This window comes from Theropithecus gelada, chromosome 5 (genome assembly GCF_003255815.1).
Source record: "Theropithecus gelada isolate Dixy chromosome 5, Tgel_1.0, whole genome shotgun sequence".
In the NCBI taxonomy this organism is placed as follows: Eukaryota; Metazoa; Chordata; class Mammalia; order Primates; family Cercopithecidae; genus Theropithecus; species Theropithecus gelada.
This window is the reverse complement of record NC_037672.1, coordinates 5,994,262-6,138,440: the sequence shown is the minus strand read 5'-3', so window position 1 is coordinate 6,138,440 and position 144,179 is coordinate 5,994,262. Positions and strand designations below refer to the sequence as shown.

The following is a 144,179-nucleotide window of genomic DNA, read 5'->3' as shown; positions in this document are numbered from 1 at the left end:
GAGAAGGACGCATGAGAATCGCTTGAACCCAGGAGGCGGAGGTTGCAGTGAGCCGAGATCCCGCCACTGCACTCCAGCCTGGGCGACATAGTGAGGCTCTGTCTTAAACAAGAAACAAAAAATAAAACAACAACAACAAAAAACCCAAAAAGGAAAAACAAAAGCTAAATGTAAGGCAAGGTCTGAGAATGTACACAAATGACAACACTGAGCTTTATTTTGTATCCTTCTGGCGTGGGTGGTTGTCATCTTCCCTTGGATTTTGCAATTGTTGCAAATCCATTTTCAGAGTGGGGTGGGCCGGGGTGGAAGTCAAAGAGCTCACACTTCCACTCAAGGCACAATATTCTGTCTGAGCTGTCACTGGTCAAGGCTGCTGGGTGGTGTCAACCCCTGGCCTTTCCATCCTGCCCTGAATTGGGCAGAGAGGCTTCCAGGAAGCACGCAGGCACAAAGACGCAGACGCTGCCTCCGGCAGAGGGGCTGATGTCCCAGGAGAGGCCCTGAGGGCAGTGGCTGCCTACTCCGATGGCTGTCCACCTCTGAAGGATGCCTTTGGTGCAGGTGATGGGTGCCTCTCCCTTTGGAGTTGCCGGTGCTGCTGCCCTGGGAAGCCCCCTCCTGCCTTTGCCCCTCCCCCATTGCTTAGCTCCTGCTCTGTTCCTGATGATGGCTGGGAGTGGAATTGTGATGTACACCATGAATTGGAAGCTGACTGTCACACCATGGCAACAGGGACCAGCACAGAGGCAGTGCTGCCCACAGACATAGAGAGCCCTGAGTGAGGAGAGAGCTGGGAAGGTCTCGGCTGTCCACTGGCAAAGGACAATGGATCTCCAAGGGGTGCAGCCGGATGATGGGTGATGGCATGGATGGAGGGTGGGTACATCAATGCTGGATCATCAGCTCTGTGCGCCCCCGCAGGGAGAATCGCCCCTGCCAAAGCCCCGGCTGGTCCAGATCCACACCAGCCGCTTTAGGGGTGTCTGTGGACCCAGGACCCACACAGCCTCCAGAGCCAAGAGTCCCGAGTGTGTGCACCTGTCGGCCTGGGTCTGAACTTGCAGCCCCAGCCAAGGCGGCCCAGGTCATGCTACCCATGGGTGCACACAGCTGAGCATGAACGCGGGCGCTCCTGCACTTGCGTGATGCTGGCAGGCTTGTGTCCCTCCCAGCTGAGCTGTGGGAGAGTGAGGGCAGGCGTGAGAATGTGGGAGTGTGCCAGGGTGCTGCATTCCTGCGCAGCGACGGCGCGTGTGCATGAAGGTTTGTTGGTGGGCGGGCACCTGTGTGCTTGCCTGGGAGTGAGAGGGAGTTGTTGGGGTAGCTACTGCTGGGAGCAGGGAGGAGGGGACTACAGAGGACCGCCGGGGACCTTCCCTGGCTGGCTGCCCGCCCAGGCTTCCGTGTGTTTTGGTAGGGCTGCCCAGGCCCAAGGGCCCTCAGCGTCCAGGTAGAACTGCTCTGTCCAGACACTGCCCCTCCGCACCCTCCTTCGCTCCCGCCTCTCTCCTCCCCATACTCCCAGTCTCTTGCTTTGTCTCTGTCTGTGGCTCTGTGGCCCTTTCCGTTTCCATCTTTCCCCCTCCATCTCTGTTTCTCTGTCTCCCATTCACCCCCGGCTAAGGATCCTCCTTAGAGGCCCCAGGCCCTGCCAGGCCTTCCCGGCAAGCACAGTGGGCAGCCTTCCCTCCCAGGCACGGTGTGAGTCGGGGAGGCCTCCGGGAAGTCCTCCCTCTTCATCTCTGACATGGCTCATTGTGACTTCATTTTATGGGGCCTTAATGAGTCCATTCAGACAGATGGAGCTGCACCAAGGTGTGGGGACAGACGTGATCATTAAAGAGGTTGCCAGTAGCCAGCATGGCTGGCACCAGGGTGTTCAGAAGTGTGACTCAAAAAGGAGCCACCCTACGAACCGGGCAGTGGGTGGGGCCTTCAGAGAGCCAGAGCCCAGGGTAACAGCCCTGAGTGTGCAACAGCCTAGCTCTCTGCTAAGTCTTCCCACCCCCATGCTTCCTGGGCACAGATCTGGGCAGACTGTCCTCTAACAGATGGAAAAACCGAGGCCAAGCTCCGGAGGGTCAGTGGATGGTCTGCGGCCACACAGCACAGCAAGGGTTTGCATGGAGACCGCCCTGCCCCTGGGCTATCCAGACTGGAGAGAGCCCCACCCGGCTCCTGGCAGAGAAAAAGGCCTAGGAAGGGGACCTGAGCCAAGAAGCACAGGAGGTGAGGGGGACTGTCCGCCACTCAGACAGCAAACGCTTCCTGACGCCTCCATCACCACCCAAGCAGCTCAACTAGGTGATTTCCCAAGGTTGAGTTCTCTCCCTGCAAAGAATTCTGGGGCCTGCTATAAGGATAATTAAATGTTCTCCACTTCACTTCGTTCCTGCACTCCTTCACTCATTCCATGCACTCACTGGACTCCTAGGGCTCCAAGGCACCTGTTAGTTGGGGAGCCAGCAATGAATCTGGACCCGAGAAGTGGCACAAAGGGCAGGTGCTGAGGCCACGGGGCCCCTCCTCGGGAAAGCCTGGTCCAACACCCTCCCTACCCTGAGCTCCATCTTATGGCGTGGCTGTCCATCTGTCTCCACTGGCCTGCGGCTCCTGTAGGCCCAGTGCAGGAGCCACCCACAGCTGTAGCTGAACAGCGTTGTTTGTCAAAGGGGGTGACAGCACCATTTGGGTGAAAAGCTTTATAAACAGCATGGGTTCACGCACAGGCGAAGGGTCATGAGGTGTGCACTTAGGCTGACTGGGTCTGGGGGGCAGGAGAGGGGTCAGCCCAGGGCAGCGGTGGTGTCAGGAGGCCAGAGTGGTGACTTGGCCTTGGTCCAAGAGGATGCTGCCCCTGGCTTGGGAGAAGACCCTGCTGCCGGTCCCACCCTCCCAGGCTGACCTTGGCCAACACAAAGCCCAAGCGCTCGCCCCTCTGATATATTTACAGATCGGGAAATTGAGTTGGAGAAGTGATTTCCCAGATCCACAGCTACTCAGAAAGGGGACTAGAATTCAAGTTCTGATATCTCTGGTTTCTCCCACTGAATCCAGCAGCCCCCCATGTATCAGTCTTATTTATTTATTTATTTATTTATTTATTTTTGAGACAGAGTCTCGCTCTGTCACCCAGGCTGGAGTGCAGTGGTGTGATCTCGGCTCACTGCAAGTTCCGCCTCCGGGGTTCACGCCATTCTCCTGCCTCAGTTTCCTGAGTAGCTGGGACTACAGGTGTCCGCCATCACGCCCGGCTAATTTTTTGTATTTTTAGTAGAGACAGGGTTTCACCGAGTTAGCCAGGATTGTCTCGATCTCCTGACCTTGTCATCCACCCGCCCCAGCCTCTCAAAGTGCTGGGATTACAGGCGTAAGCCACCACACCCGGCCCCATGTGTCAGTCGTAATAATAACATAGTAATAACAATAGCAACAGCAGCAGCAACCCTTTGCAGATGAGCCTCAGTGTTAAAATGCACTTTCTCTAATTCTCTAATATTATCTCATTGGATGCTCTTGAGAGCTCTGGGAGGTAGAAGTTCCCATCTGCCTCGACAGCTGGGGAAAAGGAGGCACACCCCAGCCAGGCACCTCCTCACACTACAGGGCACATCCAGTCCATGCAAAGCTGGGCCTGGTTCCTGGGTGGGGCTGTGTCGGGACAGCTGGGCGCGGACGGGGCTTTCACCCACGCTGGGGCTCCTGCTCAGCCAGGCTGCCTGGTGGGGCGGTGACTGAATGACAAACTTGCTGTGTGGGCTGGACGTCAGGGCGGGAGTAACAGCTCCAGGAAGGCCAGAGTTCAGCCCAGTCAGCCCACTTGGCCCCACTGCTAGGGCTGCCCGCGGAGCATGTGTCATCCTGCCAGGGTCCATCCCACTGCGACCTGCCTTCCTGGCAGCTGCTGTTCAGGAGTGCTGCACCCCGCCCTGGGTGTGCTGCCAAAGCCGAGGTGGCCGTGCGGTCAGAGGCAGCATCCTCTGCCCTCCCAGTCTCCCTGCCTGTGTGTGCCTCTCCTTCCACGGCCGGGAGCCTTTCTCCTCTCCCTTCTCGTCTTGTCAGACTCCCATCCGTCTGTCACAACCTGCCAAAGAGGCGCTGCTCCAGGCAGCTCCTGGACTCGCCCAGATGCAGCCAGACCCTCTGCTGCGCTCACTGCATCGTCATGGATGTAGCTGTCTCTGCCTTTCCGGACATCCTGACTATGGCAGAAGTCCCCAGCCCATGCGGGATGGGGATGGGCAGGGTGGGGGTCCATGTCCCCTTTTCTTAGGTGAGGGCAGTCACTTGAAGCCAGGGCAGGTGTGGGGATGGGGGCCCCAGACTTCAGCACATGCCAGGCCGAGGGAAAGGGAGCTCCAGAGAGGTCGAGTCAGGGTAGGGGCTTGATGGCCACACTCAAGCCAGAGAGGAAGCCAGGAGGGGCCAGCCCAGAACCCAGCAGCCTCTGCTATGATGAACCAGGGCGCCCCACTCTACCCAGCAGCTCAGCCGACCCCCTCAGACACTCAATTTTATTTAACCAGCACATATCTTGTGCACTCTGGACCAGGAGTGGTTCACTTACTCCTCACGAGCAGGCTGCCAGCAGCAGGGACATGTGCACAGAGGGGCTAGGGAACTTGCCCAAGGTCACAATGCTGGTCGGTGGCAGAACTGAGATCGGAGCACTGACCGTTTGGAACCACAGTCCAAGCGCTGCTGCCCAGCCCTTTCCCAGGGAGCCACTCCAGGCGGAAACTGGACCCCAAAGAGCAGGGGGCTGGACTGGGGTTGAGACTGCTGGCATGAACCTGATGGATCGCCATGGCCCAACCTCTTCCTGGCTGTGTGGCTTTAGACGAGTTGCTTCGCCTCTCTGGGCCTCAGATGTCTCCATTCTAGAGTAGGGATAGTAGCAATAACTATCCACTCAGAATTTGTTAAGCACCTTCTGTATGCCAGGTCCTATTCTGGAATCCAGGACCACAGCTGTGGTGAGGACAGGCGAGACCTGCCTCATGGTGGGGCTGGGATGGTGAGGACCACCTGAGACACGGTGTGGACAAACACCTTTGTCTACTTGTGGCTGGCTCTCCTTAATGCTCCACTGGGCCCTGCAAATTGGGCCTGATGGTGAAGATTTGGGAACCGCACACCCGGGGGTGAAGGAGATTCCAGGGCGAGGCAGTGCAGGAGCCAGGGCCAGGGGGCTGGGCTGGGTGGGGCAGTGCTGGGGCAGCATTTGGGTGGGGCCTGGGGATGAGATGTCCCTGCTCTAGAGGCTGTGCTGGAGGTCCCGAGGTTGGAATGTCCTCTCTGTGTCCTGGGGTGGGGATGGGTGACAAACGGTAGCATCAGGTCAGCAATCCCTGGGCACGTCTTGAGGTGCAGGAACATCCTGTCTGGCGGCTTCCGCATGAGTTCCCTGCCCTGTGAGCAGTCCAGGCTCACCTGCCCAGCTGGGCCCAAAGCACGAACACCCACGGGCGTGGGCTGGGAACAGCTTTTTTTTTTTTCCCTGAGAATCCCTTTCTTTCTGAATTCAAAAGCAACATTTGATCATCATAAAAATAAGATTGGCAAAGCTAGGAAGATACCAACATTATATGAAAAAAAAATCACAAAATCACCCCATCCAGCCCCCCAGAGACGAGCGCTAGTAATATGTTGGTGGATAGTCCTCTGGCTGTTTTCCTGTGCAACTTTCAACCTGGCTGGGACCAAGCTATGCATAGACTTTGTGTCGGGTTCTTTTTGTTTAACATGTAATATGCCATCACCTAGAATTATGTTTACGGTTTCTTTCTGATTACAAAATGAGTATGTGCTCATTGTGAAAACAAAGCAAAACCATTATGGAAATGTGGAACAGTGAGAGGCCATGGTGAAAAAGAAAGTGAAAGTCCCCCTTAGTTCCCAGCCCAGAGACATCGCCGTGTAAACTGTAAACAGGTAAACGCTGCTGTGTAAACTCCCCGAGGAGTGCAGACCAGCAGAGGTGTTTAGAGCACAGGCCCAGGATCAGGCTGGCCTGGGAACCAATCCTGCCTCCGCAGGCAAAGCCTTAGCTGACCTCTCTGAGCCTTGGTTTTCTGCAAGCGAAATTGATGAGAGCAGGGCCTACCTCATAATGTTGCTGGAGGAATTAAGGAATATACCAAAAGCATGACCATCAGTGAGTTACAACAGGTAAAGTGCTCTGAGTAGGACACAGGAAGTGCTGGAAACATGTGAGGTTGTACAGTAAACACCTGACAGAAACCACAAAGGGGAACGCAGAACTCACCATGTGCCAGGTAAGGGCTTTGCATCTGTCTCATTTGATCCTCCCCCAAGCTCTGTGAGGTAGGCACTTTGATTATCCCCAATTTACAGATGTGAGAACCGAGGCTGAGAGAGGTTGAGTGTCATGGAAGCACTATTCACAATAGCCCAAAGGCAAAAGCAGCCCGAATGTCCATCAATAAATGAATAAATCAATCATGATATATCCAATATACATAAAAAGGAATGAAAGGCCAGGCATGGTGGCTCACGCCTGTAATCCCAGCATTTTGGGAAGCTGAGGTAGGAGGAGGCCAAGGCAGGAGGAGGCCAGGAGTTCAAGACCAGCCTGGGCAACATGGCGAAACCCTGCCTCTACAAAAAATACACCAATTAGCCAGGCATAGTGGCAAGTCCCTGTAGTCCCAGCTGAGGCAGAAGGATCGTTTGAGCCTGCGAGGCAGAGGTTGCAATGAGCCAAGATTTCGCCAGTGCGCTCCAGCCTGGCGACAGAGCAAGACCCTGTCTCAAAAAACTTAAAAAGGAATGGAATACTGACATATGCTACAAAACGGACGAGCCTTGAAAACATTATGCTAAGTGAAAAAAGCCAATCAGAAAAGACCACATGTTGTATGCTTCCTTTTCGATGAAATGTCCAGAATAGGGAAGTCCACAGAAACAGAAATAGATTAGTGGTTGCCAGGGAATGGGGGAAGGAGAGTGTGGGGAGACACTGCTTAATAGGTAATGGGATCTCCCTTGGAACTAGATAGAGATGGTGGGCACACAGCACTGTGAATGTACTAAATGCTACTGAATTGCTCACTTTAAAATGGTTAATCTTACGTTATGTGAGTTTAACCTCAACTAAAATTTAAAAAATGAAAAAGGAAGAAAGGGCGAGTGACTTGCCCAAGCTCGGGCCACACGGCCAGTGATGGTTCTCCCACTGGGCAGACCGGGGACCACATGGCAGAGCCCTTTGTCTGTAGGGTTTCTGCCCATCACCATGACCCCAATTTCTAGAGTGGAGTCACCAGGTCAGATGTGGCAACCTGTACACAGAGGACACGCTGGGGGACTGGGCCTCGCCCTGCAGGGGACCTGGGTGGGTGGGAACGCCAGCCAGCCGCCCGGCCAGAATCCCACGAGACAGGTCAGTGCAGTTATCCCCAGAGCCCAGCGGGGTGGAGGGCGGGGCTGCCCTTTGGCCTGCACTTTTTGGTTAAGCCTGTGCTTTCAACACCCACCTCCTGCCTGCCTGGGTTATATTTAATCCTGCTCGCTTCCGGAAACCAGGACTCCGAGGACAGCGTGGCCTCCTTCTGGCTTCAGAGCCCCGTGGGGTCCGTCACGGCACGGACCTGCCTTTGGTCACCGCGCAGCCTCAGAACCCTGCTGTGCTTTCTGAGCCCCAGTTTCCCCATCTGAAAACAGATGCGACAATGGCCCAACCACAGGGAGGTTTTGATAGGAGGATGGACCTGCGGGGCCGGCTCGGAGCTAGGCCTATTCAGAGGAAGGCACCAGGAAAGGAACTGTTTGTTCAGTTGGCCCTAAGATGTTCCGGGTTTCTCTTGCAGTACCTTGGAAAGTTGACAGTGGACCTAGAAATATGTCCAAAGTCTGTCATTACACGGAAAAGCAAGTGCAACGGGTGAGGGGGCCCCTAGCAAACACTCAAGTGGGAGCTATTATTATTTATTTGGGCTTTTGATGTTTGTTCCACATATGTTTCCATACACACACACAGAACTTTTCTTTTCTTTTTTTTTTTTGGAGACGGAGTCTTGCTCAGTCACCCAGGGTGGAGTACAGTGGTCCAGTCTCGGCTCACTGCAAGCTCCGCCTCCCTGGTTCACGTCATTCTCCGGCCTCAGCCTCCTGAGTAGCTGGGACTACAGGCGCCCACCACCACACCCGGCTAATTTTTTGTATTTTTAGTAGAGACAGAGTTTCACCGTGTTAGCCAGGATGGTCTGCGATCTCTTGACCTCGTGATCCGCCCGCCTCGGCCTCCCAAAGTGCTGGGATTACAGGCGTGAGCCACTGCGCCCGGCCACACGCAGAACGTTTCTAGAAGACTTCATGAGAAACTGTGAACAGCAATTAGTTCCTTCTAGGGATGGACAGGAAATGAGATTTTTTACTTAATACGTTTCTGTTCTCTTGAAAGTTTTCACCATGAGCATGTGTTACTTTTATAATAACAGTTTAAAATAACATTAAACTCTGAAATAAAAAATGTTAATTATTATGACCCTTTCAATTAACGGAAGAGGAAAATGGCACCCAGTCTCACCTCCTCCAAGAAGTCCTCCTGATAGCCCAGGCACCCGGCTTCTCCCAGGCAGAAGGAATCACCCTGTCCATCACTCGGTTTCCTTGTCTGCCTCTCCTATGAAAGTAGAAGACTGGGAGGGATGGGCCTGTTTGACTCATCCCTGAGTCCCTAGCACCCAGCGCTGATGAGTGGCACTGATGGGCACAGATGAGTGAAGGAATGAGGCTCTAGAGGCTAAGCCAGCTGACTGGGATCACAAAGTAAGTGGTTTTGCAGGGCGAAACCCTGGTCTCTGGGCTCCAACTCAGTCATACTCTGACTTCTCTAGGCCAGCTCCCATCCACTCACCATAAATATCTAATAGGGGCAGCCTGAGAATTGTCCAGATGGCCTCAGGCCTCCTGCAGGTGCTATGGCATTTGGGGCTTGGGAGAAAAAGTTGTTCAGGCTCCAAGTGGGAGCCGGGGATGCCCAGCGTGTGGAAAATGCCAGAGGGTGGTCCAAACAGAGCCAACCAGAAAGGCCACCAAAGAAGAGTGGTTTGTTCTCCCCATTTCCTTATCTGACACTTTAAAATTAAGATTTCAGCCTCCTAAATCAGGTACAAAGTTTTCTGATGATGGCAAAGTCCCTCCCAGGTGAAGAGCAGCTGCCACTGCCTGGAAGGCTTTAGAACCCAAAGGTCTGGTGAGGCATCTCTTATGAACCCATTCTGCAGATGGGAAAACTGAGGATCAGAGAGATGTAATGCCTTGAAGAGCAAGGTCTTGCATTGACCCTTCAGAGGCTGGAATGTCTGTGTTGACACCAGTGTCCCACACATGACATGGCTTTGAGTCAGGCTGCCTGGGTTGCTAATCATGCCTAATTCATAAGTCTGTGGAGGATTAAATAACATAGTGCAGTATACAGAAGGCACTTAAGGCTAGTGCCTGGCACAGGGTAAGCACACAATAATAACTACCATTAGTGGCTGTTGGTGACATTGCCGAGGCAGATTTTTGGGGTGTGTATGGCCTTTATTGGTGACCCTCCCAACATGTGCCCATCTACTCCTTAGAAGCATCAATGTCTCACCACCCTATCCACCAACCTTCCATTGCAGGGAGAGGCTCCACCCCGTCTTAGAAGAGCTGGAGCCTCTGTGAGCTGCACCCACCCTGGGGGCAGCACCTGGCCTGGCTCTAGCCCTTTGGCCTGCTGCCTGTCCGAAGGCCAGAGGCCAGCACACGGTCAGTGCTAGCCAGAGAGCCTGGCCTGGCCAGAGAGGGCTGACCTTGACCTCTAAGCTGGACTTAGGGGATGTCTTCTTGGCAGACCCTCAACCAACAGCAAACATTTCCACGTGCCTTAAAACAAACAAGTGCAAATTACACTCCTAAATGACAGAGACAGGGAAAATTACCTCCTCCTGCTCTGGGTTGCTTTTGAAGAGGTATCCTTGGAATCATGATCTTCAAACTTTCTGGACTCATATAAGTCTTAAACATTTTCGGTGGCTAGGCATGGTGGATTGCTTGAGGCCAGGAGTTCGAGATCAGCCAGGGCAACATAGCGAGCTCTTATCTCTATAAAAATTTAAAAATTAGCCAGGCATGGTGGCACACGCCTGCAGTCCCAGCTACTCAGGAGGCTGAGGTGTGAGGATTGGTAGAGTTTAGGAGTTCAGTGCTGCAGTGGGCTACAATCACACCACTGCACTCCTGCCTCACTCCAGCAAGAACCTGTCTAAAAAAATTGGGAGGAGTCCCATTATGTACTCTCTTGTGTATTTATAGGTTGACTCTCCACATTTTTTCCCTATATTTACACAGCTGCAAATAATGCAATTTCAAATTTCTTTTTTTTTTTTTAAGACATGGACTTGCTGTGTCACCCAGGCTGGAGTGCATTGCCACCATCATAGCTCGATACAACCTCAAACTCCTGGGCTCAAGCAAATTCTCCCACTTTAGCCTCCTGAGTAGCTGGGACTACAGGTGCACACCACTGCACACGGCTAATTAAGAATATATATATTTTTCTAGAGATGGGGTCTCACTTTGTTGCCCAGGCTGGTCTTGAATTCCTGGCCTCCAGCAATCCTCCCTCCTCAGTATCCCAAAGTGCTGGGATTACAAGCGTGAGCAACCATGCCCAGCTCTAATGTATTGCGAATGCTGACATTTTAAAACAAAATTGTGGCCAAGTGTGGTGGCTCACGCCTGTAATCCCAGCACTTTGGGAGACTGAGGCAGGTGGATTGCCTGAACTCAGCAGTTCGAGACCACCTTGGCAACATGGTGAAACCCCATTGTTTCTACTAAAATACAAAAAATTAGCCGGGCCTGGTGGCTCAAGCCTGTAATCCTAGCACTTTGGGAGGCTGAGGGAGGATCACTTGAGGTCGGGAGTTCGAGACCAGCCTGACCAACATGGAGAAACTCCATCTCATTAAAAATAAAAAATTAGCTGGGCGTGGTGGAACATGCCTGTAATCTCAGCTACTTGGGAGGCTGAGGCAGGAGAATCGCTTGAACCCGGGAGGCAGAGGTTGTGGTGAGCCGAGATAGCCCATTGCACTCCAGCCTGGGCAACAGGAGCGAAACTCCATCTCAAAAAAAAAAAAATTAGCCAGGTACGGTGGTGCAAGCCAGTAGTCCCAGCTACTCAGGAGGCTGAGGCAGGAGAATCGCTTGAGCCCAGAAGGCAGAGGTTACAGTGAGCCAAGATCACAACACTACACACCAGCTTGGGCTATAGAGTGAGACTGTCTCAAAAAAAAAAAAAAAAAGTCACATTACTCTTTTAAATATACTGTAGCTATTTAATATCTACTTTCTTCCACCTAAAAATTCTAGAATGAGCTTTTTAGCAATTGATGGGTTTGCTTTGTTTTTTTCCTGTGCTTTTTTGTGTGTGTATATTTCCATTCCACTCTTCCCCCAGAACTTTATACTAATCGAATAGGATACACACACACACACACACACACACACACACATATATATATGTTTTTGTTTTTGTTTTTGTTTTTAGACGGAGTCTCACTCTGTTGCCCAGGCTGGAGTGCGGCGGCACTATCTTGGCTCACAGAAAGCTCCGCCTCCTGGGTTCACACCATTCTCCTGCCTCAGTCTCCTGAGTAGCTGGGACTACAGGCGCTTGCCACTATGCCTGGCTAATTTTTTTTTGTATTTTTAGTAGAGACGGTTTTCACCGTGTTAGCCAGGATGGTCTCGATCTCCTGACCTTGTGATCTGCCTGCCTCGGCCTCCCAACATGCTGGGATTATAGGCGTGAGCCACCACACCCAGCCCAAATAGGGTATATTTTTATGCTTAAAAGTATTTTGCTTGCCTGGGCAGCATGGCAAAACCCTGTCTCTACAAAAAATACAAAAATTAGCCAGGTATGGTGGTGTGTGCCTGTGGTCCCAGCTACTTGGGAGGCTGAGGTGGGAGGATTAAATAAGTTTGGGAGGTCGAGGCTGCAGTGAGTGGTGACTGTGCCACTGCACTCCAGCCTGGGTGACACAGTGAGACTGTTTCCAAAAAAAAAAGTATTTCACTACTACCCAATTGTTACTTTCTCTAACAAATAAACATGTAAGTTGAAATTAATTTCCTATAACTTCAAGGTTCTATGAGTTTTAAAAACATACTTATAGATTGAGTTCTCATTACCAAAGCGTTCATCAAAAATATATTATGTGGGGCCAGGCGAGGTGGCTCACGCCTGTAATCCCAGCACTTTGGAAGGCTGAGGCGGGCTGATCATCTAAGGTCAGGAGTTCGAGACCAGCCATGACCAACATGGCGAAACTCAGTCTCTACTAAAAATACAAAATTAGCCGGGCATGATGGTACATGCCTGTAATCCCAGCTACTCGGGAGACTGAGGCAGGAGAATTGCTTGAACCCGGGAGGCAGAGGTTGCTGTGAGCCAAGATCACGCCATTGCACTCCCAGCCTGGGCAACAAGAGCGAAACTCCATCTCAAAAAAAAATATATATATATATATACACATATATATATATAGAGAGAGAGTTATATATTTGATAAGTAATTATTGAACATAAAAGTAAATTGTTATTAGAAATGTGTTAATTACACAAATAGGCCTTGTTTTCTGAAGTAGTTCATGACATCTGCAGATTAATATTTCTTATAGCTAGAATGAGACATGGTTTAGGGTAGGTTTTATTCTTTTTTGTATTTATAGATATAAAACATGTAGAAAATTTATTCATATAAAGAAGTGTATGGAAAGGGAAGAACATTTGTTATAGAAATGTCACTTAAGGCCAGGCACAGTGGCTCATGCCTGTAATCCCAGCACGCCTGTAATCCCAGCCCGCCTGTAATCCCAGCACAAGGTGGGTGGATCACTTGAGGTCAAGAGTTCAAGACCAGCCTGGGCAATATGCGAAACCCCCGTTTATACTAAAAGTACAAAAATTCGCCAGGAATCATGGTGCATGCCTGTAATCCCAGCTACTCGGGAGGCTGAGGCACAAGAACCATTTGAACCCGGGAGGAGAAGTTTGCAGTGAGCCGAGATCATGCCACTGCACTCCCAGCCTGGGTGACAGAGTAAGACTTCACATCAAAAAAAAAAAAAAAAAGAAATGTCACTTAATTCTCTGAATGTCTTAAAAGATATATGGCCAAAAAAGTCACATAATGATGCTACATTATCTAAATCAGGGAGGCCAATCTTTTTACTTCCCTGGGCGCCACATTAGAAGAAGAAGAATTGTCTTGGGCCACTCATAAACTACACTAACATCAACGATAGCTGATGAGCTAAAAAAAAAAAAAAAAAAAACAAACAAAAAAAACCTCATAATATTTTAAGAAAGTTAGGAAAGTTTACAAATTTGTGTTGAGCTGCTTTCAAAGCCATCCTGGGCTGCATGTAGCCCACGAGTCATGGGCTGGACAGGTTTGATCTGGATTGTTTTTTTTATTGGTCAGTGGACAACTTGGTTAGGATTTTCTTCAATGTGTTGGAAACGCCTGGCTTCCGCAGGGATTTGTTACTCAGTCTCTAGAGTCCTTCACTCTCTCAGTTTCTGGGTAAGTGCACGTATGGCAGACACACCTGACAGCAAGAGTGTGACATAAGCACACCCTGAGAATGACCCCAGGATCTGAGAAGAATGTGTGTTCCGAGTTCCAAACTAAGGAATCTGGGAGTGGCCAGCCCAGAGATTCATTCCTTATCTGAGGAACATATGAGCCCCCAGCTCATCCCATGGAACTCAGGCTGTGCAGGAGATCCAGGCCCTTTGTTTTGGGTTAGATGAAGGTTGCCAGGTGGAGGGTGCTGCGGGGAGGTAGGGTGTCAAGGGAAAAGGCTATATAAACTGCATCTTTTTTACAAGCAACTGTGACTCTCGTGCCCAGCTAACTACCACTGGACCACCCTGTATATAAGTCCCCTCAATAAACCCCACATCTCATTCTCCAACCTCTGGAACATGGTGCCATCCCTATTGAAGTCAACAGGAGTCCAGCATAACTGCACCAAAAAGAGTTTCCCAAGAGTCACCCAGGAGCTGGTGATTATACCTGTCACTCTTTCACTTAAATAAAGGCACCTTGTTTAACCAGACATTTGCAGAAAGAATTGGAACAATTTAATGTTGTTAATTTCAATATACTTTCCCCCAAAACTATTGTTAAAGGCTCTTGTAATATGATTCATATATATATACACACACACACACACACATATATATATATATATTTTTTTTTTTTTTTTGAGACGGAGTCTTGCTCTGTCACCCAGGCTGGAGTATAGTGGCATGATCTTGGCTCACTGCAACCTCCACTTCCCAGGTTCAAGCAATTCTCCTGCCTCAGCCTCCTGAGTAGCTGGGATTACAGACATGCGCCACCATGCCAGGCTAATTTTTGCATGTTTTTTTAGTAGACACAGGGTTTTGCCATGTTGGCCAGGCTGGTCTTGAACTCCTGACATCAGGTGATCCGTCCGCCTTGGCCTCCCAAAGTGTCGGGATTATACAGGCCTGAGCCACTGCACCCAGCCATATTTTCGACAAAACTTTGGAGCTATAGCCTTAATTCATCTGATTTCTGGGAAATATCCACTGTATAAGCAGTTGGCAAAGGCAGTCCTCATTGTTGGTTCAATACGCCAATCAGACATGCTTTCCCCAAGAGGAAATATATGTATTTCCCCAAGAGGAAAGCATGTCTTCATCTTTCAGTTCAAATTAAGGGGGCAATATCCATCTCTGTGGCCATCACCCCCTCTTCTGAGCTCCAGATGAATGATGGATGTGTGGGCGGGTGGAGAAGCCTTTGGTCTTTCTGTCAATGAGCTCTTCACTCGATCCCACAAGACTCTTGCTCTGAAAACATAAGGCAAAAGAACTGTGTTCATTCAAAGCAAAACAAACAAACAAATAAACAAACAAAAAGAAGTCCTCACTCCTGCCTTACTCTACAATAGATCTGAATTCAGAACATTCCAGCAGGAGGCCAAATCCCCGTTTCCAACGCCAGGTCTGCTCCTAATAGGACTAAAAAAGACGAGAAGTCTCATCTCTGTGTCGGGATTAAATGTGCTCTGCCAATCCCCATGGCCTGGGTTCTGATCTGGGGGCCTTCCTCCTGCATGGTAGGAGAAGCAGGGTATGGAAGTGGAGCTGGGGAGAAAATGCTGACCTGTCACTCAACAGGGAGGGCTGGAAATCAATTCCTTAAACTCTCCATGCCCACGTGCCACTTGGAAAGTCTGTGCAGACCCCCAGAAGACACATTGCCCCACGGAGGCTGCTGCCTTGGGGGCACTCTTAGAACTGGAGGGACCACTGTGTCACTTGCCCAAGGAAAGCAGATCTTACCTGAAAATGTCCTCAGCTGGGAAGGAGCAGGGATGGCTGAGGCCTCCTAGTCCTCTCCCACTGGCCCAGACCTTTCTGCTATGCCCAGAGCCTCGTGTGATTTCTCCTGCGATGTCTCCAGGCACCTCACACACAGCCCAGTTTGTCCCATCCTATTCCACCTCCTGGGCTCCTCTCTCAGTGAGTACACCACCTTCCACCAGAAATCTAGAAACTATCCCTTAATCAAGGTGCCATGGTCAAGCAATCACCAAATGCTACCATGTCCCACTTCTGGTCATCCACGGGTCAGTCCCCTCTCTCTACTGCCATAGACACAGGCCTGGATGAGACCCTCATCACAGCCCTCCTGGGCCATGGCACCTGCCTCCTAGCAGGTCCACGGATCCCGCCTTGCTCCTCCCACTTAATCCCCCTCCCAGACGCCAAGGCCCTTTCCTAAGCCTGAGCTTGAGTCTCCTCTGCTCAAAGCCCTCCATGGCTCCGCGCAGGCTGGGCATTCGAAGCGCGGTGCTGTCTCATGCATCCTGGCCCTCCGCTCCCTCTTCGGCCGGCCCTGACCCCCACCTCACATTGCACAGCGGCCACACTCACACTGTATGTGAGTGAGCCCAGCTACCCTCTCTCTGCTCTGTAGAATGGAGCAAGAGCACATCTGTCCGTTGTACAGTGGTTGTTAGAATTAAATAAGTACCCACAGTGCTAATCCAGAAAGGGTACTCCATGGTTGGTGTTTACAGCCACACTCCCCTGACCCTGTAACTTTCTGTTTGGGGCCTCAAACTGGTGGGCTTGCAACATGGAAGACAGTTCAAAACAATGCAGGGTCCTGGGTGCAGGCCAGACCAACGCGTGGCAGCCTGGGCTCATGTGTGTGACCTCAGAAAAGTCCTTTTTGTCTCCTGACTTCAGCTTCCCCATCTGAAAAAGGAGACGGCTGGACTGAAGGATGCCCAGTGTCCCTAGGTGTCTTGTTCATCCACATCCCTTCTTGTCCCAGATGGCAACGGCTCTATCTCGTTTCTCAACTGTCTGTGGACAGGGATCTTGTGAAGGAACCTCCATGTGGCCCTTAATATCCCGCCCTCCCATTCTTTCACCCACCCACCCTCAACAGAACAGGGAAACTGTTCCCCTCTAGCCTGCAGCCCTGGCTTCCCGCCACTGAAGGAACACCGTGTCACCAGTGCCAGCAGGCGGAGGACAAAGGCGGCTGTGTCCCCCAGGGCAGTAGTTATCCGCTGTCACCATGCAGCCTGGACCATCATCATATGCCCCTTGTCTCCCACCTTAGGGCGCTGAGGGTGGGCTGAAGCTTACGTTTCTATACTGGCCCCATTTCTTGCTGCAGAAACGCACTGACTGCCTTCACATGCTTCCTGCGGCTGAGCTGGGGGCCTCCGCCTGGCAGCCAGGGAGGAGGCGGGCAGGAGGAGCCGCGCGGCCCTCAGGGCCCATCTGGAATGGAGCAGCCCGGAGGACTGATGCGGGCGGAAGTAGCCAGCAGCCGGCCAGCTGCGGGGGCTGGGCCAGGCATGGGGAGGGTGGGTGCCAGGGTGAAGCGGGCTCCCAAACCACGATGGCATGTACCAGCCTGTCTAGTGGAGCAGGCACAGCCCCTGGAACACTGATGTGCATGGTCTGGCTTTTACGTTCATGTATGTGAATGTTAACTATAAATGGATCTTTTACATCGGGTTATCCACAGCACCTGGCTGTAAATAGGCACTCAATGCATGTTAGCTATTTTTTCATTGCTCTGATGTGCTCCAGTGGTTTTAAAGCATGGCCCTGAAATCCACGATACTTATTGCCATGAGATGTGGGTTCTGGGTCCCTGCCTCCCGACCAAGTGGGCTTGTGACTGCTTCAACTGAAAAGTACCGAGGAAGCTTGCCTCGTGCAGGTGGGGTGAAGTTACCTAACCTCTTGCTATGGTCTGAATGTGTGTGTCCCCCAGAGTTCTTATGTTGGAATCCTAACTCCCAAGATGATGGTGTTAGGGTGTGGGGCCTTTGGGAGGTGATTTGGTCATGAGAGGGTACCCTCGTAAATGGGATTGGTGCCCTCCTAAAACAGACCAGACTGGGCATGGTGGCTCACACCTGTGATCCCAGCACTTTGGGAGGCTGAGGTGGGTGGATCACAAGGTCAAGAGATCGAGACCATCCTGGCCAAAATGGTAAAACCCCATCTCTACTAAAAAATACAAAAAATTGCCAGGCATGGTGGTGGGTGCCTGTAGTCCGAGTTACTTGGGAGGCTGAGGCAGGAGAATCGCTTGAACCCGGGAGGCAGAGGTTGCAGTGAGCCAAGATCGTGCCACTACACTCCAGCCTGGTCGACAGAGCGAGATTCTGTCGCGAAAAAAAAAAAAAAAGAAAAGAAAGAAAGAAAAACAGACACCAAAGAGCTCCCTGGCTCCTTCTCCTGGATGAGGAGGACCCAGCAAGAAGGCACCTCTGTGAGTTAGGACGCGGGGCCTCGGCAGACACCAAAATTGCCAGCCCCTTGATTTTGGACTTCCTGCATCCAGAATTCTGAGAAATCAGCTTGTGTTGTCTGAGTCCGTAGTCTTCTGTTAATAGCCTGAACGGACTGAAACACCTGTCTAGGTTTACTCTAAGAGGAGATGATGGAGGTCCCTTCCTCCCAAGATGCCTACACAGGATAGAGAGGACGCATGCAGGCAGAGCGAGTGGCTGGCACCGTGCGCCATCTCACCAACCTGGGTCTCAGCCCCTGCCCCTTCCAGGCCAGCTGCATGTGGCCACCCCTTGTTCCTGTGTGTTCCTTGGCCCACTCCCTTCACCACACCCACTTTTCCTCTCTCCCACAAGCACAACCCTTGTTCAGATGTCCATACACACTTCTCCCAAAATCCTGTGCTGAGCACATGGGAGTGCTGGGGCAAGCGACGCCTGGGAATATGAAGCGAACGCCACACACCAGGACGCACCCTGGGAGCTGGCCTCTGGTGGGGGACGCAGGTGTTGAAGACATAACCACATGACTGGTGATTTCATCATGATCTTGCCGAAGGCTGTGAAGGAAAGTTCCAGGGGAGGAAGTGCACAGCCTGTGGGCCAGGGAAGGCTTTGCAGAGAGAAAGTGGGTCAGTGACCTGCACAGAGGTAGGAGGCAGGGCTGGTGAGTGAAGGTGCAAGGAGGACAGGACACGTGGCACAGAAATGCAGTCTCATAGCCAGGAGACCCGCCTAACCTACCATCTCTATGCGCCTCTATTCCCCACGCATTTTGTAATTAAAGAAAAAAAAAAAAAAGAGCCAGCCTGAATCCACATATATGTTCAGAAACAGGCCGGGCACAGTGGTTCACACCTGTAGTCCCAGCACTTTGCGGGCAACAGAGTGAGACTCTGTCTCAAAACAAACAAACAACAACAACAACAAAAGCCCAGAAACAGCTGGAAACAAATCTGTGGGGTTAGGAATCTGAACAGGAGTTGCCTTTTGGAGGGGTCAGCTGCGAAGAGGTGTGAGGGAGCGCTCTGGGAATGGGAATTTCTGTCTTGATTGGAGTGGTGGCAGCAAGAGTGAACGCATTTGATGCAACTGCATTTTATACCATGTAATTATACCTAAAAAGAAAGAGAGAGAGAGAGAGAGAGATGGTGGCGGGTGGGGGAAGAGGAAAGAAGGACACATGGACAAAAGCAAGAGGCAATAAAATAATATGAAATGAAGTGCTGGGAAAAAAACAAAGGAGTCAGCCTCGTGGCCTCACACAGGTTTAATTTTTCTGAGCCTCAGTTTCTCCATTCATAAAATGGAATAATCATCTGACCTCCTAGAGCTCCATGCGCCTAGAAGTCTCTGCCCACAGTGTCTGGTAGACAAGGGTACTCGGTCGTCAGTCCCCTCCCTCTGTTTCTTTCGGGACTGCATCATCCTCGCCCACGAAATAGGGATGAGGGCCTGATGACAGCTAAGAAAAGCCCCAGTTGGCTACCCAGGGATCTCTGCCTGTGACTGACCTCCCTGTTCCTGTTGCCTGCCTTGGCTATATCGATCTTCAAAACATTCCTTTTTGGCCAGGTGTGGTGGCTAACACCTGTAATCCCAGCACTTTGGGAGGCTGAGGCTGGAGGATCACTTGAGCCCAGGAGTTCAAGACCAGCCTGAGCAACAAAGTGAGACCCCATTTCTACATAAAAAAAAAAAAATCAAAAAATTAGTTGGACATGGTAGCAGGCACCTGTGGTCCCAGTTACTTGGGAGGCTGAGGTGGGGGAATTGCTTGAGCCCAGGAGGTGGAGGCTGCAGTGAGCCATGATTGCAACACCATACCCAGCCTGGATGACATAGTGAGACAGTCTCAAAATAAATAAAAACAAAACAAAACAAAAAACCTCAAGGGCGACAGAGAGAGACTCCGCCTCAAAAAAAAAAAAAAAAAAAAAAAACCTCAAAACATTCCTTTTTGTTTACTTCCTAGAACTCTCTGCCACCAACCTGTACTAACTTACATCTCTCACCCGGGACCATGCAGCCGGCAGCTCCTCCTGCAAAGGATCATGGCTTAGCACCGTCCACCCCAACATCTCGGAGCTGCCTCACTCTGCAGGAGGAAGCCCTTGCAGGGATGGTGGTGGCAACTGCACGGCAATGAACAGAACCGCTTCTTAAATGTCACTAGTAATTCCCAGGATCACGCACTGCTCTAGAAAGCACCGCAGTAACTATTCCTTCTGAACACCTTGGCACAGGAGACACAGAGTGACCCTATGTGGCTTTCACCCGGGGAATCATGTCCGGGGCTAAATACAAGGACAAGGGAGAGAGAAGCCTGGGGGATGTCGGCTGGGGAAGTAGCCATCAGAGAGCGAAGGGCTTGAAGGTCATACCAAGGAGTCTGAATTGTGTTGTGTACAACACAGAGGGGTGTGGGAGAGGGTTAAGTGGAGAAGTAAGAGACGGTATACCAGAGATGGTTGCCTCCCCACTATCTGTTTCTCCCTCCTTCCCTTCCAATGAAACCTTGATTTTATTCTGGCTGAAGACTATATTTCCCAGTCTCCCTTGCAGCCAGATGTGGCATGTGACTGTGTTCTAATCAATGAGACATGGGAGAGGTTGATGAGAGTGCCTTGTGGAAAGCTCAATAAAAAGAGGACACAGCTCTTCTTCCTCCTGCTTTCCACCTGGGATGAAGATATGATTGATGGTTGGTGCTCCAGCAGTTATTTTGGGCTATGAGGTGGTTTCCAGGTTAGAGGCCAGAATTTAGGTAAGGCAGATCAAAGATAGGTTAGTTGCTCCTGATCCTAGTCCAGTGATCAGTAGCCCAAGGATGTCTGGTAGACCGAAGCAGCAATGCATTTAGCCTTTCACATCCCATTCGGAGCTATCGTTTGATACCTATCCCCCCACATCCTCCCCATCTGGCCATGTGCCACTATGCTCTAGTTTCTTAGACCAGAAACATGAGTGTCATCCTCCATTGCCAGCTTTCTCATCTGAAAAGCCCACCAGTTGTGCCTCTAGTTCACCCACTTCTGTTTATCCCTGTCACTGGCCGTCTGGCCCAGGCTACCCTCCCCTCCCACCTGGGACACTGCACCCACATCTTATCTGCTCTCCTGGCTTCCACCCTCCTCACAGCAGCCTGATGTTATAGAATGGTAATCCACTCCTGTCTTTGCCTTGTAGCTTCCTCCTGAACTTAGAAAAGAATCTGCACTCCCTGCCTTGACCTTCCAGGACTACCTTCCCTTCCTAACCTGCTCCCACTCTCTCCACTTTTCAGATAAGAAAACTCACCTGTGATGAGCCCGAGGTCACAGAGTGTACCGGGCACAGCAGACACAGAGATGAGCAAGACATGTGTCCCCTCCACAAGCCCCCAGCCAGGTGCTGGACACAGCAGACAGCGAGATGAACAAGATATATGTCCCCCTCCATGAGCCCCGAGTCGGGTGCTGGGCACAGCAGACAGAGATGAACAAGACACAGGTTCCCCTCCATGAGCCGCTGATTACACGAGAAACCCAGACAAGTGAGATGGTAGCAAAACAACAGGCTCCTTCTCTCCTTAGGGCCTCCCCACATGCTGTTCTCTCTGCCTGCTGCCTTCCCTTCTCTCCCATCTAGCTAAGGCCTGGTTAGTCTTTTCTTTCTCTTGAGGAGGGTCTCACTCTGTCACCTACGCTGGAGTGCAGTGGCGCAATCATGGCTCACTGCAGCCTGCTCTTCCTGGGCTCAAGCGATCCTCCCACCTCAGCCTCCCCGAGTAGCTAGGACTACAAACACATCTCACCACGCCCACCTAATTTTTGTTTTTGTTTTTTAGAGACGTCTCGCTACGTTGCCCAGGCTGGTCTTGTACTCCTGGCCTCAGGCAATCCTCCCACCTCGCCCTCCCAAAGTGCTGGGATTACAGGCATGAGCCATTGTGCCTGGCCCTGCTTAGCCTTTGGACCTCACTCAGAAGCCTTCGCTGGTTCCTCCAGCCCCCGAGTCTAAGTTGGTTCCTTGTTATATTCTTGTAGCCAATGGTGTGCTGCCACTGTGGGGGAAGCACTGATTTGCTGTTTGCCAATTTCCACGGTGTAACTACTCCCACCACAGCTGATTTCAAGGTGCCAATATGACATGAACGTGCAGTCAGAAGAGTAGTTCGTGATCCGGTCCCATAAATCAGTGAGCGCCAATTCCTTGTTACAGTACACCATGAACGCACCAATCTCCATTCCTGGTCGTATTTGTTTCTTTAAGGTCAGTGTCTCCCACTGTTCTGCAAGGTGACATTCCTAGGGTCCAGCACAGTGTCTGGGTCAACACAGGCTCCAAAACAGCACTCAGAGAATGAATGAAAGGGAGAGGTATGGACATCCGCTTCCTCCTGGGGTCAGCAGTGTCCTGTCAGGAAAACAGACTAATTTCTGGTTTTGGTTTTTTTTTTTTTTCTCTGTTGCCCAGGCTGGAGTGCAGGGGCGCGATCTCGATCTCAGCTCACTGCAAGCTCCGCCTCCTGGATTCAGGCCATTCTCCTGCCTGAGCCTCCCGAGTAGCTGGGACTATAGGCACCCGCCACCACGCCCGGCTAATTTTTTTTTTTTTTTTTTTTTTGTATTTTCAGTGGGGACGGGGTTTCACCATGTCAGTCAGGATGGTCTCGATCTCCTGACCTTGTGATCCGCCCACCTTGGCCTCCCAAAGTGCTGGGATTGCAGGTGTGAGCCCGGCCTGAAAACAGACCGATTTCAAAGAATTGGCTCACACAATTGTAGGGTCTGACTAGGCAAGTCTGAAGTCCGCAGGCGGGGGGCCTGCAAGCTGGAAACTCCAGGGCAGGGGTTGATGCTGCATGATTGGCAGAATTTCTTTTCTTTTTCAGAGAAACCTCAGTTTTGCTCTGAAGGCCTTCAACTGCCTGGCCGAGGCTCACTCACATCAAGGGGAATCCCTTCCCTTAAAGTCAACTGATGGTAGATGTTAACCACAGCGACAAAACACCATCACAGCAACACCCGGGTTAGCGTTTGATTGAATAAATGTGAGTGGAGCCTGGCTCAGTTGATACATAAAATCAACCGGCACGTTCCTCTTAGGTGAGGATTCTTTCCCTCTCTCTTTGAGGTCCCTGCTGGAGTAATTCTCCCCAGAGCTAAGTCCACTGTCTTCGGAATGAGTGTTTGGGGGTGGCCAGTCCCCCTGCCACCCGCCCAGGCCAGGGAGCTTTCCAATGCACGATGGGCTCACTCCTATACCCTCCTCACTCGTGAGTCTGGTGGGACAACTCACCCAGTCAGTCATGGCACCGAAATCTCCGCTGGGAACCCCTGCCCTGAGAGGCCCGGATGGGCTCAGCCTCATGGTACCAGAGCAGGGGGCTCATGAGCAGCCTCAGGCGACCAGCAGGTCACTGGCAACTGTTAAGCTGTGGAGCACTTCTCAGGGCCCAGCTGGCATTCCGACCTCCTTCGCTTCCCACGGGCCTGGGCGGGCCCCCTTCCTTTAGTCCTTAGCCAGCGGCCACTCTGTCCTCCACTGGGAGTCTCTGCCCCCATTACTGCACCAGCTCCCCTCCCCCCACCCTGAGGACAGCCACCCTGTTCGTTATAAAGGGACACAGGCACAGATAACAAGGAACAATTGTGGGCAGAGTCCAAAGTTCAGGGTTTTAAGGACACTGTTCCCGCCCCTGGCCTCGTCTCTGAGATGATTCTGGGCCCATCAGAAACTTCCGGCTTCTCCTTTTATGACCCTGAGCTTGTCAGTCTCCCCATCCTCATGCCCCCTGCCCTTGGAGAGACCCAGCCATCCTTCTACAAGATCCCCCGCTGAGGGAGAAGGAGCTGACTGGGGCAGGGCTGTAGGCTCAGGCTACATGCCCCAAGTTCACTCTCAGCTCAAATGCTTGAGACATTGTCCTGGTGCTCAGCCTGCCATCCAGGAGGCCCCTCCCAAGCTCTTGGGCTTCTGTCCTCAGTGATCCAGTGGCCCCGGTTCCCAGAGCTGGGTGGGAAAGGGCCCCTTGCCTCTGGGGTGGGAGGAAAACGCTCAGTCCTCTGTCAAGCTGGTTGCAGACTCTGACGAACCTTTCCAGGGCCATGAGTCACGCCGTTTTCCAAAAGAGGAAGGAGCCTCAGGGAGAATAAGTGTCTTGCCCAAAGTCACACAGTGGAGTCAGCACTTGAATTTAGCTCTGACTCCCAGGGCACCTGTTGAGTGCTTGACCTGCCCCCTCCATCCCCCATGGGCTGCCTGCTCCAGCTGAGGTGCAACGATCACCTCAGCTGTCACAGCTTTAGAAGTGAGCTGTGCATGAACCCCTGAACCCCAAAGCATCAGGGAGGGTCACACAGAACCCCATGCCTGCTGGATGCTGAAGCCATGCCAAATAAATGGGACAGCCCTACTCATCATGCAAAGCTCCAGTGATGCTTTGGCTTCCTAGGAAATCGCTCTTGTAATGAGCATCAGTAGCAAGTGACGGCCAGCAGGTCTCACTACAAGCCCGACACTAGGAAGAGGTGTTCCCAGCCCACCACAGACGCCTGAAGAATCACTGATCTGCTGCCCATTCTTGCTGGGAAGAGAATTTTCTGGGAGGAAGGGCTTTGCATGCCCTATCTCACTTAACACACCTATGAGAAGGAACTGTTATTATGCCCATTTTACAGACGAGGAGACTGAGGTGGTTACTGGTCCAAGGTCACACAAATAGTAAGTGGTAGAGGCAGGTGCATCTGGCATCAAAACCCTCATTCTTTGAACCACGTGACAGAAACTCTTTGCAGAAGTTTGCCCCAAGCCCTTTAAAAGTGATCATAATTCCAGAGGGGCTCGGAAACCTGTTCCCAAGCTCTTAACTAGAATTGGATTCTGTCCTGGGGAAGGCTGACTGTGGACATAATTATTCACTGCTGAACAGATCTGTAGCTTGTTGTTAACCAACACCCTGGCATCTAGAACTGCCACTGGGTCCCTGTGATTCTAGCCAAGGGATTCGGCCATCCAGAGCAGGGTATGGGGGGCCCTCTCGGAGCTTGAACCTCTAACAGGATGGGGCCCATACCTGGGTGCAGCTGTGGTCATGGGGATGCCCCTCCTGAGCAGCCGCTGCCTCTGTGTGCTCCCCTTCCTCTCCCCACCCCGACTCTCTCCCCAGGCCTCCCTCTGCTTACTACCCAGCATGGGCAAAAGCAGCTGCACCCAATATGGACCAATAGGGGCACGCCCATTTTGAGGTGCTAAACGTGGTGCTGATAACAGAGTCCCTAGGCCTGGCCTGGCCCAAGGATGGAGCACCCCAACACCCCAGCTGTCTCAGAAGCCCACTGCTCGGCCTGGCTCACTCCCCGAGGATGGGTGGTCTCTAAGTGCAGCTGGTGGGCTTGTATGTGATGGTGGACGGAGTCTGGAGTTTAGCAGGGTGACTGCAGCCAAGCTGTTTCTCTCTGGAGCTGTTCCTTAGTGTCACTGATGTTGTTGACAGCTGACTGGTCCTGCACTGTGCTAATCATTTTACATGGAGAAGCTCCATGTAAAGCTTCCAGATTGTAATTCTCATCCCAACCCCGTGAGGTAGCTCATATTATCACCTCCATCCATTTTACAGGTAAAGAAACTGAGGACCACAGAGCTCAAACTGATGTGCCTTAGGTCACACAACTAGTGAGCAATTGAGCCAGGCCTTGAACCCAGGCAGTCTGGCTCCAGGACAAGCCCGCACAGTATCTGTACAGAAACAGGACCTCATGCGTTTTAGGGTTGCTGTGATTTTATCCTTATCTGCAGGGGCTTTTACCTCTGATTAAATTTGCCCTATGACCTGTATGGTAGGTTTTATTACCTCAGTTTTATCACACTTTCACCCTCCTCCAGGGCAGAATCAGCTTACAGATGACGTAACAGGTTCAGAGGGGTTAAGCAACTTGTCCGGTGTCCCACAGCTGCTACGTGTGACAACCTGAATTCAAAGACGTCTCCTGACTGTCACTGCAGAGCCTCCCATTCAAGAGGGACCTCAAGGTGTCACAGAATTCAGACATTCTGAACGTCCTTACTTTATGAGTCCAGATTCAAATCAGTAATAACCCAGTGTCAGAGGAGTTGAAGAATTCTTCCATATATTTGTCCAACCTTGTTCCAGACCTTGTCCTAGGATCCTGGGGGTTGCAGTGGTGGGGATGGAACCATAGAGATGAACAAGTATTAGATCTAGGAACTGGAATTTCAGCAATGCTTTGGGGTTTTCTGACAAGGTGCAGGCAGGCCACCTTTCTTGTATGGCAGGGCAGGACAGGGCTGGCCTGTGTTCCCGTTCTGGCCGTGTCACTCTCATGCTGTGTAACTTAGGACAAGGTTCTGCTCTGTCTGTACATTGGGTCACCAGGCAGGGATGAGCTGCCTGGTATGGTGACTCCAGGTGGCTCCAGGAGGAAGGCAGGAGCCCTCTCAGATGAGTAGCCACATTCCTCCCTATGGCTTGTCCACAAAATAAGGGGATCTCACGGAGGCAGTTCTGCGCACCTGTCATACTGCAGCCCGGGGGGGCGTTCCGCGCACCTGTCACACTGCAGCCCCGGGGGGCGTTCTGCGCACCTGTCACACTGCAGCCTGGAAGGGCCGGGGGGGCGTTCCGCGCACTGTCACACTGCAGCCCGGGAGGGGGTTCCGCGCACCTGTCACGCTGCAGCCCGGGAGGGGGTTCCGCGCACCTGTCACGCTGCAGCCCGGGAGGGGGTTCCGCGCACTGTCACGCTGCAGCCCGGGAGGGCGTTCTGCGCATCTGTCATACTGCAGCCTGGGGGGGACTTGGAACAAGGCTGCAGCTTCCTTGGGGTTGGATCATCACAGGCGCCATAGTCGTGAAGCCAACTGGCTCTGAGCATGGGCTGTGGGGTCCAAAGACCCAGGGTTAACTCCTGGCTCTGGAACCAGCCAGCTGTGTGACCCCGGCCAAGTTACTTAGCCTCTCTGAGCCTCCATTGCCTCATTCATAAAATGGGGAACCTAGCACAGTGCCTAGCAGCTGCTCAATTATGCAGGCACAGTCACTGAAGCTGAGAATTATGAAGCTGATGAGGATAGAGGGTCCAGCCTAGAAAGTGCCATCTACAAGCACCTACTATGTGCCAAGACAAGAAGACAAGAAGGTGACGTGATTTACTTCTGGGCACACAGCAAGAACATGGCAAAGCTGGACCTGAGCATTGGATGCATTGGCGCCTGCAGTGCCTGATGGCTCTGAGCCTGTAGCTAGCTCCCTGGCTGAGGTGTGGGGCTGTGCCCTAGAGGAGGAGCCCCTACGGCCACTCCTGCAGGCCTTTGGCTGGGGCAGCACCAGCAAATGTCTTCAGTCCATCTGGCAGGTCTCACTTGCTTGGTCTGAGAACCTGCCCCACAGGCCGGAGCTCTGCAGGGAAAAGAAATAAAAATAGCCAGGTCTGAGAGGGCAGTGGCTGGGCCGCGGGCAGCAGTGCGTGCCTTTCCCGTGACTCCTGCTCTGCAGAGCACAGGCCTTCCCTGAGCCGCCCTGTGTGCCAGGCCCTGGGCTGGGCGCCCGGGAAGCAGAGTCACGGCAGGCAAAGCTGCTCTCCAGAGCAGCCCAGAGCTTGGTGGGTAGGACAGATTTGTCCAGCACGGCACCTTGGGGTGGGGGCCCGAGAGGGCTAGCAGGGGAGCATGCAAGAGAGACCCTCACCCACCTGGAGGGCCACAAGGTAAGCGTCCAGAAAGAGGACCCACTGGAGAAACAGTTGTTAAGCAGAGTGGCGGGGCGGGGAGGGGGCATTCCAGGTAGTGGGACCAGCGTTTGCAAAGGCAGAGAGGTGTGACAAGCACGGCCCATTGAGAGAAGTGTAAGTACCTGGGTACATCCGGAGGCTGGGATGCCTATAGGGGCAGGATGTAGGGTCAGGCTAGGAAAGCCGGGAGCCTGGGACTGTGGGGACAATAGGGAGCCAAGGGAGGTTACAAAACAGGAGGTCACTGTCTCTCCTTCTCAAGATCCATAGCCTTAATCCCATCAGCAAAGTCCCTTTTGCCAGATAAGGTAACATAGGCACTGGTTCCAGGGATTAGGAGGTACACTTCTTTGGGGGGCATATTCTGCAGACCCTATCTCTCTAATAAACTGCCCTGAATCCTCGTCCAAAGGCTTCTAGGGACTGCAAACTAAGACACTCCCAACCTTAATTCTGATCCCTGGGCTCCCCGTCATGGACCCCAGCTCCAGATCCTTGGCTCAGCCCCTCCAAAAATCTTGGCAGGTCATTCTCTAAACAGGCAGAGCTGGGTTCAAATCCTGCCTCTGCTGCTTACTTGATCTGTGACCTTGGGCACCTCACTGGTCTCTTTCGGAGCCTTGGTTTCCTCATCTGACAAAGGGGGTAAGGGGCCCAAGAGATTACTAAACAGGTTAAAGAATCAATAAGTGCCTCCAAGAGATTACTAAGCAGGTTAGAGAGTCAATAAGTGCCTGGCGCATAGTAGGTGCTCCAGAAATAAGAGCTGTTGTCAGTTACCAGGTAGTTCTAGCCCTTTGTTTCCTTCCCCTGTGCAGAAAATAATCATCATAATTACACGCTGTGCTGTCACCCTGACCTACCAACTCTCCTAGGGGCAAAGAAGTTTGTTTTGTTTATTTGTTTCCTGGATGCAGAGAATCTGTTGATTTCTCCAAGCCAGGCGCTGGCTGAAATTGTCCCAGCCTACACTGACGCTGCCTAGAAGGTGGCTGAAGTTTTGGGGTGGCACCGGAAAGGACTCTTTTAAGGAGCCACCAGCACCTTCACCTCAAAATCAAGAACAATACCAGGCCCCATGCCAGCCACAGGAGTAATTAGGCCAGATGGTTTCAAGGCAGAAATTCCAATAGTCCCTGAAATGCTATAAATCTAGCCACAGACTGGAGGTGTGGTGACTTGACAGCAATTTCTCCCTAAGGCAAGGACTCCGCGGCGTCACAGCCAGCCTCCCCTCCATTTGACGGCAGAAATAAATGAAATGATGGATGGTGGTGGTTCTTTGCATTGAATGAAATGGATTCCCTGTGAATGCTGTTTGATATTCTTCTTGATCGTGTCAACTAGACGGACTGTGTTTTTCTAGCATTTGTTTTTCAAAAAAAGATGTGCGAAATAGGAATTTTCACATAATTCCTGAACAGGTTTTGATGGCGGTAGTGTTTGTTTTCCAAAAACCGGGACAGGAACTGCAGAGCCTTCTAGTGCTTTCCTTCATCATCTCCCCAGGGCAGCCGGAACTCGCCCCTGGGGTGGCTGACTCTCCCCCCTGGGAGCAGCAGAGACAGCCAGCAGCACAGGCTCGGGCTGTGGGCTGGCAGAATGCTCCCCCGTGAACTCACAAGCACACGTTAGGTGCTCTGGATACAAGAAGCCCAGTCATATGGAGAGTATGTGGTTGGGCGGCCAGGCTTTGGAGCCAGTGGCCTGACTTGTTGTCCCAGCTCTGCCACTTCCTGGCTTTGTGACCTGAGGCAAGGTTGGTATTTCTCTCTGCTTCCATAAGATGGGATAACAATGGCACCCACTTCATCAGGCAGTGACAGTTTGATGCATAAATACGGGTAGTCACCTGGCACACAGTGGGCACCCAGCAAATGCTAGTAATTTACCTCTGCTGTTAAAGCCCCTTGTTAAGCAGATGACAGGCAAAGTGAATCACGTATACACCTGAGGACAGGGACACCATTTTGCAAGTGAGGAATAAGGCTTAAGAAAAAAAGAACCAGGCCGGGAGTGGTGGCTCACACCTGCAATCCCAACAGTTTGGGAGGCTGAAGTGGGAGGATCACTTGAGCCCAGGAGTTGGAGACCAGCCTGGGCAACACAGTGAGACCCCATGTCGATAAAAAAAATATATAAAAATTAGCTGGGCACGGTGGTGCGTGCCTGTAGTCCCAGCTACTCCCAGGCTGAGGCAGAAGAATCTCCTAAGCTCAGGAGGTCCAGGCTGCAGTGAGCTGGGATTGCACTACTGCACGCCAGCCTGGGGGACGAAAAAGACTCTGCCCCACCACCAAAAAAAGAAAAGAAAAGAAGAAACGAACTGTAGCAACATTATGCCTAGAAGCCGACAGGTGGAGGCAACCGAAGTGTCCATTGACGGAAGAATGTATACACAAAATGTGGTCTATCCTACAATGAAATATTATTCAGCTTTGAAAAGGAAGGAAAGTCTGACACATGTTGCAGTGTGGATGATCTCTGAGGACCTTATACCAAGTGAAACAAGCCAGTCACAAAAGGACAAAGACTGCGTGATTATGCTTATATGAGGTCCTTAGAGGAGTCAAATTCATTGAAACAGAAAGTAGAACGGTGGTTGCCAGGGAGGGAGCGGGGAGGGGAACAGGGGGTGAATGTTTAACAGGAATAGAGTTTCAGTTATGCAAGATGAAAGTCCTGGAGATGGATGGTGGTGATGGTTGCACAACGATGTTAATGTCCTTGACACTGAACTATACACTTAGAAATGGTTGAGATGATAAATTTTATGTTATGTGTATTTCATCACAATTAACAATTTAAAAGAAATGAACCAACTTGACTGGGTGCAGTGGCACATGCCAGTAATCCCAGCACTTTGGGAGGCCGAGGTGTGTGGATCACTTGACTTCAGGAGTTCAAGACCAGCCTGTCCAACATGGTGAAACCGTCTCTACTAAAAGTACAAAAATTAGCCAGGCGTGATGGTGCATGCCTGTAATCTCAGCTACTTGGGAGTCTGAGGCAGGAGAATTGCTTGAACCTGGGAAGCGGAGGTTGTAGTGAGCCAGGATCTGACAAAAAAGGGAAAGGGGAAGGGGAAGGGGAAGGGGAAGGGGAAGGGGAAGGGGAAGGGGAAGGGGAAGGGAAGGGAAGGGAAGGGAAAGGAAAGGAAAGGAAAGGAAAGGAAAGGAAAGGAAAGGAGAAAGGAGAGGAGAGGAGAGGAGAGGAGAGGAGAGGAGAGGAAAGCAAAGGAAAGGAAAGGAAAGGAGAAAGGAAAGAAACTGGCCCAGGTCCCTCTTCTGGGAGGTATGAAAAGCAGGATTTAGACCTAAGTTTGAGTGACTACCCAACATGAAAGCCCCTTGCCTTCTGTCTATTGGATGGGTAAAATTTAGCAGAAGCGGGTGGCTTCAGGAAAGAAAATACTTTACCAAGGGAAGACAAGAGGAGACAGATAGAGATGAGAGATCAGTGGGCATGAAGCCAGGAGAATGGGTGTCAGGCTGCTTCCGCTGTGTGACTTTGGCACACCACTCACCCTCTCTGGGCTTTGGGTCTCCACCCTTATATAAAGGTTAGGTTGGGAGGGCATCCAGGGCCTTTCATCTCTAAGGTCTAGGGTGGGGTGAGATGGGATGCCCAGGCATGCTGTGAGAGCTCCACTAGGCATGAGTACTCACCCCATCCCAGGATCCTTGGAGAGCCCACAGTTGGAGGGGAGGGACAAGTTACAGACAAACACCAATTGGCAAGTGTTGGCTGAGCACCTACCATGTACCAAGCTCTGTCCTAGGCTAGGCTTCTGCTCTGAGGCTGACATCCTGCTGGGGAGGAAAGGCAATAGAGAAGTAAGCAAACAGGAATAGATCACACGGAGAAACAAAGGTGGGTAAAGGGGTGCAGGTGCTCGGGGTGGGGCTGCAAGAATTCTGGGGGAGGAGAAGGCTGCACTCTGGTTGGTGGCCCCTGGAAGGCACCCTGGAAGAGGCGGCATCTGGACCAGGCTTTGAGCCTGGTTCCCCAAGACTTTACTGAGCACAGGTGCTAGAGACAGAGAATTCATGGGCCCATCGTTGTGGGGAAGACAGACATGGCAGCAAACACATCACAGCACAGCCCAGGACTCGCCACCACGGAGTCTGACTAAGCTATGGGGCAGGAGAGATGGGGACAGCGCAGCATCTCATGGGAGATTTTCCTGTTGAAAAGGACACGTGAGTGGGACTTGAGAGGATGAATACATTTCTCAGAGCTGGGAAGTGTGCCCCAGGCTTGGGGAACAGCCGGTGTGAAGGCCTGAGGGTGTGCAGCAGAGGTTTGGTGCGACTGAGGGTTTTGGGGTCGGCTGACAGGTTTGTATGCAGGTGGCTCTGAATAAAGCAATTCGCTTCTCTGAAGGCAGGTTTCCTAATTTTCTCAGTGAAGGAGAGTAATAATGCCACCTGGTGAGGGGTGTTACTTTTTGCGAGTACTTCTGAGTATTGAGTGGTGTAGGGCCTCTTGTTGCTCCCCAGTTCTGCACTGCTGGATCACATGGCATCAAGAGGACAGAGATGGGGAGCGAAGTGAACTGCCCCCATTGTACTCTGGGTCTGCCCCCTCGCTGTACATTGGCTACCCACCGCTCTTATAAAGAATCCCCCTCTGGGACCTCAGTACTCCACAGGGAGCCCACCAGTCCCCAAACTCTAACCGTCTCAATCCAATCCATCTAAAGCCCCCCCATCCTGAATGTCATATTTTGGGGGACCTTCCGTTTCTGAATTTGGTGTCCAAGGATGAGTGAAATTCCTACCCAAGGCTAGGGACCTTGAGGGGGCTGCTGTGTTTCAGAGACCCCAAATCCTGGTGGTGGCGAAGCTGCCTCTCATCAGGAGAGGTGGGGCAGGTGGACATTCTGGCCACCAAGGCCTCCCAGTCTGAACTGAAGGGGCCTCAGGGATCTGCCACCCAGTCCAACTTTTCCATGCGGGAAATGGAGACTCTGAGAAGCAATTCGCCTGCCTTGGACCTGGTGCTTGCTATAGGCAGGCTCCATGCCAGGAGCTTTCCCTGAGGGGTCTTCTCCCAGTCATTTCTTCCTGGAAGATGCCAGCTTCCTGCCATGGCCATCAGACTATGAAATCATTATGGCATGTCAACATAAATATAATACCCATTTTAATAGCTATCATTTATATCTGTTTCCCCTATAAACCCTGTGGCATCATCAGCTGTTACTAGCAATCCTGTGTTTTAGGAACGACCCAAATAGGGCTGTAAATCTTCAGCACTGTCTGATCTTTATTTATTCATTCAATGTATATGAATTTTGAGCGCCTGCTGTGTGTGAGGTCCTGTTCTAGGAGCTGAGGAGGCAGCAGCGAACAAAGTAGACGCAGCCCTACCTGTCTTCCTGGAACTTACAGTTAGAGGGTGTGCAAAGCCATAGGTAAATACATATATGACACAGCATGTGTTGATTAGTGCTAAGAAGAAAAAAATCAGGTGGGCATAGTGATGCATGCCAGCAATTCCAGCACCTTGGGAGGCCAAAGTGAGAACACTGCTTGAGGCCAGGAGTTCAAGACCAGCCTGGGCAACAGAGGGAGACCACACTCCTGGTGCCTCTGACCCCCTACCCTCTTCTCTAAAAGAATTTTTAAAAATTAGCTGGGTGTGGTGGCACACTTATAGTCCCAGCTACTCTGGAGGCTGAGGCAGGAAGATTACTCGAACCCAGGACTACAAGGCTTCAGTGAGCTATGATTGTACCACTGCACTCCAATGTGGTGCAGAGTGAGACCCTGTCAAAGAAAAAGAGAGAGAGAGAGCATAAGAAAAAAAGCAAGAAGAAAGGAAGGAAGGAAGGAAGGAAGGGAGGGAGGGAGGGAGGGAGGGAAGGAATGAGTCAGGTGACACAGAGGGGTAGGTGTTATACTATTTTATTACCACAAAAGATTTTTAAGTATAGTGGGTTGAATGTTGGCCGCCAAAACATACGTCCATATATTGATTAAAAAAAATCATTCCTGGCTGGGTGCAGTGGCTCACACCTATAAATAAATAATCATTTCCAATTCCTTCGCATGCTAATTGTCCAGACGCAGGGTACTTCTGGGCAAAGCAGAGGAAGCCTCGTGAACGGTTTGTGTGGTTATAATGATGACAGTAAGTCGGAAGCCAGGAGGGAGGTCGGGTCGGGGTCTGGCCTTCAGTCTCCATGGAGAGAAGTCTTCTTTGCTTGGGTAAATCCCAAAAGGGACAGGGATTCACCAAACATAGGAAGGGGCTTCGTATACTTGCAGATGGATCAAAAGATGAGTGTTCACTACAGGAGGGTGCTCCCACTGTGTGCATTTTAGAGAGATGCGAGCCAGCTCGGAGAGAGGAAGTGACTTGTTCAAGGTTTCACTGTGCCACATGGCCGTGCAGGACTCAAACCCAGGTCTGTTCGAGCTCAGTATGACTGTAAGGTCATTTCTGAGACAAATTCACCAGGTCAGTGCACTAGGGCTCTAGCTCAGGCAGCCAGGCAGAGGCTGAGGCTGTAAATACAGTGATGAGGGAAGGGGCACCTGGGTGGGAAGGCAGTGAGTCAGCCATGAACATACTGGGGCCTGGGGAGGGTCCCACCAGCCAGGCGGACAAGCCCAAGAGGCAGTTCTGGGCCTTGGAGAAAGGCCGGGGTAGGGGAGAGATATTAGGTGTCCCTTCCATCTTCATGTTACTTAACGGCTACTGGAGTGGAGGAGACTGCCCTAGTGGCATGCAGAGCGATCAGAAAGGAGGGAATGGGAGGGACAGAGGAAGAGAAGGACCTGGAGATGGGCAGTCAGAGCTAAGTAGTGGGGGCTTCAAGGAGGGATGGTCACGGATGCTGGTATTTACTGAGTGTTTGCTGTGCGCCGGGTACCCTCTGTGTGGATTCAGTTACCGCTTCACCACAACCCTCTGAGGCAGATACTGTTATTATGATGCCCACTTCACAGATGAGGAAACTGAGAGGCTAAGTAATTTGCCCATGTCAGTGAGCTGATCAGCCAGTGTGCTTCATCACCGGGCTCCCCTACTTCTGGGATAGAAGGTTGCTGATGACACTGTTGATTTTCCATGGAGTGGGTGGAAGGATAGAAGTGAGGAACAAATTTGGAAGCAGGAGACAACCACACCTCTGATCTGGTTTGGCCCTGCAGGGACAGGCAAGGGGAACGGGCGTTATTCCTCTGTCATTTCCTGCACTAGGAAGCCAAAGCCCTCAGAAGGTCAGGGGCTTGCTCAACGTCACACCATGAGGCTATGCCAGAGGCTTGAACTCAACTCTTTAGGCCTGGAATGATGTTACTACCCCTAAGAGGAATGGAAAGCCACTGAGAGGAGAGGCTGCCAGGATGCAGGTGCAGGCCTGGGGTGGTCAAGAGAGAAGGCCATGATGTGGGCCATCTTGACTGACAGCATCTAAGCTGAGATGCCCAGTTAGTATCCCAAGTGAGGGTCTCGGTCCCATGGGGAGGCTGTGGAGAGATTATCTGGTCGTGGTTTTATCTTGGCCTCATTCATTTAAAAGTCGTCTCATGATGGAGTTTAATGATACTGTGTGGCCCAGCAGCAAGCACAGGGCTAAAATGAAATCCTGGTGCTGCCTTTTAGTAGCAGTGTGGCCTGGGCAAGCCATCTAAAATCTCCAGAGAAGCCTTGGCTTCTGTGGCTGCAAAATGGGGATTATCTCTTCCCTGCCTGGTATTGTGGGAGTTCAGGACAATGTGAGCAAAGCACTTGGCATGCACCTGGGGGTCAGTAAACAGGAGCTGGCATTGTTCGTGTCAGGTGACAGGTGAGGGTTTGTACATCTTTTATCAAAGTGTAGCTTCATTGAAATTTTGTTTCTAAATCTCTCTCACACACACAGGCACAGAACAAAGGAGATATCTGAAATCTTCCTGCCCAAGTCCCTTGTTGTGTAGATGGGGAAACTGAGGCCCAGAGGCGGAGATTATGTACCCAAGATCACAGAGTCAAAGAGGCGTGGCCCGTGCCTGCCGTCAGTCCGTGTGCCACACGACATCACAAAGCGTCCTGAACCCAGCCTCATCCCTGCTGTTCACTAAGCATGCACATTACACAATCACTGCCCCAGATGGCAGTTGCCAGAATCCTCGCTGGCATCGAACATCCAAGTCAGAGGGCACTCACAGTCGTCAGCTTTCTCCAGCATTGCCTCACCTGGCTGTAGGGGCTAAAAAGCTGTGGCAGGTGCTCCTGAGACTGGAGAAATGAAATGAATGATCTCAGACATACACAGGAGACAATGGTTTCTTCTTAGAAAATGCTGAAGGGGGAGTCTACCGCCTCCACACCAACCGTGCCTTAACGAAGGAGTCCTCTGGCCTCATTTGCATACCCAAGAGATCTTAGCCCACAAGAGGGAGAAAGCTAGTGCTCTCCTGTGTTTAAGTTGGCTGATCTCTACCCGGGAGCTTTAAGGAAGGTCATGGGCAGTGTGGCACACTAGGGGGGTCAGGGGCTCATGCAGAAGAGGCCTGTTCCTGACTGCTCAAGGGAAGGTGGGATTGTTTTCTCCCTGATGTCCACTCTGACTATATCACAGATGATAGTTCAGTCCTACACCTACAAACTGGCAGGCCCTGTGCTGGGCTCTGGGCATATGAAAATAAGCACCACAGGCAAGATGCCTGCTCTTGTAAGATACAGGTCTTGAGTGAGGAGGCTGAGATGAATGAGGACACATACAAACGAGATAATCTCAGATACTGATAAGAGCTGTGAATAAAGAAACAAAACAGAACAGCGACATCATGACGAGGAAGGTTGGCTACTCCAAATTGGGCATCTAGATGTCTCTGGGCAGGTGACATCGTATCTGGGCCCTTAACATGAAGGAACCAGCTACGCGCTCTGGGGAGGGAGTTCCTCAAAGAAATCAGCAGATGCAGAGGCCCTAAGGCTGGAGTCAGCTGAGACTCCTAGGATTTTTATCAAAATAATTTGGAGGACAGCGGGCTATTTTGTTAAGAAAACAAAGTAAACCAGACACTTTCTTTCCCTAATGTGTCATCTTTCCCCACCAGCTCCAAATCCTATTAATACAAGATAATTCCTAAACCCCTCTTCTTCCAAGAAGGCTTTAGGTTCTACTAGTTCATGGTAGAACTAGTATAAAAACTGGTCTGTGGCAAAATAAAACAAAGGTCAATAAAATGTATGTGTGTGTGTGTCACTATACAGGTGCCAACTGTGTTTCCTTTCTTCAGAGACTGAGATATACTGTTATTACTTTTCAAAAAATTTTGCTGTTAATACTCTTTTGTAAAATACGATGTAGATGACACGTCACCAATGTAGCAAAAATCAAAAGTTGACCATCCTTTGCAACTCCCCCATACTTTGGTCTGTGAAATCCTGGAGCCTGGGGGCATCTGTGAACTAGGCTCTGAAGCTCTGCTACTCTTCCCTCCTTTACTCCCAAGTGGCCCTGGATTTCCCATACCCTTTCCATTCTCTTCCGTTTTTAGAGTTTGAGTTCCAGGGGGGCACTGGGACTGTGCGTTCCTGGCAGTAAGCCAGGTCCACAGCAAGCACTCAGAAGACATTCACTGAACGCATGATTTATGATGATATACATTCACCTGAGAGAATGCTCAGAGAATCCAATTAGGAGCAAACTGGTGAAGGGAGACCATAGGGTAAAGGAAACGAAACCCCATTATGTCAGAGCCAGGAGCCTGGGATCACATTCTGTCTCCTGCAAGGGGTGGTTTAGCAGGGTCAGAAGGCCCTGTCCACTCAGCAGCAGTCAGGCTTGGGTGAAATCACTTTCTTTGAGCCTCAGCTTCCTCACCAGTTAAATGGGGATGACAAAGCTTTGTCCCACGATTTTTGTAAAGAACAAAAAGATGTATTTGCAGAAAAACACTCTGTAGATAGTATGTAAGCGACAGTTCCTCGGTTTGTCCTTCCATGGATGCATGGAGCATCCAGCCAACCCAGCAGATGACCTCGTTCCAGTGTTTCAGCATCTGCTTCTCCCACAAGCCCGTGAGCTGGTGCAGGAAATTCTCCCACAGGTTCTGAACAGAAAAGCATAGTGCCTGGCACCTAGTGGGTGCTCCATAAATGAACAAATGAGCCCAGGTAAGTCACTCCTCCCACTGGACCTGTTTCCTCTAAGTAATCTCCCTTCCGTTTCCAGGTCCATGATACTTATCTGCTTTTTTAGAACAGGCCTAGGAGTCACATTTAGGGAAGGTAGGTGGGTGTGAAGACACTTTGATTAAAAGGTTAATGCGCATTTTTGGTTTCCACTTTCGAATCTTCCAGAATTTATTTTTGCTTACTTAATAAAAAAAGAGCCATGTCACATTTCTTTAGCTTGTGTTCTGGGTTCCTTAACAACAACAACAAAAAACTAAAGTCTTCATTTTAAACCGCCTACTCCAGCCATCCCAGGACACGGCGAGGAGGGGGCGCGGACAGGTGGCGCGCGTGCCCGGGAAGGCGGGGGCTGCACCGGGCCGCGGGCGGGGCCGTGCACTCCGAGCCCCACTTCCCCAGCGCGGCCGGGGGGCGGGGCGCGGCGGCGGAGTTCGGGGGCTTCTGCCGAGGGCAGTCCCACGTGCCCCTCTGCGGGAGGCGTCTCCTCTCCGACGCCCCGCACACGGGTGGGCTCCCGCTTCCTGCCTGCCCTCTCTACTGCCTGCCCTCTCACCTCCCAGCGGCTTCCGCCGCCCCCGCCAGGCTGTACGGCGCGTCCCAGGTCCTAGACCCCCACCCACCAGGCACCAGCCCCGGCGTGTCCCCCGGAGTCTTCAGCCCGCGATCCACCGCCCGCGCGCGCCCGCGGCCCAGCCGGAGGGAGGGGCAGGGGAGGGGCCCGGCCGGCGCTGATGTAATCCCGGCAGCCGGGCGGAAGGATATGGAGCGCGCCCCTGGTTGGCGGGGCGCTGAGGCCAGTTGCCGGGTAACGGAGCGGAGCGGCTCCCGGCGCGCCTCCTCCCGCCCTCCGCCGAGTGGCGCTGGGGCCGCCGCCGCCGCCGCTTTACGTAAGGCGCAGGCCAGGGCCGCCCTGCGCTCGGCAGCCGCCCGCAGCCCCTCGGATCCAGAGGAGAGGCGCCCCCGCCGGCCGCCGCGCCGCCCGGCAGCCTCGGCAGGTACCGCGGGCAGGAGGCGGGGAGGGAGGGCGCGGGGCAGCCCCTCGGCCGGGTGGGCGCGGGCCCAGGCAGGCCGGACGCTCGCCGCCGTGGGGCTCCGGGGCCAGCCCGAGGGAGGCCGGGCCGCCGCCGAAGGCTTCGGGGCCAGCCCGAGGGAGACCGGGCCGCCACCGGGGGCTCCGGGACCAGCCTAAGGGAGGTCGGGCCGCAGCCGATGGCTTCGGGACCAGCCTGAGGGAGACCGAGCCGCCGCCGGGGGCTCCGGGGGCAGCCTAAGGGAGGTCGGGCCGCCGCTGATGGCTCCGGGGCCAGCCTAAGGGAGACCGGGCCGTTGCTGATGGCTCCGGGGTCAGCCGAGGGAGGCCTGACCGGCTCCGACCCTGGTGGTTCCCAGGCGTGCGGGTGAGCTGTGGGCCCTGGGACCCCCGCCTCGACCCCAGGACGCCGGGACCCCGGCTTGCGGCTCGTGCGTCCGGGTGGGCAGCGGACGATGAGTCCGCACAATGGGTTGCCGTCGGCTGCCTCCTGCCTGGGGCAGGTGTCGCCGCGCCGGGGCGGCTCTTTTGAGGGAGACGAGGCGGGGGTGCTTAGACTTGAGGATAGGACGCGGAGCCCCGAAAGCGGGCGCGGGAGGAAGGCTTCGGCCGGCGGGAGGCGCCCGGCGTCCCCGGCAGCGGGGTCAGGCCGGCAGGCTGGGCCGCTCGCTCGCGTCCCCTCCGTTCCCCTCCCCTCCAGCATTGTCCTTTTGGGGCCCCGGGAAGGGAAAACCGCGGGGCGGGGGAGGAGGGCAGCAGGCGGGCGGGGCCGGGAGGCCGGCTGAGCGACTGGCGCGTCGGCCTATGGCGCGGGGCGCGGCGCGGGGGGCGGGCCTGGCGGGCGGGGCCGGTGCGGCGCAAGGTTTGGCGAAGGTTACAGCTGAAGCTAGGAGTGACAGGCCCACAGTCACCCGTGCGCCGCCCGGCAGACCCCGGCACAAGGAGCGCCCCGAGTTGCTGCGGGGCCTGATCTGCCTCCTTTCCAACAATACGCGTCTCCAGCCGGCATTTCTAGAGCTCTGCTTCTTCCCGCTGGAGAAACCAGTGTGTGTCGTGTTGGAATGCTTCGTGTTGCCCTAGAATTCAGCTTGCATCTTGTGGTGCGCAGATGACAGGACCTGCCGAACTCTTGGTACAGACCCCTAAATCATGGCAGAACTATCTTGATTTCTTTTTTGCCACCTTTCTGTTTTTGTCTTCTATAGGCAAGCCATGAAGACTTAACGCAGTTAAAAACGGGAGGGAGATTCAGCAGAGAGGAGGCATGCGAGATTCTTTGGAAAAAAATACATAAATGTGATTCTTGCTAATAATTACCTGGGTTGGATACTTTGACTTACTGCTCAAGTTCCTAAGAAGGGATTTTACATTTCCGGGTCTTGTTTTAAAAACTGTTAGAAAGCTTGTGAGGGAGTAGGGACAAGTAGTTTTGATAACAGGCGATGCTGTGGATAAAACTGTACAGCAAAATGCCCAAGCTAGATTCTTCGTGTGCAAAATAAGACCCGTTCCAGAACACTTTGACCATTTCATGGACTTAGAATTTAAAGGCGGGGGGAGGGGAGGGGGGAAATCTGTCACTGCATCCTCAAGGTCAGGTATTCTTCCATCAGTTATTTCGGATTGAACCATTCTTAAATAGGTCTCAGAATCTCCATGTCGCTTCCTTATGACGGAGCCTGTTTCCTAAATTGTGCCTTTGCATACCTATAGAAGCTCCTTTCAATTAATACATCTTATAACTCAGATTCAATTGCTGTACTTGCCAAATAATGCATTTTTAATCAAAAAGTAGTTTACGGCTTCCATTTTGGGTATAATGGTTTTTATGTAAGCCCGTTACATCAGTGATATGCCAGTTTTGAAACATTGAGGGGAGGGGAGAATATTACTTAGGTCCATGGGAAGTAGAATTCAAAGTGCAGGTGCTTTTTTGTTTGCTTTAAAGAAAAAGTATAGTTCTTTAACGACATTAACGTAAGTCAAATCTAACTGTTTTAAGGATAATTAGCTCGTTTTACAAGTTGCAAACATTTAAGAAGATTAGATGATTTTTTCTTTTTAGACAGAGTCTCGTTCTGTCGCCCAGGCTGGAGTGCAGTGGCACGATCTCGGTTCACTGCAACCTCTGCTCCCGGGTACAAGCGAGTCTCCTGCCTCAGCCTCCCGAGTCGCTGGGACTACAGGTGCGTGCCACCACACCCGGCTCATTTTTTGTATTCTTAGTAGAGACAGAGTTTCACCATGTTAACCAGGATAGTCTCGATCTCCTGACCTCGTGATCCGCCTGCCTCAGCCTCCCAAAGTGCTGGGATTATAGGCGTGAGCCACCGCGCCCAGCCGATTAGATGAATTTTTAACACTTCCAGTGATAATATAGGGTAATATAGCTAGCCTACTCTGTGCTTTATTGTATGGTAGCACTCTTCAAAAGAAATTAGATTGTTCTTGTTCTTTATTTTTCATTGTGTGGAAAAGTACTGAGCCTGGGCTTTGTCCTTGTTTTTGTAGCATTTGACTTGGCAGTTAATGGCTTGTGAGCTAGTTTCCTCATCTGTAAAATGGGAAGATTGATGACACCTGTTTCACAGAATAGTTGGGATGATCACGGGAGGGAAGACGTGAAATTTTGTCAACACTCCAACCCTTTTAAAATACTCGACTAGTGTAATTGTTAAAACCTCAGATTGCTTGCTTGGCTTGAAGCTTTTAACTTTGTTTTCAGGCTCCTCCCCACCCCTTCCTATCCATGCTTTGCCTGACTGCCAGAGTCATCTTTCCTGAGCTCAGATCTTGTCAGCCTCTGGCTCAGCAAACTTCTAAGACTGCCTGTGGTTTGGACCTTAGAATTCAGAGATACCAGCATCACAATGCAGGCTGCTCGCAGTCTGGCCCCCAGTCATCCCTGTACTTTATCTTGTCCTCTTTGTCCCCTTTCCATACTGTCCAGTGTGAAACCAAGACTGCTGTTGGTTCTCTGAACATGCCAAGCTATTTCAGACCTTCTTTGCTTATATTCTTTTCTCTTACTGGAATGTCCTGTCTCACTCCCACTCAATCTTAAAGAGTATGTTAATAGAGTATATTTATTTTTATTTTTTCTGACCCTGGCTTAAGTCTCCACATGCAGTTTTTTGTTTGTTTATTTTTGAGGCAGGATCTTGCTCTGTCACCCAGGCTTGGAGTGCAGTGGTGTGATCACGGCTCACTGTAGCCTCAACCTCCCAGGCTCAAGTGATCCTCACACCTCAGCCTCCTGAGCAGCTGGGACCACAGGCATGTACCACCATGCTCAGCTAATTAAAACAATTGTTATTTATAGAAATGGGGATCTCCCTGTGTTGCCCAGGCTGATCTCGAACTCCTGGGCTCAAACAATCCTCCCATCTCAACCTCTCAAAGTGCTGGGATTACAAGCATGAGCCACCGCACAAGACCCAGATGAAGTATTTTTAATAAACATCAGTGCCAACAACAACATTAGAAAATGTAGTTTTACTATGTTGAATGTAGTTACTATTTAGAATATTTCTTTACAGTATTTTTGGCCTTTCACATAATCACATAATAAGTGGTATTTTATACAAAGTAAAAACTGTCATCTTTCCCATCTGTATCTAAACTTGTAGGGTCTAATGACATAGACTCAGCGCCTGCATTGTCATCGGCCCGTTTTTTGGGTAGAGGGAACCAGAGCACAAGGTTCAAAATATTCCTTATATTGGCCGGGCACAGTGGCTCACGCCTGTAATTCCAGCACTTTGGGAGGCCAAAGTGGGCAGATCATGAGGTCAAGAGATTGAGACCATCCTGGCCAATATGGTGAAACCCCATCTCTACTAAAAATACAAAAATTGTCTGGGTGTGGTGAAGCACGCTTATAGTCCCAGCTACTTGGGAGGCTGAGGCAGGAGAATCTCTTGAACCCGGGAAGTAGAGGTTTCAGTGAGCCAAGATGGTGCTACTGGACTCCAGCCTGGCGACAGAGCAAGACTTTCTCAAAAAAAAAAAAAAAAAAAAGTTCCTTATATTTGAAGTATAATTTAATTCCCAAGAGATTACATGTTTTTTCTTAAAAAAATTTTTTTTTTGGAGATTTATTGTATGCATCAAAAGCAATTGTGTTTGAGAGAGCCTCTTAAAAGAATATTAGAACTGGATTTGAAAGACTCAGGTTTGTTCTTGGCCGTGGACACGTTTGTTAAATCTCTCTTGGAAGTCAGTCTTCATTTGTGAACTGAGAACAGTTACTCCTTTTGCTCTGTAGTACATTTAAAGTGGCTATGCTTTGTGTACTGCACATCCTTACACAGATATAAGGTAACAAGGTATTTTGCTTTATAGCATTTTTGTCCTGCTTGTTACCCAGCCTGGAAATCTTTAGAGGTTTCCTTTCTTGACCAGATTTTTACCAGGTTTGCTTCCACGAGTCTTTTCCATCAGTCTTTCTCTTGACTCTTTCCTTTCCTGTTTCCTCTGCCCCTACCCTCCCTGAAGCTCTTACTCCTTTTGAAGATAGCTACTGTAGTCCTCCAACTGGCCTCTCTTTTTTCTGGTCTCTCCTCCTCTGTTCTGTTGCCAGAATTATTTAATATGCAAATCAAATCATATCATGGCTCCTCTCCCAAGTATACACCAGAGGTTCTCAACATTTTCCCCTGTTCCATCACACCTGAGGGACATGGCAGTTTTGTTGGTAAGGTTATGTATGGGCTTTCTCCTCCGAAGATTTTTACCTTGGAAGTGCTACCACCCTCCTCCCCTGGTTGAGAATTAATGTTAAAGAGTTAGGAAATACTCTAAGATCTTTGCTGTCTGGCCTAATTCTTACTTTGAGCTTAATTTTTTATTGGATCTCTTCTTTTTCGTTTTTGTTTTTTGAGACAGGGTCTTGCTCTGTCACTCATGCTGGAGTGCAGTGGTGCCCTCTTGGCTCACTGCAACTTCTACCTCCCTTCCTCCTCCTGCCTTGGCCTCCTTTGTAGCTGGGACTACAGGCATGTAACACCATGCCTGGCTAATGTTTGTATTTTTTGTAGAGATGGGGTTTTGCTCTGTTGCCCAGACTGGCCTTGAACTCCTGGCCTCAAGCAATCTGCCCGCCTTGGCCTCCCAACCTACCGGGATTATAGGCGTGAACCACCACGCCCAGCCTGCATCTCTTCTTGTCACCTTATATTTCAACACAAGACCTTTGGCCACTTCCATTATTGGCAGACTACTCTGAAATATCCTTTCCACCTTTCTCTCTCTTTCTGAATCTTGGAGTCTTGGCTTAAATGCTGCTAACTCTACTTCTGTAATCTGATTTTCAGAATTAACTCATTATTTTTCTCTCACACAGTGCTAGCCTGATACCTCTACTTATCTATTTTTTCCTTATGACACTCTTGTTTATATACATGAAGGTTTTTCTTGGTTTATAAGCTCCTTGAGAGATATAGAGGAAAATCTTAATCATTGCTGATTTCCTCTAGTGTGCAACATAGTCTTTTACATAGTACTCATTTGTTAAATGTTTGACTGAATTAACTCAGAATTTACAGTCTCTGATTTCAGGAGGAGGAGGATAGAGTTGGAATAACTTTGTATGAGAACTTCGTGAATCCACGTGACATACTCAGAACAGGGCCCAGCATATAGTAAGTGCTCAGTAAGTGGCAGCTTTTAGCTATTAATTTGAACAGGTGGAGAGAACACTAGTGGTTGGATACATTGGTTGATTGTATATGCTAGTTTATTATGACAGTGTCCACATACTTATTTCTGGTGTGTGTGTAAATAAAAAAAAAGTCTCATTTTCTTTCTTTCTTTTTTTAATTTTTATTTGAGACAGAATCTCGTTCTGTCGCCCAGGCTGGAGTGCAGTGGCGCAATCTTGGCTCACTGCAAGCTCCGCCTCCCGGGTTCATGCCATTCTCCTGCCTCAGCCTCCCGAGTAGCTGGGAGTACAGGAACTTGCCACCACACCCAGCTAATTTTTTGTATTTTTAGTAGAGACAGGGTTTCACCATGTTAGCCTGGATGGTTTCGATCTCCTGACCTCGTGATCCACCCACCTTGGCCTCCCAAAGAGCTGAGATTACAGGCCTTAGTCACCGCACCCGTCCTTTGTATTTTTTTTTTTTTTCCTTTTGAGACCAAGTCTTGCTCTGTCGCCTAGGCTGGAATGCAGTGGCGTGATCTTGGCTCACTGCAACTTCTGCCTCGTAGGTTCAAGTGATTCTCCTGCCTCAGACTGCCCAGTAGCTGGGATTACAAGCGCGTGCCACCATACCCAGCTAATTTTTGTATTTTTTAGTAGAGACGGGTTTCACTATGTTGGCCAGGCTGGTCTTGAACTCCTGACCTCATGATCTGCCCATCTTGGCCTCCCAAAGTGCTGGGATTACAGGTGTTGAGCCACCACGCCTGGCCAGTCATCTCATTTTCAACTTGTACCTATGTTCTTTCATTAATTTTGTAAGTTGGAGAGGGCTTTTGCATAAACAGATTCATGATGGTGGTCCTAAATTATTCTGAAGACAGGCAAACCTGTCTGTAGATGAGCAGGTTTTTTGCATATGGCTTAAGAACGTCTGGAGAATTGGCCAGGCATGCTGGCTCGCCTGTAATTGCAGCACTTTGGGAAAGCAAGGTGGGAGGATTGCTTGAGCCTAGGAGTTTGAGATGTGCCTGGGCAACATGGTAAAACCCTGTTTCTACAAAAAAATTTTAAAAATTAGCCAGGTGTGGTGGCACATGTCTGTAGTCCCAGCTACTTAGGAGGCTGAGGCAGGAGGATCACTTGAGCCCAGGAGATCAGGGCTTCAGTGAGCCATGATTGCACCACTGGACTCCAGCCTGGGTGACTGAGCGAGACCCTGTCTTAAAAAAAAAAAGTGGAAAATAGAAATTGTCAAATTTTACAGTATACAGTATGTTATTTTCAGGAAAGTTAATGTTTTCACTTTAATCTTACATCTGGTTCTATACATTAAGCAGTAGGAACCCCCTGTTTGGTGTTTGGAGTGACTGTTGAAATTCTGTTTCTGACATCTTCCCCAAGTGCTTCCATGTTGCTAGGCTTTCTACATATCTGTCTCTTCCTCACCGTTGCCCCTGGTTGAATAGGGAGAAGATAAGGAAAACCAGTTATAATTATTTCAAAATTGTTTGCCCAGTTTGGAGATTTTTTGAAGCCCTTCCTTTTTTTATTTAATTTTTTTTTTAATTAAAAAAGTTTTTGTTTTGTTTTGTTTTGTTTTTTTTGAGACAGAGTCTGACTCTGTCACCCAGGCTGGAGTGCAGTGGCGCAATCACAGCTCACTACAGCCAGGACCTCCTGGGCTCAAGTGGTCCTCCGGCCTCAGCTGGGACTGCATGCTCATGCCACCACTCCTGGCTAATTTTTCTTCTTCTTTTGTAGAGACAGGGTATTGCCATGTTGCCCAGGCTGATCTCAAACTCGTGGCCTCAAGCAATCCTCCTGCCTTGGCCTCTCAAAGTGCTGGGACTATGGGTATGAGCCACCATGTCCAGGGAAGCCCTTAATTTTCTTAGATGTCTGATTAATATGTTGCTCCTTGCTAGCATTTTCCCTGAATATTTTAATGGAGAGAAAGTTGAAATAGAGTAGACACGTTTTTAATTCTTTCTTTGGTTGTTTTCCTTGCCACTGCTTTCTTTGGTTACCATCATAGATAATTGAGTCCTGATTGTATTTTTCTTAATCTTTTGCCAGTACCATCTGAAGGAGTTTCTTTTTTTATATACTTTTTTTTTTTTTGAGGCAGTCTTGCTCTGTCGCCCAGGCTGGAGGCACAATCTTGGCTCACTCTAACCTCCACCTCCCGGGTTCAAGCGATTCTCCTGCCTCAGCCTCCTGAGTACCTGGGACTACAGGCGTGTGCCACCATGCCCGGATAATCTTTTGTATTTTTAGTAGAGATGGGTTTTTGCCATGTTGCCCAGGCTGGTCTCAAACTCCTGAGCTCAGGCAGTCTGCCCGCCTTGGCCTCCCAAAGTGTTGGATTACAGGTGTAAGCCACCGTGCCTGGCCTGTTTTTATATACTTTAAAGTTTAAATTAGTTTAAATTAAATTTGTTAAAGTATATTTTATATGATTTGCCAAAACATTGGAATATAAAGAGCTGTTATAAAGCCCTTTTTTTTTTTTTTTTTTTTCCAAGACAGGGTCTCATTCTGTCACCCAGACCAGAGTGCAGTGGCACATTTATGGCTCACTGTAGCCTTGGCCTCCCAGGCTCAAATTGATCCTCCCACCTCAGCTTCCCGAGTAACTGAGACTACAGTTGTGCGCCACCACACCCAGCTAATTTTTAAATTTTTTGTAGAGATGAGGTTTTAACACGTTACCCAGGCTGTTCTGGAAGTCCTGAACTCAAGCAATGCTCCTGCCTCCACCTCCCAAAATGCTGAGATTACAGGCGTAAACCACTATGCCTGGACTCAAGTCAATTTTTTAACATGAACATTAAGTCTCTTTCTTCATCTCCCTTCCCATCCTGTACTCATCTTCCCTTGAAGACCACAGATAAATTGTAAAAAATGGAATCATGGTAAAGAGTGTTTTTATGGCCGGGCGCGGTGGCTCAAGCCTGTAATCCCAGCACTTTGGGAGGCCGAGACGGGTGGATCACGAGGTCAGAAGATCGAGACCATCCTGGCGAACACGGTGAAACCCCGTCTCTACTAAAAAAATACAAAAAACTAGCCGGGCGAGATGGCGGGCGCCTGTAGTCCCAGTTACTTGGGAGGCTGAGGCAGGAGAATGGCGTAAACCCGGGAGGCGGAGCTTGCAGTGAGCTGAGATCCGGCCACTGCACTCCAGCCCGGGCGACAGAGCGAGACTCCGTCTCAAAAAAAAAAAAAAAAAAAAAAAAAAAGAGTGTTTTTATGTCATTATTTAAACAAACACTGACCTTTGTATCTTGGAATGCTTTCATATCAGACATACAGATTGATATGGGTTGGCTGTGTCCCCACCCAAATCTCATCTTGAATTCCCACATGTTGTGGGAGGGACCCGGTGGGAAGTGATTGAATCATGGGGGCAGGTCTTTCCCATGCTGTTCTCATGATAATGAATAAGTCTCACGAGATTTGATGGTTTTAAAAAGGGGAGTTTCCCTGCATAAACTCTCCTCTTTTGACTGTCACCATCCATGTAAGATGTGACTTTGCTTCTCTTTGCCTTCCGCCATGATTGTGAGGCCTCCCTAGCCATGTGGAACTGTAAGTCAATTAATCCTCTTTCCTTTCTAAATTACCCAGTCTTGGGTATGTCTTTATCAGCGGTATGAAAACAGACTAATACCCAGATCTACTTCAGGTACAGATTTGCTTTACCATGTTCTTTTTTTAATGTGCCTAGTATTACCTTGTGTGAAGGTGCCTGAATTTATTTAATTAGTTGATATGAAAAGTTTCCAGGTTTTTGTTATTTGTAACACAGTGCTACAGTAAACATTTTTGTACATATGTCATAGTGAACTTTCATGAGTAACCACCTTACCCTCAGCAGCCTTAAAGAAAATTGACCAACAAGTTTCTAACGGCTCTGAATAATCGTTTGTCATGTTAAAAATTTTCTTGGTAGCTATATTAGTTTTACTGCTTTCATTAAGGCTGGATCTTTTGTTCTCTGAAGTAGTCCTGTGATATAATTTCATACAAATAAGGAAGCCCAGATTTTTTATGTTGCACATAGAATATTAGGTTCATAAAGTTTATAAAGGCACAGGGTTGGCTTTATGAGCCTGTAATTGTATCATACAGGGCCCTTGCTTGGTTCAGTGATCTGCTGTTGTAGTTGTAGTTTGATATTCTTTGTTTTTTTGTTTTTTTTTTTTTTTGAGACGGAGTCTCACTCTGTCACCCAGGCTGTACTGCAGTGGCACAATGTCGGCTCACAGCAAGCTCCACCTCCTGGGTTCACGCCATTCTCCCGCCTCAGCCTCCCGAGTAGCTGGGACCACAGGTGCCCGCCACCACACCAGGCTAATGTTTTTGCATTTTTAGTAGAGACGGGGTTTCACTGTGTTAGCCAGAATGGTTTCCATCTCCTGACCTTGTGATCCACCTGCCTCAGCCTCCCAAAGTGCTGGGATTACAGGCGTGAGCCACCACGCCCGGCTGTTCTTAGTTATTGTTGAACTCAGAACCCACATTATTGTTCTGCATTGGGTCCCACAAATTTTGTAGCCAGTCCTATAAAGACTTCATAAAAACTCGTAGTAAGAACCCCTCATCCTCTCACCTCCTACCCCTATTCCCTGTGAGTGACTACCATTAACATTACCTAATGTTAACTAATTAACTAATTACCGTTAGTTAATCCACTTGGGGACTTTTTAGAATGTGTGTATAAACAACATTGCATATTATACTTGAGCCATTAAAAAAAAGAAAAAACTATTTATTTGAAATTCACACAGAGTCAGTGTGTATTTTCCTGAAACACTCCATAATGGATCAAGAATACTACAGACTTTCAGAAAATAGAGACTCTAAAAAACTTAGCCTGAAGAAGTTGGTACTGAACTGTAGTTTTAGATTTTGGTTTGTTTTTGAAAAAGTATGCTTAACTTGAAGCTTTAGCGAAACAGCCTAAGTTTCAGTGTTAAGATAGCTATCTCTGAGATTTCACCTTCTAAAATGAAGTAAAACCTTAAGCTCATCGTAGGTGAGTCAGGAATGAAAATAAAGTTTGTTCATCAATCAGGTTCAATTGAATAAGGGATTCGCCAGGATTATTTGGTGCTGTCTTAAAAAGTGGTTAGAATTCTTGGTGAAGTAAAAGGGCTAAGGATTCTTAGAAGTAGCTGCAGAAAATGGATAAGAGGAGAGTGAGCTAACACTGGCTAACAGTTCTATCTGTTAGGGCATGGTGTTAAGGACCTTAGATAAACCATTTCATTTAAGCCTCCTAACAACTCTGAGGGAGATGGGATGATTGTCATTTTACAAATGAGGAATCTACAACTCAGAGAGATCCCAAAAAACTTCCCTGTGGTCACAGGTAACATATGGCAGAGCAGGAGCCCAGACTTCCGTCCTTCCAACTTAAAGTTCATGTTCTTTCCACTGCCCTACTCTACCTAGAGATTTATTCATTCACAAAATATTGGTTGACTGCCTACAGTGGGCTAGGTACAGATGCCAGGATGGATTAGACATCCAGGAGGTTTCCTGGGGAATAAGGGTAAGGTGAGAGGAAGCAGGAGTAGTATGTAGTAAAAGCCTTTTGACTTCCACTCGGTCTGATTCCTGTGAAAGGAGAGAGGAGAATAGTGGGTAGGAACAGCCTCAGATCACTGTACAGTTCTGAGAAAGTCTTGACCAAGCTGATAGGGAATTCTCATGCAGAAGCCGTGCATCCTTCTCCAGGCAGAAAGGCCTGAGTCTGTTATCCCTTTTGGATTAAACCATTAGTTGGGGGCAGCCTGATGGAAGCATGGCTTGGTGTCAGTGCTGTTGCGACTCTGAACATGTAGCAACTTGAGGCTGTCAGCTTGGTTTCCTGTAGCAGCTTCTCTTGAAGGGCGATCTGAGCAGGGCACCCTCACAGTAGCTGCACACGGTCCTGTCCTGGTGTGTTTGGGTAGAAAGACTGATAGTACAAATAAGCAAGTAGATGCATATATGAAGTGAAAAACTAGTGCCAAGGGGAAAAACAGAGCAGAAGATGGGGTGTTACGTTGTATGTGGTGGACAAGGAAAGCCTCTGTTGAGTCTTGAGCAGAGACCGGAAGAGTAAGAAAGAAAGATGTGGAGACACCTGAGGAGCAGAGCATTTCAAGGGGTAAGGGAGAGCAGTGAAAGACCTTGGTTCTGCCGCCATGATGAAGGTACACCTAAGAGGTTTGCTGGTGGCTGAGATGTGGGATGTGAGAGGAGGAGCCATCGTAGTGTGGAGTTGCCCTTTACTGACATGAGGAAGGTCATGGCAAGGGTAATGGTGGTGAGAAATCCGGGTTGTGTTGTTTGGCTTTAGACAAGTTATAAGTTTGAGATGCCAGTTAGATACCTCCTTGTCTAGTAGCTTAGTAGCATTAGAATTCTGGAATTAAGGAGAAAGAAGCAGGGTAGAGGGAAAGGGTGGAGCAGTGTCTGCATAGGTGGCATTTATAATCATGGGACTAGAAGAGGTAAGCCAGGATTGTGCTGTTAAATAAGGCAGACACAAGCCACATGTGGCTTTTGAACTTTGCATGTGGCTAATCTGAATTGAGATGTGCTGTGTCAAATACACACCAGATGCCGAAGACAGTGTGAGAAATTACAATGTAAAATATATCATTAATAATCTTTTACCTTCATTATATTTGGAGTGATATTATTTTGGAAATATTGGGTTAAATCAAACATATTATTAAAGTTAATTTCACCTGTTTCTTTTTTAATATTGCTGCTAGAAAATATATTTATTTTTGAGCTAAGGCATCACTCTGGCACCTAGGCTGGAGTTTGGTGGTACATTCACAGCTTCTTGCAGCCTTGGTCTCCCAGGCTCAAGTAGTCCTCTCACTTCAGCCTCCTGAGTAGCTGGGACTATAGGCATGCGCCGCTGCATCCAGCTAATTTACTTTTCTGTTGAGACTGGGTCTCACTATGTTGCCCAGGCTGAGCTTGAACTCTGGTCTCATGCAATCTGCCTGCCTTGGCCTCCCCAAGTGCTGGGATTACAGGAATGAACCACTGCACTTGGCCTAGAAAATTTTAATTACATACATGACTGGCATTATTTTGCTGTTGGAGGCACTGGTGGAGGAAGTGAATGGAAATAGAGAAGTCCAAGGACAGAGCCTGGAAAGCTGGGAGGAGGAGGAGCAGCCAGCAGAGGAGCCAGAGAGGGTGTGGACTGGGTGAGGAGAGGATGATGAGAGGTGTGGTTTGTGTGTAAGTGAGCTGCACTAAAAGTTCTTTAGAACTTGAGTAAAAGGAAGGAAAGTATCAGAAACTAGGTCTACTTAATATGTAGTATGTGGAATTGGTTATTCGTAGAAGTGAACGAGTCCTGGAGATGGTCTGTAGGATCAGGATAGGGTCGGGATCCTTCCCTATATTGTGTTTTGTTTTGTTTTGTTTGTTTGTTTGTTTTTTAGAGACAGAGTCTTACTCTGTCATCCAGGTTGGAGTGCAGTGGCACAACCTCAGCTCACTGCAGCCTCTGCCTCCTGGGTTCAAGCGATTCTTATGTCTCAGCCTCCCGAGTCACTGGGACTACAGGCGTGTGCCACCACCCGTGGCTAATTTTTGTATTTTTAATAGAGACAGCATTTTGCCATGTTGGTCAGGCTGGCCTCAAACTCCTGACCTCAGGTAATCTGCCTGCCTTGGCCTCCCAAAGTGCTGGGATTGCAGGCGTGAACCACTGCACCTGACCATATTTTTCTTTTTTAAGTGATTTTCATGCCACTTGTTTAAAGAAAGCTCTAACGTAGCCTAACTGAGGAATCAATCATGATAGTAGAAAAGAAAGCACACATTTATAAGATTTGACACAGTTAGTGCAAGAAGGTGACTCTTACAGCCCTTAAAACTTTAGTCGCAGGGTTTTCTTTCATCTTGTAATCTTCACTTAGTAATAACTACCATGAGAATATCTTACCTTCCTTTTGCCATTTCTGAGCTCATAGGGTTTCTTTGAGAATGTTCAAGTAGGCTCCTTGAGTGGACTTAGCTACCATGATAGGAGGGCTTTGTTTCCATTCTTGGTTTTCTGGTTTATATGTTGGTCACGTGGTTACGTTAGTCAGCATCCTTTGACACTGCCTTCTGTCCTGATCATCTCATAGAGTACAGGAACAGACTTAGGGACATTTACTGACAGCGGTCAGTTGGAGAGCCTTCCTCATGCAGCACGGCGGCTTCTTTTTAATATGTTGGTCGCTATATCCGTGTAGTGTCAGGCAGATGTTTTTTTTCTTTAGACATTATACTTTTTTCCTCTGTATTTTATTATTTCATTTCCCAAAAAACACACTTGCACATTTAAGAGCAGTGTTTTAACAGTTTTTTCCCAAGCCATGAGATGGAAACTGTTGTGGAAACTGAAGCTCCTCTGAGTGGAACTTGCATGGGCCTTTCCAGGGTGGGCAAAAGATGACGTTGGAAAGGATCAGGTAGCACCCTGCGTTTTGCCGTTGGCTAAAGTGGGGTCAGAGCTGGTTGCCATTTTCTCTCTGTCTTGAGGTTCAGGCCTGTCATCTTCTTAAAATGCCTCCAGGCCTGTTGGGACAGTGAATAGTAATGGCCAAACTAAAAACTTTAAGGGTATTATAGGCTAAATGCAGGGAAAAAGGCTTTGCTTTAACCCTCAGCAAATGTATAAAGAGGGCCGGGTGTGGTGGCTCACATCCGTAATCCCAGCACTTTGGGAGGCCAAGATGGGAGGATTGCTTGAGTCCAGGAGTTCGGGACCGGCCTGGGCAACATAGCAGATCCCATTTCTTAAAAAAAAAAAAAAAACAAAAGCTTAGCTGGGTGTAGTGGTGTATGCCTATAGTCCCAGCTACCTGGGGGGCTGAGGTGGGAGGATTGCTTCAGCCTAGGAATTCTAGGCTACAGTGAGCCATGATTGCACTACTGTGCTCCAGCTAGCCTGGGTGACAGAGCCAGACTGTGCCTCTCAAAAAAAAAAAAAGAAAGAAAGAAAAGAAAGAAAGAAAATTGTGTGAAGGAAAGGCTACAAGTTAGACGAGGAGTGAATAGTATGATGGAAAGGAGCTTTGGAGATAGGGCACATACCTGGTGGCCCTGGTTTTGACTCTCCACGGGACCCTGAATACTTGTCTAAATTTCTTAATCCATGAAATGGAAGGTTTGGCTTAGTTCATGCTTTTTTATGTGAAAGCAGCGTTTGATGCTGAGTAGGTGCTCAGATGTTGATTAAATGAACAAGGAATAAAATAATTATAGAGAGCCTAGGCACTTCAGGCATGAGCCAGGGATCAAGGTGATGGGGAGATGGGTATTGGCCACCCCTGCTCCTCACCTGTCCCGCCTTCACCTGTGTAGCGTAGCATCGGCATCTACTACTTTAAGACATGTTTGAACAACACTAGATTAGACGATCTCTTTCTAAGCTTAAATATGTCATGCTTTTGATGCTGACACCAACCCTTCTCTTTCTTCTCATTTACGTGCTTTATTTTTGAGACAGGGTCTCGCTGTCGCACAGGCTGGAGTGTGGGGGCATGATCATCGCTCACTGCACCCTTGACCTCCAGGGCTCAAACGAGCCTCGCACCTCAACCTTCTGAGTCTCTTGGCCTACAAGCATGTGACATTATGCCAGATTAATTATTTATTTTTTTGTAGAGATGGAGTCTCCCTGTGTTGTCCAGATAGGTCTCAAACTCCTGGGCTCAAGCCATCCTCCTGCCTCAGCCTCCCAAAATGCTGGGAGAGCCACGATGCCCAGCTTCTGTGTCCTATTTACTAAGATAAAAGTTGCACGAGAATAAATGCAGTTTCTTCAGGTGTAGGGGAGGAAGTCAGAGGTGCTGTGTTTGTTTCCTAGGGATGCCATAACGAAGTACCACAAACTTTGATGGGTGGCTTGTAACAACAGAAGTGTATCTTCTCACAGTTCTGGAGGCCAGAAGTCCAAAATCCACGTGTTGGCAGGGCTGATTCCTTCCGGAGGTTCTGAGAGAGAACTTGCTCTATGCCCCTCTCTTAGCGTCTGGTGGTTATTGGCAATACTTGGCATTTCTTGGTTTGCATTGGTACATTACTGCAGTCCCCGCATTTGTCTTCATGTGGGATTCTCCCCTGTGTGTCTCTGTGTGAATTTTCCTCTTCTTATAAGGACATCAGATCAATGAATTTGAGTCTCATCCAATTTAGGTGGCTCATAATCCAGTATGACCTCATTTTAACTTCATTACATTTTCGCAGACACTATTTTCAAATAAGGTAATGTTCACAGGTGATGGAGTAAGGACTTGAACATATCCTTTTTGGAGGAAACAGTTCAGTCCACAGCAGGTGTTAAAGTTGGGGGTAAACAATGTCTTAAAAATTGTGACTCATGGCCGGGCGCAGTAGCTCACGCCTGTAATCCCAGCACTTTGGGAGGCTGAGGTGGGTGGATCACAAGGTCAGGCGATCGAGACCGTCCTGGCTAACAGGGTGAAACTCCGTCTCTACTAAAAATACAAAAAAAAAATTAGCCGGGCATGGTGGCGGGCACCTGTAGTCCCAGCTACTCGGGACACTGAGGCAGGAGAATGGCGTGAACCCAGGAGGCGGAGCTTGCAGTGAGCCAAGAGATCGCGCCACTGCACTCCAGCCTGGGCAACAGAGCGAGACTCCGTCTCAAAAAAAAAAAAAAAAAATTGTGACTCATTTCCTCAAATTCATCTCTTTTCATTAGAGCCAGGTCTGTCAGAGGAATTGGGATGAAACAAACCAAAAATTCATGTTTACTAGGAAGTATCGATTTGGCCTCAAGTTAAAATGGTGGATGGCATCACCTTAGACTATATAACTATTAGAAAGACTCTTATAGAGACTAAGAATTCTGTTTTTTACACATCGGGTTTTTGCTTTGAGATTAGTTGTTTCTTTTTTGTTTGTTTGTTTTTTGAGACGGAGCCTCGCTCTGTTGCCAGGCTGGAGTGAAGTGATGTGATCTCGACTCATTGCAACCTCTGCCTCCCAGATTCATGCCGTTCTCCTGCCTCAGCTTCCCGAGTAGCTGGGACTACAGGTGCCTGTCACCACACCTGGCTAATTTTTGTATTTTTAGTAGAGACGGGGTTTCACCATGTTGGCCAGGATAGTCTCCTTCTCCTGACCTCATGATCCCCCCGCCTCGGCCTCCCAAAGTACTTGGATTACAGGCGTGAGCCACTCCGCCTGGCTGGCTTTTGTTTTGCATATGCTCTGTTTTCTTTTTCTTTCTTTTTTTTTTTTTTGAGATGGAGTCTCACTCTGTTGCCCCGGCTAGAGTGCAATGGCATGATCTCGGCTCACTGCAACCTCCATCTCCCGAGTTCAAGTGATTCTCCTGCCTCAGCCTCCTGAGTAGCTGGCATTACAGGCGCCCGCCACCATATTCTGCTAATTTTTGTATTTTTAGTAGAGATGGAATTTCACCATGTTTGCCAGGCTGGTCTCGAACTCCTGACCTCAGGTGATCCGCCTGCCTTGGCTTCCTAAAGTGCTGAACCATCGTGCCTGGACTTACATATGCTCTATTTTCTTGATGTGTTCTGATTTTATTATATTTGAAAATTTGGGGCCGGGTGTGGTGGTTCATGCCTGTAATCCCAGCACTTTGGGAGGCCAAGGTGGGCGGATCACCTGAGGTTGGGAGTTCAAGACCAGCCTGACCAACATGGAGAAACCCCATCTCTACTAAAAATACAAAATTAGCTGGGCGTGGTGGCGTACACCTGTAATCCCAGCTACTCAGGAGGCTGAGGCAGGAGAATCGCTTGAACCCAGGAAGTGGAGGTTGTGGTGAGCCGAGATCATGCCACTGCACTCCAGCCTGGGTGACAGAGGGAGACTCCGTCTCAAAAAAAAAAAAAAAAAAGACAATTTGGAGGAAAAGACCTTGTTCATTATATTTGTTTGAATTCTGTAAATGAAGTAAGCAGAATGGCAGAAATGTCATTTGGTAACATTTTATATAGTTTTGGGTCACACAGAAGATGCAGAGCCAGGTTGGCTCCTGGGCTCATCACTGTGAAAGGTTATGTGAGGGGGGTGATACCAAGAGCCTCGTTAGGAAGGGCAGGCAGGTTCTTAAGGGTTTGTTCAGTTCAGCAGTGCTTTTCCAACAGCTTATTAACATGGAGTGTAGTGGGAATACAAATATAAATATAGACAGAGTTCTTGATAATTTGGTCATAGGATAATTTTTAATTTTCTTAGTTTGTAGAAAATTAAGTTCAGCAGCTGGGTATTGAACCAGGATGTGGAATTGTCACCATTTCCCCAAATCTTGATGTGTTAGACCTGTTGTGTCCAGTAGAACTTTGATAATGGAAATGTTCACTGTCTTTTCTCTTCAGTATGCACTGGCTACATGGGGCCATTAACACTTGAAATGTGGCTTGTGCCATTAAAGAACTGAATTTTCAATTTTATTTAATTTTAATTATTTTAAATGTAAATAGTCACTAGTGGCTACCATATTCATTGGACAGTGCAGTTCTAGAGATTCAGTTCACTTTTGTTCAATTCACCTTTGTTCAAAGAATAAGTGGATAGTGGTTGTAAGAGACTGAAAAGATGCTACTAGGCCAGGCGTGGTGGCTCATGCTTGTAATTCTGGCCCTTTGTGAGGCTGAGGTAGGAGGATTGCTTGAGCCTAGGAGTTCGTGACCAGCCTGAGCAACGTAGTGCAACCCTGTCTCTACCAAAGAAAAAAGCTGGACCTGATGGCCATACACTTTTTGTCGTAGCTACTCTGGAGGCTGAGGTGGGAGGATTGCTTGAGCCCAGGAGTTCCAAGCTGCAGTGAGCTATGATCACTCTACTGTACTCCAGACTGGGTGACAGGACAAAAGGGAAAAAAAAGAGAAAGGTGCTATTAAGTGGCTTACAGTGCTTAGGAATTTAATTAGCACATCCATGTTTTTAAATGTAGAACATAGGGTTTTCATAAAGTAGAAATGTGGATTCTGGTTTATTTGCAGTACAAAGAAAAATACAGGGCCTTCGAGGATGGTCATTTTATGCATGTGCTGAAATCACATTCTTTTAGCTTTGGAAGTTATTTGTAAACATGCTACCACTACCTTCCAGATTAAGTTTGTGTCCCTCACTGTGTATTGCACACAGTAAATACCCGCTAAATGCTGGTGGTTTCTGCTGTTTATATGCAGTAAAGGGGCCCTTGATCCTGAGAGGGCTGTTAGTTCCTTTATGAGTGTCACAAGTTGGGTTCTCTGGGAAGGCGGGAACTTTGGGAAGCAGATGCAGACAGTTTAGCATGCAGAATGTTGATTAGGGCTTGTCTGTAGGGTCCAGACTCAGGGAATGGAGAAGTTGAGCTACCTTGCATGCCCAATTATAGCATGGCCTTGGCCAACCCCGTTAGAATAGCCCTTTGGAGCTGTCCTGGGTTGGGCTGGATAGCCAGGCCTATACACTCTCTCTGTCAGTCAGGATGACTTGCCTGGAAGAGGGCAAGATGTCGGGTGAGGCAGTTCTCTGTAGCCACAGCAGTACTTGAAGGGGCTGACGGAGCAGTCTGGGTCCTTCAGTTGAGGGTCTGGGTTGTACATCACAGCGTGCCACAGTTGGACAATATTTTTCTTAGAAATTTTTTTGATTGATTTCATTTGACTCATTGGTTGACCTTCTGGAGAAATATGGGGTAAGTCTCTTCCTCTTTCTCTGTGACTCTTCTCGACTCCCCCACCCCACCTCCCTACTTACTAAATAACTATGTGTATGTGTGTCTTATGTATGAACAGAGTTACAGTGCACAATTAGCCTTTTCTTCTGGTGGAAGCTGACTCCAACCAGAATGCTTCATCTTTACCTCTTCCCCAAGGACATAAAAACAGGGGATTTTGCTATAACATAAAATACAGAGTGGTGATTCAGGTGTAGAGCAAGGTGTGGTATGTTGGTGATGTAAGGAGCACAGAAGAATGAAATTAATTGGTATGAAGTTCTCTCAAGGAAGGAAAGAATGACAGAAGGTGGAAAGAAGAGTAATAGTCAAATATGAGCGTATAGCTGGGAACAGTGGCTCATGCTTATAATCCCAGCACTTTAGGTGGCTGAGATGGAAGGATCACTTGAGGTCAAGAGTTCAAGACCAGCCTAGGCAACATACTGGGCATACTTGAGCAACATACTCCATCTTGACCAAAAAAAAAAAAAATTTAGCCCGGTTTGGTGGGTGCATGCCTGTAGTCCCAGCTACTGTGGTGGGTGAGGTGGGAGGATCACTTAAACCCAGGAGTTCTAGGCTGTAGTAAGCTATGATTGTACCACTGCACGCCCAGCCTGGATAATAGAAGAATACCTTATCTCTTGAAAAAAATAAAAATGAGTGCGCATATATATATGGACTTTCTCATATAAATTGAAGCCCAGATCCCTTAAGTTCAAATGGAAATATTCCATGAGTACTTGGAAATATAGACTGAGAAGACAAGGTAAGAGAAAGATTTGTAGGGGGTGACTTTTTATACATTACACAAATCTTTGACGTTATCAAACATGAATGTCAAACATTGAAACATGAATGTTCAAGGTCCTGCAACACAGCTCTCAAGTTATATAGTTACTGGTAGTTAGGTAATAGTTGGAAGATTCCAATAGTTATGTAGTTACTGGTAGTTAGAAAATACTTGAAAGATTCATTTGCATAAGATTACCCTGATTAAAATTTCAAATATAATAATTTCTTTCTTTCTAGAGTTGTCTAATTTCATATTCACTTATAGAGAATGCTTTTTACTAACCTCAGAATCAAGTATTTCATGTTAGGGAACTTGACCAGAATTTATAAAAAAGGAATAACCAATTTTATATTTGACATGAGTCATTTGGAAGTGGATTTTTATGTTTAATATTTGGATTGTTAGCTATTTTTCTTCCATGTTTGTTTTTGCTTTTCTGAGCCATACAGTGTGTATTTTTCCTACCTATTTTCTTCCTTTACATTTACTTGTAACATAGTATTTGTGACTTGAACATGTCTGAAATTTTAAGGAGGTATCCTTGTAGGGCTCTACAGATAGTCATTTTTGAGGGGAAAGGTTTTAATTAACATAAAATTCCAATCCAAGATGTATCACCTTTGTTAAGTATGGTACTTTGCTGAGTATTTAAAATGTGTTTTTGAGAATGTTACATGTTAATCTGTTAACCTGTCTTTAAAGTATTTGTATTTGAGGTTTTGAGAAATATATCTATTTTATTAATTTAGGGAGAGTTCTGTAAGATCAACATCACAGCTAGCAGGAATTCTCAATGTGTTTCCCAGATTCAAGGATGCCTTAAAGTACAATTAAATTTGGTAGCATTTCTAACACTTTTAGTAGCTGTGCCTAATACTTAGCAAATGTTTGTTAAATACAGGTATTCCTGCTCTAGCGGGCCTCCCTCCACCAGCCCCTGGAGTGCTCCCTCTTGTTCTGGTCCATGAACCCTAGTGTGCCATACTCTGCCACCCTCAGTTTAGAGCCACTGACCAGTTGGGTTCATTACCTAGTGGAAGCTCTGCCATTAACACCCCATTGTCAGACAGCTGTCTTTTAGTCCATTAAAAACTGTGATTGCTTTGTAAAGTAGAAAGAAACCTAAGATCGTTTTAATGATGGTAAATACGTTTTTGATACTAAAATGCCTGCTTCACTGTTGTGTAGGTAGTGTGCACTGATATAGGTAGGGTGCGGTGGACTCTGCCCTTGTAACCGTTCCAGAGAATGCATTGAGAATGAAGACAACCAGTAAGTCCCTAAGTGTATGTGGGAAATGGAAAAATGTGGAAGTTTCTGATACCATTTAAAAGGGAATACTAATTGATTTGCTGTATAGAATAGTACGATTTATGCAAGTTATTTAAAGGAAAGAAAAGGAGAGGATATAATTAATGATCTTATTCGTAAATTACATCTTCAGTTTAACTTTTTAATCCTGGGAATTCAGGATTTAAAGACCTCAGGTCAGGTGATCTATACTTTGCTTATATTAATAACTTGGGCCTTGGGGAAAATTCTTTCTGATTAGAATGTCTCCTGTTTCCCAGACTGTGTTCCAAGGAAGCAAAAGGGGTCAATGAATGAATGAATGAATGAATGTTCTCCACTACTTTGTTTCCTTCTTGGAGGTTCCGAGTGCTTATTAGCCTGTTAAAGGTTTCAAGATGTCCTGAAATAAACCTGCTCTTGTTTCAGCTTTGGTATTTCCCTAATTTATGCAAAATGAAGAAGTTTATAGCAAAGGAATATATATATATATATATGCGCATGGGGTTTTTTTTGTTTTGTTTTGTTTTGTTTTTTGAGACGGAGTCTTGCTCTGTACTCCAGGCTGGAATACAGTGGCGCGATCTCCGCTCACTGCAAGCTCCGCCTCCCGGGTTCACGCCATTCTCCTGCCTCAGCCTCCCGAGTAGCTGGGACTACAGGCGCCCACCACCACGCCCGGCTAATTTTTTTGTATTTTTAGTAGAGATGGGGTTTCATCGTGTTAGCCAGGATGGTCTCGATCTCCTGACCTAGTGATCCACCCGCCTTGGCCTCCCAAAGTGCTGGGATTACAGGCTTGAGCCACTGCACCCGTCCAGGAATATATTTTTGTATCACCCAGAATATACTTTGGGGAAACTGTAGCAAGTTATCCTTTAAATGATGACACTGTTTATTTAAATATCTTCCTAAGGTCCAGAAGAATTACTATAGTTATCTTCAGAACCATATCTAAAGACTTGATTTAATGTTGGAAGCATACAATTAATGGATGAGAAATGAACATATGTACTACTTTGATCCTATTCTGAGTTCTCTAGTGGATATCTTTTTGCATAAACAAAATTTTATTTGGACTCTTTAAAATTTTTAACTATTAGGATATGAATCAGATAATCCATATAAACTTTTCATATAGAATTAGATTATTGACAGATATAAACACATTATTGAAGTATTGCTTCTTACCTAAGTCCATTTTGGAGAACTATAATTTGTATTACTTGGCTATGGCTTTTATAGTAATTTTTAAAAGTTAACTCACTGTCTTACCAGTGAGTTACAGAATTTCATGCTACCTTTCCCCCACTCATTGAAACTCAGAAGATATTTGTGGTTTTGAGTTTAGTAGTTGAAAGCTATAGAATTTATATGCCCAGACATTTTGAGGACCAACAGTATCAGGTTGTAAAATTATTTTGATACACTATGATCTAGTATTTTATATGATGAAATGTTTCAACGTTGACAAAGTGGGTTTCATCATGCTGGAGCTTTTTGCATTTTCAAAAAGTGTAAAAATTATTTATTTTAGTTTTTTTCCAAGTAAGCTTAGGGTTTTTGAAATTTTGCATTTCTTAATGTGTAGATGTTTCAGTTTCTCCTAATTGAAATTTTTAAATTTCTAAAATTTAGTTGTTTCATCCCTTTTCCAATTTATCTAAAAGGTTTTAGAATTTCATAATAATGTTGTTTTATCTTGTTTTTGCATTTTGTTTGGTAGCTATTTTGTTATCTTTTGCAAGAAAGGAGGAGGATTTGCTTCACTTGTAAGTATATACATTTTCCCCTTCCCCTTGGGCCCAAGTGTTTTATCCTTTGTCCTGTAAAGTGTCTGATGTGAGGTTTACCCCTGCTGGGTAAAAAAGGCATTTTTGTAAATCTCCATAACCTTTTAAAGGCATAAAAACTGCCATTTTGTAGCCCTGGTAAAGAATTTTGACATCTAATTGGTCTAAATGAACTAAATGTCTACATTGATTATTATAATTTGATAACCTGTAAAAAAAAAAATTTAATATAGCAGTCCAGCTTTTCAGACCAGAAATATTAACAGATGAATAAGAATCATCAAATAACTGGAATCACGTAAAAATCAGACATAAAACAATGTAACTTTGCATAAGCAGTTCATCTCCATAGTACAATTAAACAATAAGTTCAAACAGTAAGAATTAAAGCAATAAGAGGCTGGGCGCGGTGGCTCACACCTATAATCCCAGCACTTTGGGAGGCTGAGGCGGGTGGATCACGAGGTCAGCGGATTGAGACCATCCTGGCTAACACGGTGAAACCCCGTCTCTATTAAAAATACAAAAAATTAGCTGGGTGTGGTAGCGGGCGCCTGTAGTCCCAGCTACTCAGGAGGCTGAGGCAGGAGAATGGCGTGAACCCGGGAGGCGGAGCTTGCAGTGAGCCGAAATCGCGACACTACTCCAGGCTGGGTGACAGAGCGGGACTCCGTCTCAAAAAGAAAAAAAAGAAAGAATTAGAACAATAAGAACGTATAGGCTGATCAAAACTTTCAGGTCTGTCAGCATTTGACAGTAGCATGGTCAGTAGAGGAAAGTTTATCCAGGTTGCATAGAAAGCTTTTCCCTTTTATTTAGTCTCATTACACACTAGTCAAATTACACTCTCAATTGTTTTGTTTTAATAGAAGTCTGTTTAGTACCTGTGAATCTTTGTAGAACTGATTGCTTTCACCTACACTTTATCATCATAAAATTGGTTTTTCCTTTTTATATATGTATCTATTTATTTATTTAAGACAGGGTCCTGCTATGTTGCCCAGGTTGGCCTGTACACCTGGGCTCAAGTGATGTTCCTGCCTCAGCCTCTCCAGTAGCTAGGATTATAGGCATACACCACAGTGTTCAGCTTTTCTTCCTTTTAAACATAAAGATTAACCAAATGTGTTACAGGCTTGCAATTTATGAAAACATTTCCTAGTTCTCTTGCTATCGAGTGGTAATCTTGTCTGTAAGAACAATCCTGTTTATGAAAATATTAATAATTCATTTTAATTGTCACTGGAGAATATTACTTATGTGTTTATTTCTGATGACTAGTAAGGATGGAATTTCTCAATCTTTATGCAGTTTTTCCTCTTTTCATAGAAAGAACTCAAGTCTCACACTAGTTTTGTTGATTACATTACTTTTTTAAAAACCTTATTCATTTCCTGGGACTTGACACACTTCTAGAATGGGGAAGAAAACTGTAGGTCTGATTGTCCATTTCTACATAGCTTTTCAGAAACCTAGGGTAAACCAGTTTACATAATTTAGTTTATAGCCCTTGGTTCCTGTTTTCAATGCTTGAATTCCAGTTTGCGTTGTAGATTCTTTATGGATTTTCTTTTCTGGCTGTAGATTGGCTTTGGAGCCATGCTACCTACTAAAGAGAATAAGCATTATCTTGGGTTCCAAATTCATGTGCTGAGATCAGAAAATAACAGACAAGGCCAGGCACAGTGACTCATGCCTGTAATCCCAGCACACGTTGGGAGGCCAACGCGAGTGGATCACTTGAGGTCAGGAGACCAGACTGGCTAACATGGTGAAATCCCATCTCTACCAAAAATACAAAAATTAGCTAGGTGTGGTGACGTGCACCTGTAGTTGCAGCTACTCAGGAGGCTGAGGCAGGAGAGTCGCTTGAACCTGGGAGGCGGAGGTTTCAGTGAGCTGACATCATGCTACTGCACTCTAGCCTGGGCAACAGAGTGAGACTATGTCTCAAAAAAGAGAAAAAGAAAATAACAGGCAAGAATTATTTCTAAATGTATAACTACTTAATTGTATGTTCGCACTGCAGGCAGATATTATTTAGGATTTTGGTGAAAAGTAATAGAGTCCAAAAGCCAGAGTCTTAATATTTCAAATGTCTGTTTTTCTTTATTCTCTTTTCTATAGTCTTTCTTTTACTTTATGTTATATATCCTTTATGCCTTCTCCCTCAAGGCTTTTCCTTGTGTGAAAGTCCTATAAACATCCAAATTGAATAATTATGAAAAGGCAGTTGCAGGTAATGCTGAGTCTTCGGTACCGAGCACATCAACAATGTGAGTACGAACTTTGTAGTGAGAAAGGACCAGTTAAAAATAGAGTTGAAGCATGACTTGCAGAAGTACCATACTAGATCAAAGGGGATGGTAGAGGGCTTCAGTGGGAAGAGTACAAGTTGCTTTACCTAAGGTAAAAGCCTGCTAGTATAGGATGGTAAATACCTAAAGGAAAATCCCGAGAGGGTTGTGATTGTCTCGATACCACTGACACCATGCACAGTGCCTTGTACACAAGAAACCTCTAGTACATGGGATTGTGAGAGAATGAGTTAAAATTCCTATGTTAGTTAGTCCCTGCCTGTGGACTCAGAATATGATCAGAGTTGGGTTTTTTCCTCCCACCTCCTAGTATTACGAATATCATTTTATTTATCAAACTTCTCTTTTTCAGAATTTATTCTCCATTGACATTTGGGAAGTAGTTAGTTCAGCACAGTTTTGATCACCTGCCAAGGCCTAAGCATTCTACTACATAGTACATGTGGAGTATGTCACAGTTTGACCTGAAGAACTTTAAGCCTTATTTGATAAGGAACCGATTCCCAGGAGGCAGTTAGAGAATAGTATAAAAGGGCATCATCACGAGGCAGAAGGCCATGAGGACAGCCAGCACTCTGTAAGTGTTGGGAGGAAGACCGTGGTATACCCTTAAATAATTAGAAAGGGCTTCTTCAGAAAGGCAGGGCGGGAATGATTCCATTGCCAGTTGGGTGTTAGTGTTTCAGCCATGTCTGTGCTTTCTGAAACTTTTCTGATCCTGTTACTTTTGTCCCTGATAGTTTGTCTATGTTTACCAGAATGTTAGTTTCAATAATGTTAGATTTCAGAGTTGTTTCCTATTAACAGCCCCATATTCTACCCCTTGAAGTGGTCATTAGGGCTAGTGATACCTGCCCTATTGAAGTGAAGTGAGGCTAAGAGACTTGCTTTGACTCATAAAATGTGAGTAGCTCACTTCCAAGAGGAAGCTTTCGAAGTACCAGTGCCAGCTTTGGTCCAGATCTTATTTTCTCTGGCACCCTGGACTAGCAGGGTTCAAGATGATGGCCATTTTGTCACCCTGTGTCCCAGAATGATTTTAATGAGTGATTACCCTGAGCATTTCTCATACTATGTGATGAACACATAGTATGAGAAGGATATAAACCTTTGTGGAAGTCCTAGCAAGAGAAATTAAGCAAGAGAAAGATATAAAAGGCATCCAAATCGGAAAAGAGGAGGTCAAATTATATCCCTATTTGCCATTGATATGCTCTTATATCTAGAAGAACCTAAAGACTCCACCAAAAAACCTCCTAGATTTAATAAAGCAATTCAGTAAAGTTGCAGGATAGAAAATCGGGATACAAAAATCAGTAATGTTTCTATATACCAATAACGATCTAGCTGAGAAAGAAATCAAGAAGGCAGTTCCATTTACAATAGCTATTAAAAAACAAGGTACCTAGGAATACATTTAACCATGGAGGTGAAAGATCTCTACAAGGAAGACTACAAAACACCGATAAAAGAAATTGTAGATGACAAATAAATGGAAAAACATCCCATGCTCATTAATTGGAAGAATTAATATCATTAAAGTGACCATACTCTCCAAAGCAATCTACAGATTCAATGTAACCCCTATCAAAATACCAATGTCATGTTTTACAGAATTAGAAAAAAAAGTCCTAAAATTCATATGAAATCAAAAAAGAGCCCTAATAGCCAAAGCAATCCTGACCAAATGAACAAAGCTGGGGGTATCACATTACCTGACTTCAAATTATATTACAAGGGTATAGTAACCAAAACAGCATGGTACTGGTGTAAAAATAGATGTATGGACAATGGAACAGAATAGAGAATCCAGAAATTAAGCCACATATTTATAGCCAGCTGATCTTTGACAACGCTAACAACAACATACATCAGAGAAAGACACCCTCTTAAAGAAATGGTGCTGGAAAAATTGGGTTGCCCTATGCATAAGAACGAAACTGGACCCCAGTCTCTCACCATATACAAAAAATCAACTCAAGATGGATTAAAGACCTAAACGTAAGACCTGAAACTATAAAAATACTAGAAGAAAACCTAGGGAAAACTCTTCTGGACATTAATATTGGCAAAGAATCTGTGACTAAGACCTCAAAAACACAGGCAACTAAAGCAGAAATAGGCAAATGGGACTTAATGAAGCTAAAAAGCTTCAGCAGAGCAAAAGAAATCGTTAGCAGATTGAAGAGACAGCCTGTAGAATGAGAGAAAATGTTTGCAAACTATCTGATAGGAAACTAATATCCAGAATATACAAGGAATTCAGACACTTCAACAGCAAAAACAAAAAGATCCCATTAAAAAGTGGGCAAAGACATGAATAGACTTTTTTTTTTTAAAAAAAGAAGACATACGCATGGCCTTACATGTATATGAAGAAAAGCTCGGCATCACCAGTCATCAGAGAAATGCAGACCAAAACCAGAATGAGTTGTCATGTTACCCCAGTCAGAATGGCTAGTATTAAAAAGACAAAACAAAAAAAACAAAACAAAAAAAACAAAAACCAGATATTTGCACGGATACAGAGAAAAGGAAACTCTTAAGCCTTTTTGGTGGGAATGTAAATTAGTATAGCTTCTATGGAAAAGAGTATGGAGATTTCTCAAAGAACTAAAATTAGAATGAGCATTTGATTCAGCATTCCCACTGTTGGGTATCTACCCAAAGTAGATACTCAAAGGAAAAGAACACATCAGAAAGATACCTGTACTCATATGTTTATTGCAGCACTATTCACAATAGCAAAGATGTAGAATCAACCTAAGTGTCCATCGGTGAATAAATGGGTAAAGAAAATGTGGTCTGTACACACTACAGAATGCTATTCAGACATAAAAAAAGAGTGAAATCATGTCTTTTGCAGCAACGTTGATGGAACTGGAGGTCATTATCTTAAGTGATAAGGCACAAGCCAGACATAGCCAGATACTGCGTAAACCCTGACTTACTGTGCAATCTGTGCATGTAACAAAATTGCCCACGTACCCTATAAGTTTTTCTTTTTCTTTCTGAAACAGGGTCTCACTCTGTCACCTAGGCTGGAGTGCTTTGGCACTATCTCGGCTCGCTACACCCTCTGCCTCCTGAGCTCCAGTGATCCCCCCACCTCAGCCTCCCGAGTAGCTGGGACTCCAGGCATGAGCCACCATGCCTGGCTGATATTTGTATTTTTTTTTGGTAGAGATGGGGTCTCACCATGTTGCCCAGGCTGGTCTTGAACTACTGAGCTCAAGCAATCTCCCTGCCTTGGCCACCCAAATTGCTGGGATTATAGGTGTGAGCCACTGTGCCTGGCCTAACTTTTCTTTCTTTTTTTTTTTTTAAGATATAAACCTTTGTGTTAGGCTACTGTAATTTGGGAATTGTTTTTGTTGCATAATCTACCCTATTTTTAACCTTTTCCCTCAGTTTGTTCTTGACCACTTATCCTGATTATTCTCAGTTCTCTCTTTGTTTTGTCAATAAGCTTTAGTTGTTCTTGTTATTCCATACAGTCTGACTTTGTCATTGAACCTTCCATGATTACATTGAAATATAAGAAATTTGACCTTTTGAAATTTGATACCTATCAAACATAAAGTAGATGTTTTCCAGTTCTCTCAAACAGTTCTTTCTGAGCTCATTGTGTTACTTCAGAGTAGCTGTGATTAGTAGCCTTTCTTCCAGGTAGTGTCTTGGACAATCTACTGGAACGTGCAGGGGGGGATAGCTCTGTTGAAAGAGCTAATGAGTGTTTGTTAAGCTCAACGTAGTCATTTGCTAGAGAGGAGAGAGTCAAAACCCGTGTCGTTTCGTAGAACTTCTGTGATTATGGAAATGTCCTATATTTGCATACTAGCTACATGTGGCTGTTGAGCACTTGAACTGTAGCTAGTGTGACTGAGGAACTGACTTTTAGTTTAAAATAGCCACATGTGACTAGTGGCTGCTATATTGGTCAGTGCAGTAAGGGTCTTAGAACACCATGGGGATGACATAATGCCAGGTGAAAAAGGCAGAATACGAAAGTCTATGTATGTTATTATTTAATATATAGAAATAATAAATTTAAAGTTCTGCGCAAAGGAAAAAACACTAATAATAAACACACCAAAATACTAACAGTGAATATTAGGTGCTGAAATTATATATGAGTGTGTGTTTCTATTTTTATATTTTAAAAATACTTTAAAACTTTGCTAATAAAAGGCATATATGACAAACATAAGAAAGAAAGAAGTGCTGTGGCACTAATAAAGACCACTTCAGCAAGTGAATACATCGGTTGCTTGGAACTGCCCAGATTTTTCTCCACAACATCCACATTTTACATTTTGCCCAGAGAAGCCCAGTTTGTAACTGTTTACTGTCTGGTGCTGTTTTTGATCAGTTGTGCTGTAACAAAAGTAAATTGAGAGAACAGTCCGCAAATAGTATTTATGCAGCCGTGTTCAAAAGAGAGTGTGCTTTTTGAAATCATTTTCATATGTTGTAATCACACCTAAAATTATTTACAGTGTATTACGAAAAAGGGAAATATCTTAATATTTAATTAACTTGGCCATATGTCTGCTGTACTTGAACATTAAAGAAACTGAACTATAGATAATATGTCACTTATAGCTTATAAATAATTACGAATACCAATGGGAGTTGTAATTTGAATTATTTTTAGTAATATATGTCATATAGAGTATAAAAAGATGGTGCCATGTTTCCTGGAATATTATTACATGAGGGATGAGATTTTGGGAAGATTTGTGAACTTCTTCAAAACAAGTGCTCACTGCTCCAAAAAAGCCTTCATTATTAAATTACTTGTGTGAAGTGTGGCATTATGTTTGGTCTGCTTCTTGGAAAAGTATTTACTTATATAATAGTTTAAGTACTTTGATCTGTTTTTTTTATTATTTTTTATTTTTTTTGAGATGGAGTCTCGCTGTGTCGCCCAGGCTGGAGTGCAGTGGCGCGATCTCGGTTCACTGCAAACTCCGCCTCCCGGGTTCACGCCATTCTCCTGCCTCAGCCTCCTGAGTAGCTGGGACTACAGGCACCTGCCACCACGCCCTGATAATTTTTTGTATTTTTAGTAGAGATGGGGTTTCACTGTGTTAGCCAGGCTGATCTCGATCTCCTGAGCTCGTGATCTGCCCGCCTCGGTCTCCCAAAGTGCTGGGATTACAGGCATGAGCCACCGCGCCCGGTCACGCCCAGCTAAGTTTTTTGTACTTTTAGTGGAGACGGGGTTTCACTGTGTTAGCCGGGATGGTCTTGATCTCCTGACCTGTGATCTGCCCGCCTTGGCCTCCCAAAGTGCTGGGATTACAGGCATGAGCCACCGCGCCCGGCCTGTTTCTTGTAATATCTTTATTGGCTTTTGGTATCAGCTTAATGCTGTCTTCCTAACATGATTTGAGAAGTATTGGGAGAGTTTGTGTAGAATTGGAATTATGCTTTTCTTAAATATTTGGTAGAATTCACCTTTGAAGCTATATGGGCTTAGCGATTTCTTTGTGAGTTTTAAACTATAAATTCAATTCCCTTTATAGATATGGGACTATTCTGTTTCTTCTTGAGTAAGCTTTGGTAGTTTGTATCTTTCAAGGAATTTTTCCATTTCATTGAAGTTATTAAATTTATTGGTATAAAGTTTTTCTAGTATCTCTTATTCTCATTTTTATACCTATAGAATCTGTAGTGATCTCACCTCTCTCATTCCTGATGTTGGTAATCTATGTCGTCTCTCTTTCCTGATCAGTCTGGCTAGAGGTTAAAGAACCTGTTTTTGGTTTTATTGTTTTTCTGCTTTCTATTTCATTGGTTTCTGCTCTGATCTTTTTTCTTTTTTCTGCTTAGTTTAGGCTTCGTTTGGTCTTCTTTTACTAGCTTCTTAAGGTGAAAACTGAGATCATTGATTTAAGACCTTTTCTAATATAGACAGTGTTCTACATTTCTTTCTCAGTACTGTTTTTGTGGCATCCTAAAAATATTGATAGGTTGTGTTTTCATTTACATTCACTTCAAAATACAGTACTTACTAATTTCTCAAATTTCTTCTTTCCCCCCCACCACCTTTTTTTTTTTTTGAGATGGAGTCTCGCTCTGTTGCCCAGGCTGGAGTGCAGTGGTGCGATCTTGGCCCACTGCAGCCTTCGCCTCCCAGGTTCAAACGATTATCTCGCCTCAGTCTCCCGAGTAGCTGGGACTACAGGCTCCCGCCACCACACCCTGCTAATTTTTTGTATTTTTGGTGGAGGCAGGGTTTCACCATGTTAGCCAGGATGGTCTTGACCTTCTGACCTCGTGATCCACCCGCCTCGGCCTCCCAAAGTGCTGGGATTACAGGCGTGAGTCACCATGCCTGGCCTCCCCTATTGTTTAGAAATATGTTTTTAGTTCTCACATATTTGTGAAGCTTTTCCAGACATCTTTATGTTACTAATTATAATTCCATGTGGTCAGAGAACATGCATGTATGATTGAATTCTTTTAAGCTTATTGTACCTTTTCTGTGGCCAAAGATAGTTTATCTTAGGTCAAGTTGGTTGATAATGTTGTTCTCTCTATATCCTTATGGATTTTTTCGTGTATTTCTTCTTGCAGTGACTGACAAAGAGGTTTTGAAATCTAGTGTAATTGTGGACTTGTTTATCTTTGCAGTTCTATCAATTTTTGTTTCATGTATTTTGCAAATATGCTATTAGATGTATAATACAAAGGACTGGTATGTCCTTTTGATATATCCATCCCTTTATCATTATGAGTTGACCTTCTTTATCTCTGTTAGTATTTTTTGCACTGAAATTTACTTTTGTCAGAAAGTGATGTAGACACCCTAGCTTTCTTTTCATTAATGTTAGTGTAGTATTTTTTCTATCGTTTTACTTTTAACCTATTTGTGTCTTTATATTTAAAGTGGATTTTATACACCTATAACATTCAGACCAAGAACCAAATCAGGAATACATTCCCAGGCTGGGCACAGTGGCTCACGCCTGTAATCCCAGCACTTTAGGAGGCCAAGGCAGGTGGATCACGAGGTCAGGAGTTTAAGACCAGCCTGGCCACGATGGTGAAACCCCGTCTCTACTAAAAATACAAAAATTAGCTGGGCATGGTGGCGGGCGCCTGTAATCCCAGCTACTTGGGAGGCTGAGTCAGAGAATTGCTGGAACCCAGGAGGCAGAGGTTGCAGTGAGCCAAAATTGCACCAGTGCACACCAGCCTGGGTGACAGAGCAAGACTCCGTCTCAAAGAAAAAAAAGAATACACTCCCTGTACTGACAGTAGCTCAGTGGTTCCTTCAACAGAGAACACTTCCATTTACAATAGACACACGCGCACGTGCACACACACACACACACACTACCTAGGAATACATCTAACGAAGGAGGTGAAAGATCTCTGTAAGAAGAATGATAAAATCATAGATAACACACACTAATGGAAAAATACTTCATGTTCATGGACTGGAAGAATTGATATTGTTACAATGGCCATACAGCCCAAAGCAGTCTACGTGTTAAACACTGTTCCCATCAAACTACTAATGTCATTTTTCACAGAATTGGAAAAAAAAAAACTATTCTAAAATTAATATGGAACCAAAACACAGCCCGAATAAGCAAAGCAATCCTAAGCAAAAAGAACAAAACCAGTGGTTTCATGCTACCTGACTTCAAACTATACCATAAGGCTACAATAACCAAAACAGCATGGTACTGGTACAAAAATAGATAGGTAGACCAATGGAACAGAATAGAGAACCCAGAAATAAAGGTGCACACCTGTAGCCATCGAATCTTCAACAAAGTTGACAAAAATAAGCAACAGGAAAAGGACTCCCTGTTGAATAAATGGTCCTGGAATAAATTACTAGCCATATGCAGAGGAATGAAAATGGACCCCTGCCTTTCAACATATATAAAAATTGACCCAAGATGGATTATAGATATTTAAATGTAAGACCTCAAACTATAAAAACCCTAGGAAAAAACTTGGAAACACCATTCTGGCCTTAGGAAGGAATTTGTAACTAAGTCCTCAAAAGCAATTGCAACAAAAACAAACATTGACAAATGAGATCTAATTAAGCTAAAGAGCTTATGTACAGCAAAAGAAATTATCAACAGAGTAAACAGTGTACTGTATTAATAGATACACCATTTCGTATACAGACCACCTACAGAATAGGAGAAAATATTTGCAAACTGCATCTGACACAGGTCCAATATCCAGAATCTATTGGAAACTTAAACAATTAAACAAGAAAAAAACAACCCCATAAAAAGTGGGCAAAAGACATGAACAGACAGTTTTCAAAAGAAGACATACAAGCAAGCAGCCAACAAACGTATAAAAAAAGTTCCACATCGCTGATTATCAGAGAGATGCAAATCAAAACCACAATGAGTTACCATCTCACGTCAGTCAGAATGGCTGTTATTAGAAGTTAAAAAACAGATGCTAATGAGGCTGCAGAGAAAAGGGAACACTTATGTACTGTTGGTGGGAATGTAAATTAGTTCTGCCACTGTGGAAAACAGTTTGGAGATTTCTCAAAGAACTTGAAACAGAACTACCATTTGACCCAGCAATCCCATTACTGGGTACATCTCAGAAAAGAAATTATTCTTCCAAAAAGACACATATACTCATATGTTCATCACGGCACTATTCACACTAACAAAGATACGGAATCAACCTAGGTGCCCATCAATGGTGGATTGCATAAATAAAATGTGGTACGTATACACCATGGAATACTATACAGCCATTAAAATAAAAGAATGAAATCTGTCCTTTGCAGCAACGTGGATGCAGCTGGAGGATAATATCCTAAGTGAATTAACGTAGGAACAGAAGATCGAATACTGCATGTTCTCACTTAGAAGTGGGAGTTAAACATCAGTTACTCGTGGATGTAAAGGTGACAGCAGTAGACACTGAAGACTACTATAGTGATGATGGGGGGAGGCGGTAGGTGTTGAAAAAACTGTTGGGTAGTTTTCGATGGCTACAGGTGTACACCTTTATTTCTGGGTTCTCTATTCTATTCCATTGGTCTACATATCTATTTTTGTACCAGTACTTGGGCAATGGAATAATTCATACCCCAAACCTCAGCATCGTGCAACATACCCAGGTAACAAACTTGCACATGTATCCCCTGAATCTAAAATAAAGGTTAAAAAGGGAAAAAAAAAAAGAAGCCGTATCTTACTTGGGTAGAGCAGATAGAGAAGTCTGGGGAAAAGCTGGCATGTTTAGGCTACATCTACCAGATTGACATTTAGGAAAATAAATTTGAATTCTGTGGAAAGAATTAAGTGGAGGGTTTTTTAAATAAGCAGCATATAATTAGGTCTTGCTGTTTTAAAATTCTGTCTATCTCTGCCTTTTAATTGATGTGTTTAGGTTATTCACATTCATTATTATTAACAGTTATCAGAATTTGTCTTCAAGTGATAGTAGATACACCATTTCATACAAGAACCTTGTAATAGTATTCTTACATTTGTCCACTCCTGGCCTTTATGCTACTGTTGGCTTACATTTTACTTATATGTATGTTATTAAATAAAAGCTCTACAATGTTTTGTATTATTTTTGTTTAAACAATTATCTTTTAAAGATATTTAAATAATAAGACAAATGTTATTTCTGGTGCTCTTTGTTCCCTTGAATGGATCCACATTTTGTTCTGTCTTACTCTGTTTTCTGTTGCTATAACAGAATGACATAGATTAGGTATTTATAAAGAATAGTTTATTTGACTCACAGTTCCTGGAGGCCGGGAAGTCCAAAAGCATGGCACTGGCATGTAGTGAGGGTCATGCCATGGCAGAAAGCATCACATGAGGAGGAGGAGAAGAGCAGGCGAGAGTGCTTTATACAGAGAGAAATGGGGCTGAACTTATCCTTTTATCAGGAACCCACTCCTGTGATACGAGGTTGGAACCCTCATGACCTCTTAAAGGTCTTACCTCTTAATACTATCACAATAGCAGTTAAATTTCGACATGAGGCTTGGAGGTGATATTTAAATCATAGCATTTGCTGGCAATAAATTCCTTCAGTTTTTGCATATTAGAAAAAGTCCTTGTTTCACTTTCATTTTGAAAGTTTTTAATTTTTTGCTTTTTATTTTTATTTTTTATTTCCATAGGTTTTTGGGGAACAGGTGGTGTTTGGTTACATGAATAAGTTCTTTAGTGGTGATTTCTGAGATTTTGGTGCACCTGTCACCTGAGCAGCATACACTCTACCTAGTTTGTAGTCTTTTATCCCTTACCTGTCTCTCCCTTTCCCCCCGAGTTCCCAAAGTCCACTGGTATCATGCCTTTGTATCCTCATAGCTTGGCTCCCACTTGTGAGTGAGAACATACAGTGTTTGGTTTTCTATTACTATATTACTTCACTTAGAATAATGGTCTCTAGTTTCATCACGGTCACTGCAAATGCCATTATTTCATTCCTTTTTGTGACTGAGTAGTAGTCCATTGTGTATGTGTGTGTGTACATATATACACACACACTACAATTTCTTTATCCCCTCATTGATTGTTGGGCATTTGGGCTGGTTCCATATTTTTGCAATAGCAAATTGTGCTGCTATAAATATGCGTGTGCAAGTATCTTTTTGAAAGACACTTTCAGTGAGTATAGAATTCTAGGTTGACAGTTTTTTTTTTCTTATAGTACTTTAAAGTTTTTGCTCCATTATCTGCTCACTTGCATTGTTTCCAACAAGAAAACTGATGTCATACTTTTGTTTACTATATTTAACGTTTCTTTTTTCTCTGAGTGCTTTAAAAATTTTCTGTTTATCACAAGTTTGGGTAATTTTATTATAGTGTTCTAGGGGTCATTTTCTTCATATTTCTTGCACATCTCCAGAATTGAGTGTATTATTTAATTGACAATCTCTCTGGCATCCTGAGATCCAAATGTTAAATGAATTATGGAATGTTTTGAAAGTCAGTTGGAAAAGTTCAGCTCGTGAAAGTTACAGAAAATCTTTGCTTTAATTTATCTAGTTGTCATAATTCAGATAAGAGTATAGTAGAGAGGATTTCAAAAGTAGCAAAACATATATTAGTGACACATTAATGTAGTAACTTAGTCCTGTGGTGAACTTAAAACTGCTGTCTTTATATTTAATGTGTGTAAAATTTACTATATAGCCAAAGATAAATTTAAGAAACTCAGTCTTAAATCTTTGGGTAATAGTATTTGTGTTTCTGACTTGATGCTTTTACTAACATTTATTAACAATACTTTGAAAGTAATTTTTGATAACCCTCTTATTGTCTGTTAAAATTCATGCAAAAGTTGAGTTTAGGAGGTTTACCTTTCATTACATTAGTTTTCATTTTCTAGTGGTTTGTAAATTAGCCAGAACTCTAATATAAAGAATATTATGATTTAATAAAGCCATTGTTAGATTACTTTCACATATTGAAAGTATGTTAATTTGGGGGGAAGCTATTAAACTAAAAGTGTGTCATCTGTCGTAAAAGCTAAGAAATGCAACCTAGGTATATAAGAAGAAAAGTTGCAATAGGTATAAGAGTATAGCCTGGCTGTAACACAGGCTGGTGCTCCACCTTTATTTGTATGAAATCAGAGATGACCAGTCCTAAAGTTTCGAGCCTTACAAAGTAATTAATTACCTGTATAAAACATAAAGAACTACTTTTTTTACCCATGTTTCAGTGAAATTACTCATCTACTGATTTCTGTTATACTTAGATACGAACTACTGATTTATTAGTTAAGTTTTTCAGTGTTACAGAGACAAAATTTTACTAGTCCAATCTCTTGAGATAGCAAAAAAAAAAAAAAAATTGGTATAATTGAGCAGAAGGAGAGCATCAACTTCTGAATTTTTATTTGTTTTAAATGATACTCAGCTTTTTAAAAGTTCACAATGTTGTTTTAAGTTTTTTAAAAATTTATTTATAAAGACACGATCTCAATATGTTCCCCACGCTGGATCGCAGGGGTTATTCATAGGTACAGTCATGGTGCAGGACAGCCTGGAACTCCTGGGTTCGAGCAGTCTTCCTGCTGCAGCCTTCCAACTTGCTGGTATACAGGAAGGTACCACAGTGCCTGGATTCATTTTAGAAGTTTAAAATGTCAAAGATTGTAGGCGGGGAAATCAGTGTTCTAAGAAACCAAAAAAATTTTAATAAAGAGGGACATTTGATTCATTTGATTTTTATTCTCAAAAGGTCAATAATTTATTATTTATATATAATGCATATTTTTTTTTCCTCTCTCATTTTTGTAGGTTCTGCCGGAGACTTCCATTTGGCCTCAATGTGAAATTAAAGTAGAAAATCATATCTACATGTATGTTGCTATCAGGATGTTGATTCATTAGTCATGCCTGAAGAGGGAACGTCTGTTTTAGGTGGCTGACTACCAGCAAAAATAAATGCTTATCCTACATGTCAAGCATCTCTCCTTTTTACTGGAGTGAAAATCCCCTCCAGATACCAACAGAATATCAACTGCAGAAAATGCTTCACATTTTAAGGATGTCGGCAACCTAAATTCATGTACCCTATCTGTACAGTTGTTGTGGATGGTTTGCCATCTGAAAGCTCCTCAAGTTCTTATCCAGGCCCTGTGTCTGTTTCTGAAATGTCTCTGCTTCATGCTTTGGGTCCAGTGCAGACCTGGCTGGGACAAGAGCTCGAGAAATGTGGCATTGATGCCATGATTTACACTCGGTATGTCCTCAGTCTTCTGCTGCATGACAGCTATGACTACGACCTGCAGGAACAGGTATTTACATATTTTAAGTGTTTTGTGAAAACTGATTGTATCTGTATGTATACATTCCTCTTAAACAAGCACTTTCATACTTTAAAACCGGGCTATTCATGCGTGTCTGCAAACATTTAACCTGTCAGTGACCAGATGGTAAGATTGCCTTGGAGTGTCAATCAGCCTGTGTCACTGAGCACCCTGTTAAGTGCAGTTATTTTATTCATGGTTAGACTTTCTCACTGTTGATTACGTTTTGGCATAGACTCCAGATCTTGTCATGGATTGGGCATAGTTTGATGACCTGCTGCCTTTAAATAGCAGTGCTCTAGAATGTTGATTTCTACTATTTAGAAAACTCACACATTATGAATAGATATTTAAACATTGTATCTATTATACTTCTTACCATTCCAAATTTAATATTGTATTTTATCTGCAAGAAAGATATTTAACTGCTTATTAGTCAGTATGTATAACAAATCAGTAGACTTTAACTTCAGTAAAGCACACAGTTTTGCTGTAAGTCAGTGTGTGTCACCTTGTAAGTTGGTCATTACACATTTTACTTGACTTTGCTGCTGAGTTTATAGTGAGAAATTGGGCTGGGTGTGGTGGTTCACACTTATAATCCCAACACTTTGGGAGGCCGAGGTGGGAGGATCCCTTTAAACTGGGAGTTTGAGACCAGCCTTGGTAACATAGAACCCAGTTTCTAAAAAAGTGTTAAAAAATTAGCCAGGCATGGTGGCATGTGCCTGTAATCTGTAGCTACTCAGGAGGCTGAGGTGGGAGGATCGCTTGAGCCCAGGAAGTCAAGGCTGCAGTGAGCCATGGTTGTGCCACTGCGCTCCAGCCTTGGCAACAGAGCAACACCCAGTCTCTCTCACATGCATACACGAGGTGGGGGCGGGAAGAGAAAAAGAAAAAGAAAAGAGAAACCAAATACAGGTTCTTGAAAAAAATCTTAACCTCAGTCTCATTCTTAAGAGGAGCTACTGAAAGTGAGGCCTGCCAGAGGGAACCAGAGTCATCAGTAGTGAATAAATGGGCTCTGGGTGACTTCTGTGTACAAATTTCACGTAAAGTCTTTTGGTTTTTGTAGACAGTAAAAAGAAGGAGGTATTTTGTGGGCAGTTTTTGTTGCTGTTTTAAACCATTGTTACCCACACTGAAAGCAAAGCAGGAAGAGTTTCATTGTCAGAAGAAATTGGCTCTGCCCCTCCAAACCACACAAAAAAGCCTCAAAGTCCTATAAATACAGAGGATTTCACCAAGATGCCTTTTTTTTTTTGGAGACAGGGTCTTGCTCTGTCACCCAGGCTGGAGTGCATTGGTGTGATCATAGCTCACTGAAGCCTTGAACTCCTGGGCTCCAGCCATCCTCCCACCTCAGCCTCCCAAAGTGCTGGCATTACAGATGGGAGCTACTGTTTCCAGTCAGCTTAACATTGAGTTGTACAGAGCATGTTTAATGAGAGGGTTTCCCGTCGTGTCTAGCTGGACATGTTTGATGAGAGGGTTTCCCATCGTGTCTAGCTGGACATGGTGGACGTGTCTTGCTTCCAGGTTGCTTGCTGCCTTGGCTGGCAGTAGATCCAGTAAGGTTTTGAAGCGATTAACTTATAACCTAATAATCAGCAACTGTGTTATTTTGGTGGTCAGTATTTTGTATAATTTCCTTATCAGAGCTCTGTTATTTGCCATCATCTTTCTGGTAAATGTCAAATATACTCCTTTACAGGCAAGTAAGACGTTAAATCTACAAACATGGAAGGACTTTCATTTCCAGAAATGAGGAAACTATTTCTCATCATTCAAAAATTATGTACTTCATTGTAAGCATGTACTCATAGGGAATGATTTTTTTTTTTGAGACAGGGTCTTGCTCTAATTGCCCAGGCTGGAGTGCAGCGGCGTGATCATAGCTCACTGCAGTCTTAACCTCCTGGGCTCAAGCGATCTTCCTGCCTCTGTCTCCTGAGTAGGTGGGACCACATGTGTGTGGCACCCCACCCAACTAATTTTTAAAAAACTATGTCTCTCTCTCTTACCTAGGCTGGAAAGAATAGTTTTTTAGTAGGACTTGAACTTCCCATTTCTTAGAATTGTATGTCAGCAATATCAGTCCAAAATATTTAATCAACACCAATACATTTACTAGCACAAAGTATATTCTGGGTGCTATAGGACATACAGGATAAAACAGGCCAGATGTTAATAAGATTATAGTCAATGACATCTCTGATCAGACTTGTGAATCCTCTGGTTTCTTTACTAGCTCTAGGGGGTTGTGATCAGAGATAAGATGAACTATCAGTATCTGCAGCTGTGTTTGATCCTCCCTCCAGAGTTCTGGTTCATTCCTCAGGACACAGCACAGATAAAGGTTAGGGAAAGCATAACATGTCTGGAGTTACGAGGAGAATCCATAGGGAAATAAAAGGCCCTAAAATACTTTTCTACTTGGTCCAGAGTAACAGCAGTGTGTGCCAAGTCCCATGCCGATGAAGAAGGTCAAATTTTAAATGATACCTGTTTTAGTAAGACATGACTTGAGAATCCTTTATCCCCTACATTACTTTTCCATGAAGTTACAGTCCCTCGTTAAAGGTGGCAAAAGCCAGATGCCTGACTCAAAGGGAGGATGTGCTTACTGTTTCCCCAGGCAGAGAGGATGCAGAAGCCAAGGATGGTTCTCTTATAGCAAGAGTAAGGAGAGTGGAAGGGCCCTTAGCTTCTGTCATTCAGAACTCCAGCTAACAGCAAGGCTGACAGACCTGGGTGACGGTGTGTGCCACCTTTCCTGATCTCTGGCTCATGCTTGTGATAACACAGCCCCTCAAGTGGAGGCCAAACCACTCTACTCCTGGGTGTTCATTTCCTCACATCTTCTCTCACCCCTTCGTCCTTGAGTTAGTCTAGCCTTGAGCGGCCAGTTTTAAGATCCATCACTTTTCCTGGTTTAGGCTAAAGCAGACACACAGTGCTCTTGAGTTCTGAAACAGATTGGATGCCTCAGTTTGGTCTCAGCTGTGCAGGATGATAAGGAAGTAAAGCTGATCAGATCCTAGTCTTGTTTAAGCCTGAGTCACGTATAAACCTCTAATTTGGGCAGGGTTTAAACACAGTTGTGGTGGTGGACTGGTTACAATGTAGTTCCAGAGAACAACTGCCTTGTAATATGGAGATATCATCACTGTGCCAGTAGTTTTATAGTTTTATTTCCACAAATGTTTCTTCTTCTTCTTTTTTTTTTTTTTTTTTTTTGTCGTGATTACTCTGTCTGGGAAGTATATTCTCAAATAATCAGAAAATCACTGCATACCACTTTTATTTTATATAACCGCTTTTCTTCCCCATCTTTCAAAGCCCAGGTCACCTGTCTCTGAAACTTTTTCTGATAATTTCAGATGAAAGCAATGTCTTTTACCAAACTTGATAATATTTTACTGTAAAGCTTTTCATTATCGTTACAGGAATGTATTCTGTTTCTCAGTAGGTTATAACATCCTTATGGGTAGAAATCATATATTAATCCTATTTAAAAATTTTAACCAGCCTGGGCAACATAATGAGACCCCCATCTCTTAAAAAAATATTAGCTAGCTGCAGTGGGGTTTACCTGTAGTCCCAGCAACTTGGGAGGCTGAGGTGGGAGGATCACTTGAGCCTGGGGGTTGGAGGCTGCAGTGAGCAGTGATTGTGACGCTGCACTCCAGCCTGGGAAACAGAGCGAGACCCTGTCTCTTAAAAAATAAATAAATGTAACTTTTTAAAATGAAATAATTTCAGACCTCAGAAGTACAGCTAGGATAGTACAGAGAACTCTCATGTTCTCTTCAGTCACCAATTGTTAGTATTTTCACACGTTTGCTTTCTTTTTTATTGATATATAATAGTTGTATGTATTTGCGGAGTATTGTAATGTTTTGCTGCATGTATATAAGAAGTTATTATCAAGTCAGGGTATTTGAGTTATCACCTATCTCCTTAAACATTTATCTTTTCTTTGTGTTGGAAATAGTCCAATTCTTTTCTAGCTATTTTAAAATATACAATAAATATTGTTAGCTATAGTCTCCCTACCATACTGTTGAATACTGGAAGTGACTCCTGTTTAACTGTATGTTTGTACCCTTTGTACTCTTTAACCCACTTCTCTTCATCTTCCACTTCTGCTTCATTTCTGTCTTCTCTTCATGCTGACCTCTCTGAGTAAACTAGCATGTACTTTTTAAGATCAAAGACTTTCCCTTGGTCATATTACAATTAGAAAATTCAGGGAAATTAGGATTGATAAAACTTTATTGTCAGATATGCAGTCAGTATTCAGTTTTTGTCACCTGTCCTGATACTGTTTCTCACTGCAGTTTTCTCCCTCATCTAATATCTAGTTTGAGAGTATGCATCGACTTTAATGGCCACATCTCCTTAATCTCCTTTCATCTGGAATAATTCCTTGTTTGTCCTTTGTGCCTCATGACATTGACACTTTTGGAGAGTCCAGGCCAGTTTTGCAAAACATCCCTTAATTTGGGTTTTTTGGGTATTTCCTCGTGTTTAGAGTTGGCTTGTGCGTTTATGGTAGTAGCATTGCATAATGATATTTCCTTTTTTTCTGCGTATCACATCAGAGGGCCAGTGACAACAGTCTTTTTCATTCTTGGAGACGCTGACTTGGTTCCTCATGGTTCAGATGGTGTCCACCAGGTTTCTCCTTGTAATGAATAAGTGATCTGTGCAGGGAGACTTTGATACTTTTACCATCCATTGATGTCCTTACCTGAATCAGTTATTAGTTGGGTGGTTGAAAAATGGTGATTTTTCTAACTCAGTTTTCCCCTCTACATTTAGTAGTTGACATTCTACTACAGTGCCTTCCATCTTTTAAAAATCAGTAGCCTAGTCACATAAGGAACATTACAGCATGTAAGATGCAGCGCCAGCCACTTCATATATAAGGATTGCCTTGTTCAGTCTGCAAGCCAAACCTCGAAAGTAAGTATTAAGCTCCCACAGCCTGAAAGTGAATGGCATGGCAGTGTGCATTGACTGGTGACCTGGAGCATTAAGCCTAGATCCTGTACATCTTACAACATATCTGTTACATTAGTTTAAGACATTTTTCAGTCTTACTCAAAAATGACTAAAAGGAGAACTTCAGTAACATTATAACTTTAAATGGAGTTAACTTTTCCTGCCTAGAGGTTGTGCTAGATTGATAGTCGGCAGCAGATCTCCCCATGATCTGTCACAGGTGGGAAGGGATACACTAGCAGATAAGGGTGGCTTTCACTATTGTTCTTATAACCCCAAATATGCTTTCGTTTCCTTCATAGCTAATTAAACTACCAGTTGAGAGTTTATTAAACCTTTTCTTGTATTGCTATACATTGATGTTCTCAGCATAATGCATTCTTTGTTTATTATTCTTATTAGGAGTCTGTGATGATAACAGAAAACCCAGCTCGGTCTGGCTTAAACAGAAGTAATAGTAAAAGCAAACGCATGTATATCATGTGCTGTGTGCCAGCCGCTGTTGCAGGGACTCATTTTCCATTCACAGTAACTCATTTAATCCTCCTTACACCATCCTATTATTATTTGTATTTCATAGATGGAGATACTGACAGTGGTTAAATAGCTTGCCCAAGGCCACACAGCTAGTACATTTTGGAGCATTTACTGAAATATCTGGGAATCAGCGCTGACCCCAGTGGCAACTTGATCCAGGACCTACAGTAAAATCAGTACCCCATCTTTTAGCTCGCCTTCTCTGTTGTCTTTTTTTTTTTTTTTTTTTTGAGATGGAGCACTCACTCTGTTGCCCAGGCTAGAGTGCAGAGGCAACCTCGGCTCACTGCAGCCTCCACCTCCTGGGTTCAGGTGATTCTCCTGCCTCAGGCTCCTGAGTAGCTGGATTACAGGCATGCATTACCACGCCTGGCTAAATTTTATATTTTTAGTAGACACAGGGTTTCACCATGTTGGTCAGGCTAGTCTTGAACTCCTGGCCTCAAGTGATCTGCCCACCTTGGCCTCCCAAAGTGCTGGGATTATGGGTGTGAGCTGCCATGCCTGGCCTGTTTTCTTTATTCTCAAGCTTCACCTCTACCCTGCCTGCTGTGAGCTCAGACTCACACCCTTTTTTGTGTATGTGTGTCCAGCAGAAAGAGCAGGCTTCTCATCCTAATAGGTCAGCTTTGCTATGGAGCTGTTCCTGACCTGACCGCTGCAGTGACAAGACTTGGGTGGCTAGGGTACAAGCACCTGGAACCACAAGGACTAAGAATTGGAGAGGATGATTCTCCAAGGGAAATACAGAATACTGTGCTGAACCACCCCAAAAAAGTCCTGTCTAACTACCTTTGTACAAAGTAGTGCTTTGTTTCTTTCTCTCTTTTCCTTCCTTCCTTCCTTCCTTCCTTCCTTCCTTCCTTCCTTCCTTCTTCCCTCCCTCCCTCCCTCCCTCCTTCCCTCCCTCCCTCCTTCCCTCCCTCTCCTCCCCCCCCCCTCCTCCCCTCCCCTCCCTCTCCCCTCCCTCTCCCTTCCCTCTCCCCTCCCTCTCCCCTCCCTCTCCTCTCCCTCTCCCCTCCCTCTCCTCTCCCTCTCCTCTCCTTCTTTGCTTTCATTTGTGAGACAGAGTCTTACCCTGTCGCCCAGGCTGGAATGCAGTGGTGTGATCTCGGCTCACTACAACCTCCGCCTCCCGGGTTCAAGCAATTCTCCTGCTTCAGCCTCCCAAGTAGCTGGGATTACAGGCGTGCACCACTATGCCCAGCTAATTTTTGTATTTTTAGTAGAGACGGGGTTTCACTGTGTTGGTCAGGCTGGTCTTGAAATCTTGACCTCATGATCCGCCCGCCTTGGCCTCCCAAAGTGATAGGATTACAGGCGTGAGCCACCATGCCCAGCTCTCTCTTTTTTTTTTGAAGACAGAGTCTCAGTCTGTTGCCCAGGCTGCAGTGCAGTGGCACAATCATTGCTCATCAAATTCCAGGGCTCAAGCAGTCCTCCCACCTCAGCCTCCCAAGTAGCTGGGACTATAGGTGTGCACCACCATGCCCAGCTAATTTATTTTTTGTAGAGATGAGGTCTTGCTTTGCTGCCCAGGTTAGTAGTACTTTCTTTTTCTAATCTATTACTAGTTTTTCTAAGTTGTAGGATGTATTCCCTGATTGTACTACATTCTAAGATACAGTCTTCAAATAAACTATTTTTTAGTATTATCCCTTCTAATGATTTTGTTGTCTTTCTTTTTTTCTTTTTCTTTTTTTTTTTTTGAGATGGAATCTCACTCTGTCACCCAGGCTGGAGTGCAGTGGCGCCATCTCGGCTCACTGCAAGCTCTGCCTCCCAGGTTCACACCATTCTCCTGCCTCAGCCTCACGAGTAGCTGGGACTACAGGTGCCCACCACCACGCCCTGCTAATTTTTTGTATTTTTAGTAGAGACGGGGTTTCACCGTGTTACCCAGGATGATCTTGATCTCCTGAGCTCGTGATCCACCCGCCTCGGCCTCCCAAAGTGCTGGGATTACAGGCGTGAGCCACTGCGCCCGGCCGATTTTGTTCTCTTTAGGAGTTTTTTTTGCAGATCGCCTCAAAAATTATCCTTTCATGATGGCCCCTCCATCTGAGTGATGGCTTTAGGTGTTGTTGGACTGTTACATTTTCTTTTTTAGATCTTAGGACTCCCAGAATGTTACTAACTGTTCCAGATAGAGAACAACCATGGATTCTGTACGAGAGTAAGAGGTTTTTTCCCCCTAAACTTTTTATTGAGGCATAAAATGCATACAGAAAAATGTACAACTTGATGAATTTTCGCAAAGATCATATCCCTGTAACTATAACCACACACAGAAATAGAAGATGACTGGCAACCCAGAAGCCCACCTCGTGTCCCACACAGCTTCAGAATTCCTCGCGTGTTCAGAGGGGAGTCCGGCAGAGTGGCCTCTGCTTCCGACCCCTTCTTCTTCCTTGGTTCCTGGCGTCTTGTGTCTCCGGCGATCTCCCTCTTCTGCTGCTTTCTTTGTCTCTTTGAAGGGCCACCTTTTTCTCAGCCTCTTGGCCTGGACCGAGGTCAGCACATTTCCCTAGGAAGAAAAAGGAAGCAGCTGCAGATGTCAGTGCCCTGTGCCCACACCTACCCTGCCCTTGGCATTCACTGTCTTCTCAAGGCCTGGCAGCTCAGCAGGGCTCTGACGCCCTGGAGCAGGTGGTGTGGGTTTGGTGTGGCTTTGTGTCGCTACTGGCTTTTCTAGTGAATCTGGGCAGGAGAGTTGTGCTGCCACCAATTACTTTTTAACAGAGAGTATTTCTTTGTTTAATGGCATAGTTTGGTTTTGATATGTATTTTGTCTTATCCTCAGTCTTTCCCTGACCCACTGTATTTAAAATAGAAGCTCCCATTCTTTAACCCTCTTACTTGCTTTATTTTTCTTCATGACATTTTTTATTATCTGAAATTATATGATTACTTGTGATTTAACTATGTCTCTCCTACTGGCGTATGTAATTATGTAAGTCTTTTTTTTTTTTTTTTTTGGAGAGGGACTCTTGCTCTGTCACCCAGGCTGGAGTGTGGTGGCGTGATCTTGGCTCACTGCAACCTCTACCTCCTGGGTTCAGGCAATTCTTCTGCCTCAGCCACATGATTAGCTGCCATTACAGGTGCCCGCCACCATGCCCGGCTAATTTTTATATTTTTAGTAGAGATGGGGTTTCACCATGTTGGCTAGGCTGATCTCCAACTCCTGACCTCAAGTGATCCGCCTGCCTTGGCCTCCCAAAGTGCTGGGATTACAGAAGTGGGCCACACGCCCAGCCAAAGTTGGGGACCTTTTCTGCTGTTTTCTGTTGGATTCCCAGCCCTTAAAACAGTTCCTGGAATATACAAGAGGCTCAGATACGTATTAGACAAATGGATAGCCATATGCTTCTTTCTCAGGCAGTGACTTATGCGTAGGAGGGAAGCATGCTAGGAGTGGGTGTAGACCCCATAATCACATACTGGGGCCTGCCCTGCAGAGAAGTTACTGTTGCTGGTTTTAAATCCCCTAATCAAATTGTATCTTCTAGCTCAGAGTCCATCCTTCTAGAAACGTAACTGGATGATTACGTTATCCGTACTTGCCCACAAGTTGTATAATAATAATCCCAGCCCTGATTGCTAGGCGAGACTCATCCCCTCTTCACTCAGCGAAGCTCATTTGCTCCTTCAGCCTATTTGTAACACACTCCTGTAGCGTGTCCTGTTCAGCGTTTCGCTTTTTGGAAAGCTAGCATCTGCGGTGTTTCCTGTTAGAGTTTATTAGAATCTTTAACTATAGGAACTATAAAAGTCTGACCATAAAGCGCTCCTCGTGTGTGTCACTGCATACACTGTATTTCAACAAACATTTATTCAACAGACTTTAATTAAATACCTTCTACATCACAAGCATTGTTGTTTGCATTTAAACAACACTTCCTATTTTTATTCTCTTATTTCAAATCAGCATTTCAGAGCTCCAGGAAGGAAGCCAGGAGTATCTTTCTAGAACCTTCCCTATCCCTGAAAACTTCCTGAGAATTATTCCATGCTATTGCTTGAGCCCAGGAGTTTGAGACTAGCCTGGGCAACATGTAGAAGCCCTGTCTCTACAAATAATACAAAAATTAGCCAGGCATGGTGGTGTGTGCCTGTAGTCTCAGCTACTTGGGAGTCTGAGGTGGGAGGATCACCTGAGCCTGGGGAGGTCGAGGCTGCAGTGAGCCATGATTGTGCCACGGCACTCCAGCCTAGGCAACAGAGTGAGACTCCATCTCAAAAAAAAAAGAAAAGAAAAAGAATGTGTCCATGCTACTGATGGAAGCCAGTATTTGCTTTGACTCCCATAGTGACAAAACCATTCTGGGTGGTGGGTATGAAATAGCGTGTACATTACTGAATAATTCATGAAGAATTAAGCAGGAGGTATCAGTAGGGTTATAGGGTGAAAAAACTTGTACCACTGATCCAGACCAAAATTTCCTTTAATAGCACCTTGACTTTTATCCCAAGCGACTGTTAGACCCCCAGCCTCCTGTTCTCTCTCTCCCTTTTGAGATTCCCCCCCTTACTATAAGTCAGTATCACATTGTTAAGAACGTAGGCCTTGGATGGAGTCTGAAGACCTGTTCTAACCCCACCTTCTTTACTTTCTAACTTAGACCACTGACTTGGACAAGTTAACATCTCTGTGCCTGACTCTCCATTTCTTTATTGTTATTATTATTATTATTATTATTTTAGAGATAGGGTCTTGCTCTTTCACCCAGGCTGGAGTGCAGAGTCTCTCAGAGCTCTTGGCCTCAAGGGTCCTCCTGTCTCAGCCTTCCAAGTAGCTGGCACTACAGCTGTCTTTTCATTTATAAATTGTACAAATTACGTGCATATCTGATATCATTACTGAGGATTAAAGGAGATTGATTTATTGACCATATAGGTGCCAGGCATCATTTTATGTACCGATAATATAGTTAGAGGAATACTAGACATAAAGTAAGTGCTCAGTAAATATTGACAACTATTGCTATTATTATTGCTATTCATACAAACCTTTCCTTCAAATAGTTATTTTCCTATTAACTACTCCTCTTCTAGCAGGTAGGCTAATGCATTTATTAGAGGCAGAGATAAGCTGCTGATACGGTATTTCCAACATTTACCCTAACAATCTCAATTTGAAATATTTGGCCCTGCCATATATCCTAATTATGTGTTCAGCAAACATGGTCACTATAATATTTCTGGATGTAATTATTACCTTTGACGCAATTGGGTCCCTTGAAAGGGTATTCTTTAAGACTGACAAATTCCAGTGGCAATTACTGTTATTTTTTGTGACATGATGACCAGGTTAAAAAAACAAATTTTAGGAAACTAAAGTAAAAATCTTTTGATGGTACATATAGATAGATAGAATGAACCTGGATTTGTTCACTGTGAAAGGTATAATGGGAGGGCTGGGGTGATTCTCTTGAGTTTAAAAGAGAGTTGTTTAGTACAAAAGAAATACTTTTGTTTGTGATAAGAGTGTTGTTGCCTAAGAAACTACCCCAAAACTTAGTAGCATTAAAACAACAACAACACTACTATCACATGACAGAATCTGTAAGTAAGGAATTTGGGCAGGGCTCAGTTGGGTGATTCATCCAAACTCACTCATTGGTACTCAGCTGACAGATGGGCTGAGCTAGAAGGCCCAAGATAGCTTTACTGACATGTCTGTCACTTTGGCAGGTGTGCTGGAGGGCTGGATGCAGCTGGGATTGTTGACCAGAGCCTCTTCATGTGGGTCAGGAGGTAGCTAGGCTTATGTGGTTGGCTGGGTCCCTCAAAGCAAGTAGCCCAAGAGAATCAGGTAGAAGCTTAAGACCTTTTTACTACCTAGCCTTGAAAGTCACTTAGAATCACTTCCATTGCACTCTGTTAGTTGAGCCGACTGGAGCCCACACAGGTTCAAGGGGAAGAAGCATCACTCTCTTGATGGTAGAACCGCCACTCTGTCAAGGTGCTTGGTTTTGAAATTTTAGACCAGCAAGGACAAAGAAACAGCTACGATTTTTCCAAAGAGAAAACAAGCCTTGCCCAGCGAATTAGGATTTGTTTTTATTAGTAGTATACTTTTAAGTTCTAGGGTACATGTGCACAACATGCAGGTTTGTTTCTTAGGTATACATGTACCATGTTGGTTTGCTGCACCCATCAACTTGTCGTTACATTAGGTATATCTCTAATGCTATCCCTCCCCCAGCCCCACAGCCCTCAACAGACCCCAGTGTGTGATGTTCCCCTCCCTGTGTCCATGTGTTCTCATTGTTCAACTCCCACTGATGAGTGAGAACATGTGGTGTCTGGTTTTCTGTCCTTGTGGTATTTTGCTGAGAATGATGGTTTCCAGCTTCATCCATGTCCCTGCAAAGGACATGAACTCATCCTTTTTTATGGCCGCATAGTATTCCGTGGTGTATGTGTGCCACATTTTCTTTATCCGGTCTGTCATTGATTGGTTCCAAGTCTTTGCTGTTGTGAACAGTGCTGCAATAAACATACGTGTGTGTGTGTCTTTATAGCAGCATGACTTATGATCCTTTGGGTATATACCCAGTAATGGGATGGCTGGGTCAAATGGTATTTCTAGTTCTAGATCCTTGAGGGATCACCACACTGTCTTCCACAATGGTTGAACTAGTTTACAGTCCCACCAATAGTGTAAAAGTGTTCCTGTTTCTCCACATCCTCTCCAGCATCTGTTGTTTCTTGACTTTTAAATGATCGCCATTCTAACTGGTGTGAGATAGTATCTCATTGTGGTTTTGATTTACATTTATCTGATGGCCAGTGATGATGAGCATTTTTTCATGTATCTGTTGGCTGCATAAATGTCTTCTTTTGAGAAGTGTCTGTTGATACCCTTTGCCCACTTTTTGATGGGGTTGTTTTTTTCTTGTAAATCTGAGTTCTTTGTAGATTCTGGATATTAGCCCTTTGTCAGATGGGTAGATTGCAGAAATTTTCTCCCATTCTGTAGAATTAGGATTTCTAACTTACAGTGTTGCATTTGAGAGTATATGGAGCAATACCTTTCAGATTCTGAGAAAAATTATCTCCATTCTAAAAGATCTTACCCAAACTAGTAAGTATTAGGATAACAAAGATAGCTTTTTTTTTGGCTTTTTTTTTTTGAGAGAGGGTCTTACTCTATCACCCAGACTGGAGCACAGTGGCCTGATCTCTGCTCACTGCAGCCTCCACCTCCCAGGCTCAAGCAGTCCTCTCACCTCAGCCTCCCGAGTAGCTGGGACTACAGGTGCGCACCACCATGCCCAGCTAATTTTTGTATTTTTTGTGGAGTCAGAGTTTCGCCATGTTGGCCAGGCTGTTCTCAAACTCCTGGGCTCAAGTGATCTGCCCACCTCTGCCTCCCAAATTGCTAGGATTATAGGCGCCATGCCCAGCCTGAAGATAGCTTTTGACACATGAGGCTTCTAAGGTTACTGGGAGTATTCTAGGTCTGACTATTACCTGATAGATATATTATTATTCTTAAAACTGTACATTTACATTGTATATGCTCTGCTATGTGGGATGAATTCCACATTTAAAATAAATCTATTGGCCGGGTGCGGTGGCTCACACCTGTAATCCCAGCACTTTGGGAGGCTGAGGCAGCGGATCATAGCTAAGGAGATCGAGACCATCCTGGCTAACACGGTGAAACCCCGTCTCTACTAAAAATACAAAAAGTTAGCTGGGCGTGGTGGCGGGCACCCGTAGTCCCAGCTACTCTGGAGGCTGAGGCAGGAGAATGGTGTGAACCCTGGAGGCGGAGCTTGCAGTGAGCCGAGATGGTGCCACTGCACTCCAGCCTGGGCGACAGAGACTCCGCCTCTAAATAAATAAATAAATAAATAAATAAATAAATAAATAAATCTGTTAAGATATATGCCAACTGTTGACAATAGTTACCCCTGAGGATTGATGTTGGGGTGGAACTGACTTGTACTTTCAAAGCAGCTTTTTTTTTTTTTTTTTTTTTTGAGACAAAGTCCATTTCAAAATTGTTATAAAGGTTGCTTGAAGCTAATACATGTTTTTGATAGTTAATGAATTGATACATTTAAAATAAAGCTGGCCAGGTGAGGTGGCTCACGCCTGTAATTCTAGCACTTTGGGAGACCGAGGCAGACGGATCACTTGAAACCAGGAGTTCAAGACCAGCCCGGCCAACGTGGCAAAACCCCATCTCCACTAAAAATACAGAAATTAGCCAGGTGTGATGGTGCACGCCTGCAATCCCAGCTACTCAGGCTGAGGCAGGAGAATCTCTTGAACCTGGGAAGCAGAGGTTGCAATGAACCAAGATCACACCACTGCACTCCATCCTGGGTTACAGAGCAAGACTCTGTCTCAGAAATAAAAAATAAAACTAAGAATTCTTCCTCTCAAGCTTCTAGGAATGACCTTGGTTAATAAGATTAGTTTTATTTCTTATATGAAAATTGGTTAAATTTTTTTCCCATTGCCATCAGGTTTAGATTTTGCATTAGCACTTACGTTAGGCAGAAGAAAATATATAAAATTTTACACATAAGGAATATGAAAATAATTTCAGAGTGAGAATTGGTGCTAACGATTGGTACACAAATTCATATACTTCCCAAGACACCATTAACACTTCGTGTGTGTGTAAAATGTTCTCATGGAATAGAGTTTTGAATATAAATATTCCTGTTTTAAAACTGACATTTCTGCTTTTATGTGCAAATGTGAATGCATCAATACAGAGAAAACTAGGGATGGTCCCTGAGTGACAACTACCAGTGTAGGAATCACCTTGAAGGAAGAATAAAGGAATAGTGTGTACAAAGACACAGAAGTAGGAGGGGCCTGGTGCTGTAAGGTCAGGAGTGGGTAGTCGAAGGTCAGAGTGGGGCAGGCCCGCGGGAAACAGACCCTGAAGAGACTGATGTGCTGTGCGAGGGCATTTCTAGTTATGTCCTAGAGACAAAAGACCTGTAGATCTATTTAGCCAGCAGGACTTAATGGCATAGCAATGGGCAGATGGGCTTGGGCCACTGAAGGCAGGGAGGTCAGTGAGGAGGTCATCACTGTGGGCTAAAGACCTAGTAGGAAAAACAGGAATATAGTTAACCTGAAATTATGCTTGTTTGATTGGAGTGGCTCATCTTTTAGGGGCAAATAGGGGTTCTTTTGAGTAATATATCAGTAGATTATTACTGAACGCTCTCAGAATCTGACTGTATCTAATTCACAAGTCACCAAAAGTTTTGCCGAAATTGGCTGAAGGGGGAAAAAAGGCTTAAATAACTAAAAGTCCAGACGTTGGGCTAGCCCCTGCTAGGTTTGATTCAGAGCTTCCCAGTGTCATTCAGGCTTCTGCTCTGCCTCTCTGCCTACCACTTTTTGTCAGCTTGGTTTTGCAACCAGCTCCTTATAGGGTAAAGGGCAGTGACAATGAGCATGTTTCTGAGATCATATTCTCACACACTGTCCAGAGGTCATGTTCTCTACATTCCCAGCAAGAACCATGAAATGTGCATTTCTGATTGGCCACGTGCCTCTCTCTGGGCCAATCTTTGTGGCCCAAGGGATGATGGGGGTAGTGTTAATCCCATGTGGACACATTGTGGTTTTGGTCATTTAGGCACTGCCAGGCAGGGGCGTACGCTCAGCAGCGAGCCTCCGGTGACTGCTGATGGATTTCCAAGTGGCATGTGCTTTTTCTCCCCCAGTTCCCAGTCTCCCTTTTGATACAGACAGCATGGGAAAGTCAACCAGAACTCTAGCCTTACGTGACCTCCCTGTAGTGTCTAGAAAAGTACCTGATAATAGACTCTCATGCTGGGGAGTTCTTTAGTTGTATCCGCTTTTGGTACTTGATAATTATGTTCTTTCTTTAAGATTAGGACTTTCTGAGTAACTATTTGAGAAATGTCTCATATTTTATGTTTATGTATAAGCAGACTTTTTTTTTTTTTGAGACACTCCTGACCTCGTGATCCACCCACCTCTGCCTCCCAAAGTGCTGGGATTACAGGCATGAGCCATCGCCCCCAGCCATAAGAAGACTTTTAATAGTACAGGAGACTACAAGGATAACAATAAGTGAAATAGAAACATCCCGGCTCTTTTTATAGTCATGTCTTTAAACTGTGATTAACAATTCACTGCTGTTAAATTTTGGTTAAGTTATGATACATAGCCGGGCGCGGTGGCTCAAGCCTGTAATCCCAGCACTTTGGGAGGCCGAGGCGGGCGGATCACGAGGTCAGGAGATCGAGACCATCCTGGCTAACATGGTGAAACCCCGTCTCTACTAAAAATACAAAAAACTAGCCGGGCGTGGTGGCGGGCGCCTGTAGTCCCAGCTACTCGGAGGCTGAGGCAGGAGAATGGCCTGAACCTGGGAGGCGGAGCTTGCAGTGAGCCGAGATCGCGCCACTGCACTCCAGCCTGGGTGACACAGCGCGAGACTCCGTCTCAAAAAAAAAAAAAAAAAAAAAGTTATGATACATTAACACAGTACCTTAAGCCAGAAAAAAAATAGCACGAGGGACCTCTCAAATATAAGTATAAATAACAGAATGCAAACAAGTGTGTGTAATATACTATTGTTTATGTAACTTTTGCTACAGATTTGATGTTTCTTAATTCAACCTAAAATTACAAGGCAAAACAGAACTTGTATACAAAATTTATAATGTGATAAAGTCACTCTAACATTGTTTGAATCATAAAAATGTCAGGCTGCTTCATACTTTTTTTATTCTGTCAAAAGTTAAAACAAGAAGTGAAATCTCCATCCCCACACAAATTTATCATGAATAAGTTGTCCAGGCTCCAACTGCTGTTCCAGCAGCACTTTTCATACCTTGATACACAGTGCAAAGGAAATTTCTTTATCTCAGAATCTGTTTGCCTACTTAAGTTAGCAAGGAGCTTTCGTTAACTTTCATTCCTTAGTATTAATCTACAATATACTGACATGCTAGAAGGCAAATATCAAGATACGAATTTAAAAGAATTCTCTAAATGCCTTCTAACCAAATTATGTTCAGTTAAACTCATGCTTGTGGATTAATACCAGCATTTGGCAATTTCTATTTGTGTGAAGACATTTTCAAAGATGAAATACATAAACTTTTATTATAAATCAGCATTAACAGGGCAGTTAGGTAAGGAAAAGACATCCAGATTGAAAAGGAAGAAGTAAGACTCTAGTCACATATGACATGATCTTGTATAGAATATAGAGAAAATCCTAAGGAATGAAATTAAGAAAAAAACTCCATTTGCAATAATATAAAAAAGAATATAATGCTTAAGAAAAAATTTGACAAAAGTGCAAGACTTGTGCACCAGAAACTATAAAGCATCTTTGAAAGAAATTGAAGAAGACCTAAATAAATAGAAAACATCCCATGTTTGTGATCAGAAAACAATGCTGTTAAGATGGCAGTACACCCCAAGGTGTTTTACAGAATCAGTACAATCCCTCTTGAAATCCCAGCTCCCTTCATCGCAGAAATAGACAAGCTGATCCTAAAATTCGTATGGAAATGCAAGAGGCCTTTTTGTGACTGAGTATGTGTGGTAGGTGGAATATAGTAGTGTCCATGTTAGCCCTGGTCATTTAACCTGGTGCAATTTCATTGCAGGAGAATGACATCTTCCTGGGCTGGGAAAAAGGAGCTTATAAGAAATGGGGAAAGAGTAAGAAAAAATGTTCAGATCTAACTCTAGAAGAAATGAAAAAACAGGCTGCTGTCCAGTGTCTTCGATCTGCTTCTGATGAAGTAAGTTTACATTTTATTTCTAACACTTAAGAGAATAAAAGAAGGGGTGTTTTAAGTTTACAGATAGGACAACTTGACCTCCAAAAATTGGGAAAACAAACTACTTATTTATCTTACAAAGTAACGTGAACATTACTACTTTTCTTCTATAGTATTTTTCCATATTTTCTGAAGTTTTATAAGCTTTTCTTTTATATGTGCTACTCTAATTAAGAGTATACACAAAATTTTATATCCTTTTTCCGACTTGACTATTTCATCCTGTTATTACATTGTCTTTATTCTTTTTAGTGGCTAAGATGCATTTCATCAAATGATATTTCAACAACAGTATAATATTATAATCTTTATTACTGGATGTTTACCTTGCTCTTGATTTTTTTGTTTTGTTTTGTTTTAAGACAGCGTCTCACTCTGTTGCCCAGGCTGGAATGCAGTGGTGTGATCTCGCTCCACTGCAACCTCTGCCTCCCAGGTTTAAGCAATTCAGCCTCCTGGGTAGGCAGAATTACAGGCATGTGCCACCATGCCTGGCTAATGTTTTTGCATTTTTTAGTAGAGACGGGGTTTCACCATGTTGGCCAGGCTGGTCTTGAACTCCTGATCTCAGGTGATCTGCCTGCCGTTGCCTCCCAAAGTGCTGAGATTACAGGCATGAGCCATCACGCCCGGCCTGCTCTTGATTTTTTTTGTTATGCTGTCTAAAATATTTTATGTGGGGTTTTTCTGTGGTCTGTATTATTATATTTGAATACATTCCTAGAAGGGAATAGCAGTTCAGACACTTCAAAAGTACTATATTGGCATATGATTTATGTATTTTTTTGTTTTTAGAAAATATTACAAGATTATTTTATTCTTTTAACATTTCATATAAAATATTTCTCATGTCTTTCAGTTTCCTGAAATAACAAAGTATCTTTTGCAGTTAATATTATGAATTCTTATTTTATTATTCACTCTAAGATGTAATCTGTGAGATCATGACTACTGAAAGAATTATTTTGCTTTGACCATGCTATTTGAGATAGTATGGTTTAAGTACCTTTATGATGCAAGGCCAAATTGAGCGGACTCCGACCTCCAGAAACTTCCTTCCTGAACTAATTGTTGAATGGTCTAGTGTTGCCATCATTGGCTTTGTTATCTTTGCAATCCGCAGAAGTTTATTCTATCTGGTTGCCACTGATGCAAATGGTTTTTAACGCTTATTTGTTTAGTGTTTCCCACCTTTCTGTTCTCATCCAACTCCAAATTATCTCTGAGGCTAGGAACAGTGGCTCAACACCTGTAATCCCAGCACTTGGGAAGGCCAAGGCGGGAGGATCGCCTGAGGTCAGAAGTTCGAGACCAGCCTGGTCCAACATAGTGAAACCCCATCTCTACTAAAAATGCAAAAATTACCTGGGCATGGTGGTGCATGCTGTAATCCCAGCTACTTGGCAGGCTGAGGCAGGAGAATCGCTTGAACCTGGGAGGCAGAGGTTACAATGAGCCAGGATCGCGCCACCATACTCCAACCTGAGACACAGAGGGAGACTGTGTCTCAAAAAAATAAAAAAAAGAACTGTCTCTGAATGCCTGACTCCCCTGGCCATATACTCATGATACATTGTGTAGACCTCAAATAACATGGCCCTCACATCCTAAATTGCAATTACTCATTTGACTGTGCTCACTGGGCGCAAGGACCATGAGTGCCCCATCTTTTTTTATCTCCTACCGCCTAGCACAGTGAGTGCTTAATCATATGAAAGGTACTGATGTTTTTAAGTGAATCTAACATTCATTTTTTAAAAGCCTACCCTTTCATCCGATTATTTTTTCTCTTCCCCGCTGTTTTCTTCTCCCCCACCTCTGATTTTTAACTTTAACTTCTTAATTTCTTTTTTTTTTTTTTTGAGACGACAGAGTCTTACTCTGTCACCCAGACTGGAATGCAGTGGCACAGTCCTGGCTCACTGCAACCTCCACCTCCTGGGTTCAAGTGATTCTCCTGCCTCAGCCTCCCAAGTAGCTGGGATTACAGGCATGCACTACCATGCCCAGCTAATTTTGGTATTTTTAGTAGTGATGGGGTTTTACCATGTTGGCCAGGCTGGTCTCGAACTCCTGGCCTCAGGTGATCCACCTGCTTCCGCCTCCCAAAGTGCTGGGATTACAGGCGTGAGCCACCGCGCCTGGCCAACTTCTTAATTTCTTAAAGTTGCTGCTTCATACAGCATGGAATAGGAGTTTGGAAGTTACCACTTATACATACAGCTATCTTAGGCACCATTTCATTACAACAATTAGGAACATAATTAACCTGGTTTAAGGAAAAATAGAAATATATGTAAAGGATACAGGGATGTCTTACTGAAGCCAAGTGCTAGAAGTATAGCAGCCTCAAGAGAGAGCTGAACTGGGAATTATGTGATAGACAAAGTCACTTTCAGTAACAACCAACCTGCAGTCTCTCATTTCCTTCTGTACCTGAGTCGGGGTCATTCCGTCTCTGTCCAAACTCTGGTTTTCTCTGCTTTAGCACACAGTGAAGAATGGCCATTCCAGCTTCCAGCCCAGCGTGACCATGGAACTCTACTGTCCAACACCATTCATCTAGAGAGAGAATCTGATTGGCTGGGCTTGAGCCAGGTGATTAGCCTAGGCTTGATCAGGCTTGAGCCAGCCTGATTTGATAAGCCCTGGTTGAGGGGGCAGGGCTGCCTGGAGGTTCATCACTTCAGCAGGGACTGTGAGTGATGTGCGCAGAGAAAACTCTGCAGAGAAAACTTTGTGGTTAAAGTAGTGGGTTTTTTGTTTTTTTCTTTTAATTTAAAAAAATATAGGGACAGGGTCTCCCTGTGTTGCCCAGGCTGATCTTGAACTCCTGGGCTCAAGACATCCTCTCGCCTCGGCCTCCCAAACTGCAGAGATTACAGGCCTGAGCCACCATGCCCGGCCAAAATGGCGTTTTCTTTATGACACTGAAGGGGAGTAAATTGATAATTTGTAGATTGGTAAAGTAATTTAGAGCTTTTAAAGGAATTCAGAACGCAGATTTTTTTTTTTTTTTTAAACAAGTGAGAAGTTAATTCAGGTAAATTATTTGAGTAAAATCCAAAGAAACTGCTGAGTTGTAGTCGGAAAGAAAATATGGGTAGTGCAGTTTCAAACTGAGAAAGGATCTTATTTCTTCTTTGGACCAAAGTTGCTGAGAAATGAGCCTAGCCTTTGACTCACGGTTAAGCTGAGGAAATGACAAGGGCAGCTGAAATCAGATGTGAAAAGATGAAGAGTATAAAAACCTTGTATGAGTAATGCAAGACCCTTCTCCTGTAGCTTGTTGAATTTGCGTGTAATTCATACTAACCGAGTATGTTGTGTGAGGTGAAGAACTTAGTATGAGGTAGAAACAGTGCAAGGGAATAGTTGTGGCTTACAGAGATCTTTGATTCTTTAGGTTATTGTTTTGGGAAAATGCTTTCCTTTGCCTGGCTGTCATAGGCGGGATTTTTATTTTCAACCCCAATAAAGCATATTTGTACTTCCTTGCTCTTTCCTTCTCATTTTATTAAAAAAAAAAAAAAGTCAGATTCCTTTTTCCTTACAATGATTTTTTAAAAATCTTACCAAATTAAAATTAGCTGAGGAAGTGAATGTGCCAGGCATAACCAAATGCTCAGTAATTACTTATGGAATGAATGAGGAGAGTCTTCAAGTCCCAGTTCCTGCTCCAGAGCCATGTGCTATTGTTTGTGCATCAATCTATAGACCCTTTAAACCAGGTGTCCCCAGCCCCTGGGCCATGGACAGGTACAGGTCCATAGCCTGTTAGGAGCTGGGCTGCACAGCAGGAGGTGAACAGCGAGCAAGCTTTAGCAAGCGTTACTGCCTGAGCTCCGCCTCTTGTGAGATCCGCAGCGGTGGCCTTAGATTCTCATAGAAGCACGAACTCTATTGTGGACTGAGCACGTGAGGGATCTAGGGTGGAATGCTCCTTATGAGAATCTAATGCCTGAGGTGGAAGTTTCATCCCGAACCCCAAGCCTACCTGCTGGGTCTGTGGAATAATTGTCTTCCACGAAACCAGTCCCTGGTGCCAAAAAGATTGGGCACCACTGCCTTAAACCAGCTCACCCGCCTCTTGGGGAGCCAATGAAAAGAACCCTCTTTAATTATTGCCTACTGCAATAGAAAGAATCAATGTATGGTAGTTTAGGAATGGTAGGCCATCTGTGTGTCCCCTGGGTTTCTTTTTATAATCTGTCTATTGGCTTCAATGGAAAGAAAGGAGCAAAGAGGACCTTCATCGAAAATTATAATGCAAAATTTTATTTTATGTTTTTGTCATGAGTGTTTGCATATTAAGTATGCTAATTTCCTGAGGATGGCCATGTTTATGGTATTGTGTGTGCTCTGCTTTCCCATCCAGTCCAAATGCCCTCGTAAAAGCGCTTTTCAGTACAGCTCTTTAGACAGTCACTACCAATTGGTCGCAATCAAAAACCACTAACAATTCAAGTTTATAATCTAGTAGATTAAAATGTTAATGGCAAATAAAAGACAATGATGTAGGTTATATTATTATATTAGATATAAGTGTAGGTAGGAAGTAGTGGTGATGTTATGCATTACATGTGAGGTGAATTATTTTCTCATGTGTATGTGACTATTATAGTTACAGTGTGAACTGTTTCTGTAAAAGCATCCATAGTTATCAGACTATTCACTGGTGTCATGGTTTAAGGAGAATGGCTTACTTCTCTGGCTCCACTTACATGCTTGTGATACTACACTGTGCCTCCACTTTATCCTTGTAACAAGTTGTACCCCACATTATAGCACTTCTCTTGCCCTGCTCAGCTCATTATTTTATGAGAGACATTGCCAAAACAGAGGGCAATTCAGTTGCATCAGAATGTAATTTTATACATTGATTAAAATGTGGCTGTCCCCGTGTAAAGGTTGGCTGAGCAATTGAAGATTTATTTCTCCAGGGAATCATGACCTTTGATGGGCTTTATTGGTTGTTAGGTCCCACTGAAAACTGCCTTGGCTAATTCCCTTTCATTTACATATGCAAATAACATGCATGTCTCTGGGTGTTCGTTTTCGTTAAAATATTTTGCATATGCTTTGATTGCAGTTAGTAATGGGGTCTGTAAAGAGGAATGGTATTATGAATCAGTCATAGGCAGTTCAGCCCTCCCCTAGATGTATATTTTTTAGGTGATTATCCTAAGCTGTCTGTTTCATTCCTGTTATCAGTGGACCTGGCATATACCTGATATTTGTTAAATGTATGCAAACCTCCCTTCATTTCCCCTTTTAAAAAAATAACTACTTATATTTGTTTTATTGAGCCACTTAACACTGAATCAGAACTAGTACTTTATCTCCCACTTTGAGGGTGGTTAGAAGATTAGAAACTTAATGAGGTCCTGTTTGGGGAGTGAATAAAGTTAAAATGCAATAACTCTTTTATAATACCATTCTTCTGGGGTTGTTAGTTTTGAAAGTAGCAGCACTGCAGCTTACCCTGGGGAGCTGACCAGCCCCATTGTTATTTAAAGAGCCTTAGAGAGGACTTACACCCTAAGTCCTAACATTCACTTGTTTATATTCTCACATTGAGCTAAGTCTACCAGTAAAATTCTTTTTGCCAGTAAAAGTACAGAGTATATCTTAGTATTTTGCATATGCATTATTTATATGCTGTACAGGGTTATATGTACAAAAAACCATGAAAAGTATGTCATGGCAGTGTTTACCTTCAAGGTTAATTTTGACCGTATACAGTTGGCCCTTCATACCCATGAGTTCTACATCTGTGGAGGTAACCAACAGTTGATCAAAGATATTTGGGAAAAAATGGATGATTGTGTCTGTGCTGAACATGTATAGACTTTTTTCCTGTCATTCCCTAAAAAATGCAGTATAACAACTACACCCATAGCATTTACATTGTATTAGGTATTATGTGTCATTTAGAAATAATTTAAAATATATAGGAGGATGTGTGTAGGTTATATGCAAATATTATGCCATTTTATATAAGGAACTTGAACTTCTACAGATTTTGGTATCCTCAGGGGATCCTGGAACCAACTCAATATAGGGATGACTATATACTGTGTCCTGACACATGGACTGTGGAGCCCAACCTTTTCTGGGTAATACTAAGAGCGTCATACAATGATAACATTTATTGAGCGCTTACAATGTGTGAGGTGCCTATCTGAATGCATTATGTACATTGCAAGAAGTGATGCTGTGCTCTCTACAGACCAGCACCCCTCAGAAGAAGCCAGCGATTACTAAAGCTGTGAACACTCACAGTTGTGTGATCACAGCCAGTCCTGCCTGAGGAAGCCTAAGTCCTATCTCTTTGGGTATATAGATGGCAGTGGAGCTGGAGCATTTGAGGAAACTCACGGGCCATACTAGGGACTTGGACTTTTCCCCTGTGCAGCTGTGAAGTGTTAGGGTTTGGAGAGGAGTAGTGCAACCTGACTTACTTGCCAATCAGATACTGATCAGAGAGCATACTGGTTGCTGCACTGAGACTAACTACACAGGGTAAGTGAGCTGTGCTGGAGGGACAGAGGGCAGATTGCAAGCCCTCAGTGAAGATGCAATTGCAGGGCTCCAGAAGGCAGATGGCTGGAGGATTCTGCATCTGTTTTTGAAGATGGAACTAACAGGATTGGATGTGGGGTAGAGATAAGAGGAGGAGACAAGAAAGACAGCCAAGGGTTTTGATCTGAGCAACTGCAAGAATGTCATTCCCAGCTGCGCACAGTGGCTCATGCCTGTAATCCCAGCACTTTGGGAGGCAGGCAGATCACTTGAGGTCAGGAGTTCAAGATCAGCTTGGCCAACATGGCAAAACCCCGTCTCTACTAAAAATACAAAAATTAGCTGGACATGGTGGCACCCGCCCATAATCCCAGCTACCTGGGAGGCTAAGACAGGAGAATCACTTGAACCCAGGAGGCGGAGGTTGCCTTGAGCCGAGATCGCACCACTGCACTGCAGCCTGGGCGACAGAGCAAGACTCCATCTCAAACAAACAAACAAAAAATTATCTGGGTGTATTGGTGCATGCCTGTAGTCCCAGCTACTTAGGAGGCTGAGGTGGGAGAATCGCTTGAACTGGGAGGTGGAGCCAAGATCGTGCCACTGCACTCCAGCCCAGGTGACAGAACGAGACTCGGTCTCCAAAAAAAAGTAATTTTCATTTACTAAGGAAAAGAACCTAGGAAAGGAACTTCTTTGTGGTATGAATAAAGATTAACCTATGAGATGCCTCCTAGGAGATAGCTAAGTGGAGATTTTTGAACAGGCAGCGGAATAAACTGAATATGCATGTCTAGGGTTGGTGGGGTAGAGTGGTTTATGAGGACCAGGCATGAAATAGACCATTTTCTTTTTGTTTATCTAGCCCAATTCTTCTGATCTCTTTTTAGAAAAGGTAGAAAATTGGGATTTTTTTACAGGAAATTTTCTGATCTTTCAGATGTTGAGAAGTGAGAATATGAGAACAGACACAGAAGTGGAAGGGGCTGCTGTAAAAATTTGAGAGGGAGGCACTATAAAATAGACACGTGTGGGGTTAAGGGCTGGGGTATGAAAACAGATTGAGAGTTTGAGGAGCAGAAGGGGCCAAATGACGGCCCAGTGAATCCCTGTGTGTCCATTGAAGTTGAAGAAGCCAGGTGTTGGGAGCACAGCTGGAGACCCATGTGCCCTTTCCTCATGACTTTCCTCCTCATCCCTCTCAGGTTACCGCTATACGCAGCTTGGTGTTTGTCTTTCCCATGCTTGTTTTCGTATGTTTACTAAATGTTGTTTGAAGATGTACACAAATACTCATAGCATGATTTTGCATGTACTTAAATTTTCTATAAATTATACCATACTCTATATGTTTTTGTAACTTCTTTTAGTTAAAAGTTTTAAAATTTTATCTATATTGATAACATGATCTTATAATGTCTTCATTCCTAAATAGTTGTGCATTGTGAACTATGTAACACTGTTTATTCTCCCAGTAATGGACCTTTTAATTGCTTCTCATTTGGGGCTGTTATGAAGAATGTAGAAAGGAACATTCTTGTTTTTTGTTTTTTAGACGGAGTCTCGCTCTGTACCAGGCTGGAGTGCAGTGGCGTGATCTCAGCTCACTGCAGCCTCCGCCTCCCGGGTTCAAGCGATTCTCTGCCTCAGCCTCCGGAGTAGCTGGGACTACAGGCACACAACACTAGGCCCAGCTAATTTTTGTATTCTTAGTAGAGACGGGGTTTCATCACGTTGGCCAGGATGGTCTCGATCTCTTGACCTCGTGATCCGCCCACCTCAGCCTCCCAAAGTGCTGGGATTACAAGTGTGAGCCACCGCGCCCCACCGAAAGGAACATTGTTATGCGCTTATCCTTGTGTGTGTGTACAGTACTTTTTCTTGCGTGTATACTTAGGCATTAGATTACTAGATTGAAGTCAGTGGTTTTTTTTTAACTGTTTACACCCTTATAGACTGGAGTATGTGATGAAAGCTATGGACCTAACCAGAATGTTATACTTAAACTTTTCTTGTATGAATTACTTTGTTACATGCCCACTAGTGGCCTCCTTAAGAGCTCATGCTTCCTAGATTAAAAATAACTGGTCTAAATTCTGACTATTCTTAATTAAACCATGAGGTGAAACAAATAATATCCAGATATTCAACTCATAGCTTTCTGAGCTTCTATAGCCAAATGTCCTTCAGGAAGTTTACTTGTTAGATATCTAAAGGGAAAAGAAACTGCCATCTCCATATGAAAGTAAAAAACAGGACTTTTTTTGTATATAATAAAAAATAGGGTTTGCCTGGGCGCGATGGCTCATGCCTGTAATCCCAGCACTTTGGGAGGCTGAGGCAGGTGGATCGCTTGAGCCTGGCAGTTTGAAACCAGTTTGAGATGGGGTTTTGCAGAAATCACGTCTCTGCAAAAAGAAAAGAAAGAAAGAAAAAGGAAGCCAGGTGTGGTGGCACATGCCTGAGTTCCAGCTACTTGGGAGGCTGAGAAGGTGGGAGATGAGTCCTTTAGGTCAAGGATGTGGTGAGCTGTGATCGCACCACTGCACTCCAGACTGGGTGACAGAGCAAGATCCTATCTCAAAAATTAAAAAAACAAAAACAAAAAACGGAGAGGGGTTTGCCTAAATCAGTAAGATGCTATAATGAACTGGGAAACTTGAAGGACTTAAGTCAAGCTGAAGTATTTTCCTCTTTTTGTAAAATGATGAAATGGAGGCTCAGAGAAGTTAAATAACGTGTCCAGCTTCACATAGCACAGCAGGTCTCATGAGTCTAGATCATGTTCCCTTTATGTTACATCACCCTGCTAAAGAGCAGGGCTACCTTTTTCTAAGCCTCGATTGATCACGTTATTTAATCATTATAACAGTTTGCTATCCTCTACTTTTTGTTGCAGATTTTTTTCAGCATTCTAAAGAGTACATAATCTGTGCCCTAGATCATGTTTGAAGATATTTGTCCATTGGATACTTCTCTCCTACTCTGTATCATTTTCTAGAGAGCAAATGTGCATGAGAGCTGGAGGCAGGCCAATTTTTGTAGACCATTTGGTGTTCAAGGATAGGAATCTCAGCTCTCATAACAGGGGCCTTGGCAGAAACAGCTTTTAATTTGGGGGAGGTTTTTTTTGACTTTGTATTACTTCTCTGGCTATTGAAGGCATGAGTTTGTGAACCCTGGTACATATTCTCAGTCTTCTCACTTGGTGCTCTTTTGTTTATTTGCTTAACATTAACTTAGTTCTAAATTGTAAAAGGGTTTTTAAAACTTCTAGTCATTAAAGTATGGAATTGATCCTTTACTTTCCAGTAAAATGATTACTGTGATTATCAGTAGTCATTCTATCAGTATCTAGTTGGGTTTCCTACCACTAATCTTCTAACTCCGCTTTAAAACTGAAGACTAAGATCTGAAAAACTGTAAAAGAGCCCCATGTGCAGGGTCGGGCTGAAAACAGGAGTGTTTGAAAGCCTGTGCTTCAGTTATTGCTGCATAACTAAGTACCCCAAAACTTAGTGGCTTGAAACAACTATTTTATTTACTCATAATTCTGAGAGTTAGCTACGGCTCAGCTGGGAGGTTCTTCCGCTGTTCTTGCTTGGGGTCTGTGAGGGCACATGGAGCTGAAACATCCAGGATTGCTCTCCTCATGTGACTGGTGCTTCAGCAAGCATGGCTGGGAGCTGTGACCTCTCCCCACATGGCAGATGGAGAACACTCAGAAGGTAGCATTCCAGGAGGGCATCTGTCACACTCGGCAACATCTTATTGTGAAACCCAGTCACCGTGGGAGGGGCCCAACCTAGAGGCAAGTGCTGGGAGGTGCGGTTCATTGGGGGCACTACAGTAACTGCCTTTCCTTTGACAGTTACTTTCTGGAGAAATTGAGTAGACAGGTTTTGGACTTTGGGATACCAGGCACCCCTGAGGGAAAGCATGAGACACCATAATGAAAATTGGGGACTGAGTGATTCCCCCTTCCCTTTCTGGTACCTGACTGACAAATAGGTTTATATTCCAAAGATAGAAGTGTGGAAGACTTCTTAACGAGGAAGTGGTTACTGTAAAGAAGAAACATTTGAGGCCGGGTGCGGTGGCACAAGCCTGTAATCCCAGCACTTTGGGAGGCTGAGACGGGCAGATCACGAGGTCAGGAGATCGAGACCATCCTGGCTAACCCGGTGAAACCCCGTCTCTACTAAAAAATACAAAAAAAAAAAAAAAATTAGCCAGGCGAGGTGGCGGGCGCCTGTACTCCCAGCTACTCTGGAGGCTGAGGCAGGAGAATGGCGTAAACTCGGGAGGCAAAGCTTGCAGTGAGCTGAGATCCGGCCACTGCACTCCAGCCTGGGCGACAGAGCGAGACTCCGTCTCAAAAAAAAAAAAAAAAAAAAGAAACATTTGAGGGACGAGATGATCTTTTAAAAATTATAACCATGATAATAGAAATGAAAAACTCAATAGACGGTTTGGAAGACAGCTCTGGAAATCTTCCAGAAAGTAGAAGAAAAAGATGAAGAAATGGTGAACTGGAGACAAAAGAAATTAGGGGACCAGTACAGGAAATTCAGTAACCAGCTATTAGGAAATGTGTCCATAATACTAGCACCCTTTTCCAGATGTAGACACTGAGGGTTTGATAGGTAAATGATTTATGTAGGCTCATGTGGTTGACCCTGGGGTGAAATTTAGAACCAGATCTCTCTGACTCCATTGAGCCATGTGCAAATGGAACAGGCAATTAACACTGAGTATCATGTATGTTAGTAATCACACTATGGCAGCACCTGTCTGGCATTTAGGGAATATCCAGTCTAAATGAACCCTCCATAAAAGATAAACCTGTAAGGTGAGTAATATGGCACAGAAACCTTTGAGTATGGAGAGGAGAGGTGAAGCAGAATAAGTCAAATTGCCTTTCTTTTGCTTTACACTTACTAGCTAAGGTCCAAGTTGAGAAGGATGGGAAGTATTTAGAAGATGGAGAAATACTGGAAATGTTGTAGGGATGGGAAGTGATAGGAGTTTGTCAGGGAACAAATAAGACCCTCATGAAGTAATAGGACACCAGTTGCTGTGTTTGACCGAGGTTCAGTCTCCATCATCATGTAACCCTTCAACCCCACCCCCCAGCCAGGAGCAGAGAGCACAGCAGTGGCAAGAACCTAGTGTGTTGGTCAGAGACAGAAGGAGCAGGCCATGAAGTCCAGGGAGAATTCAGAGGGGTTTGGGTGGTATGCATTAGGTTAATTATCTTTTTACTCCTCCAACCTCCAAATCAAATCATAGCAAAAATTAGAGGCATTTTTGAAGTGATAAATCAAAAAACAAGATTGTAGAAAATTAAAAACGTACAAAATCTAGAAATGACACCAACATTTAAGTGACTAAGATGACAGGGACTCCGGGTGTCTCACGTGTGTCATGTTAGCTTTTTCTACTGAATCTTCGGAGAGAAGTGCTGTCGTTCTTGGGTCTAGAGAGAGGAAGTGGCACACGTGTCCTTTGCTGCCCGGTGAATATAGCAGGGCAAGAATTCAGACCCAGGCCAGCATGACTCCAAACCCCAAACCCAAATACATTCCACTGAGTCCTCTTCTCAGAGAAATTAGAGTGGTTATCATGTAAATTGCAGGAGGACAGGGGTCCTCATAACCGTTTGTTTACTGGGTATGTGAATGAGCCAGTTTATGGTAAACTAGTGGCCGGCTGGCCATGCATTCGGAAGGTTGCTCACTGAGCGTGTCCTGAAACTTGCCAGTGTCTGTGTGTGGCTCGCCACTTTGCAGGTTTGGAGTAGTATAATTTGGATTCTAGAGTGCTCTTACAGTTTGCAGAGTGTTTTACATGCGTTGGATACTGGAAGGTGGGTGATTATTATCCATTTTACAGTTAGGAAAAGCAATTCATGAGTTCAGTGGTGGAGTGGTAGCATTTTGTTCACCTACAGTTTGTGCTCTCTTAGAGTTGTTATTAATATATAACTTAATCTTTCTTTGTTTTTTAAGATACTGTATGCTCTCAAAATATTCTTGAATGGCCTTATGGATATGCTATACTACTGAAATTTGATTATTAATATTTTCTAATGGTTTATATAATTGGGAAAGTGAATAAAAATTTCTCATTAAAGCTGTAAATTAACACTTTGGAACGCCTGCCAGGAGACAACAAAGGGCGATGACAGCTTCTGCTGTGCCTCTGTGCTTCCTAGCTTGCTGTGATGGTGACCTGGGGTTCTCATGATTTTTTATTTTTTATTGATTTATTTATTATTTATTTATTTATTTGAGATGGAATCTCGCTCTATCGCCCAGGCTAAAGTGCAATGGCGTGATCTCGGCTCACTGCAACCTCCGCCTCCTGGGTTTAAGCAGTTCTCCTGCCTCAGCTGCCGAAGAAGCTGGGATTACAAGTGCCTGCCACCACGCCCAGCTAATTTTTTGTATTTTTAGTAGAGACAGGGTTTCACCATGCTCACCATGTTCACCAGGCTAGTCTTGAACTCCTGACCTCAAGTGATCCACCCACCTTGGCCTCTCAAAGTGCTGGGATTACAGGTGTGAGCCTGGGATTACAGGTGTGAGCCACTGTGCCCAGCCGATTTTTTAAAAAAACATAAGATGCTACAGGTAGTCAAAGGAACAAAAAAACCTGGTTGATAGAGCTTGCTTTTACACAGAGAGTAAGGAGTAAGCTCTTAGTTTATTTTGCTGTTTAAACATGAGAGCAAAAAAATATATATATATATGTTTATATATGACAGCAAATATATATATATCACTCGTATAGTATACATATTTACTCAGATATTAATAAATATGTGTATATATGTAATTAATTTCTAAGACAAAGCATGAAAAAATATGCAGTAACCAGGTTGTAATGACCATTCTGATTAAATGGGACCCCATTTTAGAGTATTGGAAAACATTTGATAAGCGATCCCTAGAGGTTCAGTGTTCTGCATTGGAGACTAGCCCTAGGTTTGAAAACCTAGTGACATAGGCTTGCTGTACAGAACAGTATGCAGTGTGTCAGCTGACACTGGTGTTGGTTTCACGATCCGAAGGAAATGGAATATAATTGCCGTCCTTGTCACACCTTGAGCATTATGGTAAGCAGATGCTTTCTGGTGCAACTGTTTGTAGTTGAACAGTGTTTATGACTAATATCTGCCATGGTTTTTAAGAGTGTTTCTAAAGGAAAGGGCAACTCTTGTCTGGCCTATTTTTCTATCTTCCTATTAAAAACTGTGGTATGACGTGGACAGAATGTAACTCTAGATGTTTACAATTAACTGTTTTCATTGTAATCTGTTTCTTGCTACTCAAACTGTGCAACTGTGGGATTTCTTATGTAGGATATCTGTAATATTTGTGCTGAGTCATTTTGAGTTAAGTGAATGCGGTAAAGTTCTATTTTTAGCCCGTCAAGGCCTAGTGAGGGCACTGGCTTAGCAGAACTCCCCATCACGCGCCTCTGTTTGGGTTATGCCCACCAATAAAGACTTGATTCCAGTTTAAATAGGACTTTGCTCACTGAGTAAATCTAAAGTTTTTGAGAAATAAGTTCACTTTTTTTGTCCACTGTAAAAAAATTTTTTTTCTTCCTGTGAGAAATTGAGACTCTTAAAAGTTAAAGTCTACATAGTGAAAGGTTATTTGCTTGTGCGTGTTTTCAACATTCATTTTTCTTTAAAGGTTGACTCTTATTTTTACCCTCCCAAATCCAGACTCTTCTATGTACTCTCCTTAAATTTTAAACTCCCAAGCTTTGTATAGAAGTCGATAATCTGATCCAGATGCTGAAAAGGAGACAAAGCTTTCACACTTGCAATATTGGCTTCGTTTGCTGGACCTTTGTTGTTGTTATCGTTGTAATCATGAGTGTTCATGTTTCTTTAAAACAGAAAAAGAAAAAATCGCCTTGTTTTTTTCAGAGTGTGAGCTCCTAGAGAACTAAGATGAGGTTTTGTGATTTTCCTTCGTTTTAAGTCTGGTATAAGACCTTGCTCACATAAATATTGAATGCTCTTTTTGATGGTGACTGACTTTTGGTCATATGATGGACATTTAGGCCCTTAAATCTGCCCCATGAACAAGATGACACACCTTTGGAAAAGCAGAAGCTATTCTGGGAGGTACATGAATATGTTCACGTTTTATCGCTAAGTTTCATTTAGTATGCTTTATTAGTAATAAGCATGTATACTAATTTGTATCTACAAACCTGTAATTTTTAAACTGTAGTATTCACGTAAATATTGGTAATGTATTTATTTTGGAACATGGATGATTTGTAAAACCTATGTATTAAAACAAAAGTATACAAATACCTGATTTGTACATACCTGGCTGTAACCTAATGTGTCTTTTTGTTGTCATGCAGAGCTCTGGTATCGAGACTTTAGTGGAGGAGCTCTGCTCCAGACTGAAAGACCTTCAGAGTAAGCAAGGTGAGGTCAAAAGCGCTGTGCACACACATGCCAGGGTTACATTCCTGAGGAATCTGGATTGGGGAAAAGCTTAGAATTGATCAGAAAAGAAAACCAGAACAGAGTCTTTGTGTCCAGTGTGTGTCACTAGGCCAGCCTCATGCTCCATCTGCAGCAATGTTAGTGGCTTCTGTGTCAGTTCCAGCAGTCCCTCAGAGAGAGTCCTGCAACCAAGGGAGGGACTTAGTCCACAGGCACCCTCAGAGATAGGAAACACTTCATGTTTTCTGTTTTCTGGGTTTTTTGTTGTTGTTGTTGGCTTCAAGTTGAAGCTCAGAGATCAGGAACAATATTGTCTCTTTCCTTTCGCCATCTTTGCCCCTCTGTTAATATCTGCCTGTTGATGTTAAGACTGCTAAATTAAGACATTAAATTAAGATGTTAAGACATGAATTACTTCAGGTGTGGAAGGGACTTCTGTTTTGACTCAACTTTTTTGGAAACACAGACTTGGCAAGTTTATTTAGTCATTTCGATATATGAACCCTCCTCATACTTTTTCTAACTTTTCTGCAATCTCTAAGAATGAGACCTTCATATTAAGGGTAAGGATCCTTGTTTCCTTACCCTCTTCATGGTCATTTTGCTGCCCACCAAGCCTTGAGCCTGCCTCTTAAGGGCACAGTTTATTTGTAACCTAAGACAGTATCCTAGGATAAATTAAAGGTATAGCCCTTTTTCCTATTTTAGTTGAAATAGCCCTTGCTCACCTACATGTTAAGTAATAGAGCAAATTGTAAGAAAGAATATTCTTTACAGATTAGTTTTAGTCAAGATGAGTCAATGTAAAGTCTATGAGTGTAGAATTTTGTAAAAAAATATTTTTGAAATCTAAACAGATGTTCTGTCCTTCTGGTCTAATTAATAAGTACACAGGGGACTTCAATCTCTTAATTAAGTGCCTCTAGAGCACTGTATCAGTGACGAGATGAACAGCTCTCACCTCTTGGCCTAATGCTAATGTGGTTAACCGGAGAATTCCCTCTGGCACACTGAAAAAATAGATTTTTATTAAACAGACAGATTGGTCTCGAGTTTGCCTTTTAAACACCAAAGTCTCTATTTCTTGTTAAAATTAGTTGAGAAACTTTGAAATACAGGGGCATTTATTAACTAGATATAAGACAAATCTTTCTGAATTTTTGTTTCATAACAGAAGAGAAGATTCACAAAAAGTTAGAGGGGTCTCCCTCTCCAGAGGCAGAATTATCCCCTCCAGCAAAGGATCAAGTGGAAATGTATGTAAGATTGTATTCAGTAATAAAGTGTGCATTTGTTAAAATCAAATTAATAACTGCTACATGGTTTCCATTTTCTGTTTGTCATCTTGTTTAGTTTCATTATATATAATTTAAGACACATTTATCAAGCGCTTATGTGCTTGACACTGAGAATTCAAAGGTGAAATAAGATGGTTCTATCCTTGGTGTGCATATTCAATAAATATTTGTGGAACAAATGAGTGAAACAAAGAAGGTTATTATTTGCTAAGTCTATGTATGTAATATTACCTTTAATATTCACAACAGCCCTTTGAAACAGCTGTAAGAAATTACGATTATCAGCCAGGCACAGTGGCTCACGCCAGTAATCCTAACACTTTGGGAAGCCAAGGCGGGTGGATCGCCTGAGGTCAGGAGTTCGAGACCAGCCTGGTCAACATGGTGAAACCCTGTCTCAAAAATTAGTCAGGCATGGCGGTACACACCTGTAATCCCAGCTACTCGGGAGACTGAGGCAGGAGAATTGCTGGAACCCAGGAGGCAGAGGTTGCAGTGAGCTGAGATTGTGCTATTGCACTCCAGCCTGGGCGATAGAGCAAGACTCTGTCTTATAAAAGAAAAAAAAAAGAAAAGAAAGAAAGAAAAGAAGTGATTGTCTATGTTCACAAGCAAGAACACTGAGTACCCACTGTTTACTGCGAAGGGAACATAGGCAAATCCTTGACCTGCCAAACCTGCTTCCTAAAGATACTTTTCTTTTTTCTTTGTAAATAATTAGTCTTAAAATAATCTGCATTATAAACAGACTTCCCTATTATACATTTTATTTTAATCTTCTGAACCTCTGAAACCTAAGAAAAAAATGGCATTTCCTTTGTTTGTATAGACCTGTATTGTCCAGCACAGTAGCTGCAAGCCATGTGTGACTACTGAGCACTTGACATGGGGCTGGTTCAAACTGTGATGTGCTGTCAGTGGACAATTCTCATTGGATTTCAAAGACTGTATATAAAAAAGAATGTAAAGTAGTAAACATTTTAAAATACTGATTACATGTTGAAATGATAATATCAGGAGTTTAGTTAAATGAAATATATTACTGAAGTGAATTTCACCTGTTTCTTATGTTTTTAATGTGCCTGCTAGAACACTTAAAATTACCTGTGAAGCTCAAAATACATTTCTGTTGGTCAACTCTTGATGTAGACTGAGAAAGAGAATCAAGTTCAGGCCCTTTGAAAACATGGCCTTTTACCACTTCATGTGTGACCTTGAGCATTGCCTCTGAAACAACAGTCCCCTCAGTAGCCAATGTGACATTAAATTCTTCCTTTCGCAGTCTGTTCTGCTCTGAAATCTTCGGTGGCTCCCAGTTTCCTAGCAAATCAAAAACACTTTCTCATTTTCAAGCCCCCTGAAACCAGCCTCCCTGGCTTTTTGTACCCTGCGTTTCTAGTGATCGCTGCTCTAATTAGTTCTCCATTCTGTGAGCATAACGTGTGCCTTCGTGTCCTCACACAGGTTATCAGGCCTCACAGGTAGTACTCACTAAACTTGCGGAATAAATCTGGAATTCCAAGGCTTAGTTGTGGCCCACTTTAACTGTTTTAGACCTCACCAATATCCTCTTTCTGACTACTTGAATGTGGTCATTCCTACCGTTTCTGAGGGCCTGCTTCAATGCCAGGCAGTATGCTAGCGGTTAAGAAGCTGCTTTTCCGACTCATTTTGCATATTAATTCCTTTACTCCTCAGAACTCTGAGAGGTAAATATTACTAGCTCTATTTTTTAGGTGAGGAAACTGAGCTATGGAGAGGTTAAGTAACATGCCGAAGGTCACACAGCTAGTAAAGTAGGTAGAGCAGGATTTGACCTCAGAGAATGTGGCTTTAGAGCTCATACTCTTGACTGATTTGCTACTGAGCTTTTCAACTGCATATATTTTCAATGCTCACAGTAACTTCATGAGGTAAGTCATAGGATCACCATTTTGCAGTTGAAGAAATAGTCCAAAGCAGTAAATAATGAGCTTAAAGTCGCAAGCAATAGTGACTTAGCTGAGATCCAAATTCAGATACTGCTTACTGAAGAGACTGCATTCTTCCTTCTATTATTTGTCCTTTTTGACCTCTTAATTAAAACGCAAACTTTGAAGATAAAAACTATCATCTTACATATTTTCTCAGTATTCTTAACAGTGTGTATCACAGTGTGGAGCAAAATGGTGCTTGATGCATGGGACTAATCTGAAGCATATTTTACTGTATTATAAATTATTGTAAAGTTAATGATTCTTGGATGATGTGAATGTTGACACTGCTAAAATGAAATATTCCATTATTTTGGATGGTAGTGTTGTTTTACTGTAACTAAAAAATCTGTATACTCATTTTTTGAACTCTTTACTCTGTTTTTTAGGTACTATGAAGCATTTCCACCGCTTTCTGAGAAACCAGTTTGCCTGCAAGAAATCATGACGGTGTGGAACAAGTCTAAAGTCTGTTCTTACTCTAGCTCTTCTTCATCATCCACAGCCCCACCAGCTAGCACAGATACTTCCTCTCCTAAGGACTGCAACAGTGAAAGTGAAGTCACCAAGGAAAGAAGCAGTGAAGTGCCCACCACTGTGCATGAGAAAACCCAGAGCAAAAGTAAAAACGAGAAGGAAAACAAATTTAGTAATGGCACAATTGAAGAAAAGCCAGCATTGTACAAAAAGCAAATCCGACATAAACCTGAAGGAAAGATTCGCCCTCGCTCATGGTCTTCTGGCTCCAGTGAAGCAGGCTCAAGTTCCAGTGGGAATCAGGGAGAATTAAAAGCATCCATGAAGTATGTTAAAGTAAGACACAAGGCACGAGAGATTCGAAACAAAAAAGGGCGGAATGGGCAAAGCAGGCTTTCTTTGAAGCATGGTGAAAAGGCTGAAAGAAACATTCATACTGGAAGTAGTAGCAGTAGCAGCAGTGGTTCTGTCAAACAGCTGTGCAAGCGGGGTAAGAGACCTTTAAAAGAAATAGGGAGAAAAGATCCTGGGAGCACTGAAGGAAAAGACCTGTACATGGAGAACAGAAACGACACAGAGTATAAAGAGGAGCCCTTGTGGTACACCGAGCCAATTGCTGAATATTTTGTTCCTCTGAGCAGAAAAAGTAAACTAGAGACCACATACCGAAACAGACAAGACACAAGTGATCTGACATCAGAGGCAGTGGAAGAATTGTCTGAATCAGTGCATGGTCTTTGTATCAGCAACAATAATCTTCATAAAACATACCTCGCAGCAGGTACTTTCATTGATGGTCATTTTGTAGAAATGCCTGCAGTTATAAATGAGGATATTGACCTCACTGGGACCTCATTATGTTCTCTACCAGAGGACAATAAATACCTGGATGATATTCATCTATCAGAATTAACGCACTTCTATGAAGTGGATATTGATCAATCCATGTTGGATCCTGGTGCCTCAGAAACAATGCAAGGAGAAAGTCGGATTTTGAATATGATTCGACAAAAAAGCAAAGAGAACACAGATTTTGAGGCAGAATGTTGCATAGTGTTAGATGGTATGGAGTTGCAAGGGGAACGTGCAATATGGACAGATTCTACCAGCTCCGTGGGTGCTGAGGGCTTATTCCTGCAGGACCTTGGCAATCTGGCTCAGTTTTGGGAGTGCTGTTCATCCAGCTCTGGTGATGCGGATGGGGAGAGTTTTGGAGGAGACTCTCCAGTTAGACTCTCTCCCATCTTAGACAGCACAGTGCTCAATTCACACCTGCTTGCTGGCAATCAAGAGCTCTTTTCAGATATTAATGAAGGATCTGGTATAAACTCTTGTTTTTCAGTGTTTGAAGTGCAATGCAGTAATTCTGTTTTACCATTTTCTTTTGAAACACTCAACTTGGGAAATGAAAATACAGATTCTAGTGCTAATATGCTTGGGAAAACACAGTCTAGATTGCTAATATGGACCAAAAATAGTGCCTTTGAAGAAAATGAACACTGTTCTAATCTTTCAACAAGAACTTGTAGTCCATGGTCCCATTCAGAAGAAACACGTTCAGACAATGAAACATTAAATATTCAGTTTGAAGAATCCACACAGTTTAATGCCGAAGATATTAATTATGTAGTTCCTAGAGTCTCGTCAAATTATGTAGATGAAGAACTTCTAGATTTTTTGCAAGATGAAACTTGCCAGCAAAACAGTAGAACTTTAGGTGAGATTCCTGCATTAGTTTTCAAAAAAACATCTAAACTAGAATCCGTCTGTGGTATTCAGCTAGAACAAAAAACAGAAAACAAAAATTTTGAAACTACACAAGTGTGTAACGAAAGTCCACATGGAGATGGCTACAGCTCAGGGGTTATTAAAGACATTTGGACAAAGATGGCAGACACAAATTCTGTGGCCACAGTAGAAATAGAAAGAACTGATGCTGAGTTGTTTTCGGCAGATGTAAATAACTACTGCTGCTGTCTAGATGCTGAAGCTGAACTGGAGACCCTTCAGGAGCCTGATAAGGCTGTGCGGAGGTCAGAGTACCATCTGTGGGAGGGACAGAAAGAGAGCCTGGAGAAAAGAGCATTTGCTTCTAGTGAGCTATCCAACGTGGATGGTGGTGATTATACAACACCCTCTAAACCCTGGGATGTAGCCCAAGATAAAGAGAACACATTCATTCTTGGAGGAGTTTATGGAGAACTCAAAACCTTTAACAGTGATGGGGAATGGGCAGTCGTACCACCCAGCCACACAAAAGGAAGCCTGTTACAGTGTGCAGCTTCTGATGTAGTGACGATAGCTGGTACAGATGTCTTTATGACCCCGGGAAACAGTTTTGCTCCTGGGCACAGGCAGTTATGGAAACCCTTCGTGTCATTTGAACAGAATGATCAGCCGAAGAGTGGGGAAAATGGGTTAAATAAGGGATTTTCTTTTATCTTCCATGAAGACTTACTAGGAGCTTGTGGCAACTTTCAAGTCGAAGATCCTGGACTTGAATACTCGTTTTCTTCCTTTGACTTAAGCAATCCATTTTCACAAGTTCTTCATGTAGAATGCTCATTTGAACCTGAAGGGATTGCATCTTTCAGCCCCAGTTTTAAACCGAAATCAATCCTCTGTTCCGATTCAGACAGTGAAGTGTTGCACCCCAGGATATGTGGTGTTGACAGAACACAATACAGGGCTATTCGGATCTCTCCTAGGACTCACTTTCGCCCAATTTCTGCATCCGAACTGTCCCCAGGAGGAGGAAGCGAGTCAGAATTTGAATCTGAGAAAGATGAAGCAAATATTCCCATTCCTTCTCAAGTGGATATATTTGAAGATCCGCAGGCAGATCTCAAACCTCTGGAAGAAGATGCAGAGAAAGAAGGCCATTACTATGGAAAATCAGAGCTTGAGTCTGGAAAATTCCTTCCCAGGTTAAAAAAATCTGGGATGGAAAAGAGTGCTCAGACATCACTGGATTCCCAGGAGGAATCAACTGGGATTCTGTCAGTAGGAAAGCAAAATCAGTGTTTGGAATGTAGCATGAATGAATCCCTGGAAATAGATTTAGAAAGCTCAGAAGCAAATTGTAAAATAATGGCACAATGCGAGGAAGAAATTAATAATTTTTGTGGTTGCAAAGCAGGTTGTCAGTTTCCTGCTTATGAAGATAATCCAGTTTCTTCGGGACAGCTGGAAGAGGTATGTGTCTGCGTATTGGTGTTTGACAAAAGGATTTGATCAGAGTTTAACCAAAGAACAGACATGTCAGGCAATGAAAGATAGGGTTAAATTATCGGGAAGTTAGCATAAATGTCTTAAAACTTAAATTGTTCTAATTTTACATGTAAGGACTTAAAATGGATTTGATATTTATAAATTTGAATTAGACAGTAGAGTTTTTCTGGAGAGAAAAAGCTTTTAAAAATCACAGGATGTAAGATTCCTATGTGTTGTCTTAAGATACATGTTATTGGCCGGGTGCAGTGGCTCACGCCTGTAATTCCAGCACTTTGGGAGGCCAAAGCGGGTGGATCATTTGAGGTCAGCAGTTCAAGACCACCTTGGCCAACATGGTGAGACCCCATCTCTACTAAAAATACAAAAATTACCCAGGCGTGGTGGTGGACACCTGTAATGCCAGCTACTTGGGAGGCTGAGGCAGGAGAATTGCTTGAACCCAAGAGGCAAAGGTTGCAGTGAGCTGAGATTGCATTCTGCACTCCAGCCTGGGTGAGAAGGTGAGACTCTGTCTCAAAAAAAAAAAAAAAAAAAAAAAAAACCATGTATTATGCTTAAAGCAAAAACCTAACACATAAGTGTTCCAGCGTTCAAAGTTGATGAATCAGGAAGTGGCTGCTATTAAAGTGTAGCAAGCCTGTCTAACTGACTCTTAGAAGTTGATCATTTTATCAAAAGTTGTGTTTTCCACTTAAAACAAATTATATCTCTATGGAGTTCTCAAAAATACATTGTGGTACATGTAGAAATTCACCCACAACCCAAATGCAACAAAATTGCTTCTAAAGAACCTATAAAGAGGTATCTTGCTTTATACAAAGTACATATTCCAGAAGCTGTGTGGGTTACATGTGACAGCTATGGAATGAGGATAATATTAAGTTTTGTGAATGAGAGTCATTGTACCCCTCCACTGTATGCCGAAGAAATGGCTTGAGGTTAAACTGATTGTACAAGAAATAACACTTAAGACAATAACCTGTTTCACAAAAAAAAGCATAGCAGTCTGCCCACTTTTCCACTGTTTTCGATATGTGAGTGCCTGACCTTTCTCCAGAAACAGCTTATTTAATTTTGTTTTTGTTTTTGTTTTGTTTTGGGGACAGTGTCACTCTGTCGCCCAGGCTTGAGTGCAGTGGTGCAATCTCAGCTCACTGCAACCTCCACCTCCCAGGTTCAAGTGATTCTCCTGCCTCAGCCTCCTAAGTAGCTGGCATTAAAGGCATGCACCACCACGCCTGGCAAATTATTTGTATTTTTAGTAGAGACAGGGTTTCACCAGGTTGTCCAGGCTGGTCTCGAACTCCTGACTTCAAGTGATCCACCTGCCTTGGCCTCCCAAAGTGTTGGGATTACAGGCGTGAGCCGCCACGTCCGGCCAAGCTTATTGAAAAAAGAGATGGAGGTGTTCAGAAGTCATGCTACCTGTGGCCGGAGAGCAGATGAGTGTTGCCCTTCCTCCCGACTGTCCTGCACACCCTCCCCTCTCCTGTACACCCAAAACGTACAATTTAGGATTGTACATCCAAATCCTACCCATACCGTGAGACTTCCTTCGTATGCCACCTCCTTCACGGACACTTTTCCTAATTCCCTCTCTCCCCTGCTCCAGCCCCGCTCTGCATCAGAATTAATTTCGCCCCTCTCTTAATTTTCATGCACTTTATGCCTCTTTTTGATGGCATTTTCCATTTCTCATGAGTTATTTATATCCTGGACTATAAGCTCCTTGTGGCTGTGGACCATGCCTTACTCATTTGTCCATCAGAGTGCCCAGGTGTGGGGCTGCTTGCCTGTGATTCGAGGAAGCCCCCAGGTGACTTGAGAGTCATTGCTCTAATCAGCTACCTAGAGACCTGTAGAGGATGAATTTAATCCTATTGAAGCACTGCTAAGAAAAAACCCAGTAATGTTGTTAGCCTTTATCTGTTTGTTTATTGCCCCATTTTTCATCCTTAAATACTCCTTCATGTACTTTGTATTTCACCTGGTTCCAGATTGGGAAGAAAGAAAAAGAGGAAAGAAGCAAGATTCTACATACCACTACCATATTCCTTCGCTTTCTAGTATGTTGATGTATTTATGTGTTATCAGAATTCTGGGTTTCCTTGAAAGGTCTTAGCCGCCAAAAACATTCCCAGAGGACATTTTGGGATGGTCTGATAGTTTAGATGTTGCCAGCACTGCTCTCTCGGCAGCGTTGTTACAGTTCAGAAGCCGGGTTCAAGCTTACTTCATAGATTCATCTGAGATATGGAAGAGGCTGAGAGAGTGACCTGAAGGGACAGTTTGGGGCCAGCCTGGTACTAGAACCTGTATCTTTCTGTTCTGTCACATTGTTTGGTCAGTTTTAAAGGTGCTTTTAAGAGGATGTGCTTCCGACCCTCTTCCTGAGTCAGTCCAGTCTTTTCAGAAAGCAATCTGGGAGGCGTGTTTGAAGATCAGTAGAACCCCATCTATTGAGTCAGTCCAGTCTTTTCAGAAAGCAATCTGGGAGGCGTGTTTGAAGATCAGTAGAACCCCATCTATTTCAGACCTAGATGATGAAACTGTAGGATTTCCAATAGAACTGGTGTCTAAGAGCATGAAAATATGATTATTTTCCAAAGTTTAGTGTAGTTCAATTCAGCAAACATTTAGTGAATAGCTGTTTACATGCCTGTTGCTAACGTAGGTGTTCTGGGTGAATGAGACTTTGTCCTTGCCCATACAGAATTCAGTGTAGTGAAGATGACCAACTTGTACCATGTTACTTCTTTTAACTGAAGCAGGTAATTTATTCATGTGGTTCAAATTCAGAAGTTACAAGTGTATATGTACATACACAGTGAAAGGCTCCCTCCCCGGCAGCAACCACTAGTGTGAGGTCTGATGTATTCGCCAAGGATATTTTTTGCACGTATAAACAAATAAATGTTCATATGTATTTCTTCCTATATTTTCTTTTTACTGAAATAGTACTTTATTGTTATCACCCTTCCTTTTTTTATTTTCTGCATACTATTCCATTGTATGGATATACCATAATCTGCCTAGTCAGTTCTTTATCTTTTAGGGCATTTGACCAATGCAGTTTTAGGTGCTGTAGGTAGAATGGTGGAGGGGAGCACAGAATGCTGTGGGAACCTGCAGGAGAACCCTCCTAGCCTGTGAAGGTTGAGGAAGGCTTCTTGAGCGTACCTGAGTGTCCAGAGTAGAAGGAAGGAGGCAGGGCAGTCCAGGCAGAAGGAACAGCAGAAGCAAGGGTAAAGAGAGTTGAATCTGCTGATGTGTGCAGGGCAGCTGTGAACAGTTATCTCATGGTCTCTGGAGTATAAACCGTACAGTTAAGAGTAGCACAGATGAAGCACAGTGTGCCTTGGCATCTGTACATACATTGGTGGTGAAAATGTTCTTGTTGTTTCCTTGGTTGCCAACTTAGTACCAAGCACCTTGAGGCACAGAAAATAAGCAAAAGACTTACTTGCTGTCTTCAGGGAATTTCAGTCTACTCAGGAGAGGAGCTCACTGTGCTGTGGAGGTCAGCAGGTCTGGAGGGACAGAAAGGCTCTGATGAGTGAAGAAGGAGTGGGGGTCAGGGGTCTTCCTGGTGATGGGCCACCCAGCCCATCTATGTTGAGGCTTCTGTCACCACTATCCTACTGGATGCCCATGTAGACCTCATGCGGTAGGTGATTTTCCCCACTTCTGAAGACACATAGGCTCTAACAGGTGAGACAGCTGCCCCACATCCCAGCGTGAGGGGCAGGCAAAGCATTTTCCGCCGCTTTGCACCTCTGTGAACTGAGGAAAGCTCACACCAGCAGTTCTGCGTTTCATTTGTCTCTGTTGCACTCAGCATCTCTTCACTGATGTTTCTTTTCTTCCTTCCCAGAGAACAAGGTACATGGAAGTCTTGCTTCTCCTGGTGTGACCCAAATGAGAGCTGATTGTGGCAAAGGGGCAAGATTCCCAGAGTCAAACTAAAACCAGGCGCCTTTCTCATTACCCAAACTAGGAGTATTTTGTGAGAATGTAAAGCTTGGAGCCTTTGTTTCCTTCACCCAGCTTCCACCTTCTAAAGAATTTCTGAATTTTACTTCTGTTGCTAAAAACATTTCTGGTTAGGCTTTTTGGATTAAGTTTATGTCTTCTTTTCACTGTTTCATTCATTCATCAGCTATTTCTTATGTACCTGCTCAGCCAGGTACTATTCTTGGTGCTGGAAATAAGTAACAAAGCTCTCGGTGCTGGTGGAGTCACATCCCACCTTGGGGAGCTGACAATGAACATGTTAAGCTATATAGTGTATTACAACATAAATGCTGTTGGAAAGGAGGAGAGCTGGACGAGGGGCATTGGGGTTGGGAGTGATTGCAGGAGTTTGCTGTGTTACGGGCAGTATGAGAACAGGCTTCCTCGCCAAGGTGCAATTTAAGGAAATACTTAGAGGTAAGAGAGTGAGCCGAGAAGATGCCTGGCAGGAGAGGGAGGGCAGCACTGAGGCTGCTGCTATGCCTGCCTGTCCATGACAGCGACGTTCTGATCTGCTTTCAGCTTCCTCCATTGTCTCTTCGTTCTTTTCATTCCCAGCTACACCAGAAGTTGAATTAATACATTAGATGGTGTATTAGATGAACATAGCATGATCCAGCCTAGAAGTTACAAATGGCTGAGAGGAGAGATGTCATGACAAGATGCATATTCCTTGAATATGTTTACTGAAGTATAAAACGGGACAAATAAGTCCCTGCCATAGGAACTGACATTCAAATGGAAGATGCAGAAAAAAGACCCCCAAATTTATGGTAGAAACTGGTGTGCTCTTCACAGTGGTTTCAGCAAGAGAGAGAGAAGAAATGATGTATGAGATAGTCAGAGACTGTTGGCCTGGGGAGACTTTTCTTTACGTCAGCAGACACTGAGTATCTTCTTTGTGAGGGGGCCCTGTACTTGGAGATGCAAAGATGAAGAAGACATGGTCCCCTCAGGAAGCTTACAGTCGGGTTCTGCTGGGATCTAAACTCCTCTTGGTTCATGCTGCCCCTGCTCCCCAGGTGCCTGGCCCCTCCAGCCTGCTTTCCCTGACCTGTCCCATCCCCCACCATGAACTCACTCCCTTTCTTGATGTTAATCCTCAAGAAAGGATGAAAAGATAAGCAGTATATTTAAACTGATCATTCCTGCAAAGAGCCTTTTCTTTCTCAAATAAGAGCCTGTTAACCTCTAAATCCATTTATCTTCAATAGCACCTTAGGGAGCTGATGGAGAGAGTTCTGAGTGGGGCACCTTCCTTGCTCCCCCTGAGTAGCCCTAAGGAATCTCACAGGACAGGCTAGACCTTTTTAAGAGGTCTTAGAGTGTAGGGAATTGCATGCCAGGTGCTGTTAGCCACCTTGAAAGAACTGCAGGCCTTGCGTGGTGCCGCCTTGTTTGCAGGAAGCCCAGCCCTGTCCATTCCCCTGGACCTAGCATCTGTTTATCCCAATTTTTATTGTTAGGATAAGCTGTAGGAGAAAATAGCAAAGGTTAACTTGACTTCTCTGGGTAGACAGTACAATTCTCCTTCAGTTTCTGACTTAGGAGTGTTTCCAAAAAGTTAAGTGAAAACAAAAGTTGGAAATGTTTCCCTTTTAGTTACATGACAAACACTCATTACTGAATTGAACAGTTTTAGACCCATAAATAATTAAGTTAAAAGTGTAACAAAATCCTATTAGGAAATTGATGATCCATTTGTTTCTAAAACACTTTGGATTTTAAACTTGAACACGTAGTGAAATGTCTTTCAAAGCAGTGATGATGGGTGCAGTGTTCACAGGCCTCTCCACTGAGCAGGTGTCTACTGGGAACGCAGCATTAGGGGATGTGGGTGGTAGAAAGATACAGTGGCCAAGCCTCACCCTGGGCGAGCGAGCTGGTGGCAGGCTCACCCTCTCAGGCACAGTGAGGAAGGCACACAGAAGGGGGTTGCCCTGACTGCTAGCATGCCAGGTATACATGGTGACTGAAGCTGCCACAAGTCTTCTATTGACCACACTACAAGGACTCTCCTTGGTCACCAATGATAGCTGTTGTCTGTCTGCCATTGGCCACACTATCCAGTTCTCACTGGCCAAGCAGGTGGGGCCCAGCCAGGACTTGAGAATCCCACTGGGTAAGGATGGATCCTGGGTTCAGGCTGGGTCCCTCTTCTGGGCCTGGACAACTTCCAGATGTGAAGGATGTGAGTCTCTCCTGCTCTCAGGAGTCATTCTCATCTCATTTGGTTGACTGTCTCCTATTTAAATTTGAATCATGGAATTTGAATTTGTAATTTGGTCTTAACCTTAGTTTCCTTCTGGTTCGCACCTAAGCAAGATAATTTTAAGACATTTAGGTCAATAACTCTGCCTATAAGAATTTCCGTTGGGCCAGGGGTGGTGGCTTACGCCTGTAATCCCAGCACTTTGGGAGGCCGAGGCAGGCAGATCACCTGAGGTCACAAGTTCAAGACCAGCCTGGCCAACATGGCAAAACCTTGTCTCTACTAAAAATACAAAAATTAGCCAGGGTGGTGGTACATGCCTGTAGTCCCAGCTACTCGGGAAGCTAAGGCACGAGACTCATTTGAACATTGGAGGCAAAATTTGCAGTGAGCTGAGATCGCACCACTGCACTCCAGCCTGGGTGACAGAGTGAGACTCTGTCTCGAAAAAAAAAAAAAAAAAGAATTTTCTTTTATTCCATTTCTTCTTTGACTGACTTCTGCCTGAGTATATGAGAGAGAAGAGGGTTCCCCCTGTTCTCTTCAGAGCACCTCCTGCCAGTGAAGGCTCAGGGCTTCCCCGTTATCTCTGTGCACTTATGGAACCTGGAAGTTTGCCTTACCTGGGAGCGTTTTTATTACATTATATTTTTGGCTTGTAAGAGTTTTTTTGGTTAAGATTTTCAAGTCGCTTCCCATCTAAGTACTTCTTAACCAATACTTTATACACTCTGAACACGCTGGCTTTTAAAATGCACCTTTTTCAGAATTGTATAAAAACTCACCAGTTGACTGGGCATGGTGGCTCATGCCTGTAATTGCAGCACTTTGGGAGGCCACGCTGGGCAGATTGCTTGAGCTCAGGAGTTCGAGACCAGCCTGACCAACATGGCGAAACCCTGTTTCTACAAAAAGCACAAAAAATGAGCCAGGCATGGTGATGCCCACCTGTAGTCCCAGCTACTTGCAAAGCTGAGGTGGGAGGATCACTTGAACCCTGGAGGTGGAGGTTGCAGTGAGCTAAGATCGTGCCACTACACTCCAGCCTGGGTGACAGACCCAGACCCTAGCTCAAAAAGAAAGAAAGAAAAATCAAAAAACCTCTCCAATGTAAACGTTCTGAGTTTATAATCTATAAATAATGCTTGAATATCTTCCTCTAACTTGAGAGTTGATACGCTTTTTTTATATTTGGTTTAATCTAAACAGTTCCCTGTATTGAACACTGATATACAAGGAATGAATAGAAGTCAAGAAAAACAGACCTGGTGGGAAAAAGCCTTGTACTCTCCTCTTTTTCCTGCATCAGAGTGTGAAGGTAAGGAGACCTCTTTAGTTCATTCATTCATTCCAATTTGTAATTTATTAAGAGCAATAATTTCTTTTTCTATGGACATCAGTCCAAGAAACATTTACCAAGAGGTTTCTGTGTGGGTGGCACTGTGTCATGCACTGGGACACAGACGAATGAGAACTGGGTCCTGCTCTGAAACAGCCTCAACCTGCTGGAGGGGAAAGGCATGGAAATACATCCAAGCATTACTGACCATGGATGAGATGTGTATAAGCCACCGTTGAGTCACAGAGGAGGAAATAGCGGGCAGTCCCTGTGAAGAGAGTTGCCCGCACAGAGGCAGGAGGGTCGCAGCCAGGGGAAAGCACAGGGCCCCATGGCTTAGCTGAGGCGGGAGAAACAGACATGGCAGGACTCTGTCGGAAGGTTTGAGGGCTTGGCTAAGTTAGGTCCGGAGAGACAGGGCAGGAGGCTGTCAGAAGGTTTGAGGGCTTGGCTAGGTTAGGTAGCATTTAACAGGCAGGAAGGGAACGCCGTTCACAGAATTTAAATTGGAGGTTGTCAAGGTCCGATGTTGTTGAGAACAATTCTAGTAACAGAGTGGAAATGGAATTGAAAAACTGAAGGGTATTGGCCAGGGTTTTAGGCTCTTGCAGTAGTTTGGGAGCCATAAGCTAAAGGGCCGGACTGAGGTAATAATCACAGGGACAGAGAAAAGGAAACAGGACCGAGGGGTTTTGTAGAGGAGGAGCTTGTTGGATGACTTTCTGTGAGGGGTAGTCATGGGAGTGTAGGTCGAGAGGGAGACAGGAGTGGGCGCTGATACGGTGAGGAAGATTTTAGTGTAGGGTATTTTTTGAATGGGCAGTCTGTGAGGCCTTCCAGGTAGACTCCCAGAAGTTATTAAGAAACCCTGACTTGAAATTTTGGGAGAAGTAAGAACTAAGGATGCAACCAGAATTGATTAGCTCAGGAAGTTCAGCTTGTCCAGATTGTGGTCTCCTGGGCTTCTATTGGCTACCACATTTATTCAACAGCAGCCTCCTGTCAGAGCCCTGAAGGGGTTATGCAAATCTCTTGCATTTAAATTTACGGGTTCACGTTTGTCACATGCCCTCAGGTAATTTGTAGTTAGTGTGGAGCCAAGTGACTTCTCTCACTAGCTAGGACGCCCTGCACACGCCTGTGCTGTCCTCGGAAAGCTTTCCTGGCACTCCTCGGCAGCATGAGCTGTACTGATGGGGTGGAAGGCCGGATCGGCCAGGGTGACTCTAGGAGTGGAGCGTGTGCGATTCTCTGGTCTGTAGCCACAGACAGCTTCCCAAGACCCTGCCTTCCTCCTTCCCAGAGGTTCAGCTGGGGCATAAGGAGAGTGTAGAGCTGAGTCTTCACTGTTAACGTCTTTGTTGATTGAACAGCATTTATTAAAGACCCATTCCTGCTGCCGCCCTACCGTTGGCTCATATCTGGACAGCCTTGATGACGTGCAAGGCGCTCGCAAGTTTTATATAATTCCCACAAGAACCTTAGGAGATGCCCCCCGCTGGTTTTCAGATGAGGAAGCTGAGTCTCAAGTTGAGTACTGTAATTTGCCCGAAATCACAGTTAACTGTTAAGCATGGGCTAGAATCTAGGTTGTGATTCTTGTGGTCCAGAAGTTTTGCCCTGTACAGCAGCTGCCTGCGCTTGGTACCAAGGTAGATGCCACGGCAGTAGGAGCACAGACCTTCCCTTCATGTGTGTCCAGTCTGGTAAACTGGGCAAGTGTAAGACACAGACACAGTTAATGGAATGCAGGTGGGATGTGGCCAGAGCTGGGCCACAGAGGGCCTCTGAGGAAGAGCTAGCAGGGAGAGGAGGACGCCACTTTGTGGCGAAGAACCAATTCCTTGCAGTGGCATAGGATGATTTTCAAAACAGAGTTCATGTTTCTTTATAAAGGGCAACCTTGGCACCCTTAGTCCAGTTTTCTGTCATTAGTTAGTAAAGAATCCAGTTCCAACTCTTAGCTCTAGGTTCCTGGTTATCTGTACATCTCTTAGCAGATACTGGTGTTTGTACGTAATACTTTTGTTTTTACGGTGAAGTGGTATATAGAGAGACTCTTCAGTGCATAAATGCTGGTAATTATTTCTTTTGAATGACCTTTAGCTCACAGTGTGAGTTAAGTCCCTGCATATTTGCCCTGTAGCATCATGAAGCATCCTTCTTTAGCTTATGTGGGTTGGGGTATGTAGTCTCAGAAGGATAGCCAAAAAAACAGGTAGTCACCCACTCAGCAGAAGTGGTGGGGACTCCTGATGCTTCTAACGTTGCATATGGTTCGTCACAAGCAGGTGCTGCTCTGAGCCAGGGGTTGACCTGGGAGCTCACAGCATCTCTGGAAAGGAAGAATAGCATTGTCCCCTTTACAGTAAGGCGGACAAGAGGCTCAGAAAAGAGGCAGCTTGTGGAGGTACCCATATAAGAAAGCCCAAGCTTTTTGCAGTCTGCCACCTGCTGGCCTTGCTGTGTATTCGTGTGTGCATCCATTCAGCACTTGGGTTAGGCACCGTTCTAGACTCTGGGGATGCATCGGCAGACAGATCGTGTCCCTGTCCTCCTCCTGCTCAGGTACCTTCTCAACAGGGACTTAAGGAAACAGGACACACACCATGTGACAGCTGGGGCTGCCTGCAGGGAGAGGTGCCAGGCAGCAGTGGCTTGTGCAGGGGAGGAGTGCATTGGGTATGCCCCAGCATGACTGGCAAAGAGGGGATGGCATGGGAGTGTGGTGGGGGTGAGGCCAGCCAGGCAGCTGGGAGCCAGACCACAGAGGGCCTTATAGACTGTGTGCACCAGCAGTGCTGTCCCAAACAGCAGTCTCCACAGCTCACGCCCCTGGATTTTCAGTGCTTTCAAGACTCAAGTAATGTAAGTGTCTGGATGACTTTAGCATTAAAAACAGAGAGTCCTGCAGGGAAGCAGTATAGACAGTCGGTGAAGGGCTCAGGATTGAGAACTGTATTGGAATCCAGAGTCTCTTTCCCCAGCTGTTAGGCTTTGGGTGCTGACCGAACCTTTCTGTGCCTCTGTAGTCTGTATGTATAAAAGGAGGCTAGAGGAATGCCTTCGTTGTAGAGTAAAGTGCCTAGAACAGTGCCTGGCATGTCATCATGGCCTGAAACAGGGTGGCGGTCAACTTGAGCATCATGAAAACTGTCAACAGCAGTTCAGCATCACCTTTTCCAAGTACCCTGTGGCACAATAAAACCCTCTTGTGTGTACAGAATTCCTAAAGCAGGAAGAGAAAATGAAAGAGTGGCGTGTGGAAATGGGCCTGCCTGCCTCTGAGCATATCTTCATCAAGGAAACCATGTCCTCCCCACTCCATGCCCCTCAGCCAGTATAAGTGGTGGCCAAATGGAGTGGGCCATGGAGTGAGAGGTCAGCCAAGGAAAAGATGCCTCCTTAGGAGAGATGAAGCCAGCCTCAGCAGAGGACACAGGGCATCCTCCCCAGCTGCCCTAGGGTGACCATGCCTCCAAGCCTGTGGCTTTGATCAGCAGTGGTCATAGGTGCAATGTGTGTGCCAGGCACTGTGCTTGAGGCTTCACCTCTTTGAATTTGCACAGAAATGTAGGAGGGAAAATGGTGATGTTCTCATCTTAGAGATGAGGATACTAGGGCTCAAAGGGTTAAATAATTTGCACAAAGTTACATCACAAGTAAATAGCGTGACCTGGAATTGACTGAAGTCTGTCTAATCCCAGAGCCTGGGGTATTCTCATGAACCTCAACTAGTAACTTGGAATTCTTGGAGCCATCAGAGTGAACAGAAGCTTGTGGAGAGTCTTCCATGTGGCCAGTGCAGCTGCAGGCAGCAGCCCAGCGGGGTCCAGGTGGTCTTACCCTTGGCACAGCCTCGCTACCCTGTGCCAAGGTAGAAGGGTGCAGCAGTCACTTGCTCCAGCCTTGTCCTTTGGGGTGTTGTGCAAGGGGTAGGCATGCCATCTCATCGAACTGCCTTGTGGTAACTCTTATGGCAGGGGATGGGGGCTGTGATCTGCTTTTGAGGATGTAGATGCTCAAGGGTGTTAAAGGACTTTTGCACCATGAATGTCAAAGCCAGAGTCCAAAACCCTGGCCAAGTTCCTCCTTTTCCTCTGCACTGTGCCTCTGCCCCAGCTGTGTTTCTCATGGAGGTAAGGGGAGTAAGAGGCTGTTCTGGATGAAGACCAGCAGTTCTCAGTGCATTAGAATTGCTTGGGAGCAGTTCTGCCTTTCAGAAAGTGCCCAGCCCCTGCCCGGGACAGTTCATTTGGAATCTCTAGCAGGAGTCTAAGCCTCTGTAAAGCCCCCGGATGATGAGAATATGCAGCCAGGGTTGAGAACCACTGGGCTCATTGGATTTATTTGATTTCTTCTCATCCCAGTTTCTTTCCCGTTTTGTGGGCCGTTTGCCTGATGGAATCGCTGGCACCATTTCTTTTCCCTAGTCATAGATGAGATACATGGTTCAGTATGTTGTTGAGTTGAGGAAGAACACACAAGGACGTGACCCTGTGTTGTTTCTCCATTGCGTTCCCTCCTGTCTGAGCTGCCTTTGTTCTTCTGTTCTATGAGCGTGCTATGATGCACCGTCTGTCTCCTCCTTCCATTTGTCGTGGAGAGCACGGGCCCTGTGGGTCTCTCTGTCCTATGTTCCCAGGGCCGATCACATTACAGGTGTGAACAGAAGCTTGTCCAGTGAATGTCTCGTGGTAGAGTAACAGGAGTATATGGTTATGCTGGCCTATTTTTTTTTTTAACTCACTAAACCAAGAATTTTTGTCAGTGTAGCATTTTTTTCTCTTACACACCTGCCTGGCTGTGCTTTCAGTGATGACTTAAAATCTCCAAAGGGTTGGGAGACCTAACTGATCTAACTTTTTAGTGAAAATGAAACAAGAATGTATGTTTCATAACTGTGTCTTAATGGAATTTCCCCCTTTCCCTCTTTTCCCTTCTCCATTCAAAATGATTAAGAATGTTACACAAATGCCAAGGGAGAGAGTGGTTTAGAAGAATGTCCAGATGCTAAAGAGACACCCAGTAATGAAGAGCGCCTGTTAGATTTTAATAGGGTAAGTGGACTGTCCGCCTCCTCCTCATTAACTTACAAACAGCCACCACCTCCACTTGTCCCTCTAGTCAAAAACCTGGGAGTCATGTGAGTAGACCCCACCTCCCAGGAACCAGCCAGGTCTGCGGGTGCAGACTTCCTCTTCTCTGGCCTTGGTTTTGAGTCTGCATTATCCCCGCCAACCCCCTTGACTGTTGACTGCCAGTGCTTCCTGAAGAATCCCCAGCTCTCTCCCCAGTCTTGGCTCCACACTACTGCCAGAGGGCATTGTATTACAAATGCAGAGCTGGCCCTCTTGCTCCTTGGGTGGGCACTCTTTTCATCTTTCTTTTTTCTTTTTTTTTTTTTTTTTTGTTTACCTAGTAAGTGGGAGACCTAGCCTTGTCGTCTTTGAAAAGCGCAGCCGGAGGCAGCCTTGCCAGTGTGCTTCTTGCCGCTGTCCTGGCTTCTGCAGAACCATCCTGCCCCGTCCATGTCCTTGCTGCACTCTGTGCACAGCTCTTCTTGCTGCAGCCAGAGCATTTTCCTGCGTTCAATTTCTGCTTGTCTGCCTCTTCCACAAGCCCTGGGCACCGTGAAGGCGGGTGCAGGGCCTGTGCCTGGTTTAGTCTAGTCTTAGACCTTCCCCAATTAAGCAGGCAGGCAGGCAAATGAACCTAAGGAAAATTATTTTTCTTTAGTATGAATTGTTAGTGTATTAGGGTTCTCCAGAGGGACAGAACTAATGGAATAGGTATATATATAAAGAGGAGTTTAGTAAGTATTAACTTGCACAGTCACAAGGTCCCACAATAGGTCGTCTGCAAGTTGAGGAGCAAAGAGAGCCAGTCCAAGTCCCAGAGCTGAAGAACTTGGAGTCCAACGTTCGAGGGCAGGAAGCATCCAGCACAGGAGAAAGATGTAGGCTGGGAGGCTAGGCCAGTCTAGTCTTTTCACATTTTTCTGCCTGCTTTATATTCTAATTGTGCTGGCAGCTGATTAGATGGTACCCACCCAGATTGAGAGTGGGTCTGCCTTTCCCAGTCCACTGACTCAAATGTTAATCTCCTTTGGCAACACCCTCACAGACACACCCAGGATCAATACTTTGCATCTTTCAATTCAATCAAGTTAAGACTCAGTATTCACCATCACACATCTACCCCTTGTCAGTGTGAACCCATCTCCTGAAATTATGCATAATCTTCAAATAAAGACAATAATAAGGTCATAATTATACCTAACATAATACAGCTATCCTTCATACAACCGGAAAAGCACCAATCCCAAACCAAAATACTATTACATAGAGTTAATACTTAAATGCTGATATGAAGTCAATAAATCTTATGTCAGCCGGGCACAGTGGCTCACACTTGTAATCCCAACACTTTGGGAGGTTAAGGTGGGCGGATCACCTGAGGTCAGGAGTTCAAGACCAGCCTGGCCAACATGGCAAAACCCCCTCTCTACTAAAAATACAAAAATTAGCTGGGCATGGTGGTGCATGCCTGTAATCCCAGCTACTTGGGAGGCTGAAGCAGGAGAATTGCTTGAACCCGGGAGGTGGAGATTGCAGTGAGCTGAGATCACGCCACTGCACTCCAGCCTAGGTGACAGAGCAAAACTCCATCATTCATACATACATACACACATGCACACACATACATACATACACATACATACATAGATAAATCGTGTCACATTATAAAGGACAAAACAAAATGAGATTTTCTTAGCACAAGTGTATACGTGCACAAACATGTTTTTAACAAAAGAAGGAAGAAATACTGAAGACAATTACAGTCCCGGTTTCTGCAGCTGGTCACATGGTCGTAGCTGGTATTGATGCCTACCTTCTTCTACTACCCGTTCTGTATTCCCTTTACCTTCAGCAAGCACCTCAGCAGGTCGTGGTTTTTTCCTGGTGGAGTGACCTAAACCTTCATTCCTGAAGAGTCTGGGCCGTTTGTATCCTGTCTGGATGGGGCTGTTGTAGTTTCCCATTAACTTTAATCACAGGGCACGTGATCCAGTGGACACTCAGTATTAACCACCAGTCAGTGTCCATTCAGGTCCTGTGAGAACTGACTGCCCAAGCACCTGTAGCATCATTATCCACGTCCTGCTGCCCACTGACCTGTCCGGCTCCACACATCAAGGCAGACGTTTGAGGCCCCCACCAGCTCTCTCCTCAGTGACTAGTTCACATCATCCTCCCAGCCTCAAATCCCAAACCAAGACGTGTTCCCCAGTCCTCTCTCTCATCTTCCACACACAGTCCGCCTGCCAGTCTTTACCGTTCCACCTCTCAGCCACTTCACATCCTCCCACTTCTCCTCCTCTCCATCATTACCGCTTTGTTCAAGCCACTGTCCCTGCTCCTGAACAGCTGCCATGGTATGTTCGTTGTCCTTCCTGCTTCCGTCATGCTTTCCAGCCTTCTCTCCACACGGTAGACAGATTGACCTCATGAGCAGTAGCTTGTTTAGTCCTCACAGCAACCCTGTGAGGTAGGTACTGTAGTCATGCCTGTGCTGCAAAATAGGAAACTGAAGCACAAAAACATCAAGCGCCGTGTATCCAAGGTCAGAGAGCCACAGATTCAATGTGGACCGGAACTCTGAACCTCAGCAGTCTGCCTCTAGGACCCATACTGCTAACCATGATGTCGCTTTGCTGTTGCATTTGAGACAGATCCAAACTCCCCGCCACACCTCTACAGCCCTGTATGTTTTGCCCCATCTGCCTTTGACCTCCTCTGCCTCTGCTCTCCCCTTAGTCTATGTGGCTTTTCTGTGCTTCTGCCTCAGGGGTTCTCAGCCAGGGACAGTACTGCCATGTGGAAATGAGGTGGCAGTGCTGCTAGTTACTATGGCACGGTGAGGGGAGCTTTGGTAATGACTGTGACTGGGGAGGGGCTACCACTGCGTCTAGTGTCCTGGGGTCCAGAGATGCTGACCGTCTGGTGTAGCGGGGACAGTCCCACACAACAGAGTGTTGGCACCTCGGCATGGCTGGCTTCTCAGCTGAGCAGGCCTCTTCTCAAAAGAACTCCCTTCCCAACCACACCCATCCGCAGTGCCCCCCTCGCCGTCTGTACCATGTCACTGCAGAATCCCTTCCCAGCCACACCCGTCTGCAGTGTCCCCCTCGCCATCTGTACCGTGTCACTGCAGAATCCCTTCCCAGCCACACCCATCCGCAGTGCCCCCCTCGCCGTCTGTACCGTGTCACTGCAGAATCCCTTCCCAGCCACACCCGTCTGCAGTGTCCCCCTCAACATCTGAACTGTGTCACTGCAGCTGGCGCGTGTTGGTTTGCTCGTTCATCTCCCCGGCGGGCCTGGCATGTCCCTTGCACTGCTGGAGTCCCTGTGCCCAGTAAAGCTCCTGGTGCAGAGCAGGTACTCAAAGACTTCTGAAAATGAAAGCGTTCTTTATCCTCCCCTAGCATGCTAACATTTTGTCCAAGTGACTGAACGTGTGCAGTTAGGATTTTGGATCCTTTATGGATCAGAGGGGAGAGGCGGTTTTGCTCTGAAACAGTGAAAGTCTGCATTTTTCTAACTCCACAGGAAAACATCGATGATTTGTTGTTTCTTCTCTGTATATAAATACAGTATCTCACCCTTTTGAAAAAAAAAAAGTCTTTTTGATCTGTTGAAAATTGTTTGAATCTTAGGTGTCTTCTGTTTATGAAGCAAGATGTACAGGAGAGAGAAATTCTGGAGCAAAGTCAGATGGCTTCCGCAGAAAGATGTGCTCCAGCGCCAGCTCCACCTCGGAAGAGACAGGCTCGGAAGGCGGAGGCGAGTGGGTGGGCCCTAGCGCAGAGGAGCTCTTTTCTCGAACTCATCTCTAAACCTGCAAAATAGTACAAATTATTGTTTAAAAATGATATGTGATGGAAAATTACTCTTCAGTGAGACCTGTTAATCTAAAACACCAACTTAGATTTCCTCTCCAATTAACTGATTCAGATCGGTAATAATTATCTTTCTCTTCTTGCTTATTTTAGAGTTGAGGACAGCTATCCTGTTAAAAGATTTTTTTTTTCCCAGCTGTTAAATTCTTGGCTATTTGAAATAGACTAGATTGTGTTGTCAAATCAAGAATGGGTGTGCATGTGCTTGTCTTAGAAGTATCACTGCTTTTTGCATCTTAACTGCAGTTAATTTTCCTTCTAACTGCGGTTAATCACTCTGACCTTATTAGCATTGCAGTGTCAACAACCACTTCTGCTCTTCAGAGACTTCAGCTTTGGAGCATTGAGGCTTTGTTCTCCAAGAACTGGGATATCCATTCTCACCCTGCGTGGCTCGATGCCTTTCTGAAGGCGAGAGGGAAGCGTGGGTGACTCCGCGGTGGTCTCCATTCAGCAAAACCTCATGTATATTTGAAGTAGGAACCACAAGGGTGTGCTTTTCGAGACTCACAAAATACTGTGTTTTCTATCTTAGGATTTCTTTTACCCTAAAGTATCATGGAAGATACTATGGTTTGTGACTTTTCTTGCTAACTGAAGAAGCCAAGGATTTGGGGTGTGGGGTCATATGCAAGACACGGTGGGGTAAGGGTGCGTACCCCACCCCTTACCTGTTCTCATACTGCAGTTACATTTACACCAAAACCCCATGCAGGGTTCTGTGTGGTGAGTGTCACATATGTGGTAAGGACCTTAGTTGCAGATTGTTATTTTCTGGTGACCTATGTTGAATTGAAGCCCCCAAAACTTGAAATTGTGAACATTTAACATGCAGTAAAGGCCACCTCATCACCCAGAGAAATCTTTGGCTGCTGCAGCTAGCCGCTCCTTGGCTGTGATGTAGTATAGCTTCGATCTCATTTTGTGTTTGAGAGAATGTTCTGGGCAAGTTCTGTGTGTGGTGGGTTGGGGCGGGTAGAGTCATGAGTTTTCCACGTCCCTGTGTGGTGGCTGTGCGGACTGTCGCTCTGTGGGACTGGCTCCCAGTTCTCCTTGGTGAGCCCGGGGAGCCGGCGCATCTTGTGAGTCGTGTCTGTGCATGGCGATCCACTCCTCCAGCTCTCATGGCATTGTGCCACAGGCGAAGCCAGGAGGAGCAGTATGTGCAAAACCTAAACATTTTACATTGTTTTTCTTTTTTAACCAACTCATTGTTTAAAAACAAAAAAACAAAAAAAAACACCTAATCTGTGAAATCAATGTAGCATGTCCGGAACATCAGGAATGGCAGAAAAGTCTGATATGGTCTAGACAGCTTCACCACTAATTTTGGCAGGCAGTAAACACACATATAATTTATTAGCTGGGAGCTGAACTGGCTGTGAAATCTATGATTTGCTTTGAACATTTGGGTTTTGTTGCCTTCTTCTTAATTGATAACACAGAAAGTACCATCAAAGACTGTGGAGTCATTGAGGTTCTGTGTGTCCTCACTGAGAGGGACCTGGTGTGCCCGCCGGGTTGATCTTCCCACATGTTAGGGTTTATTTTTATACAACACATCTTTTGACACTTTAAGGTGGGTGTGTGTGTGTGTGTGTGCGCATGTGTAAGGTTTTATGTTGCTGTTATTTATTTACAAACTTCAGATACGTTTTTATGTATTTTTCATTCTTCTGGAGCTTCCTAAAAATTGATAAGCATCTGCACTGAAATATAATTTAACAGCAAAGATAAAAAAGGATTGAAAGTTGTAAATTCCTCATATCACTACAGTGACGATTATTCTAGAAATCGTTGCTTATGTAGCAAAGACCAAATAAATCGATTTCAGACACAACCTTGAGCACAGTTGATTTTGGACAGCTGCTGTTTATTAGGAAAGGGCTCCAGGTGGCAAAGGTGCACACTTCCTCAGACGCGCGCGAGATGTCGCACCTTCCACAGGTGAATGGGACGGATTCGAAGTGAGCAAAGGGATTCACAAATTATGTATTTATTTGTTTTCATAGTTAAGTAGCTGAAGCTCAGAGGCTTTCAGCAACAGAGATGAAAGTGTGGTTTTTTAGTTTTGTGAATGGATGATCACAAAGAAAAAGCATTTTTAAAAAGTTGGCAAACGCTGAAACGCACTGTGGTATGAAGCGCATTGCATTTCCATTAGCACTGAAGCACCAGTTTCCATTCCTGGGCTGAGATTGCTTTCCCCGTGGTTGTATTGTTCTGATTTCACGTTCACCAGAGTAACTGATTTTTTTTGTTTTCTTGTGGAGTTAACACCAAATAAAAATTGTAAAAAACAGTTTGTTGTTTTTATTTCTTATAGCAAAGCTTCCTTTGTAAAAAACTCCAGCTTCCTTTCCCTCATGAGCATCTGTGGAAGAGCGAGGGCCCGGGTTACATTTGTTCTAGATGGAGGTCATTTAGCTCTCCTTGCAGACGCTGCTGAACACATTGTGCAGCTTTGCTAGGGGAGAAAGTGGTGTGACCTGCTGAGAAATGAGTGACCCTCCCCATCCCAGCCCGGCACACGCAGGGACTGCTGCCAGAGTCTGCAAAACACAGAGCATTTTTGTCCGTAGATGGTACACAAAGCTCCATCTTTTTGTTTTCTTCTGGGGAAAAAAGTAAATCTTCATATGTTAATATGATTGATATTCATTGTGGAAAAAAATCAGTGTGTTTTTAAAGAAGTCTAAGGGAAAAGGAAAACTCGTATGTTCTTCTGTCCTCTGAGACATTCACTGGTAACATCTGTGCAAGCCCTTTTCCAGGATGGTGAATGTACAGTATATATGAATGCATACAAAGAGAAATGTACATTAAAGAGTATACTATACTTGTTCTTCTATAACATCAGAAATAGGTTTTTACTCAGATGTCTTTTCATGTCAGGAATTATAGAACTACATAATTATTTTTATAGCTGTATTATGTAGACTTAACAGGTTCCTCATTGATAAAACAATGTTTTTTTGGTTGTTTATTCAGTATCTGAATAACGTTTCTATGGACATCCGTAAACATGTTTGAGGGGACTTTTAAAAGTTCATGGAAAATGGAATTAAAAGAAAAATAAAAAAAAAAACTTTTATTTCTCAACATAAGTTCCATCAAGTTCAAGACACTACTATAAGACATAATACCATAATACCAACCATTTAGTCTATCCCTAAAGAACTGAGGGTCCTGGAAATTTCACCATGGCAGTGTAGTCTCTTATGTTGTGAACTGAAGAAAAATGGGTGCCCTTTACAGACTTTTCAGATTAGGAAACAAAGTCAGAAGAAGCCCAATCAGGACTGTAAAGTGGATGCCTTATGATTTCCCGTGGAAACTCTTGGCAAGTGGCTCTCATTTGCTGCGAGGAATGAGCAGGAGCACTGTCGTGGTGGAAAAGGACTCTGGTGCAACTTCCCTAGGCATTGTTCTGCCACAGCTTTGGTGAACTTTCTCAAAACACTCATAATCTCAAAACACTCTTTGGGCATCTAGAAAGTCAGCACACACACACACACACACACACACACAGTGCCTTGAGCATCCCAGAAAACTGTTGACCGGCTTCTGCTTTTGACCAGTCTGCATTTGCTACAAGGAGACCCCTCCCACCTCTTGGTAGCCAGTGCTGTGATCACAATCATGTTGCCTTCAGGATTGTGCTGGTAAAGCCATGTTCCATCTCCTGTTACAGTTCTCAGAGGAAATGCTTTAGGATCTTGATTCCTCTTGTTGAAAATTTCCCTTGAAAGCTCTGCTCCTGTCTCCAGCTGATCTGAGTGCAATGGTTTGGTAGCCATTGAGTGGCAAGTTTGCTCAAGGTGAACTTTTCAGTCAGATTGTGTAAGCTGAACCATGTGACGTGTCAATGGTGTTGGCTGTTGTTTCTGCTGTTAATCATTGTCCTCTTTGGTTCAGGCATGAATGAGATTAATTTTTTCCTCACAAATTGATGAGGAGGTCTCTTTACCATTGTCTCATCCCTTCTTAAAACAAGTTACCCACTGGCACACCTGATTTTGGCTGGGGGCAGGGGCATTGTCCCCATAAGCTTTTTTGTAAAAAAAAAAGATTTCAGGCCAGGTGAGGTGGCTCATGCCTGTATTTCCAGCACTTTGGGAGGCCGAGGTGGGCGGATCATGAAGTCAGGAGATCGAGACCATCCTGGCCAACATGGTGAAACCCTGTCTCTACTAAAAATACAAAAAAAATTTAGCCGGGCGTGGTGGCGGGCGCCTGTGATCCCAGCTACTCAGGAGGCTGAGGCAAGAGAATTGCTTGAACCTGGGAGACGGAGGCTGCAGTGAGCCGAGATTGCGCCACTGCACTCCAGCCTAAGCAACAGAGCAAGACTCCGTTTCAAAAAAAAGAAATCATTGATTTCACCATTCTTCCACCCAAGCATCACCGTAAGTTTGATGTTCTTGCTTCAATCTGTAGCAGAATTCATGTTGTTCTGATAGCCGCTCTTTTCAAACAGTCGTACTCTTCTTAGTGCCTCAAACTAGATCTTGTGAAGACATGTTATAAGAAGTTAGTACAAGTTTATTTTTGTGCAAAAAAATTTTGAAATCTGTGCATAGCTATTTTTTGGAGACAGTCTCACTGTGTCACCGAGGCTGGAGTGCAGTGGCATGATCACTAATCTCAAACTCCTGGGCTCAAGTGATCCTCCTGCCTCAGCCTCCCTAATAGCTGGGACTCTAAGCACACCTCACCATGCCCAGCCCATTTTTAAATTTTTTGTGGGAACAGGGTTGCCCAGATGGGTCTCAATTACTTGGCCTCAATCCATCCTCCCCACCTCAGTCTCCCAAAGTGCTGGGATTACAGGCCTGAGCCATTGCACCTGGCAATAATAGCACAGGCCCTAAAGGATGCAGTTGTCCCACCACCCCAATACCATTTTTAAAGTCCTTACCCCACTAATGTGAAGGAGTGCAGTGGTGTCATCTCGGCTCACTGCAGCCTCCACCTCCTGGAGCTCAAGCGATCCTCCTATCTCAGGCCAGGAATTCTGACATCACAGTTCAGTGTTTTCAGAACAACCCCGGGGTGGGGTGTAAAGGCCTCTGCCTAGTTCACTTACAATGCTCTGGCCATTGCCATGTGACTGCCGCTGCTGCCGCCACTACAGATGCCACCCTGGCAGGTTCTGTACACATGCGCAGGAGGCCTGCATCTACCAGCAGTCCAGGAACAGAAAGGAAGCCCCCGTCCCTGGTTCCTCTTGAAAGTAGCCAGTCAGATGGCGTCACAGGCTGGGCACTGCTGTGAACACGGATCGGGAAATGAGCTGCCGTTTCAGAGCCCGCTGCTGGCCTTATGCCACTGGTGTAGTTAATTAATAGCATTTTCAGGGACAGTTGCCTCGATTATCAAGCTGGTAATGATGCTGCCACCTAATGTTTGGTTGGCGTTGCTATTGTCCGTGCTAATGATAGTAACAGCTGACACAGGGCTCACTGGCTGCCATGCATTCTAAGCACTCTGAGTGTTAACTAGCAACCCTATGAGGGAGCTCCAGCTGCCCTGTTTTACAGGTGAGAAAACTGAGGCACGGTGGAGCATTAGGCACTTGCAGTCTCACACATGGCGGATGCTGGAGCCCGGACTCACCTTGCCTGCAGATTCTCAGTGCCTGCAGAGTCCATTTAACACTGAAACCTCCATCTCACAAAAGCCCACTCATTATAAGTTATGTATTGTCTCTGGGTGCGGTGGCTCGTGCCTGTTACCCCAGCACTTTGGAAGGCCAAGGTGGGCGGATCACCTGAGGTCAGTAGTTCGAGACCAACCTGACCAACATGGCGAAACCCCGTCTCTACTAAAACTACAAAAATTAGCCAGGCATCATGGCAGGTGCCTGTAATCCCAGCCACTGGGGAGGCTGAGGCAGGAGAATCACTTGAACCCGGGAGGCAGAGGTTGTGGTGATCTGAGATGGCACCGCTGCACTCCAGCCTGGGTGACAGAGCAAGACTCCGTCTCGGAAAAAAAACAGTTATGTATTTTTGTCTGTGTACTTGCAGGGAGTCCTGCTCTGTCAGTCCTGGCTGTGTGTCCTTGGCTGAGTTATTCAGTCTCACACCTTGGTATCTTTAGATGTAAATGGAGATCATAACTGGTGTCTCTCCTAAGGGTTGGTTATAAACATGTAATAGGCCATCTGCATAAATACTAGAGTGCAAACTAAAAAGTACCTGAGACAGACCTCAAATTAATTTAGAAGTGTATTTTGCCAAGACTCAGGACACACCCAAGAGAGAGGTCTGTGCCTTTTTCCAAAGATGATTTTGAGGGCTTCTGTATTTAAAGGGGAAAAGCGGGCCAGAGGGGAAAAAGGGAGGGTGTGGTCACATGACTGAATCCACAGGTTTCGAGAGAAAAGGAGCAGGTAGGGGAAGAGTCAATTAGGTATTTGACTTGTACTCAGTAAATCCTCACTTTACGTAAGATAGAGTGAACATAGCTACCTGTGGAGATAGCTGGCCTTTTTTTTTTTGGACAGGATCTCACGCTTACCCAGGATGGAGTGCAGTGGTGTGATCTTGATCTTGGCTCACTAAAGCCTCAGCCTCCCGAGTAGCTGGAACCACAGGTGTGTGCCACCACACCCAGCTAATTTTGGTATTTTTTGTAGACAGGTTTCACCATGTTGCCCAGGCTGGTCTCGAACTCTTGGGCTCAAGCAGTGCTTCCACCTCGGCTTTTCAAAGTGCTGGGATTACAGGCGTGAGCCACCGCGCCCGGACTGTCTGGCCCTTTCTCTGTAGCTGTCTGCTTAAGAACATAAGGAAACGCAGCTTCTTGCATGACTATTCTCATCTTAACTATTTCCTTTTAGGACGGTGAATTACGGTCCCAAGTTTTTATTTTCCTTTCACACTGGACACAAAAAAAAAGCAAAAACGGAAATGCAAAACAGAAGTTGCGGCACCAAGTCCAGTAACTAAGGAGAAAATCACCTCTTTGCAGACGGCCTCTGACTCCCTGCCCTCCCCCTGTGCCAGCAAAGCCCTCTGAGGGCCTTTGCTGGGTCTGCAGCTCCAGGCCTGCGTGGCGAGTGGAGCCGTTGGCCGGGGGCAGCAGGGCAGCCCCACAGAGGCCATTCATCCCTGAGTGCTGACCACAGTGCTGTCACCATCATCTCGCCCTGAAGGGAGGTCACACTATCCCTTCGAGACGGGAACCAACTCCTTTGGCTCTCCCTGGCTCCCAGTGGTGGCTGAACCAGAGGGCAGGGGCCAGGGCAGCAGCAGAGCCAAGTGCGCCCACTGGGGCCGAGGGGCTCTGGCCACCACGTCCGTCGGGGAAGACGTTGGGGAGGGCCCTGGCTGTGCAGCGAGGGGACAGGCACACGGTCTGCCACTTCCTATCACAGTCACAGGTGGGGACAGTGACCCTCCCCTTCCAGGTGAGGCTACATTTGGAGGCTGAGGAGCACATGAAATGTGGGTCCCCGGCGGTGCTGAGGCCAGGAGCCCCTGATGTGTGAGTTTGTATGGGGACGTTGCCCCTGAGGAGGGGTGATAGGAAGAGTCCCCTCCTCGTGAGCTGTGACCCTGAGCCAGTGGCTCTCTTAACTGTGAGATGGGGACCCTCCTCCCCCCCAGGGCTAGGAGAGAACTGGCAGGCAAAGGGTCTGCTTGTTTCCCTGAATAGAACTCAGGCTCCCTCCTGAGGGGTCCTTGCCGTCCCCACGCGGTCCCTCCCAGCCCTCACGGTGCGCACCAGCAGTGCTGTCCCTCCTGCCCCGGGCCCTCGAGGGAGGAGGAAGACCTGAGTCCTGGGACTGGGCAGGGAGACAGGTCAGTCCCTGCTCCAGGAGTTCCTGGAGCCCTCGGGTCTACCCCGCTCTGACCAGCTGCTATGGGTAGAGCAGATCTGCAGGTGGTCCAGCATCTCTGGGTCCTTCCCAGCAGTCCCAGGGTGTCTGTCACCGAGGCTGAGAGCCCAAAGGTCTGGCCCAGGAGCACCCGGTGGAGGTGGTGAGCCAGGGTCTGCCGATGGCTCATCTGATTCCCAGATGCAGAACTGCTTTCACACTACTGTGGCCTCCGCAAACCAGCGTTGTGCCCCCGCTACCTCTGCCACTCCCAGGGGGCCAAGTCCCGCACCTTCACTCCCTCAAGATGGGAGCTGGAAGCCACCGCGGAACTAAAGTCTGGGAACCCCCCTTGGGCACTCAGGATTCACCCGTACATGTGGCTGGGCACAGGCCTGTCCTCCAGGAAGTTGCAGGCTGGGGACCCAGGGGCGACAGTGCAGGCTGCCCGCACTTTGTGCGCAAAGCCAGGAGCACTCTTCAGTGAAGAGGAGGCAGCATTGCGAGAACCCTGGACTGGGCGCTACGACCGCAGACTCAAGGCCGGGGCACCCTAGTTCTCACTGGGGGATTGAGTGAGCCCTGACCCTCTCCTGGGCCTGCCTGTCAGCTCCTGTGCAGCGATGGGCTGGACCCCGTGGGGCCTGAGGGCACCATTTGTAGCTTTACTCTAGATGCAATTCCTGGTGATCACAAATGTCAAGCATAACCACTTCGACCCACACAAACTGCCAGCTGCGAGCCCCTGATAACAGAAGTGGCCGCACTCGCCGGAGCTCCCACCCTGGCCTGCCCTGGCACACGCTGGTGGCTTTCCCCGGGCTCTCTGCTCAGGCCTTACCACCACCCTAGAATGATGGACAGGGGAATTGCTCAGACAGACTGTGGACTCTGCGAGGGTGACAAAACGAACTTGCATGTCCTGGCTCTTAGCTAGAGCGCTGTGCTGCATTCATGCAGCTGGTCGCCGCCCCCATGCCCTCACCGATCTTAGTGCCACACCCCTCGCCTGGAGGTCCTGCTGCAGCCCTTGCTGCCCCATAAGGCCTTACCAGGGATGCGGGGTGAGCCCGGCCCCTCTCTGCCATGACGCACAGGTGTTCTGCACACACCTCAAGGGAGCCTTTGCTGCCCACGTCCCTGCCTCTCCTTCCCCAGCCCCACCAACCACTTGCCGCTGCCTCTTCCCAAGCTGGGGAGGAACTGGAGAGCCTGGGCCTCCGGGTGACTGACTTCCTCCTACGGAACTCAATATTCCTCCACCTGCAGACAGGTTCCCGCCTCGTCCCAGGGTTGGTGGCATCACGCACTGGAGCAGGAGGCCTCATTTTCCTACTGACCTGTGCCTTGACCTTCCAGAGTCAACACAGTGGGAATGGGGACAGGTTGAGGTTGTTTGTGATATGGTTTGACTCTGTGTCCCCACCCAAATCTCATGTTGACTTGTGACCCCCAGTGTTGGATGTGGGGCCTGGTGGGAGGTGATTGGGCCTTGGGGGTGCTCTCTAATGGTTTAGCACCATCCCCCTCCTGCTGTTTCGTGATAGAGTTCTCAGGAGATCTGGTTGTTGAAAGCACCTCCTGCTTCGCTGCCTCTCCTGCTGGCCATGTGAAGACAAACCTGCTTCCCCTTCACCTTCTGCCATGGTTGTAAGTTTCCTGAGGTCTCCCAGCCATGCTTCCTGTACAGCCTGCAGAACTGTGAGTCCATTAAACCTCTTTTTTTTTTTTTTTTCAAAAATTATCCAGTCTCAGTTATATCTTTATAGCAGTATGAAAATGGACTAATACAGGTTGTCTTCATCTTGGCATTAACCTGGTAATTAGGAAGAAAAAGAAGTCTCTGGGTCTTGGTCTCCCCAACTGCAAAATTTGTGGGTGGGCCCCTGCCACTTCAGAAAGGCCTCCCTCAGCAGGGACAAAGTGAAAGCTCATGGGGTGGTTTCTGGGCTGGGGCACTGGACCTGGCAACTGGTGGCATCCAGCATTTATGGAACAAATGATGCTGGTACCCAGGGATGCCATGGGACTACTCCCACCTGGAGTAAACGTCAAACAATGAGGGGATGCCCCCCAGATTCAAGAGAGTGCCACCCTGTATTAGGCCATTCTCACACTGCTACAAAAAAATACCTGAGACCGGGTAATTTACAAAGAAAAGAGGCTTCATTGCCTCATAGTTCCACAGGCTGTACAGGAAGCGTGATGCTGGCATCAGCTCGGCCTTTGGGGAGGCCTCAGGAAACTTACAATCATGGCGGAAGGGGAAAGGGAAGCAGGCGTGTGTTTTGTTGTTTTTTTTTTTTGAGACAGAGTTTCGCTCTTGTTGCCCAGGCTAGAGTGCAGTGGCACGATCTCAGCTCACTGCAACCTCCGTCTCCCAGGTTCAAGCGATTCTTCTCCCTCAGCCTCCTGAGTAGCTGGGATTGCAGGCATGTACCACCATGCCTGGCTAATTTTTGTATTTTTAGTAGAGACGGAGTTTCTCCATGTTGGTCAGGCTGGTCTCGAACTCCCAACCTCAGGTGATCTGCCCACCTCGGCCTCCCAAAGTGCTAGGATTACAGACGTGAGCCACCGTGCCCAGCCTAAAGCAGGCATGTCTTACATGGCTGGAGCAGGAGGAAGTGGGGGCAGGGGATGTGCCACACACTTTTAAACAACTAGATGTCACTAGAACTAACTATTGCAGAGATGGCACCAAGCCATGAAGGATCCACCTCCATGACCCAAACACCTCCCATTAGGCCCCACCTCCAAGACTAGGGACTACAATTCAACAAGAGGTCTGGGCAGGAACAAATACCCAAACTCTTATCATCCAGAGGCTGTGTTACTAAGGTTTTGCTTTTAGTTTGCTGACGAGGCAGCAAGGAGTTTCATGGCCCAGTTTGAAAGTATTTAGAAGAATGAGGCAGTCACCATAGCCACTCTCCAGGGTTAGGCCCTAAGCTGTTGCAAATAGGGGCTGGAAACCTTCCTTTATTCAACAACATATATCAAGGACCTACTACGTACTAGGCCCTAACCCTGATGCTGGTAGTCCATTTTATTTTTCTGAATCAGTCACCCGCCCTCGGCTCTAGTTCTCTGCCAATGATGACATCGCAAGTTCCTCTTTAACCTCTCCTAGATAAACTCCAGAGGGCCTCCGCAGTCTGCCTGCTCCACCCGCTTTCTCAGCTTCTCAGGAGTTTGAAGGATTTGGGTTGACGTTCCACTCCCTGCATGAGCAGATGTGTCATTATCTTGCCCCCAAATTCCCCAGCCTGGTGGCCCCCCAGGAACCTCATGCAGTCAGCGGGCTGGTCCCAGCTCTGTCCTGACCAG

The 144,179-nt window shown here is 45.4% G+C and overlaps 1 protein-coding gene across 2 annotated transcripts; it reads left to right on the top strand.

Annotated features, from left to right (window-relative positions):
- Positions 1 to 38,542: 38,542 nt before the first annotated feature.
- KIAA0232 (KIAA0232 ortholog) lies at positions 38,543 to 136,113 on the top strand. 2 transcript variants are annotated; one of them, XM_025386135.1, is made up of 10 exons: positions 38,636 to 38,745; positions 60,135 to 60,218; positions 76,628 to 77,127; positions 94,326 to 94,463; positions 109,422 to 109,488; positions 110,684 to 110,765; positions 113,170 to 116,452; positions 123,927 to 124,035; positions 129,019 to 129,116; positions 132,779 to 136,113. In XM_025386135.1, exons 3-10 carry the CDS (start codon positions 76,897 to 76,899, stop codon positions 132,956 to 132,958), a joined length of 4,188 nt encoding a protein of 1,395 aa, XP_025241920.1. In that variant the 5' UTR covers positions 38,636 to 38,745; positions 60,135 to 60,218; positions 76,628 to 76,896; the 3' UTR covers positions 132,959 to 136,113. The 2 variants fall into 2 exon arrangements, with proteins under 2 accessions (XP_025241922.1, XP_025241920.1); XM_025386137.1 differs by lacking the exon at positions 60,135 to 60,218 and having other exon boundaries at positions 38,543 to 38,745.
- Positions 136,114 to 144,179: the final 8,066 nt, after the last annotated feature.

Excerpts from the sequence above, each read along its gene's own strand:
- KIAA0232 (XM_025386137.1), top strand. The coding sequence starts at position 76,897 with ATGTACCCTATCTGTACAGTTGTTGTGGATGGTTTGCCATCTGAAAGC. Across the intron at positions 77,128-94,325 it reads ACTACGACCTGCAGGAACAG|GAGAATGACATCTTCCTGGG; the intron begins GTATTTACATAT and ends ATTTCATTGCAG. Across the intron at positions 124,036-129,018 it reads TCCTGCATCAGAGTGTGAAG|AATGTTACACAAATGCCAAG; the intron begins GTAAGGAGACCT and ends AAAATGATTAAG.